A 112,764-nucleotide genomic window follows, 5' to 3' on the forward strand; every position below is an offset into this window, starting at 1 on the left:
GCATTAGCCATTAATACTCATGACTTTATGAGTAGCCTGTGGGCCGGGGGGGTGTGGATTTTTGATAATTGATACAAAACCCGAATCGGTCAAATCCAATTTAGTGTTGAATTAGTGCCAACGTGCCAAGCTGACACGACACGACGTCATGATAATACTATTTTTATTTTTTAATATTTATTCGATAACCGGATAACCTCAAAATCTTATCAAAGGCGTCAGGCTTGTCGTGTGTTAAGACGTGCAACAAACACTGTATAGCAAAATTTCATTGATAAGATGGAATATTAATATTTTAATGAATGTACACAGAGAGACGAGAGTAGCAAAGTGCAAATATTAAACATTTCAAGCGCTATAAACAAGTTAAAAGCAACAAACAGTAGTAAGTACCAACTAGTGTACCTACCTACACGACTACACGGCTACACCCTGATCGTTACTAATAGTTAAGTTTACTCACAGTAATACGACCTGTTTAGATTTGTCTTTTCAAGCGAAATCCGCAATGGAGCCGGCAAGGAAACGAGGTGCACTAGCGGGGGCTGGCGAACCGAACCCCACAGGTCCCGACGATCTTGTTACGGAAATGGTTGAGTATTCATATTTTATTAACAATCCTGCTAAAAGTTTGAGGTCGTAGACCCGAACGCATATTATAATATTTCATTACGGTGTGCCGGATGAGTATGGAGCATGGGGTAATAAGATCGATTGTAGATTTGGATTTAACAATTTTCGACAAAAGAACAAGGGATGTAATTGTGAGCAACAAATCATAACGTCCCGACCATCGTATTTTGTAAAAAGATGTATTTCGTAAAATATATCATTTAAAGCAACGATTAGGGAAGGAGTGTACGATTATTGGCCTATTAAATTGTTTACAGGATGCTGGTTTTCCAGGAGCTGAGTCTACGATCTCTGGGAATAATTCACTGAGTTGAGTTAGATCACAATAATATTATTTCATATTATCTGTAATATTACACTCAATCCCTTTCAAAACGCGATTTCAATATTATTATCCATTGCTAAATATAATTTTTGAGAACGATTGGCTATTTGATAAACATGTTTCTGATTAAAGTATTAAGCCAACTTTAGTTCTATTTTAATAGAAAAGTGAATATTGTAATATTTTTATTATTTTTATTTAATATTGACATATTGTCACAATTTGTAAACATCACTAAAACTAAACACATACATCCCATTTTGTATGTTATGACGTTAACTAATTATGTTTATTTTATTTCAGTCCATTGATGTTGAATTTGAGGGACGCAGCCCAGAAATCACAGATTTTCATTGCATTAAACAGTTATTACAACAACTATTCTTAAAGGCCCCTGTAAACTTGTCTGATATGACTTCAGTATTAATTCATCAACCCAACATTGGGTCAGTTATAAAGGTATATAGTTTAATAATTATTCAGGGAAACCCACACTAGCATTTTACTTTATTAATTTCAAATGTATTTAATTAAATAGCAGATATAATAGTTTTTACACATTTGATAGCAAAAATATACTGATATTCAAATCGTTTTTAAACTTCACCTAATATTTTCATATTTTTTTTAAAGATATTTAGTTGTTTTTTACTATTTAAAAAATTATTTTTTGCATATTTTTGAGTTTATAAATATGTATGTCTAATACTCATTTTTGTATTTAAATCCGGGCCTTAATAATAACTATAACAAGCCTTGCTACCAATCGCAAAAAATTATATAAATTATTGATAGATTGTTATTACATATTAAAGTTTGCACAAAATATTTCTTAGGTATTATAAACATTTAGGAATTATGTAATTTTATTTGTGTAACATAAAGTATTAATTTGAGTTATAAAATTAAAAATTAAATTACTTTTGATTAGCAAGTTGCTGATAATGATGATGATGATGATGAAGATGATGATGACTATTATGGTGTTGATGCCAACCAAGTATTTGGAATAACTTCAATAATTAATATTACAGAGAAGGTAATGTTACTTATTTTCTGATTCAATGCTTTAACCTAATACTGAATTATTCATATTTATTATAGACAAGTGAATGTGTAGAAAATTTACAGAAATTATTGTTGGACTTGAGTAACTTGCATAGTGATAGTAACACAACACGATTTGTAAACAAATTATTGAGTGATGATGATAATCAAGTTGGATTGGTAATAAACGAAAGATACGTCAACATACCCCCACCTATTTCTGTGCCATTATTTCAAGCCCTTCGGTACTATTATAATTTTTATTTAATAAATGTAAATAATATTATTTTATTTTCTCTTTTCTTAATTTTGTCTCTGAAAACACTCATTATTTTAGTAGATATTTAGTAGAAATAAATGTTTACCAATTTATAATGTTTAATGTATATTATTAAATAATAAGTGTTGTTATGTTTCTGTATTGTGTATGTATTTTATGTTATGATAAATATAATTTCAGCAAGGAATTGTCCAAGCTAAAAATCAAGAAACAATCATACAATTTTGATTATATTATTATGATATGCAAAATTTACAAAGTGAAAAAGGATAAGAAGGCAAACAAAAGTTATGAAGACTCAGAAATAATATGGTCAAATGGTGAAGAGGAGTTCTTTGACGAAGTATGCAAATAGGAAAAAATAAATTGTTTGTTGGCCTATCTTGTGGTATGCACTCTACTAGCAGTCACAAATTTCTTGTTGTATGCATTTTACTATTATATTACAATAATAGTATTTGATACTTCTAAAGTCAAAACTTCTTAACTGTAATATTGTATAATAATATAATTCAATACACTTATAAATATATTTCACCGCTATTACAAGTATCTTATTGAAACATAGTGGAAAGGAATCTATAAAAAGATGTATTTGACACATTTTTTAAACAAAGACATGGCTCAAATATTTAAATATTTTTTTCTCTAATTATTATTCTATAAAAGAACAAAATTTAAAATTGTACATTAATAATTAATAAACTAATAAAGTAATAACTGATAAATAATGAGAAGACAACAATAGTGTTATTTATAATATACGTAACTTCAGGTATTATTTAATTTATCATTAAAGCCATTCTTAAATCCAGCCTAAATATAATTTTATTTAAATAATGCTGTAGAGAGACAAAGATGGTAAAGCGCATAATGCAATCACATGTTATATATGACATAATAAATACTCGTATGTATAAATAATAGAACATAATATATTTTGTGTTTGTTTCAGGCAGCAGATTACAAGTTTGAGTTTTGTGTGCAAAATGACAAGGGTTCTGGCTTGGCAGGCAGCTGGGTAGAGTCAGATCCTGAAATGATTCCTTTTAGACGTGTTCTTATTTTCTCCATGGAAAAATTCTGTTCAATAACAAACCAACTTGAATCTTTGTTAGGAAGCAATGGTGCCAAAAGCTATCAGCATGAAGGTTAATTCGCTCTTTATACATTTTTTTTATTAAGTTAAGTTAAATTTATTGCATTTTTTTCAATATAATTTAATGGCATATAATTAAATTTAAAATTTCTACTAATTTTCCTACATATTATTAATTTATATTCAAGAAAAAAATACATGATTATTAGAGTGTGAATGACAATTTGTTTGCTGTTTTATTCCTGTTTCTCAAAATTCATATAATCATTTATTATTATTATAAATTGCACAAGTAAACTGTCCCATATTATGACTCGTGGTGAGTACTCACAAATGACAAATATTTTGCAAAGTGATATCAGTTGCTAGAACCAAGCTTAAGACATAAGACTATTACTGTTAATAATATCAATTCATGATAATTTATTAACTTACATTAATAATTTAATGATGAGTTCTGTAAAATTATGCTGTTATAAATAATTATTTAATTAATATTAAATTAATCAGTTTTTATTTAAATGAGTTGATATGGGTTACATAAAGGTTTACAGCTGTTTTTGTAACCACCTTAGAGTTTTTCTCAACATAAGACTAAGAAAATAAATTATGTGATTACTATAGAGTAAAATATTATTATTTTTTAGGTAAGATTTTCTGTGTTTCTTCCCAGTAGATGACCATCACTTTATTTTATTGAAGAACTTGATCCACTCTATATTTTTCCTGTTGATAAAACAAATAATACAAATTAATCTTAATACATTGAAAACATGATTTAATATAATACAATAATAACTTCTCAGACAGTCAGGAATGTCTTCTGATGGTTGTCCAACAACAGTTTTGGAATAAAATATATCTAATATATTACACAACAAAAAAACAATTAGGGTATTCAAAATTTTATTTCATAAAATATAATTAGGCACTTATATAATATTACTAATAAAGTAATAACTAGTGGCACTCGAAAAAAAATAGACATCTTATAATTTAACACTAGTGCAAATAATGAAAATTGAGATTCCTTAACAAAGACTTATGAACCATCAGTTATTGGATATCAAGTGCAGTCGAACATCTCCAATAAACAATAAGTGTTTATGTGGAGCGAAGACATCATAAAACTAAATATTTTCTAATAGTTACCATAAAAATGTCCGCTGCTATTGAAGGATCGAATTAGTTAACTCATTGAGGCGATCCCCTCTTAAAAGCGATTCTAAGCAAGACGGTAAATTACTATGACTGTTAGTATATATATATATATATAAATAAGAACATTTTATTTTATGTTTTATTCATAGATCTATAGTTTTATTGATACAGCACAAAGGCAAATGTCATATGAATTGCCTAAATATTACTCCTTAAAACATGCTACGGTATAGCCCACTTATTGTGACTAATTTGATTGTCAGTATCAGTAGGTAGGTATAGTAAAGTAGATAGAATTAATTTTTGGCAAAGCATTACATTTTAAATGTAATGACGAATAATATTTTTAAATTGTAACAAAAAACCGTTACTGTTATTCTTAGTCTAGCTAATTAAAAATATAAGTTTATAATATTTTCTGGTTACAATACTAAACACTTATGTGGAGTGGAACCTTGTTTTAAATGTTTAGCTTTTTGACGCAACACAATTTTTTTTATTCATATTTATAAATGTCTATAAATTGATCGAAAATTATAAGAATATTTTTTTTTTAAATAATGCCATTTATATAAAATGCTAATATAAACATTTTGTGAAGTGTCTGCGGTTATTCGTTTTTAAATTAGGTAAGTTCGACAAATAAAGAAAATCGTTCGAATATCCAATACGGTAAAAATTTGAATTTCACACTCATACACATTGGAGTAGATCCATTAAATTTCAGCAGGTGCAAAATTTTTATCGGTCCGATAATCGTAATGACAAATTAAGTCTTATTACTCATATTTAAAGTTGATTGCATTGCTTGAGTGTATTATATGTAGGTATCTTTTTATATTTGATAATAATATAACATAAACAAATATCAAAATCTGTAGGTACCTATATTTTAAATACTATATGTGCTGTTGCTGTATCTGTACTATGATTCATTATGCGTATAAAAATATAATATTTATGAGAAATTAATTAAAGTGATAAATAAAAAAGTTTAAACAAAATTCAACGAATTAATGATATACAGTAAGTTGATATTGCAGTATTTTTAAGGTATAAAGCTCAGCATCTGCAGGTGCAAAAGCATATCTTTGCACCTACTACATGATACCAGGAGGTGCAAGTGCACCGTCGTGCACCCCCGTAATTACGCCACTGCTCATACAAAATGACCCTGGTCAACTTTTTTTTTTTATAAAAGATAGAACAATAAATTATAATCCAGACTTATTGCTACTAAATTTGCATTTATTTGTAGGCACAAAAAGAAAAATCAATATAAATTAATTCTAATTCAAAACAGTTTGCAAATTTTCGTGATTTCTACAAATTCTTTTCAAGTTTTAAATTTAAACGTTTATGTATTTTATTGTTTTAGATATTTTTAAATTTCTGTATGAACAATAAGTCAATAAAAGATGAAGAACTCCGTGTTAATTTTAAAATAATTGATCCAGTGAATACATTTTTAAACGAAATAAATAGGTAAACCTAAACTATAAATAAACACTATTTTGGTAACCAATATATTTTTGAAAAAACTTGTTAGGGAGCCAATTCATTAGTAAATTTCTGGAAAGTAAAAATAATGGTGTATAAAAAAAACAATAAATTTCGTAGAAAACTGGTTTGCATTAAAATTACAATTTTTGCCTAATTTTTTTTTCGTTTTCATCTCAAAGTACTTACTAGGCCCTAATCGTCACTATAGAAACTATCCTCTAAGTCTTGGAGTCTAAGATAGAAAATCGAACCAATTTTTCAACCACTTTTCGTGTGAAAATAGGCAAAAAAAAAACGTCTGACATTTGAATCTAATACATTCTTAGCAGTGTTGTAAAGTATTTGAATAAAAGTATTCAAATACTTTTTTACGTATTGAATACTTTTATTCTTGAAGTGTTTGAACGGTATTTTAAATACATTTTATTAGTATTGAATACTATTTTATTAAATACTTTTTTTATTCCTTTAATACTTTATTCATTGTCAAATAATAATGTCATAATAATATTATAAATATAATATTATTTATCATTTATGAACAATTCGATATCGGTTTTAGTTTTCGTCTATTAATAGCCTAACTAAATATGTTTTACTCCGAGAAACCGTCTGTTTATCGTCGACAACGATCGCAATTCGCAACGGTACGTTATCGGTGTACCTACTACCAAGCAGTGCGTCAGTAGAGAGAGAGTGTTTAGTGTTGGTGGTGCAACAATCACCAAAAAAAGAACTAATATGACTGATATGCATTTCGAACAAATTATGTTCTTATAATGCAACACACAAATGTTCGATTAATATTATATTATATTAATACATTATGAATGATTCAGAATTAAATTGATTTTTTTGTTTTGTATTTGAAAATTATGTCAAATACTTTACTATAGATAGTATTTGGGTGGTATTTTAAATACTTTATTTTATAAGTATTTGAGTAATTACTTAAATACTTTTTAAAAGTATTTTTTACAACACTGATTCTTAGGCTCTTAGCTTAGCTCATGTCTTAAAAAAATTGTATTTTTAAAAACAAAAAGTTCAAGTGGGCTTGTAATTTAGGGTAATATAATAATTAAGAGTATTGTTATAGGTCGGGGTAGAATTTAGCCATTTAGGTGTGTAAATAACAGTATAATATATTTTTTGCTATTTTATATCTGTGGTTCACTGGTACCTACAGTGGCGTATTTTGGGTGATTTCTCGGGGAGTGGGGAGTGTCCAACATTTATTAAACCTCACAAACAAAATTTTAAGAATTATAACGTAATTATTTTCAAAGTTAATATAAATAATGTAAGGTATAAATCTCTAATCTGATAAACTATAAACTTGATTTGAAAATAAACTAGATACGTTCACAATATTTTTGTTGTTATTGTATTTTTCGCTGCGGCCCGAGGGTATTTTTATTATCGAAATGATCCGGTGAAATTCAAATAATTTCTGGATAGTGGATATTCTTGATAAACAGTAGATACATTTCTGGTGTTGTCGAATCTAATCAAATTAATTTTCAGTTTTGCCGTTTATATAAAAATATCATTTATTTTATAATAAAATAAAAATAGCATACTATAAAATAAATGATAACACCAATGTCCAATATACTAGGACTTTTTTTTTAAGTCGGGGGGTGTCGTGCAAACATGGAGGACATCCCTCCCAAAAAAAATATATATATATACGCCACTGAGTACCTATTAGTTACTAATTACTTGATACTTGGGTATTTTATTTCACTTAATTGCATAATAATAAACCAATTTTAACTAGATTTTCATATAAAGAAAACATTACATTTTTTCTAAAAAATTACCTTTTAGGTATTTATCTGATCAAAATGTTATTTTAAATAGAAAATTAATTATTAAATGTTTTTTAGTATGAATACATCTTTTATTCATAATATTCTTTATGACAAAACACCATTTTTTTACTCTTTTTAATACTAACTTCAAAATTTTTTTACGATAATTATTTAATAATTTCTGAAGAAATAAACGTTTAATACAACCATCGATTTGTATAAGCTATAGATTGTCGAAATAATGTAGTTATTTAAAATCCTAAGTACTTTTAATGCAATATAAGCTGAAAATTAGTTTATATCAACAATGGTAATTAATAAGAAGATAATTACAATTATCAATAAAATTGATGTTTGTTTTTATACCATCAAAACATTATATGTTATACCAATATTCTATTCAAATTTTAATACCATTAATTTACCTAAATTATTTCATTCACAACTTAATGTGATAATCAATCAAAAATTAATGAAAAATTTAAATACTTAAAATATAACTTATAATTCGTTTTTATAGATGATAATATAAATATTTTTAGATTGAAACTAAAAATAAAAACCAATAATTATCCAAGTACTTTTATATTTTAATAATAAAGATACAATTCAGATATTATAAATTAGTAAAAAAGTTTGTTTACAAATTAATGGTACAAAATAAAAAAGAAGTCCATTTAGGAAATGAGTTCTTAAGTATAATTAGACGTTACATAATTATTAATTAATTAATATAGTAATGTATAACAATACTAACTTAATCAAAGTTTTAATTTAAATGAGTTGCTATAGGCTACAAATACTGGGCATACAGTTATAAAATTAGGTACTTAATCTAGGCAAAAAAATGTAAATTTGTTTTGATGCAATCTAAATTAAGGACACACTGCACACGGAACACACAAATATTGAGATTAATCCTAAGTAGTGTCTTATTCGTCATCTTCCTCTTCATTTTCTTCTTTGCTGTCTTCTTCTTCAGCAGATTCCTCCTTTTCTTTTTTGTCATTCTTCTTTGGGCGACCACGTTTACCAGTCTTGCTCTAAAAAAAAAATTTATTAATTAATAATTTAATTATTATAGTATAATATTATTAACATACCTTAGGCTTGTCTGCTTTTTTTCCAGCGGAAGCCCCAGATTTTGGTGGACGACCTCTGCCTCTTTTTGCTGGAACATCTTCGTCCTTTTTTACTACATCTTTGTCTTTCTTCTCAACTTCACGTGCACGCTTCTTGGGTTCTTTAACAGAATCCTAGTAAAAAACCATAAAAATATAATTTTTAATATTGTATGTTATGACACTAATAAAGAAGATATTAATTTAATACAATAGGATAATTACCTCAGACTTGTCTTTTGCTGGGCGTCCACGCCTCTTTTCTACTACGGCTTCTGAATCAGACATCTAAAAATGAAAAAATAATTTTTTTTTATGATATTAAATAGGTCACTACATATTTTGTACAACAAAAAATTTAATTGGTAATAAAAATATAGCCACCTTCAGCTATTTAAAAAACGTATTATTAATTTTTTACTATTATTATGAAGATCATGTAATCATTTTATACGCTATATTAACCACCCTAGTTTCAATGATTAAATTACTTAAACAAAACCGTTTCTATTGTGTATAATAGTTGTAGCGAAAAGTTTGCGAAAAAAATAAATGTAAGATCTAAATTGAAATGCGACAATAACGAGAATTGAACAGAAGGAAAGCGAATAATAAAAAAAAATAAAAACATATGACCGAATACGACCCGGGCATTCATACCTCGCCTAGAATTAACAATAAATAAATGTCTGTTGATCAAAGACGTCATTAATCTAATTAAATACAAGCGTAATAATAATAATAATAAATAATATATAATGTTTAACAAAGATACCTCTACTGGTTTGCGTGGAAAAAAACGACGGTGCGTACGAAAATAAAATAAATATAATGGAAACAAAATTAAAAATATAAACACAAAACGGGACGGAGCTCGGATGAATGGAAAACGCGCACCACTTCCCGCACAAATGCACAATGCAACACACACTCCGGGCATTGGTGGCACCGTGGAGGGGGTTGTTTTATTTATTTTTATTTCTTTTTCGTTTAACGTTTTTTCAACGGCCGACCAATAGGAGGCCGCATAGAAATCGGTTCATTATAATGTTGTTTGGAGTGCACGCGGGGCCCGACGAATCGGACAACAAATCGGAATTTCGATATGGAAACGAAAACGAAAAAAAAGGTAACCCCCCGAGAAAAAGACGCGCGTCAACTCGGGACGACGCGTAATTCTGGAAAATGTCAAAAAATCGATACGGAAATCGATTACACCACGACGGACACCATTACTAGTCGTCGTCGTCCATTTCGCCCCTAAGAAAGCGTCCGGCGGCCCAACATAAAAAAAAAATCTAAATCGTGGCCGTCGAATTCAGAAAGACGAAAAGGGAAAATGAAATAAACGCGACACGCCGGCAAACGGGAGGTCGGCGATGGCGGTCGTTGGGCGCGTAACGGCGTCGTTACCCGCCATTATTCGCGCGCGCGGCACGGCGATATTATCGATCTGATTCCGCGCGCCGGTCCCGCCGACAGATAATAGTAGTAGTAATAATAATAATAATAAATTTAAAACCAACGCAGACGCGCTAATTTATTTATTTTTTAAATTTTATATTTAATACTCACGGTGTCGTCTGTGGGTTGGAGCGTAACGTGACGTGAAATTCAGCCGAAACGGTGAAAAATTCGGTGCGGAACGACTGGAAACGGATATCTGACGGAACGAAAACTTAAACCCAAGCGCTCAGCAAAACGGTCGGCGGCGAAATAATAACAAATTAAATAAATAAATATAAACGCCGTGTTCTCAACGGTTCGAAAACAACATGTCGACTGTTGACAACAAAAACGCGGCGCCCCATTGGCCGGCCGGCCGCCGTCACCACCGCGTCAGTTACGCCGGTAATCCGTCGCTAAGTTCCAAGAGGTAAACACAAGCAACCCGTCGGACAAACACGATAACGCGTGATTACTGATAAGGGTCTGTCTGAGACACTTTCCTGAGTGACGTGTGTGACGTGTCTCCGTGCCCCGTAACTATTACGATTGCAACTTTTTTTTTCATTATACAATATTTTCCGTGACTGGTTCGACGGAAAATTATGCGATCGTGAATACCATAGAGGACAATAATATATATTCTTAACCGTTTGACGAAACGCAGTTGGTCTGGCCGTCATCCGTTCCGAATTGTTGTACCATTACACCGGGGACCGTTTAGCCGAGAATACTTCAATGGCGTTCAAACGGGACAAAAAAGAAGAAGAAGACGGTAATGGTTTGTTTCCATACTCCGCTCAAAGCCTAGTGTCTATTTTGCACCACATCATATGCTATCTGTGTATTTAAGTCCCAGTGCTATTTTATTTTTATTTTTCCCCACCCGATTACTGAATGACACATACCTGCATTCATCTGTTGTTTTTCTATGTTCTTATAGTGTATACAAACCGTTGATCTACTGCTGTTTCCACATCATATTATGTGTACTTTTTTCATATTTTCTTCAAAATGATTCTTGAATGTATAATTCTTCTTTGTTTTCTGTCTTTTTAAATCAATATTCTCTTACAATCATGTTCAAACGTAAAAGCAAATGTGTTTTTAAAGGAGGCAATCCATATCAGAATCTTGAAAAAACCAGTGTTCTCCAGGAAGCAAGGACATTCAATGATACTCCTGTTAATCCAAGAAAATGCACTCACATACTCACCAAAATATTGTATATGATCAACCAGGTATGTTCGGCTTTGTGATAATGTTTTGTTTTAAGATTAATTTAAAATTAAACTTGAAATTAAAGGGTGAACAACTTGGAACAGCAGAAGCAACTGAAACATTCTTCGCTATGACCAAACTATTTCAATCTCGGGATATTATATTAAGAAGAATGGTTTATCTTGGAATTAAGGTTAAACATTATTAATAATTTCTTTTATACTTTTAAATGTAAAAATTGATTTTATTATTCTTAGGAATTAAGTGCAATAGCAGAAGATGTAATTATTGTAACTTCAAGTTTAACCAAAGATATGACTGGAAAGGAAGATACATATAGAGCAGCTGCTATTAGAGCGTTGTGTAGTATTACTGATGTATGTATAGTAAACATTATGTACCTACTATAAAATATTAAAATATTTTATTGTTGGTTTTATTTAATGTTAAGGTGTCCATGTTGCAAACAATTGAACGTTATATGAAGCAAGCAATTGTTGACAAAAATCCTGGCATCAGCAGTGCTGCTTTAGTGAGCTGTTTACATTTATGTAAAAACAGTTCGGCTACTGATGTAGTCAAACGTTCACTCAATGAAATTCAAGAGGCTCTGAATTCTGACAAGTATTTCAATTTTACTTAATTGTCCTTTTATTTTATTATTTACCTGATAAAAATGTTCATTATAGTGTAATGGTTCAATATCATGCATTAGGACTATTGTTTCACATTCGGAAAACAGATCGTCTAGCTGTTTCAAAACTAGTGGCTAAACTTACAAAAATAAATATGAAATCACCATTTGCAGTTTGCATGTTGGTAAGTAGTTTTTAAAGTTATTTATTTATTTTAAGCTCAATTAGTTATTAAAATTAATATTTCAAATTTTCAGATACGAATGGCATGTAAATTATTAGAAGAAGAAACAATTCCACGTTCCGAATCTCCATTGTTTGAGTTTGTAGAGTCGTGCATTCGTCATAAATCAGAAACTGTTGTTTATGAAGCAGCACATGCAATCGTTCATTTGAGTGGTACTGGAGCAAGGCATTTGGCACCGGCTGTGTCTGTGTTACAACTATTTTGCTCATCTGCTAAACCAACTTTACGGTTTGCTGCTGTTCGAACACTTAACAAAGTAATTATTAATAATTCTAAATAAAAAATTATATATTTATATTATTAATTTAATTTTAAGGTTGCAATGGAGCACCCTAGCACAGTTACTGCTTGTAATTTGGATCTTGAAAACCTAATTAGCGATTCTAATCGTTCAGTAGCCACTTTAGCTATAACAACATTATTAAAAACAGGTGCTGAAGCATCAGTGGATCGTCTGATGAAACAAATTGCAACATTTGTTAGTGAAATTTCTGATGAGTTTAAAATTGTTGTTGTTCAGGTAATAATGAATTATTTTATAATTTTTTTTTAAATTTTTATATGAAATTTACAATCTGTACTTAATAGCATGATAAGTAAATATGAAAATATTATAACATAAAAACTCTTATATTTAACAACAATTTTCAAATATTTAGGCCATTAGGGCATTATGTTCAAAATTCCCTCGCAAACACACGGTTTTAATGAACTTTTTGTCTGGAATGCTAAGAGAAGAAGGTGGACTCGAATACAAAGCATCAATAGCTGATACAATAATAGCAATTATAGAAGAAAATCCTGAAGCAAAAGAGATTGGTAAGTTGTATTTAGATTATGTGTTTTACTAATTTGCATCATAATATTAGACAGAAATGGATTGATGTTAACTTAATTTTTAAGTCGAATTAGATAAAATTAACTATTATCTCAATAATGTTGATACATATGCTCTGTTAAAATCAAGAAAGAGTCGGCGGCCACTAGTTTTCATTGGTGGCACTCAAACAACACTCATTTTTTACCGTCACCAAATCTAATCATATTTTTATTTTCCTGCGATTTAGTATTGCAAGACTCTTGCATACAAGTCAGCTGGAGCTGTGTTTCATAACTTGAATACAGTATTGATCAGCGATTCTGAAATTGAATGTTGCCCATAATTTTTAAGGTCACATACAATTTTCAATTTTATCTTTTAAAAAATCTTAGTAACATTATAGACAGGGGAACTACTGATATAGATGATAGATTTTTACTTGAAATTCCATAACATTTTTATATGCCTACCATGATCTATTTCGTAATTGATTTTAATTATCCTAATATTTATATTTGATTAGGGTTAGCACACCTTTGTGAGTTTATTGAAGATTGTGAACATACTAGTTTGACAGTTCGTATATTACATTTATTGGGTAAAGAAGGGCCTCGCACAAAACAACCATCAAGGTATTTATAAAAAATATCATCAAAAATTTTATAAATATATTCAATAAAATTATAATTTTTAGGTTTATAAGGTTCATTTACAATAGGGTGATATTAGAAGGTGCGGTTGTAAGAGCTGCAGCAGTTGGAGCTATGGCTAAATATGCTGCTAACTGCGCAATGCTTAACGATAGTATAAAAGTACTTTTGAAGAGATGTTGTCTAGATGTTGATGATGAAGTCAGAGATAGAGCAACATTTTATAGTCAATTATTGAGTTCCAATAATCGTCAGTTAATTACTGATTATTTGTCGGAACCTATGCATGTAATTTTTACTAATTAAACTATAATACATTTTTTTATTGCTTAATTAAACTTTAATTAAATGATATTTAATAGGTATCATTGCCAGTTTTGGAAAAGACTTGTCAAGATTATGTTTTAAATCCCACAAAAGAACGTATTAGATTTAATGAATTACCAGTTGATATTGTAGTTAAAAATGTTTCTCAAGAACCAACCAGAAAACAAAATGTTGATAATGCTGTTAAACCAGGTAAATTATGTTAAAATATCAAAGTAAATATGTGTCTTAAATTAAAATATTTTAATTAGAATAGATAAAGTTCAGAAGTCAATCATCAAATCAAATTTTTAATTAAATACTCATAATTTTTATAATATATGTATGAAACGATGCTTGGCATAACTATATTTTTATTAATTTAGTTGTTAGTTATCCCTCATTTGTAGTGAAATCTAATTTATAACCCAATATATATACATAAATATTGTTTTCTTATACTATAAATTTGAACTAAGCCAAGAGTTTTAAAACACTTTATACTAATCGTCTAATATTGGATGCTTTAATGATGACAGTAGTTAAAACCAATATTAAGTTAACCACTTGGTTTGTGCTTTGTAGAACATTTTTTTTTCTAAGAGATACTTAAGGTTTTGATTTTTGTCATGATTATAGTATTAGAAAAGTAAAAAAATCAATACCGGTTTCAACTCCTTATTTTTATTTCAATTTTAAACTTACAACTATTAGTTTCTACCAGTAGGTAATGCCATAATTTTGTCATCTGTTATTTGGTCACTTATTTCTTTCTGGGGTATTTTATATATTTTTAAACATAATTAATATTTTGTTTTTGCCTGCTAAATATAGTTGAAGTAATTGTTGAAAATGTGGACGGCCAAAAATTGCCTAGTCTGGTTGATTTAGACGCTGGTAAACTTTTCTGTTCTTCTGAACCTTCCATGTTGACCGAACCAGAAACTGAATATGTTGTGCGGTGTACTAAACATATATTTAATCATCATTTGGTTTTACAAGTAAGTATAGTGATATTTAATTGTTGTTATTTGCTGAAAAATTTACATTTTTTAATTTTAGTTTGAAATCACCAACACGTTAGATGATCAAATTTTAGAAGATATTTCTGTTGCACTGGATATAAGTGAAGGTTTCCAGTATTTAAATGAATTTAAGTGTCCCTCAATAAAATATCAAGAAACTGGCAATGTTTATGTTTACTTAAAATTCCCAGATGATTCAGTTGACGCTATTGGTAAATTTTTATTAAATTGTTTGTATTATGTACATTATTTTTTTTTTTATTTTTTTTTTTAGCAAGTTTTACTGCCAAAATGAAATTTATTGTTAAGGACTGTGATCCCTTGACTGGTGAAGTTCAAGATGATGGCTATCAAGAAGACTACAGAGTATGTACCTATAAATTGATTGCAATATTTTAATATTATATTACTATTATATCATTGTATTTATTTGTATTTTTTTATTTCAGCTTGAAGATGTTGAAATGACACTAAAAGATCAAATGATAAAAGTTAGAGTTGGAAATTGGGACTCTTTATGGGAGGAAGCAAAGAGTGTTTGTTTTGAAGTTCAAGAAACTTTTGCATTGCCATTAACTTCTGGAGGTTTATCAGATACTGTCAGTCAAATTATATCATTCCTTGGAATGGCTGCTGCTAACAATTCTGAAAATGTACACCCACCTAATAAATCATCACATATAGTAAATTTAGCTGGTAATGTATTTGAAAACACAAATACATTCATGTATTTATATCGTTAATTTTTTTACCAGGTATGATGCGAGGAGACTGTAAAGTTCTTGCACAGGCAAAATTAGCATTATCTGATAATAGTGTTACCATTCAGCTTACTGTGCGTTCGATGGATGAAAAAGTAGCTGAACTGGTTGTGTCTACTCTCGATTGATTGTTTTAAATTATTTTATTCTTAATGGATTTAAAAAAAAAAAGAGTATTTGGGTATTGAAACCCATTTTATACATTTTTATTAGTTATGTTTTATTTTACACTTATAATTTTCATAGTATATCCATACCAATAAATATTATTATAAGTTTTAATAAGTTATAAAATAATAATAACTTATTATTAGTATTTAAACAGAAATGGTTTACATTTTTATCAATTACCAGATTACCTCATCTTTAAAAAAAAATCATAATATTATTTTAACAAAACAAAAATTGAACAAATGTAACTATTTAAAAGCTTTTGTTTTTATTATAATTTATTTTAAAACGAGTGTACTATTAGAACTGTGTTTCATATAGCCACGACATATGTATATAAACATATTATAGTAACCTAACATCCTAATTACTAACTATACACTATACGATTTTGTTTTAGTTTTTCAAACACTCTAAAATTTAGTTACAATGAGAAGTAAGATAGTTGTAAAATTATATTTAATCGTTAGTACTGAGACCCTCATTAGTATGTCGAATGACCTAAATATTCGAGAGTATAAAAAAAATGTCGATATAAGGACGAAAATATAAAAAAAATATTGAGCTTACATGTAGGTACCCTTTACCTAAGTATTATTATATCAGCCAATTAAAATAATTACTCCAGTAAGGTAAGAAATATCTATTTATTTATTTACATGGCAGAATTGGTGTACACAATGTGTATTATACTAACACTCGAATATCGTAACCTTTAAATATATTACATGACAGGTCGACACGTCGTTGTATGATTTTGTTTGTGGTGGAAATACATTTTTTGGTAAAGACGTTTACGCCGATTGATAGTCACTATACGGCACAACTACTGTTCATCGTATTTGTGACTATAAACCAACCAGCACTTGTCATTGCTCTGAGTACCCGAATGGTTAACCTAACCCGCGAGTTAACCAACTGTAGCGAGTGCATCATCGTCTTCATACACCTGACACATAAGTCCGAAATCGAAACGAACGAGAATTATCGTTATTTATATTTTAAAACACCAGCTCGCACTCCGTATACTCGTTTGTAAACGACACATTATAACGGGTCGGAGTCTAATTATCGATATCGGACGAGACAGATTTAACCCAATTCTGGAGTGTGTTCGTACGTATATTTTCAAAGCATTTGGTTTTAATCTAGTTAGACTTTCTGTTGTAAATCGCTGTAGAATATCCAAAAACAATTTTAAATTTTTATTGTAGCTATTTAACATTTAACTATCATGAAAAAGTGTTACCATTGGGTTTCTTCCTCATCACGTAGGTCATTCATGCTACTTTATTCTGTTTTTTATCTTATTTGCTTATTGTAATAATTGCTGTGTACAGATTGTAAATTGTCTTTCTTAATAAAAAAAAACTATCATGAAAATATTAAATGACTAATGTTTGTATTTTATTGTATAATTAAAACGCTACAACACGACTATTACAATAGCCTTAAGTACAGGTACGATTGTACTAACAACAGTAATGTGACAAACCAACACTCAGTCCTATAAATAAATATCTACTGACGTAGGTATACCTAATTAGCGAATTCGACTGGAGTCACGGGTGTGCACCACTACATCGTGTGTCCCAACAACAGCGTGTGTCCCACACTTATATGGCGACGACGGCCACGATACGGGGCGGCGCGCTGATGTGGCCGACGGCATGTTTCTGGGGCGTATGTGGCGTGATTACCTTGGACATGGCGTACAACCGCTTCGACCGATGGTTCTCGGTGTCGGTGCTGGTGTCGGGCGTGCTGAACATCGCCATCACGCCGTGGAGCGTGTGCGTGCTGGACGGCTGGTGCGAAGACCACCTGTCCACCACGTACCGGCGGCTGTACACCCGAATGGTAGCGTTTACGTGTCTGCTGTCCCGGGCGACAATCGTGTACAAGGTTCGCAGACACCTGGCCGGTTTCAGGGGCAGCGAGGAAGCGTACGAACGGAGCTGGCCCACTTCCGCGGCGCATCGGAGTCGGTACCGGGCGTACGCTTCATCGGTGGTCGCGGTGTACCTGGCCCTCGTCGTGCCCATCAACCTGACGCGACTGTACCTGCTGTACCGGTACGAGGAGTACGTCGACTCGATGCTGCTGCTTTTCTTCTTCAACATGTACCTGCAGAACTGGAGCATGTGTTGCGTGGAGACGCACTTTGCGCTCTTGTGCTTCGGCGTCTACCTTAAGTTCCGTGGTATCAACGACGAGCTGTCGGCTGTCCGGTCGGACGTCATGGTCAGCAACAGGTATCCGGTGGCGCTTAGGCCATCATCGCCGGCGTTTGTGGCCACCGCCATGTCCGTATTGCAAGACCCGCGTGGCTGGCCAATGGAGACGGCCGTCAAAGAGCTCAGGCTCAGGCACGGGCTGACGCGGGAGTCGGTCGAACAGCTCAACAACATGTTCGGTGGCCAACTGGCCTTGTCGCTCATCACCCTATGCGTCATGATACTGTTCGACATCTACAACGAGGCTTTTCACGTGGGTACCGGAATTTCTCGATGGAAATTCATCTTCGGCTGGATTCTTCAATACCTGTTCCGGTTCTTTGTGATCGTTATCACGGCACACACCACCACTCAAGAGGTGACAGTGAACGATATGTTTATTCAATTTAATATAATATTATAGCACAAATTACAATTATAGCGGTAGGTACCCGGTCAAGTCAGATTTTGACGTTTTGTGAATTTTATATAATTAATTACTTGATGTACTGATCCAAAAAATAAAAAATAAAAAATAAAAATATTTCATTTTTTTGGTTATGGGTAACCAATTAAGTCTAATTATTTTACTTTATTAGTAATAAAGTATTATTAGTTTTCAGAGTAGATTGTATTAAAACCTCAAAATGTTAAAATCCGACTTAACCCCATGGCCATTACTTCACGCTAAATAAATTATTCGACTTAGTACATTGCACACCAATACATTTACCACCTAGATAAATCAGTGGCGTACCTGCGAGGGGTTTTTTTTACAACCCCCCCCCCCCCATTCACAGAGAAGTATTTTGATGTCATAATGCAAATTCTTCTCCAGCTTAAATAATGTAAAAAAGCGGGTAAGTCGTGGATGTCGCTCTGCTGTACAGTAGGTTACTGTAATGGATGGGATTAAATTTGAATGCAATGATAAGTATCATTCTATACGAAAAACGATTCTGAACGGAGATGATTTGTCAGTCTAGGATATATTATATTTAAATATTGTCATATATTCTATTTTGAAACAAATATTTTATTTTTCAATTAGGACGCATTTTACATAAGGCATGGTTAATCAATTTTTCCAAAACATAACATGTAGTATTGTAGTTATCATAATTCATAATACCTTATATTATCATAGATATACATATAACTGGTTTGAGGATAAATCGTTATCATTACGATTTCATAAAAATTTAAAACTCAAACGCTCAAAACATTTTTCCTATAATGACGCTTCAAATTTTCTCTATAGCTATTTCGTAAAATTTTGAACTATAAACGCTTATAAAAAAAAATTGTGCCCATGTATTTTTATAATTTTTTAATCACTATAAGAATAACTTATGAGGAACTTTATATTAAATTTTCAAGTATTTTGATGGGGCCAAAAAAATTTTATCGACACTTCAAAAAAAAATTTCCAGACAAATTGAAAATTTCAGTCGTCTATAAATACCTCAAAAAAAGTCAAAATATTTTGAAAATTAAATCATGTAAAGAAAATGCCAATCTAAATAACTGATAAATTTTTCAAGTATCTAAAACTTATACTTTTTGAATAATAACAAATATTTAAAATCGTTTCAGGATAAATCGTTATCGTTACGCTATTTCGTAAAAATTTAAAATTCAAACGCACTTAAAATTTGTCCTATAATGATGCTTTGAGTTTTCTCTATAACTACTTGAAGGAAAACTTATGGAAAACTTAGTGTTGTATTTTTAATCCTTAGTTATAAACGCAAAAAATTTTATGATTTTTCAACTTCAAAATTACTTGCAAATTTTCGCGTTTTCGACAGATTTCGTAAAATGTTGAACTGTAAACGCTTATTAAAAAAAATTGTGACTTACGATTTTTAATTTTTTTTTAGCTACAATAAGAACAACTCATAAGGAACCTTGTATTAAATTTTCAAGTTTTTTTGGTCGTCCAACATTTTTTTACCGACACTTAAAAAAAAATTCTCAAAAAAATTGAAAATTTCAGTGGTCTATATAAATAATTCAAAAAAAGTCAAAAATTTTTGAAAATTAAACTGTATATAGATAACACTAACATAAACATTTGGTGAAAATTTCAAGTATTTACAGTGATTAGTTTTTGAATTAAAACTATATAAAAAATTCGATTCTTTGAAAACTGTTGGAAAATGTTTACTTTTGACCTTTATAGTGCACCAAGGACCGTCAATTTTACATCGAAAACCACCCTCAAAGTTTGAAATCGAAGCATTATTTCGACTAGTTATGCTGTACACAGACACACAAAAAAAAAAACACACACATCATTGTAAAATTAATACATTCATCACTTCGTTCAGAATCTAATTATTAAATATTTTTAATTTTCACAGATTATAATCTTGTTTGATATCAAAAGTTTTTGATATCAAAAGAGAGAGAGGCCGCCGGCCCCCAACCGGGCATGGCAGAAACCCACGGGTGCCCATTCAAAATTCTGCCAAAAACCCACGAGTTAAAACCTTACAGTTCCTTCCCTTACAGTTCCCCAGGCTAATGACCTCAGTTGTCGAAGCCCTAACCATAAAAAAAAAAAAAAAAGGTACCTATACGACTAATACACATATAATAATTTTTGGATATTGTTGCAGTTTTGGGTGAACCTTAATTAGAATTTGTATTATAATAGTACCTTCTACCTATGCAGTATACTGTAACAAAATCTGATATTTTTTTTAAAGTACATCTGACTGTAAGCACTTTTATTCAATTATTGTCTTAAAATGTTACAACTTAATAAGATTATGGAGTAGATACCCACTTAAAGTTAATAGATTCTGTGTAATATTGAAATATTGAATAATGTATTAATATGTTATTTTTTCACTTCCCAAAAGATTTATATTGGTTATACACTTTCACAAATATTTTTTTTCGATTAAATTTATTTTAAAAACTTTATTTTTGTTAAAATAGAACAACGCTAATATGATTCAAATGTAATAATATACCTATCAACATACAAATTTGTTTATTTTTCAGGGCTATAAAACTAAAGTGCTTGTAACAGAAATAAATAACCGGCATTTAAATAACAATACGAAATACGAGGTTTGTTTATTCATTGTAATACAATGTCGTATAATACTATAATATTAATTATTATACCTATTTTAATGAATTTTACAGTTGCAATTGTTTCTGAAGCAAATGAATCACCAATCCATTGATATAACTGCGTGTGACTGTTTCACCTTAAATGGTCATCTCGTCGCTTCGGTAAGTTATCAAGAATTCAAGAATATTATCTTTTAGTGGTGTAGGTACTAAGCTGTTAGAAAAATATGTTATTTATTCTCTAAATATTACATTTCTATAGAATAAATGCATTATAGTAGGCACATTACAATTTTTAAGCATTTTTAATAAATTGTATACATAGGGTACCTATATATAGTATAATAATATATATCATATAATATATTACGGATTATTCGCCAATGTTTGTGTTATTTTAGGCGATTGCTGTCGGTACCACATACCTCTTCGTTTTAATACAATTTCACTCAGAAATTACTCAATTTACGAATGGCAAAAAACCGTGAACATTTTTAGAACACAACCACCTAAATTAAAAATTACGATGGACATATTCATATTTCATAAGTATATTTTATTGTGGACTCTATAAAGCTTAAAATTACATTTGAGTTTACCTATTATACGTATAACCTGTATGAACTTACAATAATAATAACAGTATGTGCACCATTGTTAATTGTGAGTTTAAAAAGTGTAGGTAACAGTTTGTTTTGTTATTGTACCGACCAATTATTATCTACTACAAAGGAACAACATTATTAATTATTTACTTGAATTTTTGATAAATACCCAAAATAAATAACACTATTATAACACTGACTCGATAAATGAGCACTTAGGTACTGTAGTTAGTATATGTATATGCCTACTTATTATAATATGTGTTTGTGCACAATGCACATTAAAGTAATAAGATAATATTCTGTTGTATAATTTACAGTAGAATATTGTAACAACATTTTTTAACCACATAATAATATTATGTAGAATTTGAACTAATAATCGTTGATTACGTGAAGTGAAACAAAAAATCGCACCGATATAATATGTATGATGTATATCAACAAATATATTTATATATATTATACACATCGAATTATGTAATACAATTAGACGCGTGGTAATAACTTGGACCACTGCAGTTATTTGCGAATGCAAAGTATGACTTACTTATTGACTTCGTTCAAAAAATCATTCGCCTTGATCAACGTAATAGTGCTTTTAATTACCTGCGTTTTCAATTTCGTCACGTCTCCGTTGGCCCTTTGCCTGTTGGACGGCAATTGCGCTAGGGTTACGTTCACCTCGGTACAAGGTATATACTCCAGAATGATAGCCGCGGCCTGTTTCCTGTCCTTTGCCACGTTGCTGTTCAAATGCTGTTCAACGATGCCGGGTTACGTGAAAAACATCCAAGCCTACGAGGTGTACTGTCCGACGACCGTCACTGAACACCGCAATCGCTCGCTGTACCATTTGTTTCTGACCGTTTTATATTTGTCCGTTATACTGCCCACCAACATATTGAGGCTGTTCAAACTGTACAGAAATGATTCGGATGTAATAGTTATGATATTTTTCGTGTTCATGTACTTAGAAAACATAGGCATGTCCATGGTAGAGACGTATTTCATAATCCAGTGCCGCACGCTGGACAACAAGTTTTTCAAAATCAACAGGGACTTGGAACGTCTCGGCCGGGAAATCGTGCACACGTCGATGAGCATCATTGAAAATACGGTTGCAGTTGGACACCGAGTCGTCTACGATGTTGACTTTTACGGGTCCAACGATCATTCTGTCGCAAATGCAGTAGAAATAATACGTATCAGACACCGGTTGATTCGAGACGCTGTCTACGTGTTGGACAATTTGTTCGGCATTCCCATGGGCTTGTCGTTATTCACTCTCTGTGTAATGACGCTATTCGACATTTATTACCAAGTCCTCAACGTTATGGGTGCCAATTCAAGGTCATCGATATTTATTTACACATGGTTACTGCAGTACTCCATCAGATTTTATATAATAATCGTATCAGCTCATGGAACGACTAAACAGGTAAACGTACCTATACTATCCGCATGTATATATACAGAAACGCAGAACACATTAAAATATAATATTTATCATCATTTATTGGTCATAAGTAATAATTACACTGCAGTGTACAGTAACTAAGAACCTTAAATACATAACATTTATCTAGGTATGTCATTCATTATTATAGTCACTGATCACTGTAAACACTATATAATTATTATAAAAATGAATACACTGTTATGTTTATTGGTGCACGCGAATCGCCTGCTACTATAAATCTAGGTTAGAAATAAAGGATATTTCAATCACCATAATATTATTACTATTTATGATAAACAAAAAAAAAAATTTGGAAACGCAAAATTAAAGTTTGATCTAGGTAACTAATAACTCAAATTTCTTAATATTAAGTATATGTTTACTATATTACTCGTCTCTATTCTCTACATATAATGCATGAGAGTTATCATTAGTGATTAATGGTAATATAATTTTATTGGTGTCTTCTAATTAAAGAACATCTTTTTGAGTATAATAACCACGGAATTTTGAATCCAGCATGATGACATAGATTGAATGTGGACATAATAACAAAGCGAGAAAGCATGGAAAGTAGTAAAGTACGGACTGAGGATGAATTAATTAATGCGAAAATAAATTCAATCTTGAATCTTGTATAGTTGTATATTATAGTAGGTACTTAATTGAAAAATATTTTGTGTATAGGTATATACCTGCTTATTTAACTTAGGTAGGTGTTTGTGATGATGTGCCGATGTTTATCATTTATTCTTATAAATATTTCTTATATATCTACTTATACTGCCTATTAAAATACCTATAGGCTATAATATAATCTATATATGTGTAATGTGTGTGTTGAATATAATATGTTTAGGTTCGTACCTACATATATATATAACATCAATTTTCATATAATGGATCGTTATTATACTTGTTTATTAACAAAACTGTTATAACTTATAAGCGTCAATCATTCGAATTAACTGTAGTAGAATAGTAAATAATTGAATAATATATAGTAGGTATTTTATATTTTTAAATACATAGCGTACAATATATTTTTAAATTTTTAATTAGGCTTCAATTACAACGATTATTAACTTAGAGGGTGTATATATATATATATATATATTATACTTATATAGTTATATATATATATATATATATATATAATTATTGAAATATCATTAAGTAAATACACATAAAGTTATATTTATCACAAGTTATTAAATCTAGATATTAAGATGTAAATATTATACCGTGAAATTTGATTCTATTTTTTTTTTATAATATCGTTTGTCTTTTATGATTTACTAATGTAGGTACTAGGTAGCTATAAGCCGGTAAAATAAACATAATAATATAATAGGTAAATAAAGTTGTTTATGCATTTATGATATACCTTGACGTCTTACACACACATTTAGTTAATATGTTCAGAAATAATATACACAATATTATAATATAGCCTTGAAAATCATCCAAAAAATAGTATGGGTGGCTTTAAAAAAAAAATACTGGTAGTTAATGATGTTTCACTCACTATCGAAATGGTCAGTTTTTATCTTTGATATTTTTAGTGTTATATCTGTTGTTCACAACAAATGGCAAAAAATTTACTCAATGCTGTTAATTATGTCTTGTGTATATGTTTTTTACACTACACCTCAAATCGTATGTATATTGGAAGGCAACTGTGACGGCTCACTATCAACGTTTATAAAAGGGTTGTTTGCCAGGTTGGTGGCTTTGACCTGTATGATATCAAGATGTGTGATTTTTTTGAAGGGCAAAACTCAACTGATAATGTACAAACAGAATATAGACGATTTTCATGTATTTACACCAATGACATCTTCTGAAACAGATAAGTTGAAAAAAATATCATCTCGGGTCGTACTGAGTTGCATATTACTAACCATACCTGTTAATGTGTGCAGATTGTGGATTTTATATGACGTAGCAAAACAAACCGTTCCATTTGTTGCTTTAGTATATGTACAAAACTTCAGCATGTATTGCATAGAAGCTCATTTTACTGTATTGTGTTACATTGTTTATCAAAAGATCGTTGGGATCAATAACGATTTAATGGCACTCAAGATCAATACGATCGTGCGTAACAAATACCCGTTCGTGTCATTAACTGGTGAGAAATACGGAAAAACCAACAGCACTATTGAATACAACAGAGAAGTTTTTCATTCTCTGATTGCCGGCTATCCAATGATTGATGTTTTGGAAATCCTAAAAGCCAAACACAAATTAGTTAGCCAAGCTGTAAAGAACTTAAACAACACGTTTGGAATTCATTTGGGATTGTCATTATGCGCATTGTGTCTGTACGCCTTATTCGACGTATATTATCACTTGCAAGCAGTGTGGAAACACTCGAAGTATAAGATTCTTGTATATGGCTGGATTTTACAATACTTCGTTAGATTTTTACTTATCACTGTCCTAGCCCATTTAACAACCAAACAGGTAATTTTAAATATGCATGTACAATTAAACCTCGATAACTCGAACCTCTATAAGACGCGCGAATTTTCGGTAACTCGAACGAATGCCTTGGTCCCTGCCTTATAATACGTCAATATATGATATGTGTGTACTTCTGTAAGTCGAATTTTCGATAACTCGAATTTTTTTTATCCCAACCGTTTTGAGTTATCGAGGTTCCACTGTATCTATCATATATTAAAGTACCTATATTCTATCTTGTGTTTTGTGTTTACAATCTGCCAAAATTACGTTCAAGACAGCAAACGAGTACATTTGTGAAATTTTATTAGGTTAATTTTTATGGTTACATAATTAAAACGAGAATATTTTATTAAACTTATTTTTAATCAAATTTGGTAGGATTTTTCAATAATCTATGTAACACTGAACATTTTGGTAACAAATACTATATTGATATGATGATAAATGAAAATCTTTAAGAAAAAAATTATCTATATAAAGAATAATATGTGCACACTATAGTTATTCTGTGTAAAACTCTGTGGTACTATAAATACACATAATTTAGAAAATTATTGAAAACATCGTACCTCTACTTTTTAACGTATAATTCTAATATTATTATCTATTCCCCTTCTGTAAAAATAGTTAACCAACATTGTTAAAATATTTTTTTCAGTTTTAAAAATAAATAAATGTTTTAATAATTTTGGATAGTAGCTCGTGCTTGAAATAGTATAATAAGATATTATAAACCAACGTATCACATATTTGTAATTATTATAATTGAAAATGTTTGTTTCAGGCACTCAAATCGAAAATACTTATAACGGATATAGACAATCGTTATTTAGATAATAATACTAAGGAAGAGGTAAATCTGTTTTTACAAATGATGATATTTATCTAATAGCATTTAAAATTATTTACCTAATTCACTTTCAGTTACAAATTTTCCTCAATCAAATTTCCAGTTGTACAATTGAATTTACAGCTTGCGATTTCTTCACTTTAAACACTCATCTGATCACATCTGTAAGTTGGCCATACGACCATACGACTAAATTGTATGACAAAAACATTTTAAAATCATTATTTATAATAAAAACTAATTTGTTCCACTCAGAATGGAAATATTTTAGTTTATTTTGAATAGTATGTTTTGTTTGTAGGCAATTGCAGCTGGCACAACATATCTCGTCATTTTATTACAATTTAATTCATCAAACAATTAAAAAATATACCACTTAATAATACTTGAACTATAATTTGTGAAGTATTTTATTTTATTTTTAAACAGAAATTTATTTGAGTAAATTAAATTAAAAATTATTATAATTATAAATTATAATTATTAAATTATACAATAAATTTTATATTTCCATGTATATTAACAAATTTAGTTTAATTTACCTATATACATTATTTTATAATATATAATCATATGTCTACATTAAAATATATTATATATCTATATTATTTTAAATTTTATTGTTATACTATTTGGCATTTCTCCAGATTATAGAAAAGCAAAGAATCCACCACTTAGCTCACATCGTTGCTGATAATTAAAAAAAAACATAAAAACTATCGAATGCACTGTTTACATGTAACAAAAAATAAATAAAAATAAAAATAGACAGAATTAATGAAAAGTATCGAAAAAATCAGCAAATAGCTAAAAAATACACAATAAACAAAAATTTCAAGAATTGCAAAATAAAATGTTTAAAATTGAATTCATTAGTATTTAATGTAAATTTTGTATAAATGTTTTCATGATGTAGGTACCTACAGTAAACTAAAAATATTGCATTTTTCTACTAATTTACAGCCCTATATAGTAATAAAAATAATATGCCTATCTATATTATTATATCTACGTAAATGTAAAAAAAAAAATGTATGTGGGGACACATGGACACTGTACTAATTTTGGTCACCATCAGTTATCACTTATCACTACAATTTGACGTCAACATTATGCTATATTAAAACATAATATAGCTGACGATATGTGGGTAGACCATCCCACACACATCCCGTATGGACAGTGATGGGTATAATATTGAAATAACTTCAATGTATAATAATAATGTTTACGAACTATCATTGAATAACCGAATAAAAAAATTTTAAAAACAAAATCGTTTGAAAATGTATTTTTAGTACAAATATTGAATTAATATGTGTGTACGTGTATGTGTTTAAAATACGAGATGTGACTAATAATCCGAATTCGTTTCTAGGGCCTCCTCAAATAGTAAGCCTAGCTGACACCATGAAAAAAATTAATTATTGTAAAATGTACACGCGTAACGCGTTTGTACACCAATCTACCAAATTTGTTAGAAAATAGTGTTAATAATGATGTGAAAGTTATTTAATTTGTATAATATTATTCTATATATAGGAACCACGATACATCAACTACCATACTCCGATACTCGTATCATTAATTATGATGTGACATAATAGGATTTTATTCAAACGCATAATATCGAGATTTGAACTAACAAAAATAAATAATAAATTGTATTCGATATTTTACACACTACTTTTAATCTTTATGTTTAAGTTTAACATCATTTTTTCACCGCAATACAAAATTAACGCTGAAAGATTCTTTATGTGATGGGTAGATATGGTAAAACACGATTGCGTACGTTCGTTATCGGCGATACATTTTTAATAACCTATACGATTCCGTATGATTGTACCTGATTTTTAACTACACGATTGCGTGCAAGTTTTAGACGTTGTTGCCAATTTTCATACCGGTATATATGCCACATATATATGACCAGAGTTGAGATTTTACAATATTTGCATATTTCTTATGAGATTTCTTAAAAAATAGCAGAGTAAGCTAAAAATGTGTTTCATGATAGAAAGAACTCAAATTAAAAATTTTACTATGGATTTTTTTTGGATTTTTACCTGTTTTTGAATCAAAATCAATCTTATTTTATGAAATTATATTTATTTTTTTGTCAATCAAATTATCATGTACTTAAAGTACCACAAATGGACCTGAAAGCTTTTATAGGACTTATAATGGACAATTTCACATTTCTCATCCTCCAACACATGTTGTTATTCAAATATTGAAAGACCAGATCAATATTATACAATCGGTAAATAATGGGATAATAAAGAAAATGGCAAAAAAGACTTAAATAGAATTCAAAATACAATGAAGGATTATGACGAGTATAAAATCCATAAGAAATGTAATTCAATATTTAAAATTAGTAACCTATAAGAAATTTAAATTTAAGCATTTTTAAAAAATGTATTTAGGATTATTTTATTAAAATAATAATTTATGATTTTATTTATTTATTAATAAATTTTTGATTGATTAGTTAGCCTCATTTTATTTATTATTTATTTTATATACGATGAAATTAGCAAATTTGACAACGTTGCATACAATTTCATACGGCAATCGTGTTTATTTATTATTTTTTAGAGTTACTATTAATCCATCAACAAACGTACGCAATCGTGTTCTACCCAGTAGATAGGACCTAGTAGGTCCGACCTACACTAGGTAATAATAAACCATTGAAAATTAATTAAGAATAAAACTTTGATCAAAAACACCACTCAATCTCCAGTATTATATATACACAATATATAGAGGAAAATAGGAACAGTTAAATTGTTTCATTTATCATAATATACGATGGTATTTTCGTAAATTAGAAATTAACAAATCATGTTAATATCATTGTAATTCGTGCTTCGTAGGTATGCAATTAAATAACAATCGACTTGAAATATTTTGTAATACTGTCCAAAACAATTTTTGAAAAGCTCGGGACGAGGCATATATACAAAGACACTCAAGGGACTTATTTTATATTGAAGAGTACTTAACCGTTGTCAATATTATCATGGCGTAACCTATATAATTACGTCATGAGCTACTTCGCAAACATGTCGAAACGTCCGTTGACTGTTCCGTGACTCGTGAGGTATACGGTATAGTCCGGGCGACGAGACTGCACGTCTCGATCAGCGGGTAGGTACATTGTCTCGCGGCAAACCGCCCAAATATTTACGATCGTCTGTGGCCACGCACACGTAAATTTTTGGCACGGCAGACGATGTTCAACACGTCCGCCGCCGGGCGCCGGCACAGACACGTGCTCGATGCGTTGTTCTCGTTTGTGGTGATCGCGGTGTGCCTGTTCAACATCGCGCTGTCGCCGTACTGCATATGCGCGATGGAGTCGTGTCACGAGCACGAGTGGACGGCCGTGATGGTGCGCGTCAAAACCGTGATACCTCAGACCGTTGCTGTCGGGTGCCTGGTGACTCGGGTGAAGACCATATTGCACACCGTGAACGGCGAGTTCCGCGAGTACGAGCACAAGACACGCGTGTACGACTCGTGTTTTCCGGACCCGGGCGGCCGCGGCTTCGCTTTCGTCGCGTTCATAGTGTTCGCGTACGCCGTCACCGTACTGCCGATAAGCGTGTACCGCCCGTACCTAATCCACCGGGAAGTCCGCGACCACACCGTCACCGCGTTCTTCGTAATCTTGTACTTGCAAAACCTGTGCACGTGTTCGATGGAAATCCACTACGTGGCGCGCTGTTTCACGCTGTATCTGCGGTTCTGCCGGATCAACGAGGACGTGTTCGCGCTCAAGTTTGCAACGGTCACCGTCAACCGGTACCCGCCCGTGTTGCTGCTGTCTGCCGACTACGAGCGCCGCCGCGGCCGATGTACGACATCCGGGACGCTTCCCACGGCCGGCGACGTCGAGGTGCTCCGGATGAGGCACCAGTGTGTCCGGGACGCGGTCGGTGACCTGAACGACTTGTACGGCGTCCAGCTGCTGCTGTCCCTGTGCGCCCTGTGCATGTTAACAGTGATCGACACCTACAGCGAGATGTTCGAGATGTACACTCTGGCCAGGTCACGGGTGTTTCTTTACGTGTGGCTGACGCATTATTCCTTCAGACTGTGCGCGATCGTGTTGACGACGCATTTCACGATGAAACAGGTGTTCTCATGGGTTTCGCGTCTGCCTAATAGTTTTAAACTGCACGTTCGTATACTACACGGTGATTCTGACATCCATGACGCTCACCCTCAATTTTTTCTTTTAATAATGAGTTTGTATAAATTCTGATTTTAAAATTTTCGAATATACCTACTCAAAGATTATATTTTCAAATTCTCGGGAATATCTGTACTATATATTGAAGGAGTGCAAGTGATGACGATGATGTGCAAGCAACAGATGTGCGGCTGATCATAAAACCGGACTAAAATGGAGAAGTCGTAATTATTGGTCCGTTGACAAAAAAAAAAAAAAGTGATCAGATAAACACAGTTACTTAAATTTGTTTTCAGATATCCCGGAATATTATTATTGTTAATTAATAATAATTATTATTAACTTATCATGTTTTAATTTTGTTTAAATCTTAAATAAAACTGTGGCACAATCATCGGTAGTGTTGCGTGTGCAAAAACAAATATAGCTAATAATTATCAACTATTACATGTGAGAAAACAATATTTTTAATTTTAATAAGACATATCGACCGTTTTTCGTTTTTATTAGTAGGTGAGGGTCCCAGCCTGGGAATTTTCACATGGGCCTCTTACTTTTAAGTTGTGCCACTGAAATAAAACACGTCTAATGGGAAATAATTGTTATAAAAGCAATATTTTTGTTGCTATTTACTATACTATATATTCTTAGAGAATATTATTGTCATTATATCTTAACGATGTTAACTCCAAATCCAGGTTTTATGAATTCTGTGCCTCCACTGTCAAGCAAGATCATGCAAGGTTTCAAGTTCTGTCGGAGTTATGTGCATATTTGATATGATGTCTATACGTATTAGATAGGTGCCAAATATTTTTTTTTCTGAATATAATTTTGTAGTGATCAGATTCACCGATGGTTTTGCACTCAAATCGCTTACATTTTTCAGATAATATTATTTACTTAATAATCGATATCTACAGAAGTGGGCATAGACATTTAGCATATTTTTTATTAGAAATTGTAATATTAAAATGATAAATATTCATTAGTCATAATTTAGGGCCCGGATTTATATGCAATAAAAATTTATAAAATATACAGATTCAAATCATAAATATACAAAATCATTTCTTTGACAAATTAATAAGCTATTATACAATTTTGAGTAAAAATATTGCACACTTTAAATGTATGTACCTATAAAATAGATTATTAAAAAAAAATATGCAAAATACAATATTTTGATGACACGTATAGTAATAATAATACATATAATACTGTTATATAATGTAGTCGTGTAATTATAAAATTACCACTAGAAAATCCAATATTTTTCGTTATTCGTCAATAACTATTACGAGATATCGATGTACATTATCGTTATTTATGGTTATTTACGAGCAAAATTAAGTATTTGTACCTACATACAGTCATACAGACGTAAATATGACTATTTTAAAGAACAAAGATAGAATTATAATGATTATAATATTATAATAATTTTAGAATATGCAACATTTATGAAACTATCAATAAATATGCAATAAATATGCATTTTCCTTCAAATATACAAAATTGTGCAAAAACAAATTTAACTATAGAATCTACACATTATAAAACGTTGACATTTACAATCAAAATTATTCTATAGGTGAATTGAAGGAGAATATGCATTTGCATATAAATCTGGGCCCTAGTCATAAGCATAACATATTTCATATTATATTATACACTCACTACTTTTATGCTTTAGGCGTATAGAACAAAATCGATAGTATCTGACACAAACAATCGAATTTTAGACATCAGCACAAAGGAAGAAGTAAACAAAAAACTTGTTTAAAATCGAATACCGACTAAACTTTTTTAAATGTGTTTATTTATGAATTTACAGTTGCACTTATTTTCCAATCAAATATTACGTCGTTCAATGGAATTCACAACCTGCGATGTTTTCACATTAAACGCTCACTTCATTACTTCTGTAAGTCAACATAACAGTGTATTGTTTTTAAATTTGTATTCAATTTGTATAAATTTGTATTTTTTTATGGTAAATAGTAAAAATAAAAATATTACAACCATAGACGCTCAGAATGAGGGGGGAAAGCTAGGACATTTGCTTCCCTAGATTTTCGTTATTTTTTTTAAATTGAGGAAATGCAAAGAAAATTGGAGACATTTTTACTCATGGACTTGAATCACGATACTTTTGTATGATCTGATTATTCTCTTTTTTAGTAAATTATGAAATTTTTGGAATTTAATTTACTGTAGAGGTTTTGACCAAATAAAATTCATAGCCTTTTAATCTAACCTCACAAACAAAAAATAAATAAATAGATTGGGGTAACTCCGCAAAGAAATTTTACTTCAAAAAATTAACTTTTTTTGACATATTTTATATTTTAACATCTAGATCGCTATTCACATCAATTTTCAAGCCCAGTTTGTAAATCCGCGTGACATTATTTCCTCTAAAATTCAAAATGGCATAAAATTAGCACATCAAACACAACTCTTTCCTAGTAAATATTGATGTTTTGGAAATATTTTTCTTTATGCAAAAATCAAAAACATATAAATTACATATTATCTAAATGGCAATCAACAGGTCTTCCTAACCCTTAAAAAAAAATTAACTTTTACAAAATTTTTGCCATTTTTAATATTATATCTATATTGTACCTACTGTGAAAATATATTTTAAATATTTATTATTATTTTATTTTTAGACTATTTTTGCAGTTATAACATATTTCATTGTGTTGTTTCAATATGTTCGCTAAATGAAAGAAAATGGAAAAATAGAGACAAATGAATACCATACGTAAATTAGAAATATAGTTATTTTAGTATAATAAATATGTTTTGTATTTTTTTTTCTTATCATAGCTTTCATAATATTTTAGCTTAATGATAAGACATTTAGATATACTATTAAAATTTAAGTTGAGGAATATTATGTTGTATAGATATGCAAATGGATGATAATTTCCATCAAAAGTTTATCATTTCCGTTTCCAATTTTTATTTTTTTTTTTATTTAATTATTAATTAAGGCAGTCCTAGCTAGAATACCTATCTAAGTCTACTGATGTATACACATTTTTGCAATTTTTTTTTTTAACAATTTTTTTTTCAAACATAATTGCGATATAATAATTAATATTAAATATTAAGTAGAGTAGGTTTAATTTTCTGGCATGATGCGATCGATATTGCGGTAATTTATTAGTGGTAGCTGTCATTTTCTGCGGTCGTGGGGTCTTCCTCTATTGAGACGACGGATTTTCGGAGGGCTTTTGTGTAAGTTGTAGTGAACAGGACCATTTGAGTTCGTAAGTGAGTGAAAGAATCTGTTTGCTTTATGGTTTATGTGCGCATCGATAGTAGGGATTTTCAAGTCCTTATGCAAGGCTTTGTTGCGTACAAACCAGAGAGCATCTGTTATTATGCGGAGTATTTTGTTTTGATAAATTTGAATTTTGTTTAAGTGGCTTTTAGCACAACTGCCTCATATAGGACATGCGTATAAAATTTAAGGTCTCAGTACTTGCTTATATATAATAAGTGAACATTTTTTACTAACAGTTGATTTCCTATTTAAAATTGGAAAGAGAACCCCTAGTCGTTGGTATGCTTGCTGGAGTTTGGCCGATAATAGGTGAGGTCACCAGTTAAGTTTCTTATCAAGTATAACGCCTAAGTATTTAACCGACGATTTCCATTCTATTGGCTCGTTGTCGAACTTAACTGGTTGAGGTGTTTGTGTTCTACGTAGGGAAAAAATACTGTTTGGCTTTTTGAAGGGTTTATGTTGATTCTTCATTTTTGGCACCACAATGAAATTGTATTGAGATGTTCTTGGAGTGCGGTTGTAATTACCTGAGTATCCGAAGATACTCAGTAGATGGTGGTATCGTCAGCAAATAGGGCGATGTTTGTGTCCGCAGTTTATGGAATGTCTGAGATGTAAAAGTTAAACAGAATAGGTCCTAGTTTAGATCCCTGAGGAAGTCCAGCTTGAATAGGTTTGCTAGATGATTGCGTTACGTTTATTCTGACAACAAAGCTTCTATCATTGAGAAAGGATTTTAGTATGTGCAGAATATATTTTGGTATGTTTGCGCATTTTAGTTTATAGAAAAGGCCATCGTGCCAGGCACGATCAAACGCTTTTGCGATGTCCAAAAAAACTGCACCTGTGTGTTACTTTTTTTCAAAACCGTTACTAATTGTTTCTATGAGACGAAGTAGTTGCTGAGCTGTAGAATGGTGTGACTTGAACCCAAATTGAAATTTTGGTATCGCTTCAATTGAATTAAGATATTCTAAAAGACGACTTTTTATATAAATACTATTAAAAACTATTGTACATAAAATGTATTTAAAATACTTATATTTCTTATTACTATAAAATATTGAAAAACAGTATAGATTAATATACATTTTAACAATATATTTTATACATTTTAACATTATATTTTATAAAATGTATAAAATATATCTTTAAATTTATTTTTATAAGGATAATTAAACTTTCGATACTATATTTTGTAAAACGTGTATTCTAAAATTAAAAAAAAAAGTTTAAAAAATTATAATTTATAGGATTTATTTTATTTGTATTATTTGTATACATTTCTTATTATTGCTTAATAATAATAATGTTATTTTTACAATATAAAAATAATCTTTTTAAAATGTATCATACATTCATACCTATGCTTATTTTAAAAATATTTAATATGTTAAATACACCTCCTGTATACTAGCATTATTTAGTTTATAAATAGGTATTATTTTGGTGTAAACGGGTGTTATTAAAAAAGGGCAAGATATATTCTTTTGTGGAAACTAGTATTGGTAAAAACACAGTTTTGGCAGAAACGTGTAGATAACGTCACACTACAAATTACTTGACTTGTATATTTTACATTTTTATGTGATAATAATGATTGTTTGAGAATTTATGAATAAATAATAATCATACTATCATTAAACAATTTTTAAATTATTAAATATTATGTACTTTTTAAACGGAACACAAATTTGAAGTAGTAAAAAATAATAGAATAATAAATTCATAAAAAATAATGATATATCTTAGTTGTTGTTATATTTTTCTATCAAAACTGACAACTGCTCGTCACTTTATTCGCAGTCCATCGATAGGTTTTAAATAAATATTCAATTTTTATAAACTCATTTGACACCATAACATAACATTGTATTTAAGTGATAATGACGATAATGTGTTATTTTAATACGTGTTATGACAATATTGGAGTAGTGATTTCCATAATGTCAGTGTTTTCGTGTTTCTATAGTTGTATAGAGTCTGCAAAATTTATGTGTAAACTATATAATAATTGTAATACGTCAAAGTCCACGATTATGGTATCTATGTTTCCTCGAGTAGTTTCCATCGTATGTATGCTATCTAAAGTAACGTATACGTACAAAAATTTATATGCGACCTTAAAGTACGAAGAGCACATCAAAAGGTACGAACTGTACTATCCGCTGGCGGATTTCGATAAAGCAAATTTTCGCATTTTCGTTATTGTCATAGTATCTCTAAATATTAGTATTATACTACCAGCTAATGTCATTAGAATTTATTTGCTTTATGGTGAATTCCAAGATAATGCAATGGTTGTGTTTTTTTCAATTATGTATATACAGAATGCGTGCTTATGTATTACCGAACTGCAGTTTATTGCTTATTGTTTTGGATTATATCAAAAATATCGATCCATCAACGACGACATGGCCGTTTTGAAGTCCAGAACGATCGTCGCAAACAGATACCCAGCAGTATTAACCTCGGAAAAATATAACAACATTCGTGATAGAACAGATTTTAACGATGATTCCTATCAACGAATCAAAGGTTGTCAATTGGTCAATAATATCGAATCACTTAAGATGAGACACCGATTTGTCAGCGACTCAGTTAGTGACCTGAACGATATATACAAATTTCAATTGGGATTGTCTTTATTCATTTTACTAGCAATGGCATTGTTTGATATTTACGATGTTGTGATGACTAGATTAAACATATTCAAAATTGATTGGTTCCTAAATGTATGGTTGCTCCAGTATGCATTTAGATTTTGTACGATTGTGCTGACAACACATGCCACTACAAAACAGGTAATTTTGAATATTAACCTCTATCCACTCATATTATTAAATCTGTTTTATTACGAGATTTAATAATATGATATAAAATTATATAATAATCTAGATATTATCATTATTTTGGTTGAGCATTTACATTATAATTTGCTATTTTTATTATGTTATAGTAAAATATACTTATACGAATTTCACTTTTTACTAAAATACTTAATTAACAGACTACATGCAGAAAAATAAATTTAAAAACCTACGGAATTATGCAAAATAAAATACCATCTTTCAATTATTTGAATAATAAAACAAATTTGAATCCTACTAAACTATTTTCGAGTTGATTACACTTAAGTATGCAAATCATATAAAATCCAAGCTCTGGCAGTAATATATATAAATTATATATATATATAATATATCTAATCATATATATTTATCATAAATAAAGTCATATATATTTTGTAATTATTATCACTAATTGTAATGGATATAGACGTAGTTAGTTGTGTAAAGGTATTACACAACATATAATAAATTAATAACACATATTAAAATAAACTAATATGAATTTAGAGACGATTAATTTACTTGTATTATAATACAGTCCCTATTGATAATTATTAATTAGATTACATTTCCATCTATTTTTTGATACATCTTCTAGGTATATCTACTTATTTTATTTTAGATTAAACGCTTCCTATAATCTTTTTTTTTCAAGGCAAACAAATCAAAAACGATTTTAACTGACATAAATAATAAGCATACAGACCACAACACAAAAGAAGAGGTTAGTATTGACAATGGCAGTTTTAAGTGTGTGTGGGGCGGGGTGATTTCTCAGACTAACTTTCCTATCTAGTTAAGTCATTTTCATACATTTATGAAAATTATTAATGTTATGTTATAAAAGTTTAAGAATGTATTTAAGAAGTAAAACGTAAAATATACTCAAGAGCCTAGACATACGGTATTTAGCAAATGTGTTTGTGCTATTTATTACATTCACCTCACCTTCATTCTTGCAGTATTGACAAAACCCATACTGAGTATAGTCGCATAACTCGTCCAGTTCATCTCGGCCATCGGCGACCATTATGATTTCGTAAAATCAAAAAACTATAGTGTATTGAAAAAAAAACGATCGTAATTTGAAATGTAATACTAACTGAAATGTTAATATAAAATAGAATTTAAACATTTCATAATATCCAACTTAGAAGCTAAGCTAATATTTATCATGACAATTAATAAACATTAAATGTATTGATTATCTCACCACGATATATATGATTTACTAAATAGTAAATATCAAGTATTACAAAAATACGTTAGGATAATACTAACGTATAACAAATTATTAATTAATGGCTTTTATTAATTTAAAATGAATTGATAATTAAAAGTTGATAATTTTCATATTATATTGTTGCGAGTGGCTACACTGATTTTAAATCATTTTTTCGATAACCAATTTCCTGTAATGTTAACCGAGGCCCGAGATGTACTTTACTGTTTTTACTGGATGAGTTATAATAGAGTTTGTTGCTTATTGTTGTGCGCTCATAAAGGCGGATTTCCAGTTTCCACGCATATGCCGTGTGCACGTCAAATGTTCAACCATGTCCAACAATATGGTAACTTGGTAACCTAACCCAACCAACCAATCACGGCAAAGGATTTTTGCGGACGCGTGTGGTAGAAACTCGCCTAGATTTAATAATATACTTATTTTAACCATGGTCAAAGGTTTTATACAACCATAATGCATACCGTTGTAATATCGACAACCGTGCTTGTAACAAATAATTTTAAATTTTTTTAGTTACAGTTGTTTTTGAAGGAATTATCTAGTCGTTCAGTGGACTTTTCGATTTACGATTTGTTCATAATAAACACAAGAATAATTACTTCTGTAAGTTTAATGTTTATATATATATATATATACATAGCCATTAATTATATACAAATGAATAATTTTTCTTTTTTTATATTAGTTTAGATTATTTAAACTTTGCTATACTTTTTCAACTTATAGAAGATGTTTTTACAACGTTCTCGAAAGTCGAAATTGTAATTCATAAGTCTGATACCTATTTTATATACGGAAGATGTTGTCTTAATCTTATTGCAAATAAAAGCAAATCATATTACGACAACAACTAACTATCTAAAGTTTTCAATATTATTCCCTGTTTGATTTTATACATAAATTTAAAATGTATCCTTAAAATCATTGTTATAACGAGTCTTTAATCTTTATAATGATACATATTAAAATTTTCTTTTAAAACGACCTATCATGGTCCTAAAGTCATAGTATTAAATAGGTACCTATATGTATATTAATTGAAACTATTATAATATTATGCCTATACGATTTAAATGTTATTATAATAATTTATAAAAAATTTCACTCAATTCCTCAATTTAGTTTTAACACATTGTGTGTTTGATTTTGGTACATTGGAAATATCGATACATAAATAGATTATTTTATAACTTATAATTTATATTGTTTATTACTTATTATGCGAACAATTATTTAAGAATCTAATACTTCTATCTAATATTTTAATTTTTTCAGACCATAGTCGTGGCTACAACGTATCTCGTTATATTCTTGCAGTTTCTTTAGATACCTAACAAAACAAATTAAACTTAAGCAATATTACCGTTTAAGAATAAAGATTATTTAAAACTTTAAGAACAAATTAAATTAGATATGTATGTCATTATTTTATTATTATTTACGTATAATTTATTAATAAACATAAATAAAGTGTTAATGTTTTAAAACTGTAATTTTAAATTATCCACAAATGTAAAAAAAACACTTGTGTAATCTCTAGATATTTTTTAAGTATCTACGATTTCTGATTATTTTTGAGGGACATTTGAATACAATAAATATGCAATATGGACTGTGTGATGACAATTTTAAATGTGTTATACAATTATCTGTATTCTGTACATTATGTTAATAAATACTTTGTTTTTATACGATTTAATTGATTACAATCTTTAACAAAAATACAAATTTTAATCAAACTGACTCAATAAATTTTGATATAATTGATAGATTTTAAAATGAAATAAAATTGAAATAATTTAAGGATCGTAATCAAAGAATTCATTTTGTTAAATACATTATATTAAATGCATCTACTGTAACAATAAACTAATTTAGAAATATTAACATTTAACATTATTATATAAATATATTGATTATGATATATTCTTAATGATTTTGTAAACCAAAAAGTAAATAATGAAAGTACTTTTCAGAATAAACTATATCATAAATTGAGAAGTTTTTGCTTCTAATTGGCATTTCCAAGTATTCACTTATAATAATATGACGTACAGTGTAGGTACACACAGGATGAGTACTTATGAATACACAAGAAAGAAATAAGTACCTACATTTTAGTATTTACTGTGCAACACTTACAACTTTTTTACACACAATTCCCTGCTCGTATAATTGAATTTTATCAATTCAGGTCTGTGTTTTGTAATTCAAACAATGTTTAAGTTCTGTTTGAATAAACTGCGTCTTTATCTAGAAATTATATATTCTATAACATTGGCTATGACATGTGTGTATAACTGTATAAATTCGTCAAAATATGTTTGTTCATTTATCACTTGCAATACCGAATTGGTAACATATGTAAACTCTATGTTCCCTCGAATAATTGCTATAGCGTGTTTTGTCTCTAACATTTCGAATATGATAAACTATTTAGCCAATTTTTCTAAGTATAATCATAAAATTAATAAGTATGAACTGCATTTTCCAATAAGTATTTCTCAAAAATCATCTCGGAATATTTTTATTATGTTTATTGGATTAACATACATCAGTATCATACTGCCAATAAATATAGTCAGGCTTTATTTAATTAATTATAATAAGTACGGAATTGAGATCTTAATTTTTTTTACAACAATGTATGTACAAAATTGGAGCATTTGTCTGATAGAAATTGGTTTTATTGTCCGTTGTTTTGGGTTATTCCAAAAATTTCAAATTATTAATGAAGAGTTGGTTGTGTTGAAGACAAAAACTATATCTAAAAACAAATATCCAGCCGTGTTGCAAAATGAAGTACCGAGTGATGTTGTTAATAGTCCACAATTTCAAACGTTAGCCAACACTATTGAATTACTTAGAATGAAGCATCAGTTTGTCAGAGGTGCCTTACGAGACCTTAATAAGTTGTACGGAATTCAACTAGGGTCGTCTTTAGTTTTCTTATTCATTTTGATTTTAATCGATATATACGGAGAAGTTAATGCTAAGGATGTCAAGACGACATCTAAAATATTTATTTACGGATGGATACTGCAATACATATTCAGATGTTTTGCAATCATAATCACATCACACTTCACTACAAAACAAGTATGTAATATTATTTGATTTTCATTTATTATCATGTATTAATATATTACTCCATAAATCGATAAAATTGAGAATTTAATTTCTATAATGTATCTCAGTGGTTCTCAACCTTTTAGGTATGCGTATTACTGGTATCACCTACACAGCTTGAAAATTTTCGTGTACCACTTAACCAAATAACGTTTTTGTTGCTCACCAAAAATGTAAACGTTATTTTTCATGCTTGGAATATTATTTCTCAAGGAACTAGAAAATTATGATTGTTTAAGTTTTTAATGTAAAATTTAGTACCTATTTATAATTATTATTTATATAAAATAAAGCAAGTAATACCTATTTTATACTAATAATGATCAATTTCAGTTTTTTTCATGAAGCGAGATTTTCTTAGCGTACCACAGATTGAGAAACACTGATCTATCTAATTGTATGGTAATATGGTACACAATAGCATCTCTATTTCAGTGCATTATACCTTCCCCAACGGCCCTACCCATAATTTTAGTTAATTCTTCATATATACATATATAAAATATATTTGACGCCGCTTATTGGACTCACTTTTGGGCATGACCATTTGAGTCCATTAACCAAATGAGTAAATAAGATAAATGACCCAAAAATTTTTTTTAAATTAAAACTTATTTACTTTAAAAATATTTATTTACATATTGTATAAATGCAATAAAAAATAAAATAAAATAATATATAGGTATACTTAAAGTTTTTTAATTTTTTGATAAAAGTTCATCTAGGTTTGATTGAATATTCCTTTCTTCGGGCAACTTCATTATCATATTTAGCATTTATTTTCTTGGTTTATCGTGAAAAGGTAATTTATTTTATTTCCGCGATAAAAGCAACTGTACCGGTACCGACTTATATTGCATTTATAGTATGTTTATTTATACTTATATAATATGGGCAATTGTAAATTCCACCGATTTACAGGTATTCGATTTTAGGGTTGGATTCATAACATATAAATTCAATCGATACATTTTTTTTTCAGGTAAAAAAAATGTAAATTCCACTTATAAGTATTTTTGATTTGAAAACTCATAAACTCCGCAGATTACAACTTACTATTTTTAATATATCTACACATAAACTTTCGACTGACTTATCTAAACTTCATATTAATAACCGCAGATAATATCATAATACCCATATACTAACTACTTTCATACTAACTATAGTGACCCCCATCGATTATTGATTATTATATGTTTTGTTTTAATATTGGGTAAAAAAATATATAAGTATCTAAATATAATAAGTACCTATAACTAATAAATCCGTATATAAATTACGAAGATACGTATTACCTACGTAATGTTAATTATTATAAACAATTATATATTTTTTTCTATTTTCTCTATTTGATTATAATATAATTTCTTTTTAAAAAATTATTTTACCTAGGTATCTAAATAAATAAATATATTATAATAAATGTGTGTCCACATAAATGATAAATGGTGTAATCTTAGATAATCAGATTAGATTTTGATACTTTTATTTCAGGTAAAATAAACGTATCTGTGGAATTTACATTTTTTCTTCAAGTAAAATAAATGTAGGTAGGTACCTGTGTAATTTACACGCACCCTATATAGTACCTATGTACGTGTTTTTTTAATTTATCTAATTTTAAAATTACCCTATTTTAAACTGTGTGATGTGAGTCGAATATACAATTTTTTTGCTATTTGATAGTAAATGTGTAAATCGGGGACTAGCCGATTTGAGTCCAATACGCGAATGAGTCTATTAACTGTGAGTCCAATTAGCGGCGTCCACTGTGTATATAAATATATTTATTCAATATCTTGATTTCTTGATTTACATTAATATGGAGATCACACAAAGGTTATAATTTTTCAATCATATTTTTTTTTACAATTTTATAAAAATTTCAGTCATCATAAATTAAATATAAATAATAATATGTTATAAACTCAAAATCGACAAAATCACTTTTTTTTTTTGCACACAGTGTCAAAGTAATACTTTTATTTTTATTTTTGAACATTTACAACTAGCTTATGAGCCATGATTAATGTTATTAGTTGTTTAACCCTCTATTATATATGTACCTATATGAATATGAAAATGTGCAGATCATTTTGCCGTATTGCAGAGCCACGCATCTTTATAATAATTAAGCAATTTATTAGTCAAAATCCAACGAGCCTATCATTCGTTATTTTATACTAAAAAAAAAATGTTAATCTAAATAGATTTAATCTAAATAATCTGAAGAGTTAAAAAAAAAGTTAAAAAAATCTCAATTTTCAATAAAAATTAGACAATATAGCATAAATGATATATTCGGTATAACTTATTATAATTTACTAAAACTTACTACTGACTACTAAGTAGGATAGAGTTAAGTTATCCATTATACACTCCCTATTAATGTATTACTGTATAATATTCTATTTTCATTTTAGGCTTATAATACAAAAATGCTTATAGCTGATATAAATAATCGATATTTAGATAAAACCACAAAGGAAGAGGTAAAACAATATATTTTTATAAGCAACAACAATTATTTAATTACTTATAATCATATTAATAATAATGTTATACTTTTATAGTTATGCTTATTTTTTGATCAAATATATCATAGTTCATTGGAATTTATTGCATGTGATTTTTTCACATTACACCCTCATCTTATAACTACTGTAAGTGTTAAATTATTAATAGTACCTATCTAGTGGATAAGATTTTAATTTATTTTAACTTTTTTGTTTCCAGTTATTGTTTTGAATTTATTCAAAAATATTATTTAATATTTAGGTACAATATATTATATATTATACATTATGAATTTCATATTATCGTCATTTTTAAATTCTTAAATTCAATTAGTAAGATAGATAAGAAATAAATTTTTGATATGAAGTATATTTCAAACGCTCAGACAAAAATTGATAGAATCAGCAATTAACCGCATAAAAAGGTGTGCAATAGAAATCATCATAGCATAATAAAAAAAAAAACCATTGTAGTGATTATAGACGATTATCTTTCGGGAATTTTGGAAACGGTTAGATGAGTAGGGTAGAACACGATTGCGTATGTTTGTTGATGTATTAATAGTACTTTTAAAAAGTAATAAATAAACACGATTGCGTATGAAATTGTATGCAACGTTGTCAAATTTGCTAATTTCATCGTATATAAAATAAATAATAAATAAAATGAGGCTAACTAAACAATCAAAAATGTATTAATAAATAAATAAAATCATAAATTATTATTTTAATAAAATAATCCTAAATATATTTAAAAAAAATGCTTAAATTTAAATTTCTTATAGGTTACTAATTTTAAATATTGAATTACATTTCTTATGGATTTTATACTCGTCATAATCCTTCATTGGATTTTGAATTCTATTTAAGTCTTTTTTGCCATTTTCTTTATTATCCCATTATTTACCGATTGTATAATATTGATCTGGTCTTTCAATATTTGAATAACAACATGTGTTGGAGGATGAGAAATGTGAAATTGTCCATTATAAGTCCTATAAAAGCTTTCAGGTCCATTTGTGGTACTTAAAATACATGATAATTTGATTGACAAAAAAATAAATATAATTTCATAAAATTAGATTGATTTTGATTCAAAAACAGGTAAAAATCCAAAAAAAATCCATAGTAAAATTTTTAATTTGAGTTCTTTCTATCATGAAACACATTTTTAGCTTACTCTGCTATTTTTTAAGAAATCTCATAAGAAATATGCAAATATTGTAAAATCTCAACTCTGGTCATATATATGTGGCATATATACCGGTATGAAAATTGGCAACAACGCTTAAAATTTTGTATACGTAATCGTGTTGTTAAAAATCAGGTAAAATCATACGGAATCGTGTGGCTTAAAAATGTGTCGCCTATAACGAACGTATGCAATAGTGTTTTACCCTTAGAGTACCTATGTGTAAATTGTTATTATAACATAAATTATATAAGTATATAAATAAAAATAAAGACTTAATATTAATTTTTTTTTTTTTATTAAAACGAAATATACCTTCGGCGACATAGGCCATTGAGTTACAAAATTTAATTTACATTGACAACTATACTATTTAACAGTATTCATATTTTATTTTGTAGTTCTGCCTCTTTTATGAACTTGATGGTAGCTGAAAGTGGATTTAATATTATGACTATAATATACTATACTGTAATCTATAATGATATATACTTATATATTATAACAAATAACTACTACAAAAATTATATTTTTCAAATAGTATAAAATAAATGTATTTATTCAATTTAAGCGTGCGTTTCTATGTAATACTAGTTATTACCTAGTAACCTACCTATGTATCGATTTAACAAATTAAAATAAATGTATTGTTTTTTTTTTAGGCTTTAGCTACTGGAATAACATATCTTGTTATATTATTAAAAGTCAATTAAATGAAATTAATTTCAAATAACAAACATAAATACTTCGTTTCTAAACAAAAGTTATACAGCAGTAAGCTGGTGACATGCAAATAACTAATACAGATATTAAAATACAATATTTCAACGTTAATTAGTTTTATATATTTATTTATAATTGATTCAATGTACTGTACTAAAAATTATGATATTTAAGCGAAATTATTAAAATTGGTATTTAATAATGATCATTATTGTATAATTTAATAAAATTCAAGTCGTGCATTTATTTTTAATCTTTTAAGATTTATTATTAAACATCAATATATTTTATGGATGGTTACTTAATATTTTAACGATGTTTTTTTTAACATTAGGTATATGAATATATGAGTAAAAATTAACATCTGAATGATGATTTTGGACATAAATAAATGATGAATCATCAGTAAAGGTTAGAAAGAGAACTTCGATTCAGAGTTATCAGGTTAAATAACAAGTAGGCATAAAATGAAACTATAACTCTTTCCCGAGGTAATACATTGTTATTTTTGTTAGTATTACTTCGTAATTATTATAATTCTTGTAATAAAGGAAAGTTTATTGTGTATATTTATTACCAAAGTTTTTCTAGTTAATAATAAATTAACAAGCAACGCATTGTTTGAAAAACAAAATCGAGTTATTAAAATATTATTATAATATAGCTATATCACACTGCATAAAGAATAAACAATATAGTTGTTTATGTTTTATTTTACCTCGGTAGCTATACACGACCATCCATATTTTAGATCAACAGTATGACTTTTACTTTTAAATACAAAATAATACAAGTATATAAAAGTGGTTAAACATAGATGGTCATCTGGTAGTCTACGATGTTTCGTTTAATCCCAAAATGGCCTAATTTGTTTTGGAAATGTTTTAGTGTAATTTCTATTGATTTCCGTTACAATAAATGGCAAATCTTTTTTTCTACGTTCTTAATAATATCATCTGTTTATAATTTCTACATGACACCTGCTGTTGTTTGTGCATTGGATGGCAAATGTGATGGTTCTTTATCCACAGTAATAAAGGGACTGTTTATAAGGGTGGTGTCTAGTACTTGTGTGATATCAAGACTAGTTATATTTCTTAAAGGTAATAATATGCTGATTGAGTACAAGAAAAATGTAGACAAATATCACCTATTCAAACCAATGACTAGATTTGAAACGGAAGTATTGAAAAAAGTATCATCTCGAATTGTGATATTATGCTTACTACTAACTGTACCGGTAAATTCTTTTAGACTGTGGAAGATGGCTTATTACAGGGGGGATTTTACAATATGCATTTTTATTTGTATGTACGTTCAGAACATGAGTATGTATTGTGTAGAAACTCATTTTACCGTCTTGTGTTTTATCCTCTACCAAAAGTTCGTCGGGATCAACAAAGATTTAATGGCACTTAAAATCGATACGGTCATGCGAAACAAATACCCGTTCAAGTTAAGAGCAAGAGAAAAATGTGACAAGAACATTAACAATATCGATTTCAACAGAGATATTTTGCAAACGCTGGCCGCCGGTCACTCGATGGCCAATTTCGTCGAGCAAATAAAAGTCAAACACAGGTTGGCTCGTGAAGCAGTGAAAAACTTGAACGATTTTTTTGGAGTCCAATTGGGACTTTCCATGTGTTCGCTGTGTCTGTTCTCCATGTTTGACTTGTACTACCATATTCGAGGAATAATGAATCCGACCAAGTCTAATATACTAATATACGGCTGGATTTTACAATACAGCGTTCGATTTGGGTCCATTACAATTCTAGCACACCTAACATCGAAACAGGTGAATTAAAAATATTTTATTATGAAAGGCTTTTGAATGATAAGACATATTGTGGATTTATTAGATTATTCACAATACAACATTTTAAACGACATAATATGTTAAATTTTTTTTTTTTTTTTTTAATATGTTAAATTTATACAATATTTTTAAAAATGTCATTTATAAATTCCGAGTAATAATATGTTTGTATCTATCAACTAATGGCAATAGATATAATGGTATTTCAAAAGCACATCTAGACCTAATATATCTAATATTTTGAAAATCTACCTAGGTATTATAAAGTTGTGTTTGTAATTTATATAGGTTATCTTATGTTTGTCATATTAAGTAGTATTAATATTGAAAAAAATGTATTTATTTCAATACTAAAATTAATTTAATACGGCGTTCTAGATAGTTGATTTAGCTGCACCACTGTCGAGGGTACATTTTTCCGAAGTCTGAAAATAATATTGTGAAAACAAAAATGCATTTCAATAGTGTAATTATTTTATTATTTATGAATATTGTGCCTGATTACAGCATAAAGTTAAAAAGGCTAAATATACTACAGGAAAGAGAGAAAAGAGAAAAAAGTATAATAATATAAATTACAATCACATAGCACCGTCGATGAGCAATTACATAGCTAAATTCGAACCAAGAGGCTGAAAACTTATGCACCTAAAATTTTCATTTTCCATACAGTTATTGAATTCAAGAAAAAAAGCATCACATATCTGTAGTGTGGTGAAGTGCATATAGAGCGAAAAGTTTCTCGGTTTCAATCCCTCCCCGCCCAAATCGCTTAGAAAAATGTATAGAACGAAGTTACATACTTCGAATGTATACAGCGTAGATATTTAGCTAAACAAGTTAAGCTAATGAAGATTTAATACAAATACAATTTTTTTATATTTCTAAAATGTCAGTATAATAAATTTAGTTTTGAAAATCGTCCCTGCATAAAAATAATGCACACATGTGTTCTAAGAAACGTAATGCATAGCACAGTCGTGCATAAGTCATACATTTAAGTACATTATATTTTACAGTCATGGATAGACTGTTAAAACAATTAAAAATACGTAAGCTAAATAAAAAAAAAAACAATGAAACATTTTGAATTTACTATTATACTTTTCTTTGGTATTGAAGAAGTTATCAGGAAACTGAAAAATGTTAGAGTAAAACATTCTCACTTGACAATTCCCTCATATTTTACCATTAAAATGTTTAATATTTGTTATAGGCATTAAAATCTAAAACACTCATTACGGACATATGTAATCGTTATTTAGACAATAATACAAAAGAAGAGGTACGAAAATGTGTTTCTATTTAATATAAATTTTAAAAATCAGACAACTATTTGTATTTTATTACTTTCAGATACAATTGTTCCTTAACCAAATATGCAGCTGTGCGATTGAATTTACTGCTTGCGATTTCTTCACTTTAAATACTCATCTAATCACATCTGTATGTTGAATATTATGTTATAATATTATAATGTAGAACAAACTTAAACTCCAGAAAGAAATACAGAATATTTTTTAAGTCAGTGATTAATTGGTGGTGCGTAGAGGGAAGGAGGGTAATTCTTCATTAAAAAAAGCATTACAGTAAGGCCTTTCCAATTTTTAAGTTCATTAAATTATTAATTTATATAAAAATATATACACACCAATATGAATATTATTACATATTATAATAAAATAAGTTCTAATAAATGTTAGTATAATACAGCCACTCAGGTTTGTTTAAGTAATACACAACAAAAAATAATGGAGTCTGTAACGGATCCCTAGTGACCCTAGTCGGAAGATCATTTTAGTTAGATGGAAGACAAACAACTTTTGATGATTTATTGTAATAGTAGGAATTTTTTTAGATCCAAACAGTTATTTAATGAAATTTGACAAGTCCAAATAATATTTTAAATGGAATTTCGTCTAAGACAAAATAATTAACTTTGTAGATGAGCGAGATGTGACTGAATGTGGTATGGTCTTCTGGTCGTCCAGTCGCTACGTCTTACGATCGTGTCGTCGACAAACTCCTCTCGTCGAAGAATCCCTAATCCCCACTACAGTCAATATCCACTTATATCTCATATTCATGGTCATAAAGCGAGTGCGTGTGGCTAAACGCGTCACACAAACGGATGTCCCTTGCAAATTTATTTTATAGTGCGATACTCGTTTACGCAAAACACACAATTATTCTTGCTTGACCTACTTAAATGAATATTTATACGAGTAGTGATATATATAATGCCACATGAATTATTATTATTATTAATATAATTTTCTTAACACCGTTGTGCTCTATCACTACGTATTATTATTATATTATTATTATGGATTTTTAGGTAAAGTCACAGCTCGTTACAAGTCTTATATAAGCTATATTTTGTTTAGTCTCTGTGACATGGGTCATTGAGTTTGTGTGGGGGGTTACAGTTGGAACTTGTGCTTTTTTTTAGGGCAGGGATTGGTCACAAAGAACTCGGGTGGTCACCAATCCGGGGGGCTGCGACGCTGGACTATGTTTGACCACAGCACACATACATATTAGTGACTGCGGCCAACCACCGTGCCACACCAAGCCCTAAGTTGTAAAATTATAATTTTTATCATCCATATAAATCCACCACTGGGTATTAGGCATGAGTAGGTGCTTATATTATGTATGTTGTTTGTTTATTATTTTTTAACGATTGTTAATGGTATTTATTTTGTTTGTATTGTTCATAGGCGATTGCTGCTGCCTCAACATATCTCGTAATATTGTTACAATTCAATTAGGTGAACTATTTTTAAATTTAATTTAATATTTAAAATGTTATAATAATACTTAACATAATAATTCCAAAATAGTCATTACATGTTTTGAAACTATGAAATATAAAATTTATGCCTATATGAAACTTTTGAAAATGTTTTCATTTTTTAATATCTCTGGCCTCAATAAACGTATACATTTTATAGATATATACTTACCATACACCGTAAAATTTTTTTAGTAAATATAAAAAATTAAAAACATAATAATATTTATTGTAATCATTATATTTTATTTTAAGATATCTCTATGATGGGAAGGCCAAGCAATAAAGAGAAAATATATTTCAATAAACAATTATACAATTAAAATTGAAAAATTATGTTTTAAATTAGGTAATCGTTATACTTCAAAACAAACGAAGTTGAGGGTCACAGTATTTTACTCAGATTTTTATTTTAAATCGTCAGTTAAGTTATGAACTTTTACATTGTTCGTAAATTACAAGATACTAATATAGTAGTTAGTGGGTTACAGGCTACAGCGATGGTAACATTAATTGACTGGGACCGAATAAAATTATTAGGAGATACTTTATGGTTTATGAAACTTAACCATAAATGTTACAATTGTAGGTTACAGTATTTCCCTATTCTTAAATGAGAATATAATAATAACGCAGCAGTTATAAAAGGAAATAAAATTTAAGTCTTAAATTATTTTAAACGTGTAACAGTGTAAGTATTTTTTTGATTGGTAAACAATAACTTATACAAGCACCTATCAAACAAAACATATTGAAAACGAACATAAGTGCATAACCGCGATACCTAACAAAAGTAAGCAATCAAAAACAGACAGCTGTCCAATCGTTCATTTACAACCTAATATTGTTACAGTAGTAACCGAATCATTTACGAAAAAGGTTTATGCGTTTCCGTAAGAATATTGTTTTTTTTTCTCGCTAAAGGAACATAATGTTACATTCTTTTTACAATAAATTGCATCACAGCATCGGATTAATGATTTCTGCGTTAGTGTTATTGTCGTGTGTTTATAATTACATAGAAGCTCCAAGAATAATGTGCATACTGAATATTTGTAACAATTCGACAATTGTGGTTATGTTGTCCATGTTTCCGCGAGCTTTAGCTATCGCATGCATAATATCTAGATTTACGGTTATGTACAAAAACATAAGTGCGGTAGCTAATTACAAGAAGAAAATCAAGGAATATGAAGTTTACTATCCAATAACCGTTGACAAAGAAAATTCTAGGCGTTTTTTAATTATTGTCGTCGTGCTTATATATTGTATACTGATACTACCGGTTAACATATACAGATTGTACTTGATTTATTATTATTATGAAAACTTTAAAGTAACAGTATTCATTTCACTAATGTACATACAAAATGTGAGCATGTCTATGACGGAATTACAGTTTTTGGTGTATTGTTTCGGATTGTATGTGAAATATCAATCGATCAACGAAGACTTATCTGCGATAAAGTCGGAAACTATTTCAATGAATAGATACCCGTTTGTATTAAAATCCGAAGAACACAAAAGCATCGAAGTGCGTCCATCAGTCCGTAGTATTGAACTACTTAAGATGAGACATCAGTTTGTCTGCCAGTTAGTTAGTGATCTGAACAAAATTTACAGCATCCAATTGGGAATGTCTATATCTGTTTTGTTTATAATGTTATTGTTTGATATCTACGATGTTGTAGCCACCAAATTGATCAAAACTAAAACGCTTTTGTTACTGTACGGATGGCTAACACAGTATATATTCAGATTTGCCATAGTTATACTGATGTCACATGTAACCACGAAACAGGTAATTATTGTTGATTTGAGGTACATCATCATTAATAATTATAAAAATACGTTTCAAACCGTTAGCAAACGATACAATAATAGGTAAAATAACGTATCTTCAAAAGTTTAATTTTCTAATCATCGTTACTTATATATTTATTAGGTAACATAATATAGGTACCTAATAAAATAAGAAAATAAATTATATTATATTAATATTAAGCATTAAGCGCCTACTTTATTATTGTTTAGACAATACCGTTATAAAATAATTTAGTTAAACATATATAGCATACATTTTTTTCTGTTGTAATTAGCAGAAAACTACTTGTAAGTATTTTCGTACTCTTGTAGAATATTTTATTCAATACGTATTATATTTGAATATCTATAATTATATTTAATTTTAGGGACACAGAACAAAATTGCTTATTACTGACATACATAATCGTAATTTAGATAGCAGAACAAAAGAAGAGGTAACATTGCATTGTAATGGCTAACATTTTTTATTAGTAAAATAGTTTTGTTTTATTTATTAGTTACGACTGTTTTTGAATCAAGTATGTAATCATTCAATGGAGTTTACAACCTTTGATTTTTTGACCCTAAATACACATCTCATCACTTCCGTAAGTTTACTGATATTAAACTATTTTAACTAAAGTATTATATTAATTCATTTTTAACGTAATATAAAGATTATTATAATTATTATTTTAGTTTCATAGCAATTTTATCTGAACTTCTGTAAATATTTGTATTTTATCTGTAGTAACGTCTTATAAATTGAATTGGGAATTTCGACAAGGGCCCATCTTGAAATTTTACAAAAATAGATTTCAGAAAACTTAATGAATCGCTTTTCCAATAAAATTTCACTTCAAGAATAATATATTACAAGAGCTTAACATTAAATAATAGTCTGTCATTTTAGAAAAAAAAAATGGTTCAATAAAAACAAAATTAAAAAGACAGTCAGTTTTTTTGAGTTTCCTAAAAAAAATTAATTTTCTGATATGAGCGCTTTTCGAAATTCCCAATTCAATTATAAATTATGTTCATGTTATAAGTTTAAAGATGGTATATGTAAAAATGTCATGTCATTTAATATTACCTAAGTCCTAAAGAGTATACATGATACACATGTACGATGTACATATACCTTACCTATATAGCATTGAAACCTATAATAATTTTAAGCGTCTAAATTTATTTAAACTTCTTATAAATGCATACTTTTATTTTTCAGGCCATAGTCGCGGGTACAACTTATATTGTTATATTATTACAGTTCCGTTAAATAAAGAAAAGCGAAAATTATACAAACTCATCTTGTCTCTTACTGTAAAAAATTATGTTTATTATTTCAAAATAGTTAATCATATTTTTATAGTATTTTATAATATCAAGAAAAAATTATTAAAAAAACTTTACAAAGAAAATACCATTAATATGATGTAATTAAATATTGATAACTATTCCTTGACCTTTAAGGTTGGTAAATATTTATAATGTGTACGTATAAATGATGATGACAAACCACTTTTTAAAATAATTATAAGTAAACAAAATATGTCCATCACATTTCCTGTGCGATTCGTCCAATAATTATATTTTATAACACTTAATTTGTTCACCCCATTATTTTTTTATTATTATTATTATTATTCGGGATAATGTTTTGAAATTTGCTTATAATGTTCAAGTTATATTTCAATACATTTTTATTCAGTCTAATATTAGTATACTTTTTAGTTTTAGCAATGATATGTGTAATGAATATAAAAAATGCATCTGCCATCATTTGTTCGTTGTCTGAATGTCAAAATTCAGTAAAAACAGAGGTAGATATTCGTTATGTTCTCCCGATATATTACCATTGCATGCCTCTTATCCAGAATCGCGATTACCTATCTATAAATGTAAGAGTAATTTTCCGAACTATGTGAAAAAAGTTGATGAGTATGAATTATACTTTCCGGTAAATATACCTCCCAAAAAAGAAATCTTTGTTTAATTGCTATACCTATTATATTTGCATACATCATCATCATATTGCCCATAAACATATTAAGCATCTATTTAATTTACTCTAATTTTGGGAAGATAATCACAATGTTTTTTTATATAATGATGTATTTACATAATTGGAGCATTTGTTCCACTGAAAAACATTTTATTGTACGTTGTATTGGTTTGTATTAAAAATTCCAGTCGATCAATGAAGAAATCGTTACGTTAAATTTAAAAAATATAATCAAAAACAAATACCTAGTTATGTTACAAAACGAAAGACGAAGTCGTAACAATACATTATTTATTGGTTTGGAAACCTATGGCAATTCACCACTTTCAATGTTCAATTTAGCCAACCGAGTTGAACTATACTCAGGATCAAGCATCAGTTTGTCCGAGTCATCGTTTTTGAACTCACAAATTGTACGGTATTCAATGAATAGGATTGTCGATATATTGTCTGTTAATTATAATGGCATTATTTGATATTTACGGGGAAGTGTTCGTTGAATCCAACGTATAACCAAAACGCACGTTCTATTCTTTACGGATGGCTGTTACAATACTTGTTCAGATTTTTTGTGATCGTATTAGCATTTAACATAGCAAGTTACTATGCTACTATGCATTTTCATTAAATGTAACCTAACCTAACCTACAATATATGGCTATCAGGGCCTGATTAACCAATATGCTAAAGCCTAGGGCGCCAAATCGGTCAACGTTAAATTTGGGGCGCCACAAAATAATGTTTAGGTAAAAATCAACCCTAGCCTACTGGCGACCAACACCTTAATCAGGCCCTGATGGCTATATGTATGTGTATTCAAGAACGAATAAAACTCCCTATTAAATAATTAATATTAATTTAATGAATAAGTACATACATGATACAGGTCATTAATTTTTAAAGAAAATTAAGTGTTGAGTAATAATATGGGTTTTACCAAAAAAAAAAAAATAGGTTGGTGTACGTATAAAAATTATTTATTTATGAATGACTCTTTGTGTTGTGACAAAATTGCAATTTTGTTTTATTTATATTGGCAATTATCTTCTATGAATAGACTTTATACAGGGTGTCTCACGAAGATCTTATTGAATTTGAAATATAACTAGCCACATTATTTTAATTATTTTTCTCTATTGTCGAGAAATCTCTACACTGGCATTGCTTGGAAATTTTTTGATAATAATTATACGATAATTTATTTAATTTATAGTTAATTATACAGTTAATAATTTGTTTGTTATCTGATTGCATTTTTTAAATTTTAGGTAAGTGGGTTAAAAAAGATTATAACTGATATAAACAGTCGTCAACAGATAACAATACAAAAAAAAAGAGATATATACAGTTCAATTTGTTTTTTTATATTACCTAAAATATTTTGATATCTTTTAACGATTTTTTCAACTGTTTTAGTTACAAATATCTTAACTCAATTGTATAGTCGTCCAATACAATTCACTGCTTGTGATTTTTTCACACTGAATATTCACTTCATAACTTCTGTAAGTTAACATAGGTTTAATACGTTATATTTGAAATCGTTTAAATTTATAAAATATTTAATGTTGAATGTATCAATTTATAAAGAATAATATAGGATTCAATAATATTAATAATAATAGTTGTAAATCTGGCTTTTGTAACAAAATTGTAACATAAAATATTTTCATTACCATAAAAACATGGAAACCCAGACAACATACGAGTGTATTTTCCTCAACCTTTTTTAATTATTTGATTAAAATTAACTATTGTGTATATAATTATCAATTAATAATAAAAATAAATCATTTTTTCTCATATCTGTTGCTTTATTTTTCTTTTGCTATATTATTACTGATACAACTTATCTAATTTTATTATTACAGCTACACTGAACAAAATAAGGACACATGAGACATCGTAATTACTTATTGTAAATAATTATAATTAAAATAATTAATAATTATTTGACAGATGCATTTAAGTTTAATTAAAATTAGATACCTAATATAAATTTGAATAAAAATTAATTGATATAAAGTATAAAATTATGTACAAATTATTATATAATAGTATTAATTAGTTCATAAAAACATTATATCTTGGCTGGTATCAGTTGTAAATTTATACAAAAAAAGTTATTTAAAAAAATTATATGGATATAATTTATGTTTATCTGGGCTGTATAGTTTATATTGTAACAATATCAAAGTATCAAACCAAGTGTGGAGAATAAACTTGTAGAAACCTATCTAGAATCCCTGAATCAAAATGTTTGTAAGCGTCTCCAATTTTTTGATCTACCTGTCTATTATTATTAGTCGTATTTTTAGATTTTATGGATGATAATCTTTTACCTTCATTTCGAATTTTTTGAAATTTATGTTCATCTTCGTCATGTACAATTTTTTTTATAGTTTCAGTGCTGTTATGCTTATACGAACACTGACCATTGTTGATTATTTGAATTATATGTATGGGTGCAGATACGTTTTTGTGGTTTTTAATCGTTTCTAGAATCTTTGACGGATTTGTATTGACCGAATAATCAGTAATATCCGAAATTTCACAGTCCGTTGAAGTACGCGTTGAACCCAATATTGAATCTATTTCAGGTGTAGGCTGTATGACTGAAAGATTTTCGACTCCGGGCTCATTTAATAATTTAAAATCACCAGTTAATAACTTTGTAAGGGGTATAGCTGAGTGCCGACCATCGGGTTTTTCGATTGGTATAAACATTTCGGACACATACTCGGAACCATTATTATCAACACTTGTTTGGCTTACCAACGGTATCTTAAATACGCCATTGGCTATTTTAACTTGCGAAAGTACTCCAAATCTATTCGGTTTTGGATATTCGTCATTGGGATTCAATGCATCATATTTATAATTATTCGACGTATCGTTATTAATCGGAACATTATTTGATGTATTCAAAACTGGTTGAATTTTTTGTTTTTTGAAATCAACCTCGAATTTATTATTTTTTGGGGTATCCTCATAGTTTTCGTCTTGTTCTGAGCGATTGATCGGCAACGATTGCGACAGTTGTTCGTCTAATTTATTATGATTTTGGTTTCTATTTGAAGATTGTTTGTTGATTGGGCTGCTGATGTACTGAGAATTTTTATTTAAAATTTTAGCCTTTCCTCCCGCAGGTCCGTGAAATAAAATTGGCTTCAAATAATCGTTTGTGTATGGTGCGTGTTCATCATGATCATGGTCAAGATTTATATCTTCTAATTGATTTTCTGGAGGATAAGATTTCAACAAAAAATTCGAATCAGCATCATGCTCGGATTTTACATTTTGTTTAGTGTTAGTTTTCTTAATAAAAACTCGGTCTGTCGGAGATTGATCGCTAAGAATATTTTTATTTTTTAAAGTTAAGGTAAGTGGTTTGTCAAAAATATTGTGTTTGGTTTTAGCTATTTTGTCTGAAAATAATGGCACTGAATTTGGTTTTGTTTTTGCATTATTTAATTTTAATATTGACACATTTTCTTCATTTTTTAACTGCTTTGGTGTGTCTAAAGAACTAATCGTTTTTGGATTTTTGATTAATAGCGCTGGTTTAGATATTTTTGTTTTTGAAACATTTATTACAGTATTATTATTTTTACCGTACATAGGACTTTTTGTCGAATAAATATTTACAATTTTATTTTTAGGTGTCATTTGAATTTTGGTGCTTTCAATAGATTTGCCAAAGGTCGAAGGTCTTTGTAGTTGAACAGGGTCTAAATTATAAGTACTTATACTATCTTTTCGAGGAATTTTATTTTCTTTGAGATTTTTAACAATACGAGTGTTTGGATAAAATGAAGTATAATATTTATCTGATTCTGTGATCAATTTTCTTGGAATATTTTTTGAAGCATTTTCGTCATAATAATTGTCTGTACGTTTTTCTAAATTTATTTGTGTAGTATGAGGTGAATATCTGTTAATATTTTTTATTGGTACTTGTGACAAAATCCTGGGAGTAGCTAATATTTTTTTAGTTGTCATATAATTAGTATTATCGTAATCATCAAACTCACTTGTTGTATATATTTTTGAGTTTATCGGTTTATCAAGTTCCATTTTTTCGATAAGATGTCCCGGACTCTGTTTTTCTATTCTTTTAATTGATATTTCTGGTGTATTTTTTAGTTGAGTTCGACTAATAATCTTATTCGGCGTTTGAGCAGAACTCTTGGTATAAATATTATTATTTTTTATTATTTTATCCATATTATTGTTTTCCCTATCGTTATTTCTTACAGAAATATCATCGTTTTGTGGTAAACGTTTTAATTTTGTGACAAATTGCCTTTTATTTATCTGTGGTAGCTTGTCGATTAAAGACATTCTCTTATTATTAATTTCTTTCACTTTGTTGTTATTTTCATCGTTATCCCTTTTTCTTTGACCCGTCAGTTTTAATTCGGGAATTATGGAGCTAAATTCAAAATTTTTTAAATCAATTTCTTTATTTTTATTTGTTTTACTATCTTTCATGCCTCGTGACTGACTATTATCAGTATTTAACGCTGATCCTTTTAACAAGTTTAAATTTGATTCTTTAAGATTATTTTTCTTTTTACTTTCGTATGTTGCTTGTTCTTTCCCCGAGAAACCGAGGTTTAAATCTTCTTTGTTTTTTATTAAATGGTCTTCATTATTATTATTTTTAGATTTATTTATTTCACCATCTTTTTTGATTAATTGATTAGAACGTTTGTGACTATTCATTTTCAAGCTATTTGTTGATGTATCTGAATCAGTTTTTATTTCAGTGATATTTGTCACTATTGACGAACTTAATATATTTTTGATGATTTTCTTATCACAGTTACAATTCACATTATTATTATCCAAGGAACTATTTTGTATTTCGTCTACTGCAATTGTGTCAACTTCCGAATAATTTGTGTTTGGATTATTATCATTAGATTCTGTAATTTCATCTGGGTTTTGTATTTTTAATGTCTCATTTAAATCTGATGTCAGTTCTTCAGTCGAATCAAATAATGTCGCCGCTGTCGGAAAATTATTTATAGATGGTTCGAATTGCTTGTCTTGACTTTTATTATTCTCGTCGTAACTCGAAATATTATCTTCCTTATTATATTGATCTGTATGCTCTTTGGTTGTTAATTTATAATTATCATCAATTATTCTAGAATCTGATTTATCTTTTGATGTAGATGATACAACAAAAGGCGTAATAGTTTCTCTAGAGAATAAAAGGTGTTCATTTTCTTCCAAGAGTGGAGATGTAGTTGAAATGTATTTATTTTCTTGCAAAGTAACTACTGATAAATCTTTTAACTTATTAGAAATATTATCATCAGTTTCAATAACTTGATTCTTTGAATCGTTTAAATTCAATTGTTTTAAGTCATTTTTTGAAGTCGATTCATTTTTATTATTAAATCCACTCCTACTATCATTTTCTATTGGTTTACAATCCTTAACCTTATTTTCTGTTATTTTATTTCTTACCCAATTTCCATTTATAAAAGTATTTTCTGGACTAGATTCAAGTTTATTTATTATACGATTTCCTTTTATTTTTTCTAATTTAACTATCACTTCTTCAGAAGAAGAACTATTTGTATTTGGGTTTTCAACAAATCTATTATCCAATATAGTTGGTTTGATAATTTTTTGTAGAGGTAGGTCTTTAATTAAAGTAGATTTAATATTATTTGGTTTATTCATTTTATCAATTACTTGATTTAAAATTTTAATAAAGTATTCATCGTCCATTTGTTCTGACTGTAGATACTTATTATTAAAATTATTTTTAGGTTCCCATGAATTTATATTTGATTTTAAAATTTCACAATCCTTACATTTAAGCGTTTGTATCATTCCGTCCTCGAAATTTGTTGAAAGTAGTTTTTGAGGTTGCTGATGATTTATAGAACCTACATTTTGTGTAATTTTCTTAGTACATCTTTTTCTTTCTTGTGATTCGTTTAAATTTCTTGTTATTGGTCTAGGATTTTGTTCTATTTCTCTATGTAGATTTGAATCATCTATTAGACCATTGACTTTTTTCTTTCGATTGTCATTATATTTTCCATTATCGTAATAATCATACATATCTTCATAGTTATCAGGTTTTAAATCTAATATTACTTTAATATATCGATTATATTCTGTATCTTCATTATAATATTTATTTGACACTTGCCTCGGAAAACGATTATTTTGAGAAGAAGTTACAAAAGACGTAATAGGTATGGTATTGTTAAGCCGTGTGGAATTATGTGCATTCAAATTGTTTGTTCTATTGAAGTTGATTAATTTCCTGAAAAATAATTAAATTATAAACAAAAATATTATATAATTATATACAATAATAGGTAAAAGTCAGGTTAAAACCTGAATCAACTATTAACCTAGTAATTAAATGCTTACTAAGAAACCTATAATTAATTAATTATAACCATAGGTATAGTTTTAATAAATGCAATGCTTTAAGATTTTAAATTAAGCCACCGCATTGTTTGTAAAATATTTGCTTTTATAACATAATTAAGGTACCTATCTATAAAGGGACGACTACGAATTGGTTCCCGGGTTGTCTAAAGGTAACATATGAATTGGTTCCCGCGAGCTTTCATGATAATACAAACTTGTTAAATTCGCTTTTAAAATTATTATGATATATTCAACTAGAAACGATATTTCCTTCCCATTTATTCAGACTTAGGACTGTTTAGAATTCAAATAAGTTAAAATACTTCAAACACTATCTAGAATATCTAGGTATGGTTAAAAATGTTGCTTAGTATAATATATTAATATATGCATAATATACGATACATATGTATTTTTCAATAATAATAATTATGCTTATAATAAATAATAATAATGTAAATATAAGTCATAATAGGTATCTAAATAATATTAGAAAAAAATTAGTGTAGTATGAATTTACAACACACGCATAGAAATAAAAAAACTGCGTAAAAACAGTTATGGATAAACCATGTTCTGTTTAATTTTATTGTTGAAACTCAAAAATGAATAAGTATTAAGACTTCAAATGTTCAGCAACTATATATATTAGAATTTTAAAATTGGCTATTGTTTAGCTACCTATGTATATATATTTGAAATTTTTTCCCTTTTTGCGATTTACAATATTTTTTGTCAGTTATTTTTAAAAGCACGAGTATGTTATTATAGTTCAAGGTTCTTTATTCTTTATTGTTTTTACAAAAATCTAAAAATATCTAATGATATATAAACACAATTTTATATTCTGAGCATCATCATCTTCAAGGGGTTTTCTAATGAAAATTTTAACTAATTTTTACATTTGTGAGTAAAAAATAGATATATCTTAGTATACACTTTTAAAGTAGTAGGAAAAAAAATATGAATATTGGTTTACATTTTTAATATTATTATCAAAATATTTATTTAGAACCTGAGTTACCAAAAAACATACAGACTATCTCAGCTCAGATCGCTTTTTATTGAATTTATGACGTAGAAAGATTTATCATTGAATTCAAATTACATCCACTATACGGTATTTACTAAAAAATTGTCTATATTGCGTTTTGCGTGTCTTATTATTTTTAACCAACATAATACAATTTAAAAAATATATACACCTACTTTAATAACAGATAAATAAATTATAAGATATTCTGAGAAATTGATAATCTATACGCTTAGAATTATCTTTCGTATAATACTTCATTTTACTTTAGAATATGCGGGTTGACTGCAGGGCTAAGCCCTTTTGTACATTAATAAAACTAGTATATTAGGTTCACAAGTGAAAGAGAATAATAAAAAAATACAAAAATTATTAAAGAAAGATACACGAAGAAGTTAAAAGTGTTGTGTTATTGTTAAGTATTTATTATAATTTATTACTTAATTTAACACATGCATTACAGTCACTAGTTACTAACTGAATTACGGAGTACGTTATATTCGAAACCTATTATATTTTAGAGTAATTCCCTAAATTATTTGTTATAATTATATATATTTATGCAAGTATAATAAGAAATATTTAAAATAAAAAATATTTTTACTTGTTCAAAAATGTTGTTTTCATCTTAAATGTTGAATGATTGTTTTCAATATTCATAGCAGGTTTAATTTGTAACACATTATTTAATACTGATGTTGAATTTTCAGCCAAAATCAAAGTAGAGAAAAAAAATCCTAGGACTGAAAATTGCTGATTCATTGTTTCACCTATAAAAAATTAAAATTAAAAATTTTTAATAAATACGGTAATAAATAAATATATAATACGATAGATATAACTAATGACATGTTGCGTAAAAATATATTAATGATTCATTAAAATTTTAATGTAACAATAACAAGAGTCTAAATCTTGTTTATATAAGGGACCATTTTAAAGTATCTAACGGTATCTTTTCTTAGAATCTAGGGCATAAACAACGGCCACTTGCCTGCCCAAATTTCTCTGTCACAGGATTCAAAATTTCAAACCAGTGACAGTGCGGCGCATATTGGTCATCTCTGCATTAGTCTACTATCGGCCACCCATAATGTAAATTTAAGCACAGGCTAATAGCCAAATCATCGAATGAAAATAATTAAAACATAAAAAAAGTATTTTACAATATTAATATATTGTATTTGTATACAGAGTGTCCCGCAAGTATTTACCCATTGCGATATCTCCCGAAATAATAGAGATATCAAAATTCTGGTTTTGTTATAAGACTCGCAGGGATAAGAACTACAATTATTTCATTTTTAGTAAAAATTAAAAAAATATATAAGGAGAATTTGAATATAAATATACGTTTATAATTAATATTTTAATCTTAAAAATCTACTCAAATTTATAGCAAATAATAGTGCGTATAAAATGTTACATAAAAGTGAGTGGAAGCTATTAAACCTACTGATTTACATAATAATCTTTGTGATACTATTCAACTGACATAAATATTTCGAAATGCCAGATATACGTGTATTAAACACTATTAATTATTATTTTATAAATACTAAAATTCCTAATATGAATACTGAATAGTTTCATCTAGTATAATTTGATTTGATTTTTAAAAAGGAACGCAGATTCGATATAGGCTATGTTTATTTTATTCACATGCCAGAAGTTTAATAATAAAAATCATAATACTAACTCGTTTTTAACGAGAGTTAAGATCCAAACTTTACTTTTACTTGAACCAAATTTCGTTTTTAGATAAATAATTTACTATACTTTAAATAATATTCTACATTGAAATAGAATAGTACTACTTTAACCTAACCTAAACTGAAGAAAAAAAAGCGGGTAAGTGGGTACCACTCTGCTGTACATTAGGGGGAGGAGTAGACCTCTGACTAGGGCAGGTTAAATTTGAATGCAATGATAGGTATCATTGTATACGAAAAACGATTCTGAACGGAGATGATTTGTCGGTCTAGGATATATTATATTTAAATATTGTCATAATATATTCTATTTTGAAACAAATATTTTATTTTTCAATTAGGACGAATTTTGCATAAGGCATGGTTAATCAATTTTTCCAAAAACATTGCATGTAGTTATCATGATTCATAATACCTTATATTATCATAGATATAGATACGCCTGGTTTGAAGATAAATCGTTATCGTTACGCGATTTCATAAAAATTTAAAACTCAAACGTTCAAAACATTTTTCCTATAATGACGTTTCAAATTTTCTCTATAGCTATTTGAAGAAAAACTTATGGAAAACTTAGTGTTGAATTTTTTAACCTTAGGTATAAACACAAAAAAATTTATGATTTTTCAGCTTCAAAATTACTTGCAAATTTTCGCATTTTCGACAGATTTCGTAAAAATTTGAACTATAAGCGCTTATAAAAAAAAATTGTGCCTATGTATTCCTATAATTTTTTAATCACTATAAGAATAACTTATAAGGAACTTTGTATTAAATTTTCAAGTATTTTGATGGGACCAAAAAATTTTATCGACACTTAAAAAAAAAATTTTCAGACAAATTGAAAATTTCAGTCGTCTATATAAATATCTCAAAAAAAGTCAAAATTTGAAATTAAACTGTATATAGATAATACTAAAATAAACATTTGGTGAAAATTTCAAGTATTCACAGTGATTATTTTTTGAATTACAGCAATATAAAAAAATCGATTTGGTCGAAAACTGGTTTTGCATAAAAATTCTCGATTTTTTGATAACTGTTGGAAAATGTTTACTTTTAATGCACCAACGATATTCACTTTTCCATCAGAAACCTCCCCCAAAGTTTGAAATTGAAGCATTATTTCGACTAGTTATGCTGTACACAGACGCAAAAAAAAAACAAAAAAAAATTTAATAATTTTTGTAAAAATGGTAACAGATAATCATAAATCAAAATAATTATACAAAAATGGCTTTATGCTTTATTTATTTATTTTTTTAAATATGTTTATGACAATTTGTCATAGCATGGATTTTCTTTCAACATAATATACTATCTACATTTATTTTGATGTAAGCTAGTATGCAAATGAATAATTCAATAATCTAAAATGAATGCATTTTTCCAATGCTGAATGTATGTTTTATTTTATTATTTATTTATCAGGTAAGCATATCATACCTTCACAATAACAATAATAATATAATTGTTACATACATTCATTCTTGAGTCATTAAACTTGTTCGTGACAACTACATATACTGTGTAGGTAAAATAACAGAATAACATAACAATGAACTAAGGAAATTCTTTTAAATTATAAACATCAACAAATGTTACACAAACATTTCACTCTACATCATAATTGATAACAGATAGGTAGGTTGCCTATACCTATAGCTACTAATTAAGTTCAGAAAAAAAATTAAATTTGATCGTACAGGTATAACACACAAAAATATTTTTATTACATAGTATTTATATACCTATAATATATTATATTTTTCATGCACTTTCGAAAGAAAGGTTGTTTTCAGCACGTAGGTTACAATTAATTTGACACCCCTGACCCATAGGTTAGATTAAATTTTAAATTTATGCAAAACTATTATTGACATTAATACATTACGAATATTTGAAATTTAAATTTTCATAACTAAATTATATAGGTATCTATAATTTTGTATTGAAACTTTAAGAGAATGTCAGCACTCAGCGCACTATTTGTCTATCTAGTCCACACTCAAAATCGACAAAAATAATTTACGCAGAATCGCTTTTTCTTTGTTTATAAATTATCTTAGAACAAAATCACCCATTACAAAAATGATAGAAATAATATTTTTGAGATAATGAAATATCGATTTATCTAAATATTGTATCAAAAACATTTATATGTTATTTAAATTTATAACATTATATTGTTTATTTTTAAAATCGAATGCAAAATTAAAATAACAATTAAATATAATATCGATATGTCACTCCCCCAAAATTCTTTTTGTCTTTTTTTAATGGGTGATTTTACTCTAAGATTACTTAAAAATATAAAAAAAATGATTATGCATAAATGCGTTATGTCTATGTTGCGCTAGGGCCAGAAAGAAAACAAATAATGCGCTGACATCTTCTTAAAATTTTAATGAAAAAGTTTTAAAATAAGTCTGAAAGTCTAAAGATGTAAGAACATTTTGATAATTTCCTAGACAAATGTTAAGTAGACAAATATTAACAATGATGATTTCGTTAAGTTTATTAATTCAAAAGTCCATGTTGTCAAATACAGTTATTGTTATTGTATATATCAGTTACTTATACTGTAATATTGTACTAGTATATGACTAATAACTAATATTATAACTATTATTCTAGATATAATAACAAAATAATTAATAATAATAATAAGATGTATAAAAATATCTAATCATGTATTATTCTGTATAATATAATGTTCGTCCAACGGCCAACCGCGGACTTTGTTTTGTTAATAAAAAAAAAAATAATAGTAATAATAATATGTGTGTGTGTGTACAGTAATGAACAAGTAAATCCATCCTATTATTATAGTGATCGAGCAAAACCATCGTGTATATAAATTCAAATATTAGATGGAACATTAACAATATTTATTGGATTTAATTTTTCTGTCAATATAAGAACCATTTACCATTTTAATGGCAACTAAAAAAAATTACAAAAAAATGTTTAGTATCAAATAGAAAATTTTATGTTTTGGATATTTTTACCGAAATAAAATAAGTTATTAAAGATTTTGAATTTGTTGCGCAATTTTTTTTCTCACTTTATTTACGGAACTATAATATTTTTAGAACTTTTTTGCCGATTGAAACAACTACCCCTACAATAGTGACTATCATAATAGTATAACTATGATAAATAATAATGCACATTAGTACATACTTATACTTGTGTAGTGTCTTATTAGTTCTATATCTATATGGCCAGATGAACTGATAAATTCAAATTTTAAAATTGTTTACCCATACCTTACTCTAAATAAAACATGTATCTGAGATTAAGAACTATAAAATGTGTACATTACGCATGTCTATTATAAACATAATATGATACAAATAACAAATAATCGTTTAAAATGTCTAACGTTCAAAAAATTGTGTAATTATAATGATCTTACCGCGTTATATGACGGATCGGCAGGCGGCAGCGCAATTATTACACTCCACAGTTTGAACACGATGTGAGAAGTCTTCATAACCGACTACAAGTCATCGGAATATCGAGACTTGAACATAATAACAATTTGGCGAAGAGTGTGCTGGGAAGTGATGCGACGTAACGTCTAGTGAAATTATATTATAAACACAACAATATGCAAGACAACGTATTTGATGCGTACATCTGAAGACGATTTTTCTGGTGCTGTGATTGTTTTGCAAACATCATAGATATTCACGTTTGTTACCAGTTAGCAGTTATGAACAGAAAAAAAATTACAATCCACATACGGAGGGTCGAAACGATAAACAGTAATAATATTATGTGGTACACTAAGAATAATGTATACATGTGTGTTGTGTATATAAGATTATTATATAATGTATTAGGTATGAATATTGTCGAAAATCCAAGAACTTGCATAAATATGTATATGATGTTTTTTTTTATTTTTAGCTAAAATCACATCGAACAATATTATTTTACGTAACAATTTGCAGTCTATTCAATTGACCACGTCATATTGGTTCATGACGTTTCTCGAAAATTATTATTTGCTTTTTGGATATATTTTAATACCATCAATGTTAGACGTTAGTGTATTATTTAATACTCGATAAACAAAATTCGACAATATAATAATAATAATTTTTAATTAATTATTGCAGTTCATTTGTTATTACTATGAATAGGATTTATATGCAATATAAAAATAGTTAAGTAAAATGTACAATTATTAATTTTCTTAGAATTTGCTGATAAATAAATATGATGCGATAAGAATAAAATTAAATATTCAATAGATTTTCCAATAATTTCAAAATATATTTTAGGTATAAAGTAAATTAAAGGCATCTTATTAAAACATAAAAAAAAAGCGGGAAATCATCGTGAATGTCGCTCTGCTGTACAGAATAGATTACAAGTGGATTAGGTACTGTAATGGAGGGAATTAAATTTAAATCCAATGATATTATATCATTGTATACGAAAAACGATTCTGAGCGGAGACGGTTTATCTGTCTAGGATATAATATTATAGATTATTAAAAATTTTCAAATCTTAGATTTAAAAAGAAAAATGTCTATGGATAGATTTATGGATAGATCTGAATAAAGCTTAAAATAATTTGCGAACTTTCGTGATTTTTACGTATGTTGTCAAAATACAAACTTTGAATGCTTGTAAAAAAAAATTGTGACTACCTATATGTATTTATTTTATTTTTCAACTGCTATTGTAAAAATATGTTAAGAGCCTTGTATTAAATTAACATTATAATAATTATTCATATGAGTAGTGATATATTTATATTTATATATATATAGACGCACGACTATCGAAGTGGCATGCTACTGTATTCTTATTATCACAGAAGCTACCCACTACTATTACTATTATTATATTAGTATTATACCTACTATTATATCTTTTTGAGAATTTGTGTTACACGATAAACGTATGTAGAAATGCCCGCTTGAATTGAAGAAATCTTCCTGTAAAAAAGGTGCTCAGAACATACAAATGTCATTAATGTCAAATATATACTACTTAAATGACTGTTCAATGTTAAAATAATCATACTAAACACTTATATATTTAAAATACTTACACCTTAAATATCTATCCGGTATGGTCTAGTGGCTAGGATACCTGGCTTTCACCCAGGAGGCTCGGGTTCGATTCCCGGTACCGGAATAAATTTTTAGCTCATTTTTGTATTATTTTTTTCTCAAATCCTCCTTCTGCACAGTGCACCAACTATTTATTTTAAAATTACAAACAAAAGTAAATTAACTTAGGTTGGTATATAATATTTGGTTGCTAGGTACCCATTTGTTATTCATTAGGTACTAATAAATTATTATTTATTACCAGTCCCTTTCATTCCAGAACTCATTTTTCTGAACTTACCAAAACATTAATCATGCTAAAATATTTATGCGGGTATGAACGCGGGACCAATTCAAGATCGATTGCTGGAGGAAGATGCTTCAAAAATAAGCATCACGTATAATTCGCACCTTATGGAAATTTCTGCTGCAAAAGAATCTACAATCAACAATAAAGCCGGATGGATAAAGGAAGAAGCTGACTTCAAATATCAAAAACAAAGTCAGCAAGTAAAATCAGCCAAGCAGTCAATCACGGAAAAATCAAAATGTGGAACATGCGGTCGATCAAACCACACACAAAAAGAATGCCGATACAAGGACTATACAGTTGTAATATTTGCAATATCAAAGGTCATTTGGCACCTATATGTGTGAATATAAGAATAATAAACCAAAATACGGTAACCGCTCACACAATAAATTCTTATCCGAAAATGCAGGTAAAAGCTCGAATGAAAATATTCATGATGACACAATCGCGTACGATTTATCTGACACTTTTTTCAATATGATTGAAAATAACTTTCAAAATAAAGTATGACCGTACATTATCAATTTATTAATTGAAAACAAAGATATAAAAATTTGAAATAGATACGGGGGCTGTACATAGTGTAATGTCAAAACAATTATATGATACAAGTTTTAATAATTTAACTTTATTGCCAAACGATATTTCACTACGAGATTACGTCGGAAATGACATAAGCCCAATAGGAAAAATAATAGTAAATACTAAATATTTGAAAAAGTCTTTTAAAATGTGTATTTACGTTATAAAAAACGGAGGACCACCATTAATTGGTAGAAATGATTTAAAAATAATAAACTATTCTCCCATTTATAACACTGTAAATGTAGACGAAAATATAGAGAACATATTAAACAATTTCGAGCATTTGTTCAAAAATGAAATTGGCACCTTTAATAAATACCAAATATCGCTAAACATTAAAAAGGGGGCAATACCCAAGTATATAAACGTAATAAACGTATTTTTCCCCCTATTACTGACCCACGCGTAACATAGAAAACTGTATCTATAAACGATTTGATCAAAAAGTTGCATATTATAACACCGGATTATAGATGCATAGGTTTTGGTTATAAATTTCTTATTTCTTATTTCGTGGAACACTGTACACAGTTTGATAATAGACGGTTGGTCAAAAAGCTTACTGTGTTTCACGGGATGAGAAATTTATAACCAAAAACATATGCATACAGTATAAAAAATCATCACTCCATAATCCTCTTCCGGTGATATCTCAATATCGACAGGTACGGCGAGGGGGTGGTGGTCGGTTGTCGGTTGTCCCGCGATTCCGGTTGCTCGAGGTCCGAGGATGTAATATTACCTCCGCGGTACCACGGAATCTGGGAGGGTTGGGCTCGTCGCCTCCTGCTGATGTAGATCTGGTGTTGGCTGAGGAGGTAGTTGTTTCGGATGTGGGTGGTGCCCGTTTCTCTCGCAAGCGGTGTTGTTGTAAATTTTGTAACCTAACTTTTTCTCTGTATTCCAGCATCCGCTTAAGGATTCCGGCGTTGGCGGTAGTTCTTGAAGACCGGTGCAGCCGGAGTTGGGGCGGTGGCCGTGTTGACCAGCGGATTGACGGCCGTCACTGGAATTGGCCATCCCATCGATGGATGGGATGGCGGTCGCTCCGATGCGCGCGCTGATGGCCGTATCGGCGATGTCCGCGGTGTTTCGGCCATCCGTTTCACGAATCTGGGGATACGGGACCTGTAGTTATTCCGCACGAACGTCGTCGGGTCGCCACTTATTGCTGTTTTGTAGGACATCCGGTCTTCCCAACCCCGTTTGTAAGCGGCCCACAGCGCTGGGTCTGACTGTAATTGCGATGGCGTCATCTGCTCCACCAATTCTGCCTGCAATGTAATGTGGGCGGTGGCGTCTGCGTTGGTTGCCCTGCTGATCGTTTGCTGGTCGCATTCCAACAGTTCGGCCGCTTGTTGCAGGGTGGTGGCGGTGGTGGTGTGAATGTAGCGCTTTTCAGACTGTAATAAAGATAACTATACAATATATTATGCTGTTTTTGGTTTGTGATGATCGCTTCCGCGTAAAATGTGTGTACATTCCGCATGAATTCGATTTAGATAAATAAAAACAATAAAAAATACTCACGTGTATACTGTCCAATTTAGAATCCATCAGTGTCTCTGGGGCAGCCGGGCCTACAACGAGTTGAATTGCCATTGACATCGGTTGGTGGCCGTCATCCACACTGCAGGAACCGCGGTATCTATTTCGCTAACCACGGGTTCTGCTGCAGCTTGAACGCTTAGGTCTTCGGAACCAGAACGCTTAATCGTGGGTCCGGCGAAACAAAATAAGCGCCGGATAAAACGCTTGGTTTTTTTTCCACGACGTAACTTTCACAGCCTTAGCCAATGTGGTGTTCGGGCCTATTACGTTACACTGGGAATCTGATTATGGTGTCGAGTTAGGAGTTTCCGCTAAACCACTGATTTCTTCATCAATATTATACATAATGACACAAAAACTGATAATATTATAGTATATGTATACGAGTGATATATTATAATTGAAATATACTTTGAATATATGTATGAACTACGATCGCAATAATACAGGGTGTTCCGCGAGGACTATTAATATAAGTCATTAACGACATTAACTATTAAAATTACAATTTAAAGTATACCTACTCTAGAAATTTTAAGTACCCACGAATAATATTTTTAAATTACAACAATATAACTGAAATTGTTATTCTTAGTTCTTTAATTTGTAATTTCATCTAAATTTGAACTTAAAATAACAATAAAAAGAACTGTGATGTTTGTGTAACTTTTAGATTTTTTTGCCGAAGAATTATCTATTTACATGGAACATTGTTTTAAATTTTCATTCCTTAGCTATAAAAGTTGAACGTTTCATAAATTTTTAACAACTAAAGAATTTGTAAATTTTCAATTAAACAAATTTTGTTAAAATTTAATAGCTTTAAATGGTTATTAAAACAAAATGGGACTATGTATTTTTAATAGTTTTTAACTACCAATGTGACAATTACTTGTGAAACATTACAGTAATTTAATTTACTATTATATATTAGTGAATATTAATATAGTCAATTAAATTAATTTTTCCCTAAAAAATTAATTTTAATTCATTGGGTGTATAAAATATAATATTTTTAAAGTTTCATGCTGCAGGTAGTAACAAATAATATTTTGTGAGATTTTTATAGTATTTTTCAAAATTTTAATATAAATGTTTAAAAAAAAACACGAGTAAAGTAAAAATCTTTGATATTTTTAACTGCTTAAAAAAAACGTATAAATAAACTTTTTTAGTTTTCAAGATTTAAGACTCGATTAAAAAATTGTATTCATAGAAAAAAAAATTAAAAAATTGAAAGTTAAGAAACACTTTAAATAACTTAAAAATAGAAAAAATATTTTGAAATTTTAATATTTATAGACAATTTTAAAAAAAATTGTCGAAAACTTGCATCCATCATTATTAGTTTTTAAGTTACACCATAAAAGAAAATAAATTTTGTTCGTGATGGTGTTACGTAAAAGTGCGTTTTTCTACATTTTTTTTTCACAATTGACTCTTTTACTTTCCTACCAGAAAAAGATACTTAAGCATAAAATCAAAGCATTCTTACTGGCTATACTGCCCCAAAAGGTGATAACGGACACAAAACACTTGCACGTTATTGTAAAATCAATAACAGAGCGTGTTGCTGTAATATCGAATTTCAGTGGTCTTTAAATAACTCAAAAAAAGTCGAATTTTTGAAAATTAAACTGTATATAGATATCACTAATATTAACATTTGGTGAAAATTTCAAGTATTTACAGTGATTAGTTTTTGAATTACAACCATATTAAAATATCGATTTTTTTGAAAACTGTTGGAAAATGTTAACTTTTGACCTCTATAATGCACCAAGGATCTTCAATTTTACATCGGAAACCACCCTCAAAGTTTTGAAATCGAAGCATTATTTCGACTAGTTATGCTGTACACAGACACAAAAAAAAAACACACATCATTGTAAAATCAATACATTCATCACTTCGTTCAGAATCTAAAAACATATATATTAAGATTGAATTAGTTTGTCAATAGGTTTTCCACACCACTTGCGCTTTAGCCGTTTTGGAGGATTTCCAGGGATAGGCAAGGAAGCATAGTATAGCATCTTTTATTTTTTAAGTTCTATTAGACGTCTAATACTCTTTTTAAAACCTCGACATTACTTTTATGGACAGACAAACTGATTAACGTACTCATTTGTGCAATTGGGACCAAATTAAATTGTAATTGCAAATGTTCGTTTTTTCACGAAAACTTAAAGTTTAAAAATTAACTTAAAATTAAACCTCATAACTTTTATTTTCCTATCTACATGTATTAAAAAAATTTCTCACCATTATTTATAATATTATTGAGATTAGGAACAGTTTATTTAAACTACATCAAACATTATATTGTCATTATATATTTGTATTATTACAAATCAGTGTATTATGTTCCACGCAGAACCCGTTCAGAGGTTGAGAGGTATTTTGGGGCTCAGGGCAAAATCGTGCAAATCACTCCTCTTTATTATTTAAATTGTATTTTAGGATAATAAATCTAGAGTGCATACTTTTTACAATTATCTAAGGTGGCTTATTATATTATTTTGCATGGATGCATGAGGCCTCGAGTTGTCTTATGGTCTTCGGAGGCCTGGGCGATTTTTGACCTGTATTTTTTTAACCTATATGTGGCTAAATTCACTAAAATATATTTAAACATATTATTAGTTTGATTATATATTATAATAATTTAATATCTTATTTCTTATTTTGAATTCATAATTTTATTACTGTTGTTAATTGTTTATTATTACACGACTATATACTTTTGTAAATTTACTATTATTATTGAATAGTATTAATACTGAATTAAGAATTCTCACCTCCACATAACCAACGGTTTGGAAGTGGCCAACTTTCATTATTATTTTATTTTTATTTTTATCATTATCTATTGTTTAACTATAAATTAGAAAAAAAATTAACATTTTAATATTAATAATATGCAAGCAATAAGCATAAATAAATTGTAATATTATTTTATAATATGAATTTTACAAGCCACTGTTTAATAAATGCACCTTTTGTTAACAAGTTGATTAAAACAACATAAGTATTATTTATATTTTATAACAAATAAATTCTTAATTTTCAATTATTTAATTTAACATAAATATCATTAATATTAACATCGGGCTACATTGTTCAAATTCAATCATAACTTTAAACTAATATTAAAATACTTATAGGCGATAGTATTATTATAGTGCCTAAGTGATAATATAAATAATTTACAATTAGTTATTATATATAAATAGAGGTATTATGATAAAAAAATAAAAAAAATACGACAACATCGTCGTATTATCTAAGTCTCCTATTCAATAGTTGAATTAATTAATTAAAACGTATAAAAATAATTATAATTGATACATATTTATACAAATTAAACATGTTAAACTAAATTATATTTGTCATTTGTTTAAAATTGGAATGTTTTCTTTAAATATTTCCAAAATGTCTGCATGTGGCTTAACAGTTTATTGACCATATTAATAGTTGTCTTACCATAGTCTACTTCCTCTAAATCCTCAAATACAGATTTGCGTTTAAACTTAATGTTTAAATTGTCAAACTCACTGTCTTCTGATAAAATATTCATTTCGTTTTTATTTTTCCGATCCATGAAGTTATCGTTGTCTTCTAGGACTTCTTTGTTTTTTGGATCAATAGTATGCTTGTTTTTGTCTATGTATGTATTCACTTCGTTTAGCTTAACCGTAAAGTCAGCCACCGATCGGGGATACCTAATAATTTCACCTTTTGTGACTGGCTCGCTGTTTATGTCAAGTTTATTGGATCTATCAGAATTAAATGTACCATTTATATCCATTATGTCATCTTCAACTATATTGTTTTTTAAGGATCGTTTGACCTTGTGAATTTTCTGATGAAGTCTATGTTCTATCTCCATTCTACGATTTTTTATTTTTTCTTCTAATGCTTTAATTTTAACTGCGGCTGATAAACTCGATTTGTTTTCAAGTTTACTTTCTTCATTCTTATCTATTGGGCTAACAATTTGTTCGGACTGCAGTATTTTTTTTCCATCCCTAAGGTTTTCAACTAATCTTTCAGTGACTTTTTCGTTAGTAACAATTTGATCGAGATCGACATTGGGTGAAGTTCTAACTCTTCCTAAAGGATGTAGAACTGGTTTGCTTTTAAATGTTGTTATTGGAAGTACTGTTGTTTCACGACTCTCTCTTACTACTGATTTTCCTTTTTTTATTTCTACTACATCAATAACTTTAGGTTTGGTTAAATTTAAAGTTTTTGGTGAATATGTAAAACGCCTAAACTTTGTAGTTTTTTTGGTGGGAATTTCTGTAACGCTGGGTTCAAAATTAGTTATTTCGGTTATTGGAAGATGGCTTATTGGAGTAGTCTTGGCATTTTCCACGTCTAAAAGGTTGATATATTTTTTTGATTTCAGATTAATTCGAGGTCTTGCTATTTTAGTAGTTGTACTATTTGTTTGACGATTATACCTTATATTATCAGCCAAATTATTTAAGTTTTCGATATTTGGCAATTCTGTATTAGTGATAATTGATTGTTTACTTGCCATCATTGAATTTTCAGTTATTGATTGTTGTACTGTAGAATCTTTTACTTCTTCTTTGAGTTTATCTTGCTGTTTTCTACCTTTGATTTTTTGAGAAGTTTTCTCATTTACTTTGGCTAAAGCTTGTTCCGCCCTAGTTTTAATTTTTTGAACATGACTATCGTGTTTTGCATGTATTTTATTTACAACTGAAATTGACGTTGAAGGAGTTGAAGTGATCATAGTTGTTGGTAGTGTTTGTGAAGTAAGTTCCGATTGTTGCACATCAGGAATTTCAGTGTTAATTATTTTATATTCTTTTTTAATACGATCACGTGTTTTAAAACGATCATCATCAGGTTTAAAAGTTATTTCAGAAGACGACTGATCAGTTTTTGAAATTGAATCTAATGGAAGAATTTCTTGGTTTGTAAATTCTTTAATAATTGCATCTAATTCTTTTGAATTATAATCTGTGTCATCAATTGACCTTTTTATTAATTTTAATTTTTGAGAAGGTTTAAGAGATGATATAGCAGAATCTAAATTAGAGTATAAATCATATCGAATGTTTTTTTCTGCGTGTCTCCTCCCAGCAACTGCTTGGGCAAGAATGTGATATTTTTCTCTTCTGCTTTTAGGAAGTGGTAGACTTGCTAACTCTGTTTGTGTTTCCACGGTAGAAGTTTCAGTTGGAGGAAATGTTGGTGGCTCGTCAGAATATTCTCGATTATTTAATGTCTTTGGGAATTTCGAAAGCCAATTATTGTTAGAAAATGTGACATATTTTACCAGTGGTTCAGATTGATGCAAGCTTTCAATGTTAGGTGAGTCCTCATTGTTTTGTTGAGAACTTTGAATATTATTAACTTCTCTATCAACTATAGATTCATCATTGGTTTTAATATATTTAGGTCGGAATGCCACATACATTTGTTTTTCATTTGATACCACTTCGTCTTCTTGATCTAATATTGGTGCACTGTAATCGGTTTCGTCAAACTCCTCTAGATCTAAGATCTTGACACCATTTTTATAAGACTCTTTAGATTCTTCAATCTGAACCGCCATACACGCCTTTGATTTAATATCCGGTAATACTAGAAAGAATACGCATTGACTAGGTATAGTTATCAATTGGTTGGATGTTCGAACTTTCGGTGATATAATTGGAAGATCGCCATCAGGAGATAAAATCAATTTTTGTCCATTAAGCATAGTAGACCTAAATAAAATATAAATGCTATTATAGTTAAATGGTAAATATTCAAGTATTTTATATTCTACTTACGAAGCTTTCAAAGCTGTTTTGGTTTGCCTGTTGTTGGCAGTCAAGAAATATTGGTGTAATGGTAAACTTTGCATTTGTCCTGTTTTTAATGATATTTTTATGGGTTCTGATCCCATGTTTACACCAAAAACTACAACTGCACCCCTATTATATCGATATTCAGGAGCTAATATTCCTTCATTAGGATCGTATGGTGACATTTTTGTACAGTGAGAAACTGTTTCTAAACGCGTTTTGTTTCCAGACGAAATTTTTGTGTCTAAAACTTCAGATCCGACCAAAGCTTTGTGAAGAACTGATACCCAATAATCCTGTACAAATAATGATTTGATTATTATCGATGTACATTTTTTGATTAAACAATTAAAAATTATGATTATGAATTTTAAGAATGACCATGAACTATTCATTCATTTTTTAAAATCCTTCTCAAACATATAATTATAGGCTAATTATAAGTAACTAAGATAAAAATTAAATGCATTTGAAATTTTTATAACAAAAAAATTAAAAAACAATTTATAATTTTCTTTTAATAATATTATATTAACCTAATCAAATATATTGGGTTTAAAACTATTATTGTTGAATAGAATCACTCTATATCCTACCTAAAATACACTAACAAAGTAATAACAGTTGACTTTACCAATTGAATTTTTTACATTAATGATAGGTAGATATGTTGATTGTTGATTCAATCTAAGTACAGTATTCTATAGTCTTCAGATATATATATCGATATATAAATCAAAGATTGTTTAATTTTTAGTAAAAATGGTTACCAAACAAGTATTTTAATAATAGTATTAAAATATCAACACATTTTTTTTCCCCGAATATTTTGAAAAGTACTGAAATGAAGTCGATTGTCAGAGTTTTTTTCTAAAAAAAGTGTTTCCAAACACAAAGAATACATATTAATATATTCATTACATTAAACCCAGAATTCAAAATATGTATTTTGTATACCTATACCTGCAGAGGCATTCAAACTGTGCGTCACGGCTCCCAGGGACGTCACGGGAATTTATTGTCGAAGGGAACGTGTCGTATAGTTGATAATCAATAATAAATATTCATAGTTTTTTTTTTTATATCATATGATAAACAAATATAATTATTATAAATCATATACATATAAATTTTAAATATTTAAATATTGATTTTTTATCATTTATAATTTGGGAGCCGTCAACGTTTTGTGAAGACACACGGGGGCCGTGGAATGAAAACGTTTGAATATCTCTGTTGTTACAGTTAACAATTATTTTAAATCATTTGAACATTACTTATTTTTAAATTTTAAAACGTATACAAATTAATTAAATCAGTAAAGCGTTATATACCTAAACATTATACAATAATAAATTGTTAATGATAAATACCTATAGATTGTTTTAAATTGTCTAGGTATATTTTTATAATTGTTTTAAGGTAATTTAAATGTTTACAAGTCTTGATAATGTCAATTAAAACCTAGATAACTTAATTTGAAATTAAAAGTATTTAATTCAATTTTATAATTACCGGAGTTGGTTCACTTAGCGATGATAACGATGGTTTTCTCATAATAGTATTTATTCCAACTCGAGCACCTGCACATAATCTTTGTGCCCAAACTAATCCATCATTGAAATCTCCTCTTCTATCTTTGTTTCCCGATTCTACAATCCATAAGGGTTTTTTTGCGGCTATTTTCCCTAAATATTTATTCGTCAAATCTTTTTGCCACACCCGAGCTTCCATTTGATTTTGTATGTAACTGAATATTTCGGTGGGATTTTCAACGTTTTTCTCACTTGAAAATGGTCTAAAAAGAGATTTATTATAATATAAGTAAAAATTTAGTAAAAAAAATTGGATTAATTAACAAAATTAAATGTATTGTTTTATATTATCAAAATACTTTTAAATTTGAATTAGTGTAAGTAAACCTATATATGAGTTAAAATAATTAAAAAAACAGCACAGTTATTGTGCTCTAATGCATTATAAAGTATAAACTGTTATAGTAATCATAAATATAATTTATATATTATGCAGTTTATTCTCATCAAATAATTTTATGAAAAATATATATTTGGTTGATAACCTACTTTTAAACTATTAATTATAATTTATATATAAATATGTATTATAATATGTAAGCAAATAACTAAACGATTTATTCTATAGTAAAAAAAAAAATAATAATAATAAGCTACCTAATTAATTAATTGACTAGTTTGTATTTTCTTTTACATTTAACACAGATTTAATTAAATATATTTATACAAATAAATGCAATATAAGCGAGAATGCGATTTGTTGACGTACCTAAAGATTGATTGATATTTACATAATTAAAAAATAGACCGAAAATCTTGAAATGTTGTACAACCATTTTCTAAAAATCAAGAATAACCTGTATAATTTCAAGCCTAAATATTAAAGGGTTTATCACTTATAAATCTTATGTAAAAAAAATAATACCAGGTATAAGTTGACTGGTATATATTATTCTATAGATAATATCAATAAAATATATAGATTAAATATTAAATATGTTTAATCTATATTCAATGATCATATAGATTAAATAGGTATATTATAATAAATTACTCGAAGTAAATTAATGAATATTATTTTTAATCAAATTATACTTGAGGAATTAATTGATTAATTTTATTTTGTTAAAATGTTTTAAACAAACTGTATGCACAATGAAATTTGAAATTCACAACTTAATAAAATTATTATTGAGTTATATAAAAATGATTAAGCAAATTAAATAAGCCAATACACTTGATTAAGTAAAAATTCAAAATTAACAACATAATGTTATACATTTTATTATACTTTCATAAATATAGATTTCAATGCAGACAGAATTCTTTTGGAGGGATTGCTCTATAAAAATGCTACTATGTACATAATTTATCCATGTAACAGATATTTGATCATTTTTAACTTTTTAAGGGCATAATTCTTAATTCTATTTTTCTAGCTAAAAAGACTTTTGGTTATTTTTTAGATAACTTTATCACCTATGAATTTTAATGCATTTAAATCTAATACCTAATTCTTAGTTATTATCAGGGTTTTAAAGTTCTAGAAATTGCATATTGTTTTTGGTAAATCTTAGAGTATCTCCAGAAAGATAAAAATTTATTTCATACTTTTAACACGATTTTTCTTATTATTATTTTTCGCATATTTATAATTTTATGGTTACTTTGATTATTTAGAAGTTAGAACTTACGTGCTATTTTAAAGTGTATTTTTATATATTATGATTTGAATCAAACACATTTCGTTGATTTTTTTTTTTATTCATTCATCAAGAATATTAAAAATTAGAATTAGATTTATTAGAAATTAAAATTTAATGAATAGAACCGGTCGTTTATTTATGTTCATTTTTTCCTGCGATAGCTGATCGATACACCTTGCTACTTTTATCAATAAAAAGAATTTCATAAAAAAATTTAAAAATTTTAATACAATATTAAAATGTTATTTTAAATGTAGAACGAAGGTATTTATAGCATATATTTTGGTGCTAATGAAATATTTATAAATAAAACCACTAAATAGTAGGTAATTATTAAGTTTAATCTAATTACTATTTAATAATTTATTATGTACCTAATTCACTATTCAGCATATTTATGAAGTGTGAAATCTTTAATCTTAAAAAACGTTTAGAGATAATTTAGTCATAAAATTTAATATTATAACTTAATAAATGAGTTATGTATATTAAATTAAAGAATATATATATATTACTTACACTTGGTATGATAATGCAGAAAGTGAAGGACCAGATTCTATGATAAAATTCTTCAAATACTTAGCTTCTTCTAAAGTTTCACACGATCTAATATCAGGACCCGTAATTGGCGAATTTAGGTACCTAGGGAATGCTTCAAGTACTTTACGTAATCTGTTTGCATCCCTACCAAGTGACAAGCCATCAATACGCTGTCCAATTGTTTGAATATCTAAATAATATAATTAGGAATATTTTTGATGATAAGTACACATTGAATTGTTGTCTCATTAATATAAATATCTACCAACCGTTGCCAATTTGGAACGCCATATTATAGCCATATTTATCCGAATATGATATTAGATCTAAGGTGTTACTGAGATCCCATGACCCGTGTTTTCTATTCATAACGTTTAAGCCGACAATTAAATCCAATCCAGTTTTGGCTATAAATTCGTTTAATTGTGACCAATGCCAACCAGTAATCGTTATGTTATTTCTCCCTTGTCTTACGGGATTGGCTGTTGACAATTTCGAAATGTCTTCGCCTCCTTGAAACTTAAAGTTATTGCATTCCGGACCAGATATCCTAATGTACGCTGGATTTAAGCCTTTAGCCATGTTAATGGTAGCTGGTCTATAATACATTAATTATAATTGCATGTTTATAAGATATTTTATTACAGTGCAATTATGAACACAAACCCAAGATTATTTTTCAATGCTGAAAATATAGTTGACGGTTCGAGTGCGATACTTAAGAAACGATCGCTGACGGTATGCATACATTTTTTAGTATTGATATTTATAGATAAAATGTTGGACGAATAACCAGCCGGTTGCACTAAAATACTAGGATTTTGTGCGTTTGTTAAACAAATGCCAAACAAGAGCAACGTTCCTAACGAAAAAACAATGTTAACCATTGTAAAATCTGCAAAAACAAAATATTCCTTTTAAAATTTTCACAAATATAATTAGGTACATTATTCGTATACATCAAAATGATTATAATATTATAAAATATGCAAAAAATTTAAACCCTCATGTTTTCATGTCTAAAATGAGAAATTTATAGATAGAGTATATAGTTATTTGTACGTCAATTATATTCAATATGACAATAGACAGTACCCTTTTATAAAAATATAATGTATATAATATACCTATGCATAGATTGTACACGTATAGTATTCAAAAACAATATATATAAATGCCAATTACTTACCAAGATCGTAGGACGATGTCTTGGACGAATTTGTATCGTTTAAATACGTGTAGAAACGGATTGTCAAAAACAATCAAACACTGCAGTACTGGTGACCACTTAAAAATGTTCTACAACATTACGTACCGTAAACTCGGCATGGTTTGTGAGGCGTATTGCTCATAGACTTGTATATATAACGCAATGGTCTTTTTTATGATGGAAACATAAACAATTGAGTTTGTTGTTATTATAAATGGAGATGTATACACTCGTATACATGGTCGTGACATTTTTTAAATAACATTAAGTCTGACGGAATCTTCAACACGCTATCCTTAACAATACTGGTTAATTTTTTGTTCGTTTCAAAATAAAAACAATTTTATTTCGTGTTTTTCTTATTATTTTATACTTTTGTTATTTATCAGGTGCTGTTCACCCGTGAAGAAATTCACGTATAAGAATGCGGAACAACATTATATTTTTGTTTGAAAAGATCGTTGCACGTTTAACACGCATTTTTCGTCAATAGCTCTATCGAATTATAAAAAAAATGGAGAAATCATATATCTGGGGGCTGGGACTGTAGCCCCCTCCCTCCAGAGTCTGTAACAGGTAAGCATAATAACGTATGCCAGGAGCTGGGTTAAATTAAATCATGTTTAATAGACAATATTATATTTCGTTTACACGTTATTATCGATTCATTAAGTATTTAGATACATGTTTAATATTATATTGTTTATGAAATAAGTCAATAACTATAATAAAATACGCTAATTAATATAATTTGTTATGATGCCGATACTAAATACAAGTTCATGAGGTACTTAACCGACGTTATTTATTGATAACAATGTGAATAAAACTATGGAAAAAAGTGTTTAAACGCAAAAATTTTTTGAGCAAAATACATTTTAGTTAGTTCGTAATTAAATTTTAAATTTGTATTCAGTAGGTGTACAACTAATTATTTTCATCTGTTCGATAATTCAATGGTTGTGATGTGTATTTTATTTTGTATACTTATTCCATTTTAATCCAATAATTGGTAAATTATTTATTTTTAAATTTATAAATATTATGTTTGGAAACTTCATTGCTATTTCTCAATGCGTAACTTATTTTGATGAAAAATTTTATATCAAAGTATTAAACTACATGTACTTTGTTTACTCTTTCTAGCTCACACATGAAATAAAAACACACACATATATTTATATGTACTCATACACAATTATTTTTTATATTTTAAAGTAAACTTAGAGTAAAATCACATATAACAAAAATAATATTTTTGTTGGTTTTACGTGTACATTTATCTCATTGTCTCAAAACAATTTAATATCCATTAAAATTTAAACAATTAATTTTTAATTTTCAAATAGTCAAAATATAATAATGAAATATAAAACTGATATGTCAAAATCTCGAAAATATTATTCTCTATACATTTTTTAATAGGTAATCTTAATTTTATCCAAACATTTTAAATCACTCACAAATCATAGATTTGTCAATTTAAGATTTTACTTGAATGCGTTTTGTCTTTATGTGGTGCGTGAGTCTGAGAGAAAAAACAAAAACTGACATCATCATCTTTAAAAATAAATAATGATTGAATTCTCAATTATTTTAAAATATTTTCTCACTCAAAAAATAACATAATACCAAAGCCTAGTATAAAATATACTACATAAATGTTAAACAAATACTGTTTATATATATATATTTTTTTTTTTGCTTGTTTATTTTTATTTATTTACTGAACACATTATTTACAATAGCTGGTACATATTACAAAAACACAGTCAATAGTCATATTTCATACCCAGAACAAAAAAACAACTTCAGTTGGTTTTATAATCATTCAGTGTTTTGAAGTTGTTAGATAAGTATAGCTTATTATTTTTCAAGAAATGTTATATGAGATTTATTTTTACTGAAATTAGAATTTGATGTGTACAATACTAAAAATTTTTCAAACGAAATATGAAAACAATTTTAAATGTATAGATAACTTTTAGCAGTAAAAATATATCATTACATTTCAGTATTTATATGAATCACTCAATCACATCAATATTCAATACATTATATTTTATAATTATATAAATTGATCGTTGAAGCCTGAAATAAAAAAATTATAAAAAAAAAAAAAAAAAAAAAAAAATTTTGCTTGATAATCACAAAATTCGAATTTATACTATAATTATTACATTATTTTTATGACATATAATATTATTTAATGTTTATATTGTTAACACTGACTCATAATTCGCTTTTTAGTTTTTATTTACCGATACGTGATTTTTAAATAGGTAGTGAGTTTTGTATAACGCTGACCTTTACATAGTTAGTAAAACGTACAAGTGTGCCTAAATAAATAATTATTGTATTCGTGCAGTAACAATAGTTTAAGTAGTTTATAATCCACATAAATCTAAGACTTAATTAATATGCATATAAAAAAAAACATATTTAGATACTATTTAGATATCAGTATATCACATATGCATATTCCTATATGTATTATATTGATAAATGTGTAAATTTCCAAATAAACATACATACACGCTCGGTGGCCTAATAAATATGGTGATCAATGGAGATGGCGATTGCCCCCACTCCCCAGGATGTTCCACTAAACGTCTAAACAAATATCAGAATCTGTTTAAATATTTAAAGAATACGGAACCCACGTAAAATATAAATTTTCAAAGAGTAAGTTATTACCTACTTTAATCGAATAATATTTCTAACTAATTATGTAATATGTATATAAACTATATATTATTACGTAAAATCGTTTATCTATTGAGATAAATTATAAACAATGAACAATTTACCAAAATATAAAGGCAATAGGTACTTGGCATGGACAAAACTTGTATACCTAGGTGTACTTAAAGTTATAGTGGTTAAACAAATAGAAGATTAAACTTGTTGGTATTATATACGCAGCCTTAAGGCGGAAAAAACCTACGTAAAAACGGTATATGCAAGATTAGATAAACTACAATAGAAAATACTTTATATAGTATGTAAATTAATTAGAGGTAGGTCCAACCCAAAAATATGGTCTCGAACCGAACGTTTTAATATTTAATAGTACGTCAAAACCAATAAATATTAAACATATGAATGCGGCATTGATTCAAAATCGTAAAGCTACGATAGATATTGTATAATATGAATGATAATTCATTGATAAAACATAAGATATGGGAGAGATGTTTGAGAAAAACGTTTCTCTATTCCATTTGTTTTTCAATTTTATATGCACATGTAGGCACAGTGTAGAATGTAGATAGATAATATTATGATTTTAGTTTTTAATTTTACTTTTGTAACATTATTAAAATCAAAATAGTCAATAATGCAATTAGAATGAACGTTCAACTCTTTGAATTAAATATTATAAACCAATATAGAATAATATGGGTACCTGTTCTTAATCATGAATAATAAGCAAAATACAATTATATTATTAAACAACAAAAACATTTTTGGTTTCAAAGTTTGACGAATTGGAATTATTTCGGAGTTAAAGCTATTTTAAACTTTTTGTTCGAGTTCGATTCGTTTTAGTTTTTATTTTTTTAAACTTTACTGTTCGACTTTCAAACTAGAACCGGACACCTTAAATTCGGTTTGATTGTCGAACTTCAAACAGTTCGAGCCACCTTTAAAATTAATAGAACATAATAGATACTATAATGATATGCAAGCTAATATAACCCTGAGGTTGATGCTTAACTAAAAATAATAACAAAAAAACTTTGGTACATAAAATATCAACATACATGTTGTTTATAACTCTATTAGCTGTTAGAACTGACATTTGGACTAACTTTTTTCATATTAATATATATTTTTTTTTCATTAATTGAACCTAGCACTACATGTATAATACATTTTTTTATGTTTTATTTTTTAGTACTGAAAATAAAAAAAATGTTGGATAAATTCAAAATAGCCTATTTATGAATCTGATTATAAGAACAATTTTGATGGTAAAAAGATTTATCTGAATCAAGTAGTTTATTTTTTAGAATTTTTTTAAAATTCAATATTATTTTGGTTAAATTAATTTGGAACGCAATAACTTTTTAAAAAATATGATTTTTGAGAATTTGCTGAAATGAGTATATTTCTTAAATTATTTACCTATTCATCATATAATATTTTAAAAAATTGTCATACGATGAATTGGCATAATTTTTTTTTTTTTTTGGTCAGGTCTTTCTGTTACACCCTGTATAACATTATTCTGTTCTTACTCCCTTCTAATTCTTTATTATTTTATAATAAAAAGCAAATTAAAAATTAAAAAAATACTCCCCTCTAAAGATTTCCTCTCCAACTAAGTATGACTTTATTATTACATACCTCTGGAGAAAAACTTCGGTTATTCGAATTTAGTGAGATCATAAATACCATTAATACGCTGTACATTTGTACCTCCATAGTCACACGTTGATATTATCGAAATATGATTGATAAAATATTTTGTCTATCGTTTCATACGCGCTTAATGCAGCTTACCTACAGTCGGCTACAACTGTATATAAAAATATTATTTTCAGGCTCTTTTAATTTTTAAATAATGCCGTATAGTACGGTCTACAATATCGAAATATCATACTATACGTAAGCGGTCTGAGGAATATTGAGCTTTTTTTCAATCGTAGCCGCTCGTCGTCCGGAGTTTAATGCCGTATTGCCGTCAATCGTTATTACTTATTCGTTTCACCAAACGAACGACGTAATTTTGAACGACCACGTGTTTGGCGCACGCGCGCGCGCGTAACAGTACGACCGCCGGAACCACCGCGTGATCGGTACGCCGTCGCCGAGGTACGGTCACACTGTCGACAATCAACGGGACGATGGCAAACGCGACCGCGTCCAGGAGCGGCAGGAGCTACGTAGTCGTTTGTTTTGTTTGGGGTTGTGTTTGTGAAATTCATTGATTGCTGCTTTACAAAATTAATCTTTTACCACCAAGTTTTGTTGGTACTTAATACTTGTTTCCCGGTAAATTTGTAAATTTCAATTTACGATCCCGCTGGTCTCACTTGCGGCGGCGGCGGCGGCGGAGGCGGAAGACTTGCTGGCCGGGACGGTTTGCGCACTTGGGCGTCGAGTCACAACACGTAAACGTAAGTGCGCGCCGCTACGACGCTTATTTATCTGCGTTAAATACCGTCGGCGGTGGACATAGGCCATAGCCGTACACTCGCGCGACGATGCGGCCCGGTACGACGCGTTGACGCCGCTCTCAGCCGTAATTCGTTGTGCCTAGTGCCTACCCGTGTTTACCTTCCTCTAACCGTAGTTGTTTGCTTGTGTGTAACAGGACGATGGGCGATTATATACACACAAACATTGCCCAGGACAATGTGGCGATGGTGCGGCTCGAGCTGGCCCAGAACGATCAGATACCGCTGCGGCGACCATTCGACCCGCTCATCCACGACCTGGACCCGCACTTCAAGTTGACCCGGTTTGCCGACCTTAAGGGACGCGGTTGCAAGGTTCCGCAAGAAGTGCTCAACAAGCTCCTGGAGGGCTTCCAACAGGATGAAAACGGCCATGGCGAACAGTCGCACTTCATGCATATGGCCATGACCAAAATTGGTATCGGGATGGACGCGGCCGTCGTTCCCATAAGGCACGGTGGCCTATCGCTAGTGCAGACCACAGATTATTTTTACCCACTTGTTGACGATCCATTTGTCATGGGCAAAATTGCCTGTTCCAACGTACTGAGCGACTTGTACGCCATGGGCGTAACCGAATGTGACAATATGCTCATGTTACTATCAGTATCGACCAAAATGACTGAAAAAGAGCGAGATGTTGTGATACCGTTAATAATGAAAGGTTTTAAAGAAACCGCTTTTGAGGCTGGCACTACTGTGACCGGTGGACAGACCGTTGTAAATCCATGGTGTACTATTGGAGGCGTCGCAACTACCGTATGTCAACCAAACGAATTTATCATACCAGACAATGCTGTAGTCGGCGATGTTCTTGTACTGACCAAACCTCTTGGAACACAGGTAGCTGTAAATGCACATCAATGGGTTGACCAACAAGATAAATGGAATCGAATAAAACTGATTGTTTCAGAAGAAGACGTGAGAAAAGCTTATCAACGTTCCATGGACTCGATGGCTCGTTTAAATAAGACTGCAGCCAAACTGATGCATAAATACAATGCTCATGGCGCGACAGACGTCACTGGTTTTGGCCTATTAGGTCATGCCCAAACATTAGCAAAACATCAAAAAAACGAAGTGTCGTTTGTCATTCACAATCTTCCAGTTATTGCCAAAATGGCATCTGTAGCAAAAGCATGTGGCAATATGTTCCAATTGTTGCAAGGTCATTCAGCAGAGACGTCAGGTGGACTTTTAATTTGCTTACCAAGGGAACAAGCTGCAGCATATTGCAAAGACATTGAAAAAGTAGAAGGATATCAGGCATGGATCATAGGTATCGTGGAGAAGGGCAATCGCACTGCCCGAATAATAGATAAACCTAGAGTAATAGAAGTTCCGGCTAAGGAGAAAGATGGAGAACTATGGTAGGACTGTAATTAAATTAGTGCCATCGACTTAAGAAGTTGTAAGGAATATACATTTTTTATTTTATTTAATATCTAGCTTTCCATTATTTCAAGATTTAATTTAAACAAAATCTTAATTATTTATTTATTTTTTTTTTTTTTTGTAGCTTTTATTCAATTTTATTGTGTATTTTTTACACCACAGCTAGACTTATTAAAAAAAAAAATACATGTATATATTTCTTACAATTACTTCAAATTACAATTGACCATTCATTAAAGTTTATATTTTTGTTTTATGTAGTTTTAAACAAATAAAAATATCTGTATGTACTGATTACATAAATTGGTTTATAGTCTTTACAAGCCTGAAGAATATTGAAACAATCTATCATACAATATATTGAAATTATTAATTACAAATTACAGTTTGAAAATTGTTTACTAGTTTTTACATTTTTGAATTAAATTAAATTAAATCAGGATCCAATACATTATGTATCTATATTCTATATAAATCTAATAAAATATTACAATTATTATGAGAGATTGATATCGGGACACTTTTTTTGGAAGCTCAGTGTTAAAATTAATTAATATTATCCAATTAACATAAATCATTTTTGAGCAATAACCGCAAACATTAATATTAAAATAAATATTGTGTGTAGCGTATTATGTATTTATGTAAAATATAAATAAACATAAAATAGTATTTATACAAATTCATAAAACCATTTTATTTTGTACACAAAATAATATGTGCACAAAGTTAATTATATTGTTTCTATTTTAATAATTATTTACAATAAAGTTTATAATAAATTGCTTGGAATTTATTTATTTAAACATAAAACAATTAATATCTATTATAAAAAATATAATTTTATTGATATTGTTAAATTACATTAAAATTTCTATAATAATTTATTTTTGAATATGCCTTACACTAATTTGTATTTTGTTATTTCTTTTCGAAATAGATTAAAGCAAACATTAATATTCCTAAGATCAAAACTGTGGCGGATAGACTTTCCATGAATATTGTTTTTAAATGGTGTATTTTTTTTTATGTATACTAAGTAATAAAAATTCTATTTTCATTAGACCAGGAAACAACAAATGAAAACTTTATAAATGCAATTTGATCTTTTTTTTTTATAGGATATTAAGGTAACTTAAAAATAATATTTTAAATATTTGAAGTACTAACTTAATAGGTATGTATTTTATAATTTTATTTTAAAAAGTAACTGACAAAGATAATTTTAGGTCTGATAAAAATGTATTAAATGAAATTTAAAAAAAGTTAGGATTCAATTCGTTGATCCAAAATTTCTGATTCAATCCATTGATTTGGATCCAATCTTCATTGATTTTGAGATATCATCAGCTATTTTATCATCATTATCAATCTACAATCTCAGATAGTCAGATCTATTGACAATCGACTCAATGAGACCTCTATTAGCAAATTTACCAGGGTTAATGTTGTTAATAATTGTTTTCAAAACGCTTTATAATTCAGATTTATATCATAATCCGGATTGGGTATTTTAGTTTGAATTAAACAGATTGTAACTCTTGTTTTAATCCAGATTTGGTGTGATCAGCACTACTATGTACCTAATGACATTTTTCAAAATTGAAAGGCTTATTAAAAAAAGTTTAATATTCCAGAAATATATAAAATAAACTGATAAACTCATTTTGTAGTCAAGAGGTAAATTTATATTATTATCGAGATATTTTACACATTTTTCTATTTTTGGAGGTTAAATCTTTGGTACTAGGCTACATATATTGTATAGATAAGTTTTCGATTCATGTAAAAATTAAGGGAATAAACAATTTTTTTTAATTTCCCAAAAATTAGATTTTGGAATATTAACCTTTTTTCTAATCAGTTATTCAATTTAACTAGAACAGATATCACCATTATAAAGTCACATTTTTGCCTCCTTTAATTTAATTTTTTTTTTTAATTGAAAAAAACAGTTGCATTTACATTTTCCATTGGTGATTTTAGAGTTAACCACTATTATCCCTATGTTAAGGACACATGGGATACATGTCTATTAAAATGTATTTTTCAAATTAAATTAATAGATACTATCTGGGATGTAAGAAAAAAAATATTTTAAGTAAACGTAACAACACAGTGAGTTTATATAAAACTAATTTTTATTGATACATACTTCTAACAATGATGATTAACTAATTATTTACGCGGTTCTAAGCATTTTTGCTTCTTTCAGTTCTTGCAATTCTCGTTTTCGTTCTTCCAACACAACTTTTCGTTCTTCTAAGAATTGTTGATAATCCTCTGCATTCAAATCTTTGACTACTTTGATGCCTAACGACCTGGCAGTAGAAATTAACATGTTGCATATTTCTTCTAGTTCCCTGAACTCCAGGTTCTCGTCAGACTGCTTGATCAACGCTATTTCGTACACGTGTTTGAGCGTAACCATTCCGGCCGTCTCTTTCAGGGGGTTCATGGCTCCTTTTTGTATGCCCGCAGCTTGCTTCAGGTAGTACATGGACGGGGGTTTTGTAATCGATATCTGATAGCTGCGGTCTGGATTGACGTGCACCCGGGTCGGCAGTGGTATGCCTTCTTTTATGTCTTTGGTCTTCTCGTTGAAGTCCTTGCAGAAAGCCGTAATGTTGATGCCCCTGCACCCCAACATAGGCCCGAGAGGAGGCCCCGGTGTGGCCATGCCGGCTGGTATGTTTGTCCGTAACTTACCATGTTGTATTTTCTCCACGCCTTGTTTCATTTGCCGCAACTTACTGGCATTGTACTTCGACATGGCTTAAAACGATCGGACTCCACGTGTTGGTGGTACTCGGCGCCAATTGCGCTAGTCAATGCTCAATGACGATTTTCACGTCCAAAACACTGAATTTAAATCCAGTACGATTGAATTCGAAAATATAGCAAGTAGGAAATTATTAAGCCGCAAATATAAACAGTGTTATCTTAGATAATATTGCAATGTGATCGGAATTAAAATGATAATAATAATATTGATAAGATATAGTATATACCACGGTTAGAGTTATTTACCATGGTTGAAGATAATATTATATAGGCACAGAACAATAATACAGGTCATTTCGTGACTGAATAACTATAAAAATATAAATAACCAAAGCCGTGGGTGGCAAGGACCGAGGGGCCTTTGCCTCTTGAGCACATTTCAAGAAGGCAAAAAAAAATGTTTATCGCCCGATTTAAATGACGAAAATCGTCAGACGAAAAAAAAGGATTTTGAATTGTAATCAAACAAGACCCAATTATAATATAATACAGGCCACTTTACACTTACTTCATGACAAGTGCACCAAAACTCGTCAATCGTCACTTACTGGCTATACTATACAGTGTAGCAAATGGCAAGCATTTAAATTCATATAACATTATAACCTATGATATAATAATATTTTATTCGACTTGAAAATATTTAATTACTTGCCATACCTTTTTACTTTTTAGTAAAATGTTGATTGTTGAACAATTTTTTCAGAACAAGTTAGAAATAGGAGAATAATAAGAATAGAATTCAACTCATATAAGTTTGTAATGATACAAATATGATATTATTTATGATACCTACTAAGTACTCATAAATATATTTAAAATACTAAGAGTCTAAAATACTAAGATCGAGAAATAACTAAAATGTATTAATATTTAAAAAGTTTAAAACTATTTTAACTTTATGTAACATTTTATTATTATTTACTATTGAGGTATGAATTAATTGTGTATGTGTTGTTGTTTAATGATAGGTTATTACCTTGATATTATAATTAATAACGCATGAAAACTACCAAACAGAGGTACAAAGTAATTATATAAAATTCATAAAAATTACCTACCTTAAAACATTTTAAACCAATTAAACATTTAAATTGACGTCAACCAACTTAGGACAACCAAACATGTAATAGAGGACCTATTTTTTATTCATTAGATAATTATACATATAAGTACCATACTATTCGGATAGCAAACGATTATATAGTTTTGGTAACTTCATCATCATACATTCATGTATACATAAAAATATCACAATTCATAATACTTGAGTAATTTAAAAAAATAAATGTTCGTTTAAACATTTTTTTTTTCAAAGCATTTTTATAAAATAGTTAATCAATCCATTGTGTATCAATGTATATTACCTATATTATATTATAGCTAAGGACGCATTCGTATATTAACTTAAAATATGATGAGTCTTGTAACATAAAATTATAATCAAACCAGGTTCTAGTATATAAAATTCATAAAAAAAACTTCTTATAAAAAGTATCCATCACATCGTCTGTCATTTGTCACCTAGGTAACTATAGGAACAACAATTTTATTGATATGAGTCATATCATATGACCAATAACTATATAACATTATAATTGTTCAATTCGCACAACAAATAAAATTGATAAAAATATGAAAACAAAATTTTTTTTAATTTTTCGATTCTTCAAAATTTTTCGTAAACGTCTGGAAGAACTAGAAAAAACTGTAATTTTTAAGTAAAGCCAATTTTCGATTGACTCTTTTTAAATTATTTTTAACCTATAGACACTTTAAAGTTTAAATAATATCAAATAAACATAAATAATAATGTTTTCACGTGGTGAAAATGTTTGAAAATGTAATACCTTTATGGCTTTTATAAGGTTTCTCTTTCTCATAACTTATTCATAATGTATAAAGTAGAAAATATCAAAAATATATCATAATAATTAGTTAGTACTTAAGAAGACGCCACACACGTATTTGTTTTCTGAGTCATACAAACGCGTAATGACATAGCAAATTTACGCTCAGCAGTTCACATTTTACTCCGTTAGATTAAAAATTAGAGTGAATAGACGAATAGACCCCTATTTTGAAACTTGATGGTAAGAACATTATCTGTGTTTTGTTGGAAATATTTTTACGATGATTCAGTTTTTAAGTGAGTTAGGCGCATCTAAAAAATTGGGTACTTAATCGGAAAAAAAACCCCCATAAGCAACTATTTAAAAAATTACAGATGCCTCTGGACCATTATCCCTCAATAATAGTCTATTATTATTTATTACCCAATAATGCACATTCACCTGTAATAAAATAGATATAATTTGTTAAGTATAGGATTTTATTTCCTAATTAAGATAATTTAAAAAAAAAATATACCATCAATAACAATTTCTTTGATATTTTGAGGTTCGTTCGGATCATGAAAACTTCGATGATATCTAATATTACGTTTTAAATATTCTTCCTTGGGTAATTCAGCTAAAACGCCGACATCCAGATTCTCGATTACCTCCGAAAATGTTTGGCCGGGTGTATCATTTGCAGAGGATAAAGCTTTATTTTTTATTTCTTGTTTAACTTTTATGGCAGCTATAGCTATAACACTCATATTTATGTATTTATTTATACGTGTTCTTATTTATACATTTATATTTTATTATTTTATATTTTTTTCATTCTTAGTACAACTTTGAATTTTTAAATATAAATTTTGTAAATGCATATTTGTTGCATATTTCAATGATATATATATATATATATTAATTAATAATTAATAATATAGGTATAAAGATATAATATAAGATAATTTTATTATTTTTATTTTTATTATTATAATTTAAATACTAATTAGTTGCTTTGGGGATTTTTTTTTATCATTATTATTTTTTTACGGGGATTTTTATTCCGGGATTCAAAAAATTGTAAAGTAAAAAAATTCTCATATCTCACTTAAAAATTAAATTATCGTAAAAATACTTCCAACAAACCACAGATAATTTACTTACCATAAAGTTTCATAACAGGTCTATTCATTCTAATTTTTAAGCTAAAGGAATAAAACGTGAACTGCTGAGCGTAAATTTTCTATATTACGCGATAATAAGACTGAAACAACAAATACGGGTATTGCGCCCTCTTAATTCCTAAACATTTTAGGTTCAAATTTGAACAAAATTCAATATTTTAACAAAGAATAACAATTTTAGTTACTTTTTTGAAATACAAAAATATTATTTGTGGGTACTTGAAACTTATAAAGTACCTAAATAAAAATGTAAGTATAATATTATCTTTATCATTCAATGATTAAAAAATGTTTCATAACAATGCAACAAATTTATTTTAGTTTTGACATCTTATGGTAATTCATATTGCAATGGCTACTAATGTTATATTAATGTATTACCTTTAATACGTTTTTATACTTAAATGATTTCATTTGAACAAAGATACATTTAGCATTTATAAAATATTAAACTATACATTTTAGTTAATCAGTTTTTGGAAACATACTATTTGTAAATGTTTGTTAAATACTATTCTCAATGTCTGAACATATTATGCTACTAATACTATACTATAATAGTAATGACTAACGAATAATAATGTATAATAATTTGATGTAAAAAAAAAGAATAGAATTTTGCATTATATTCTGAGTGAAGTGATAGTGATTACTGAATTGAGTTATTGGTTTGATAAACAATTGTTAGTTGACAACACAACTAAAGATAATATTATATGCTATTACAATATATTAAATATAACCATGGTTGATAAATTTATAGATTCTATTTATTAAAATGTCCAAGTAGTTTTCAAGAAAAACAATAACATTTATAAATCTATGAAAAAATATTAAGTACTTGATTCAATTAAAAAAAAAAATTAATTAAATTACTGCCCCTTTATATTACTACAACGCACAAAACAAGTCTGATAGAATAAAATATTTACACAAAATAAAAGTTTTTGAATAATTTTGTTAATTACTTATTTATTTAGATATTTGAATCCATTTGTCCAAGTATACTATTGCTCTATAGAATGAAGTGGATTCCAACCTTTGGAACATCATTTAAATCATTACTCATAACTACTGTTGCTGGAAGTTTAATAACGTAAGTCATAATTTGTGAATATAAGATTAGTAGTGTCTCATTTAATTTGTATTTTGTATTTCAATATATAATTTTTGGAATTGTTGCATAATTTGTTATTCTTTACTATTATTAACAAAAGCGATGTCTGAACATTTCATAGTATACAATTATTATGACTGTACCATTTACATTCTTCTTTACAGCTGTAATATTGGCTTGTGTAAAAAAACCATTAGAAATAGAATAAAAATATTTGTTTAAACTTTAACTAATTTAATTTTGGTTTTCAGATGTTCAGTTTTATTATTGGAGTTAAACACTCGATTTATTTGGTGTTCAAACACTACAAAGAAATTATTTAATAAGTTTGTAACTGAATAATATCAATAATAATCATAATAATAATAATAGTTAAAAAAATGTATTTCAGACAAATAAAGTTTTTCAAAACTTACTATATACTTATACTCTTAAAAAAAATAACAAATCAGTGTTGCTGTTCCAATAATTTGTCATAATATTTGGAAAAACTACAATTAGTACATTTAAATATATAAGACTGAATGATTTAATCATAAATATCTTCACGGTCACACACATATTGCACAATATCTTTAGGTCTATGCAACTTTTCAGCATCTTCATCTGGTATTTCAAAACCTTTAATTTAATTTAAAATGTGTTAAATGTTTTGTGTTAAATGAAAATAATTTATATAAATACCAAATTCATCTTCTATGGCCATGATAACTTCAACATGATCTAATGAATCCAACCCAAGATCATTGATAAAATGTGATTCAAGACTAAGCTGAAATTATTAAAAATCAATAAATTTTATAATAAAATTATATCATATTGTATCTAATATTTTTTTTCCAACTAAGTAAGTGAAATATGAAAAAAATATTAGGATAGTTTTTTCTTTTTTTGTATTATCATTGATATACTGGTCACATTTCAATTGCATAGTAGGGATTCAAAAGCAGTGGAAAAATATTTTTGAAAGCAATTCATTCTCATTTTGATGTTTAAGAATGAATATTCAAATGAAGATATTCAACTCAATTAATTGTCTAGTTGTTGTTATAATACTATGCATACCTTATCTGGATTGACCTTGTCGTATAATTGTAATACCAATAGGATACGTTTTTTAATTTGTTCAATAGTCATCGGTGGCTTGACACTGTAATGCCGCCCAATCGTCTGAAAATATAATTCAAAAAAATGTACACGCCTTGCCCAGCAGTGACTTCAACACTAACTTTACACATTACACATGCTCCGACTCTACTCAGTTTTTACTTCAGACAATCGACTGGCTGCTGTCGTGTCTGAATACCATCAACCATTTTATCAACACCAGCAATTGAACCATAAATTAACAAGTTAGTCGCGCAGTGTTTCATATAATGTAAAAATTAATTCGTTCTTACCACCGGTATCCTGCATGACTGAAGATTTATGTGATTGACGTTTGTCGATTGTCTTATATATCGTTTACCTGTGCACATCGGGTAACGTCTCAGTACCTGTAAACTGGTTTTAGTGAAAAACGTACCGCACAAGACTTTCCCAAGGGACGCCATCATATCAATGTGTGCGTATAATAATGTGATGGACAGTGGTGGCTATTTTGTATTTACTCGTCCGATGTAAAACTACTAAAACCTCGAACTACGAGTATACGACATTATTATTATATTATCACAATAATAATTATTATAAATAATTATTATTTCACGTACTGCCGGGCGCCGGTTGCCATTATCTTTTCAATGCATCCTTCCTCCTGATTGGTCGTGATCATGATTATAGATGAGAATTAATAAATAAACCGTAAGTTTTGACTTGTGGTCAATTTTTGCGTAAATGTCTATCGCGGGAATGCAGACAGACCGTAGTCTGTAGACCTATAATTATATGGACGGACCACTGTTTAAGTTATTCCGGATGTAAGTATTTAAACTCATGATTGTGGGACGGACCTTTTGTCCCGATTTGAAGCACACAATATTAGCGCGCGAAAATAATCGTCGCGTGTTTATCTTATTCAACTGATATAATATTAAGATAAATTTTAAATCGGAATATCATTAATCATTCGACGGTTAAATGTGCTACGGTTCACGGTCAGCATCTAATACAGTAACTCGTCACTTGTAATATTATGTCGACAAATTTTTTATGCGATCGACTGGGCGAGATGCCGAGATGGGCTTACAATATAGTACCTATATTATTCAAGTCGTGATCACTTTAGGATCTCTTTAATTCACAACCCAAAAGGCAAAAGGTATCTCAAGAGGCCGTGCTATATATACTTATATACTATAATATCCAGATGTATATTTCAGTATTACACATTTGCACGTATTAATATTCTTTCGCTGACTTAAAAGAAAAAAACTATATATCACGGAGAAAAAATTGTACCCTCTGTAATTTGATTATTCATTTCAAATTATGTTTAATATTATATAGGTATTGTTGGGATAAATTATCGTTTATATTTTTAACGTGTTATTTATGTTAATCATATTAATTATATCAATTTTCTCGAGCCGAATCTAACTATTAACCAAGACTCTTAAAAACTAAAACAATCCAAGCCAGATTAGAGTACAGAAGAATTATTATACAATAAGTAAATTGGATGAGATTTGATTTTTGGGAGGTGGAAGTCACCCAGTGGTGGCACCCCGTAGGAGGATACACATAGATAGTGTTTTTACAGACCATAGTTGGGTACCCTATACTTTCAAGTTTGAACCTCGTTTGAACCAACGAATTTGTATCTCATCGCCGACGACAGATCTATGCTATAATTAATAATTTACCATCGTAATTCGCAAATGATATTCATAACGATTTGTATTTTAAACACAATATAAGAATAATGACGTGTGTTTATACTTTATATCAACTGTCTTCTGTCAATATTAAATGGCATTGCGGCGCACACAAAACATGCATACGAGCAGATCGCCTTAATAATTACTATCTATGGACTATGTCTAATATGGTAGTACCATAGTGGTGCACGTCACACTTGTCTAGTTTGCAATGGTTCCGAGAAAACTATACAATTTATATAATGGGTAGGAACTCGATATACATACAAATTTCCTTTGGCATACTGACTGTTTCAACATCAACCAAGACGTATGTGGAGATAGTCACTGCGCAGTGCTTATAACTTATAAGAATATAAAAATGTTTTTCTGATCAAAATATTTCTAAATATTAAACTTGACAGGAATAAGTAGACACATCAAGTAGCACCTAGCAGAAACAGTTCGATTGAATGCAACCTAAGATAGTATAGGTTGGTGGCAGTATTGTGCTAAACATTTCCCACCCGTTCTTGGTTTTTTGAACGAAAAAAAAAAGATAGTATAGGTACCTATTATATTATTCAATTTATATAAATATGAGTTTAAGTATTTATTTTCTACATTATAGATATTTTATAGCGTACAATCTGATGACTATAGCTATAGGGTTGTCAGATTTTAAAAACACCAAACTGGGACATCATATATAGAATAACTTTTTTTTCGTATAATTTGTTTATTATCATGTTCAATTGTAATTGTTGAGCTATCATAGTTTAATACTAGAAGCTAATATAAAAATAGTAAAAACTTTTTTTTTGTAGAATTATTCGGGAATTAATAATATCCCATATTTTAATTGAAAAACGTATTAACCAATACAATTTTTTACATAAACTGCATTTACTGCATTTACATTTATTAATTGTTAGTAATAACCTAATGTTCATAGTTTTCGGTTGAATGAATTGTTTTCAATGCAGCTGTATTACTTTTAATTTTTAAATAAAATTCACTACAAGTTAAACCCAAATTCTATGTATAGTATTATTCTATGTTTCATTATTAAACAAAATAATATTTATTATTAATAAAGTTATTTTCTCTTGTCTTCCATAAGCCAGGACAAAATTAATTACCGGCCGAGACACCGGGACATGCTGTAAAAACCGAAACTGTCTCGGTCAAACCGGGACGAATGGCAAGCCTAACTATAGCTATATAGGTACGTTTTATACACATTTCTGCACCTTCACGGCTACACAGACACACAGTACACTCTTATACTCTTATCGTATGTGTTGCCGTGTTGGAAATACATAAAACATTCTTAGACATTAAAGGTATTCAACCCAATTAATAATACTGCACATATATTATACGGTATACGTGTTCATAAATGAAACTATAAAAGTCAACCAGTCAGGCCAAGACCTGACATATTATACAGACGTCTGGATAACATATTATTAGATTGATAAAATTTTAAAATTTGATAAAAAAAACTTATTTTGTGATAATAATTGTGTATACCTATATATATCTTTATCAAAGTCTGGGCTGTCCTAATAAAATTGTCTTGTTTCGTCTATGCGTATATTATATTGTTGTTCTTATACTAGTTATACTGTGTTATTGTACACGGAACTGCTGTTATAAATGTGACGCAAGAGAATTTGTCGAATTATTGTGCTTACTTAGACCACAGAATAGATTAAATGCTTAGACTACTACGGCATTCATTTTTTCGACTAGATAACTCAGATCACGTCGTTATAGAGTTGATAAAATAATATTTTTTAAGGAGCTTTGGATATTGTATTAAATTATCACTACACGTGCTATATGTAGTATTCGATGCCATAATGGCATTGCCATGAATAAATAATATCTAATCTGTACTTCAGAAGTTACCATTCAACAATAATTACGAGGTGTACTACAGATGATAATAATTCAATATATTATAGTGTCTTTATACCAATATAGCCTAGGTAGGTATTTAATACAATAGGTACCTATGACGATACGTATTATATACAAATCATATATTATCTACTTGTATACATTTCCTGACTATAATATGTATCATAAATGGGTGATACATATTTATGGGTACCTATTTTAAACTTCAAAATATGTTTTCTTCAGGTACCTACTTTTGATTTCATTATTATATTGTATTATCTATAATATTTAAAAAAAATCGGCTGCATCCGAATTGGTGTTCCCATACCTGAAAATTGACATCCGAATTGGTTCCCGACATTCCAGGCAACACACATCCGAATTGGTTCCCGAATCGGGAGAGTATATCTATACTATAGAACTAACTACTAATTGCTGTGAATCATTTCACAGCAAATTCAACAGTTGCTTTTATTCTGCACATCCGAACATATTTCAATTTATGGATGTACTAAAAGAAGTTCAAATTGAAACTTATATAAAACTTCTAAGTTCGAACAAACTACAAAACCTGAAGTCTAAAAATAAGAAAACATTTATAAAAACAGAAATGGACAAATATAAAAATAACGAAATCAGTAGATTTAATTTTTTTTTAAATGTTTGTTTATAAGTTTTTACCTCAATAATAGAAAATAATAACTATAAATAAAATGAACGAATTAAAAAAAAACGATATACCGCCTATATTTATTTTATATTTTTAAATTAAGATTTTAATTTTTTTTAAATGTTTGTTATATATTATTTATTAAGCCAACATTTTAACAACTCGGGAAATAATTCAGATATACCCTTTGTAACAACCCAGGAATCAATTCGGATATACCTTTTGAAAGAACCCGGGAACCAATTCGGACGTTTCGGAAACGAATTGCGGAAAAAAAATCCCCAGACCGCAATATTACTAACAACCTCATAAAAATGGTTGAACATATATTTTTAAACGTTAATTAACACCTACTCACAGTAAAAACATAGCATATAAAAATATTTCGAATAATTAATGCGTACAAAATATAGATAATAATAATAAAATTAAAATTAATATAATATAATTATCAAACAATAATCATTAAACGTAGGCAACCTATTCACAGTAAAAACATATAATAATATAATTGTTTGTAGTTTTTTGAAATTTTCAACAAATGTTTATATGATGTTTTCTATGTATGAATGTATGATAACATTTTCAAAATATTTTAGAGCTATTTATAAATCAAACGTTATGATTATGACTTTATATATTAGACAAAAAACTGTTGAAATTTTTAATGTAATTATAACGGAAAACAAAAATAATTAATACCAAAAATTACAAACATTTTCTAAAAATGCAAAAAATTTTCAATTTCTATAGCTAAGTATTGCAAATTTAAAACAAGGTTTCTCATAAGTGTTTGAAAAAAATCTAAAATACTCTATGGGACATACTAGGTACTCGGTATTTTTTATAGATATTTTTAGTTAAAATTATAAGGATAAAAAATATTTAAAAATCGTCGGGGGATTTTTTTCCCGATTACCTTCGGAAACAATTCGGACACTCCGAAAAAATCGATACCTACACTAACTGTAGTGTACTTAGTGTATTATATATATCTATGTCTTATGTACTATGTATACGTGTATTTATTTTGCTTCGTGTATTATTGCTTTCTCAGATTCTCAGATACCAATTGCCATATAATATACTCTGACAAAATATCATGTTTATAACAATTTATTTTCACTCAATTAATTTAAATATATTGTACAATGTACATAATACAACATGCATAATATGCTTACATAATTACTACTTGATACGAATGATGTGACTTCAGACAGTTCGTTGCCGTGAAAAAATTTAATTCTTAGTGAGATTGAATTTTCCGTGACAATTTGCGTGGCTTATTAAGCAATACAGACAAAGCATTGAGAAAATTGGATTTACATGAATACATGATACAACATTTTTATGCTTGAATTATGAAATTTCAGCCAATAAAAAAAGATTGTAGGGAGTAAACGAAGAGAGCAGAGGGTGGAGTTCCATATAGTGTTAAATAATATCATATATTTTAATACATTTATATCGCTTTTTGACCATTGTAAATCACTGTCTAAAATATACACCGAATTTATAGGTCATGGTAACAGTTGTAACACAGATAGGTATTACGTGAATTGGTTCAGCAATAAAATGTGTTCAGTTTATTTTAAAATTTTAAATCTAAAACCACTCGAGTGTTTTATTATATATCACATTACATACTTACATTGTATACTATTATAATATGTATATTAGGTATTTAGGTACTTAATGCAATTATCGGTTCCTACTGGACATTTGAGAGCATATTATATTAATTATTGTAAATTATGATGTATACCATACAGTCCATACACGCTTAGATGTTTGATATATACCAATACACCTATACTATATAACATAATATTCAGGTATATTCAAACATTTCATGTTCAATTAAACAAACATTACTGCTACGGTGAATTCGTTTTTACAAGTAACGTTAATAGGTACGTGGTAATAGCCAAAAATAGGTGTTATTTATGTATATATGCATATTATTTGTGTAATTATATCAAAACTATACAGTGTGTCATCGCTCGTTTCTCCCCTCCCACCGACTGTTGTAAGAAGATAAACAACTAAAACGTACCTATGTTGGTTAAATTTTATATATTTATATAATGTACATATATATCTACAAGTACATGCACTATATAGAGGTATTTAGTAGAAGGTTATGGCCGTTCCAGACCACTGCGGCGAGACAGTGACCTTTCTTATAATTATTTCATTTCTTACATATAAAACGAATGTATAACGCGTATAACAAAATAACATAACTCTATTAGAACACAATAATATTTTATGTCCACCGTACACACTACAGTACTACACACACGTACATAACATAATATACCGTCGCGCCGCAGCAGTAAACTATATAATATATTTATATAATATAGATAAGCACGATTGTATTATATTTTATCCATCACGAATCTGAATTTTCTATTTAATTATTCTAGCAGTAAATAATAATATTGGTATGACAACATTATTGTTATTTTTCATTACGCAACCTTGACATATACTTTCGAATCGAGTGACATGGTTAATAATTAAGGTTCATATTTATATTATAAACATAAATAATCTTTATTCTGTTTTTATCTTATTTGCTTATTGTAATTATTGTGTACAGATTGTAAATTGTCTTTCTTAATAAAAAAACATAAATAATAGAATAAGTAACGAACATATTACATGTGAATACAATAAATATATTATATATCTATATTATACCAAGTGGCGTAATTTATATTGCAGTGTTTTAAACGGTACCGCGAAAAAATAACCCCGGAAATTTAGACCCCGAAAAAAAGAACCCCGTGAAAAAATAACCACAAATGAGATTTTGCAAATTAATCTATATATTGGTGTTAATATGTTATTGCGTGAAAAAAATTAAAAAAATGTTTAATATACCTATCACCTACGTACAATTTATATGTTCCCACAAATAACGTTAATTTTGGATTCAATGATAAATTATTGATTACCCACGATAAAAACGATTCAGAGCACGATGCCAGTCTATCTGTCATATCGATCAGATATATAATAACAAGGTACAGCGACAATGTGAAATAATATTATAATGGATAGATTATATAATATTTAAAAGGTACCTTTATCTTTAATGTTCTGATAAAAGCGGTAATTTATAAAATTTGTCAAGTCCTGTGAGTTCATTTCTCAGTATTTGGTACTACAGTCAGGGGTTAAAGTGGGGGGGGGACGCAGGAGGACTCAGTCCCCTTACCTCTGACGGCGGTTAAAAAGCGTCCCCTTTAACAAATTAGGATTTTATACATTAGACATTATACATAAAATTATATATGGAACGCTTAAAACTCTTTGGAAACATTAGTCCCCTCTGGAATTTTTTCCCACTTTAACCTCTGACTACAGTGTGCTTTCGTATATTATATATTTCTCTGTGCTTTGTTTTAATTTCTATTTGAATAATAATATGGATATACTAGATATTTTTGAGAGCCAGAAGGGCAAAGAAAAGTTGGCATTTAAAAAGTATATGTATGTTGTACACAAAGAGTGTTTAAATTTTATAAGGTGTAAATGCTGCAAAAAAAATAGTCACAAATGTCCATGTATTTTAAAAACTTCCCTGGATAAAAAACGTTAAATTAAAATTGATCATGAACATTATTGTATTACACATTTATGGTGAATATTTTTTATTTATATATTATATTGACATTTCTATTCGTTTTTATCATAATTGAAAAATTTGACAATTTGTTTTAAATTATTATTATATTATTGAAATTGAATTGTATTACAAATAGGTAGGCGCCTGCAGGTACACCTTACAAATCAATTTTATTATAGGGTTATTTTTTCCGGGGTTATTTATTAGGCAAATCGTTTTAAACATAAACAGACTAAACGTCTAAACAAAGGTACACTGTAACCCGTTGGGAACAAATTTATATCCAAACGCCAATTAATGGTGTCTATCCACTGAAAAAAAAAAAACTATGTTAGTTTGACAATTATATTGTTGCTATTTAGCTAACAAGATATTTGTCAAACCATCATACCTTAAATTGTCATTATTATAAATAAAAACCATGATCATATCAATAAGACAAATTGTTGATTTAACAAAAATCTTGTTACAATTTATCCAACAAGATACCTTGTTAAACCAACATTCCTTAAATTGTTGTTATAATAAATAAAAACCATGATCATATTAATAAGGCAAATTGTTGACTAAGCATTGGCGCAAACGTTTGGGATTAGGGGGAAGCTATGGACATTTAGGGGGACTTAGCTCCTATATTTATAGAAGAACAATATAGGTAGTATAAAACAATACAGGTATGATATAATAGACATAATACTACTAAATAATATTAATTACTTAACTCTGACAATATTTGAGACAGTTTATGATAAGGCTTGTCGTGCTTATACGAAAAACAAAAAAAAAACTCTGATTGAAATGGATATTCTAACTGAAGTAGATGAAATTTTTTATAACACACTTCTAGAGCCCTTAGAACATAATGTACCTTATATAAAATTGAATCAAAATATGCTAATATTTCTTTTTGCTGAAAAATACTACCAACAATAAAAATAAAAGGTTGAATAGGACGGCCTTGGTTTTGTAATTGATCCACAAACACTTCCACTGATTCACCAATAACCATCAATTAATGATCCTGTGAATCTTTAATCGAATACTTTGTATGATTTTTTTTGCCATTTTCATCCTTTGTAACTTTTGTTGATGTAGGTGCAAACATGGCATGTGAACAATACATGATTGCCACATTTTTTGTATCTATTGTTAATATAAAAAACTATTATAATAAATATCAAATATATTATTAGGTAGGTACATATTACTATAGATGGAAAGTTAATAATCTAGGTTTGAATATCAAATTTAAAAATATATTTTTTTGTTTTTTTTTGTAGGTACCTATCCCCGCATGGAGTGTCTTAGTCGTTAATGGGCTTGACAAACCCACGGACTTCAGTCGTGGCGTCGGGAAAGTGGCGATTATTTGTCCTATATTTAAAAAAGGAAACCCAGCAGAAGCAGAAAACTATTGAAGTATTTCCCTGCATGACATTGTCCTATTGAACATCCTAAAGTCCTAACAACAATAGTCAATAATATTGAAAAGAATAAATACATATGCCAATGATATTATTGGTAGTTATCAATGTGGGTTTCAAAAGGGCAAGGCAACCACTGACCATATATTTGTACTAAGACAAATTATGGAAAAGTATTATGAATTTGGTTTATAACTGCATTTATTATTTATAGATTACAAACAGGCATATGATAGTATTGACAGGAGCGAGTTATGGAAGGGATTGGAAAGACTTGGAATACCGGGGAAGTATGTGAATCTAATAGAAATGTGCAGCGAGAAGACAATTTGCAAAATATGATTTTTGCAGAATGACTCGGAGCCATTTGGGGTAAAATCTGGCTTGCGTCAGGGAGACGCATTGTCACCTACATAATTCAACATAGCTCTTGAAAGAATAGGAAGAGATATCCATGAACAACAGCAAATAAAGATAAGTGGAGATTCAGTGATGTAGGCTTACACTGATGATATTGTAGTAATGGGAAAGACTAGGGAAGAAGTTGCCCAGACAACCGAGAGCCTACTTAAGACAAGCATGTCAATGGGTTTATATGTAAATGAAAATAAAACTAAGTACATTGTGATGTCAAGGACCAATCTAAACATAAACCTTGGTAGACAATTAGAAATTTGAAGCAGTGGATAACTTCAAGTATTTGAGAGTAAACGTCAATAACAAGAATATTATGCACCAAGAGATAAATGAAAGAATCATGAGTGGGAATAGGTGTTACTATAATATAATTAAGCTCCTAAAATCAAAACTACTATCATGGACATCAAGGATACGCTTATACCATAGCTATTTGTGACCAATAGTGACGTACACGAGTGAAACATGGTCATTAACAAAAAGCAATGAGAGAAGCTGATGATATATGAAAAAAAAATACCCTGGAATATATTTGACCACACTTTAATCTCGAGAAACAAATACGTTTGACAGAAGAAAAATTGAAAAGCTACAGAAATTATACAAAAGACCAAAAATTCTAGCCTTTATCAGGAATAAAAGACTAGACTAATAAAAAAAGTACTTGTGGAAAAAAAGACCCCTAGGAAGACCCAGGACCTGGTGGATTAATGTAGTCTCCAAAGATTTGAAAGCCATAGACCAGAATGTGACTTATGAGTTGACTTAAAATAGAGAGAGAGATGGAGAGACCTGTCGAAGGCAGCAATGGTCCTTAATGGACCGGTAAGCTGAAGAGAAGAGAAGAAGTAGGTACCTATAATTAATTCAAATATCATATTAGAATAATAATTAAGCATGTATTTAAAGAAATATTAATATCATAAGTAGGTCCTACTTATAAAAGTTATAAAATTAAAATCATTGAAAATATTTAGGTGTTTTCATAAATAAAAAAAGGAAGGTACCTATTTAATTGTTTTTTATAGGTAAAGGTATACAATATGTCAATATTGTTAACTATTATTATTTAACAACAGTAGAAATTAAATTTAAAAAATATTTTTATAAACATTTTCAAATACCTATAATGTATTTATAAGGAACATCACTACAGTTACTATCAGTAAAAAAAATTATCTTACTTTCAGTAATTTCCTTTTTAGTTTTAATTTATTCTAATAATTTACGGCAATTCATATCTTTTATTTTTACATCCATAATTGTAAGCACCTTATCAATTTTTAAATTAAACTCATCATAAATATTGGCACAATTGGGAAATAATGCATTATACTCATTATAGTCTATGTCAATCTGAAAATAATTTTCATAATTAAATATATATATAATATACTAATAAACTAATAATTAGATTTGAATATATAGATAACATACTATTTAGTGCTTTTATTCATAGACTACACCACACAGTTATCACCTAAACAAAAAAGAAATTGCAGCGGTCTATGATACCACACCATATTATAGAAGAGTATCTAAGTGAGGGATAGTCTAACCAGTCTAAGGGAACTGCCTAAGGAAATAAATAGTTTAAATCACATAAAGAGCTACCATAAAATAATTTTTGATTTCTTACTAGTTTATGTCCATATAGTACTAAATATTGCTTCCACATTTTCAATACATCATTAGTGTATGAAGAATTTTTAATATAATTAAGTCTGTAATTAATTGTAGCCTTCCAGTTCTTTTCTAAATCTGAAAATGAAGTTGAATTGTGTTTTAATTCATCTATAATAGATTCAATATATTTTTCTTGTACTAAAACAGAAGTAATAATAATCATTAGTTTATTTAAATAAATAATGGAACTACATAAAACATTTTAACTAAGTTCAGTAAATTTAGTTTATTACATAGGTGTATTAATAATTCAATTTTAATGTCTTACCAAACTCTTTTTGTGTCCAACCACGTCCGTCAACTGTACAATCTTTTGAATTATCATTGTTGTTAGGTTTACTATAGTAAACAGTTATAACTGTTGGTGCACTTTCTATTAACCCATTTGTTTTTGAACTCCTCACAGAATTGAAGTACTTGGTGTATAATTTTTCTTTAGGATTTCTATTTCCATCAATTTTCATGAAATATGTGTCCTTAATTAATTTCCTACCTATATTGTTATAATATGAAATAATATAAATACCTTAATTTCTGTTTTGAACATGGCTACTATTTGATTGGCCATAGACTTTTCAAAGCCAATTGACATTGATAAATGTTTTGTTACCATATAGCTGATAATTAAGTCTACTAATGTTGATCTTATTCCATCATTAATAGTTTATTAAGTTTCTTATAATAATAAGTATTTTCAACACAAACTGGAGCATGTACTATTTCATTAGATACATTACTTTTAACAACGGTGTCATTAATGCTTATATTTTTTTGCCATTTTATTAGTTCAGATTCAAATAATATTATAATCCCCAAAGGAAATTTTTCTAATAATTTATATACATGTTCTAATCTCATAAGTGCCATAATCTTGAGATCAATTAGTTGGTCTGCAAAGAAAAATAATAATAATTTATACATCATGTAAATACTATAGATAATCAACATATATGTAATTAATTATTAATCATAATATTTATATATATATTATTACCAATACACGTCTGGTATACACATAGTAAGTTCCATTTTGTTAATTGATTTTTAAGTTTAAGCAAATCATCTTCAGTGGGATAGTTAATAAGGTATGTTATAAATGCTATCATTAATTTCCATGTCTAAATCAATTAATTGACTTTGTAATTGGTCTGTACCCTGCAGCACATATTTGTATAAATTAATATTAGCTAATAACAGACACACCCTAAAAACAATTATATTTATTCATTATAGTGTTGATAACTAAAATCAGAACTCACAAAACTAGATGAAGACTGCCCATACATATCATCAGAACTCAAAATATTATTTATGTGTACCTTATTCTTCACAAAAATACTACAAATCTAACGTGTAATACAAATACAAACTAAAACTGAAATAGTATAAAAATTTAAAGTAGGTAGGTATATCCAAATAAATTAATTTACAAAATTAACAAATATAAAAAATAAAAATTATAGTGTAATGAATATTTTAGTAAAATTGTTTCGAACGGACCATTTTTTTACCTGTTGAAATATTTGTGACATTAATGGGAGGTCCACTAAAATCATTTACACAATAAATAGAACTATTAACAATATTTTCATCATCACTAATATCATAAGATTCATTATGTGTATCAAATGTTTTTAACAATACTGATTCACCAAAAATGAAAACTGTGTCATAATTTCTACGAACGGTGATTATTTCAACTATTTTAAATAAATGCATTTCATTAATACATTTTCTTAAACAATATCCTTCTTTATAAACTACACCGTTAAACTCCAATTGATTGTAACAGAATATCTGAGATGGATTTAAATCTAATGTTCTACATATCTCTAAAATGTTTTTGATTTGAACTTATCCGAACTACGAGGCATATTACAATATTCGTTTAACCTATATTATATACTGCACTTTTATGTACAAAATCATATTATTCATTCTTTAATAATCTATCTGTACTTTGTCACTTTGTGTCTATTTGATGTGTGTTGTGTTTTGGTCCATAAATGTCTCTGATATAAAATGCATAGCTGCATAGGTACCTATTGCATAGAATCGTCTTGCAAATCGTCAAAGGCAATGATTTTTTTTTTTTAATTACCTTTGTTTAAAATTAGTTTATTTTATTAGAATATTTATTTTTAAATACAATTGTATGAATTCAGATTTGACAAAACCTAACATTTAATAATTATTTAATAAATAGGTACTATCAAATTTATTCTTTTATTTTTTTTATAGTTTTATACTTGTATCTATTTGTTGTTTGGAAATTGCCAATTGGAATTGGAATAAATATGTCTTCAAATAAATAAATAAAACAAAGTTCATTGAAATAATTTTTCCATCAGATCAAACAGTCGAAACTCCAGCATTACAAATTCTTGAACCACATACAACAAAAAAACGTTCTTTATCATCCAATATTGATGAATCAATGTGAAAAACATGTGATTCCACGGGTATGATTAAAAATGGATTGTTTATTTATGTGTGTGCATGTCACATGTCCCCTTGTATATTCGATTTGCTTCAAATTCTAGCAACACTCCCTGTATTGACTGCGTCAAATGAAAGATCATTTTCGAAACTAAAGTTAATAAAAACGTACTTACGTAATACTATTTCTGAAGTAAGTGTTAATATTTTATTTTTTTATTTGTGTAAGATTATTAAGATTTATGTTTTTTTTTTTTTTTCTAGAATAGACTTAATGCATTAAGTCCATGGATTGGATATGATGTCCATTTATAGAGAAGATTGTCTCTTACCAAAAGTCATTTTAGATGAATTTTGTAAAAAAAAGACGCTTGGATTTTGTACTTTATAATAATAAAACTATTTTTTATTCTTATAAAAAATTATTTCTTTATATCAGCATCCATCTATATTATGTTAGAATTATTGGACCACCCCCAGAAAAAAATTGAAAATACGCCACTGTCGAGCGAACACTTTTAAATACTTCACCTTCTCCAATAAGCATAATGAGTGATGAGTACCACTTTTACGCATAATTTCCTCCTAAATTATTTTAAAATAATCATTATACTTATATATTATATTATAATATTATACTTATCATTATACTATCATTATACAATTTTATAACACGAAAATTCCGGTAAAACACGATTGCGTACGATTTTTATTTGCAGCTTTGAAACGCTGTTGCCATTTGCTTTGAACTTATAGAAGATAGAACAGGGGTTACTTCCATAATTTTTTTTTTATTATTATTGAATAACTATTTTTTATTATATTATTTTAACATTTAATTATTTTTTATTATTTTATTTTGTATACTATATTATAACATAGGTATTTATCGAAAATTGAGATTTTTAAGTGGTACCATAACTTAAGTCATTTTTCCAAAATTTAAATTTTACTGATCAAAAATAAAAACATAAATTTGGCAACGTTGCACAGTAAATCGTAATTCGTATGCAATCGTTAGACTTTTGAGGTAAATATTAAAGTTAATGGTTTAACGTACGCAATCGTGTTTTCAAAAAGAAACATCGTACGCAACCGTGGGAAACCCCGAAAATTCACAAATAACGTATTTTTTTCTTGATAAATATTTAAAGATAAATAAATAGTAAATACACACTGACGCTGATTTTTTTTTACTAAATTATTTAAATAATTTTGGGGTAGCAAAATGATACTCTTGCGACCCCATAAAAATGTTTGTGGTCACGACCCCTACCCCTCGCTACCCCATAGTTACGCCACTGAGTCCTAGGATAAAATGTACATGATAGTTACCATCAGTGGCGGCGCCAAAGGCGGGCCCGAGCGGGCCATGGACCGTCTTGAAAACTTATGGTAGGCCCGCCTTGAAATTTCGATTTTCATGAAAGTTTGAATTTAAATTTTCAAATATTATTACGTAAATAGTTTTAAAAATTTTAAATAGATGTATAATGCCAAGGTAATCACAAGTACACAACTGTAGATTATTTACGTATTACACTATTACGTCTTATATTTTGTGTCGGTGGAGGAAATGGTTATTTATATAATATTATAATGGTTATTTGGTTATCAATTATCTTAGTACGAATCTAATTTTAGAACTAATCACTGGAGTCGTCTAAAAAATACAGTATTTTGGATAATATAATAAGTGAATTAGATAAACGGTTTAATAATAATAATTCTAATATTTTGCGTGGAAGAAGTGCCTTTAATTCAAAGGGTAACCATTTTTTTGATTATGATTTAATTGTACCTTTAGCAAATCAAAGAAAAGTTCAAATTAAAAATTACAGATGTTTTTATTTTTCATGCAGTTTTATGTGAATATCAAATAGCTTTTACTGAAATGTTTAAACTTTGTTCTATTCCCATAACTATACATATATCCTCATCTGCTCGTGAACGTACATTTTCATGTTTGAAACGAATGAAAAGTTATTTAAGGAACTCCTTGCTAGACAATAATTTATCGAATTTGAGTGTTATATCAGTAGAAAAAAGTGAGGCTAAATTACTAGATATAGGTACCTAGATGAAATTATTGATACTTTTTCAAATTCCCATAACAATCATAGAATCATTTTAAAATAACTGCTCAATTATGATGATAATCATGATGATCTATTAAAAATTAAAGTACTTATTTTGAATTGTATAATTTT

At 28.6% G+C, this 112,764-nt stretch overlaps 17 protein-coding genes, 1 non-coding gene and 2 pseudogenes across 24 annotated transcripts; 14 read left to right on the forward strand and 6 right to left on the reverse strand.

The window, feature by feature from the left end:
- Positions 1-225: 225 nt before the first annotated feature.
- LOC107165392 (protein BCCIP homolog) lies at positions 226-3,601 on the forward strand. Of its 2 annotated transcripts, none has more exons than XM_015513598.2 (7): positions 226-385; positions 483-592; positions 1,262-1,417; positions 1,890-1,997; positions 2,063-2,250; positions 2,466-2,628; positions 3,241-3,601. In XM_015513598.2, exons 2-7 carry the CDS (start codon positions 509-511, stop codon positions 3,439-3,441), a joined length of 900 nt encoding a protein of 299 aa, XP_015369084.1. In that variant the 5' UTR covers positions 226-385; positions 483-508; the 3' UTR covers positions 3,442-3,601. The 2 variants fall into 2 exon arrangements, with proteins under 2 accessions (XP_015369084.1, XP_015369085.1); XM_015513599.2 differs by having other exon boundaries at positions 242-385; positions 466-592.
- Positions 3,602-8,434: 4,833 nt separating this feature from the next.
- On the reverse strand, positions 8,435-10,776 carry LOC107165402 (uncharacterized). 2 transcript variants are annotated; one of them, XM_015513617.2, is made up of 4 exons: positions 10,562-10,776; positions 9,212-9,274; positions 8,969-9,121; positions 8,435-8,908 (listed from the first exon to the last, which is right to left on the reverse strand). In XM_015513617.2, the coding sequence occupies exons 2-4, from the start codon at positions 9,272-9,274 to the stop codon at positions 8,798-8,800; spliced, it is 327 nt and encodes a 108-aa protein (XP_015369103.1). In that variant the 5' UTR covers positions 10,562-10,776; the 3' UTR covers positions 8,435-8,797. The 2 variants fall into 2 exon arrangements, with proteins under 2 accessions (XP_015369103.1, XP_015369102.2); XM_015513616.2 differs by lacking the exon at positions 10,562-10,776 and adding an exon at positions 9,762-10,008.
- Positions 10,777-10,918: 142 nt separating this feature from the next.
- On the forward strand, positions 10,919-16,425 carry gammaCOP (coat protein (coatomer) gamma). Of its 2 annotated transcripts, none has more exons than XM_015513618.2 (17): positions 10,919-11,213; positions 11,546-11,673; positions 11,739-11,846; positions 11,911-12,030; positions 12,105-12,277; positions 12,343-12,472; positions 12,546-12,791; positions 12,852-13,055; positions 13,195-13,354; positions 13,879-13,987; positions 14,050-14,293; positions 14,368-14,524; positions 15,146-15,312; positions 15,374-15,548; positions 15,611-15,702; positions 15,786-16,032; positions 16,092-16,425. In XM_015513618.2, exons 1-17 carry the CDS (start codon positions 11,171-11,173, stop codon positions 16,223-16,225), a joined length of 2,637 nt encoding a protein of 878 aa, XP_015369104.2. In that variant the 5' UTR covers positions 10,919-11,170; the 3' UTR covers positions 16,226-16,425. The 2 variants fall into 2 exon arrangements, with proteins under 2 accessions (XP_015369104.2, XP_089084443.1); XM_089228317.1 differs by having other exon boundaries at positions 10,920-11,207.
- Positions 16,426-16,581: 156 nt separating this feature from the next.
- On the forward strand, positions 16,582-22,821 carry LOC149055435 (uncharacterized). Its single transcript, XM_089228319.1, has 4 exons — positions 16,582-18,863; positions 21,500-21,568; positions 21,647-21,736; positions 21,976-22,821. The coding sequence occupies exons 1-4, from the start codon at positions 17,889-17,891 to the stop codon at positions 22,060-22,062; spliced, it is 1,221 nt and encodes a 406-aa protein (XP_089084445.1). The 5' UTR covers positions 16,582-17,888; the 3' UTR covers positions 22,063-22,821.
- LOC149055436 (uncharacterized) lies at positions 22,712-24,635 on the forward strand. The gene has a single exon (XM_089228320.1). The coding sequence runs from the start codon at positions 22,712-22,714 to the stop codon at positions 23,738-23,740; it is 1,029 nt and encodes a 342-aa protein (XP_089084446.1). The 3' UTR covers positions 23,741-24,635.
- Positions 24,636-24,909: 274 nt separating this feature from the next.
- LOC107165398 (gustatory receptor for sugar taste 43a-like) lies at positions 24,910-27,405 on the forward strand. 2 transcript variants are annotated; one of them, XM_015513606.2, is made up of 4 exons: positions 24,910-26,110; positions 26,898-26,966; positions 27,038-27,127; positions 27,265-27,405. In XM_015513606.2, the coding sequence occupies exons 1-4, from the start codon at positions 25,154-25,156 to the stop codon at positions 27,325-27,327; spliced, it is 1,179 nt and encodes a 392-aa protein (XP_015369092.2). In that variant the 5' UTR covers positions 24,910-25,153; the 3' UTR covers positions 27,328-27,405. The 2 variants fall into 2 exon arrangements, with proteins under 2 accessions (XP_015369092.2, XP_089084444.1); XM_089228318.1 differs by lacking the exon at positions 27,265-27,405 and having other exon boundaries at positions 27,038-27,249.
- Positions 27,406-30,184: 2,779 nt separating this feature from the next.
- Positions 30,185-35,656, forward strand: LOC107165400 (uncharacterized). Its single transcript, XM_015513610.2, has 4 exons — positions 30,185-31,113; positions 32,867-32,935; positions 33,008-33,097; positions 33,849-35,656. Exons 1-4 carry the CDS (start codon positions 30,208-30,210, stop codon positions 33,900-33,902), a joined length of 1,119 nt encoding a protein of 372 aa, XP_015369096.2. The 5' UTR covers positions 30,185-30,207; the 3' UTR covers positions 33,903-35,656.
- Positions 35,657-36,530: 874 nt separating this feature from the next.
- LOC149055437 (uncharacterized) lies at positions 36,531-40,145 on the forward strand. The gene is made up of 4 exons (XM_089229368.1): positions 36,531-37,278; positions 37,982-38,050; positions 39,086-39,175; positions 39,848-40,145. Exons 1-4 carry the CDS (start codon positions 36,553-36,555, stop codon positions 39,896-39,898), a joined length of 936 nt encoding a protein of 311 aa, XP_089085494.1. The 5' UTR covers positions 36,531-36,552; the 3' UTR covers positions 39,899-40,145.
- Positions 40,146-40,789: 644 nt separating this feature from the next.
- LOC149055438 (uncharacterized) lies at positions 40,790-44,400 on the forward strand. Its single transcript, XM_089229563.1, has 3 exons — positions 40,790-41,671; positions 44,128-44,196; positions 44,278-44,400. Exons 1-3 carry the CDS (start codon positions 40,790-40,792, stop codon positions 44,398-44,400), a joined length of 1,074 nt encoding a protein of 357 aa, XP_089085689.1.
- Positions 44,401-46,973: 2,573 nt separating this feature from the next.
- On the forward strand, positions 46,974-50,764 carry LOC107165399 (uncharacterized). The gene is made up of 4 exons (XM_015513608.2): positions 46,974-47,936; positions 49,174-49,242; positions 49,314-49,403; positions 50,681-50,764. Exons 1-4 carry the CDS (start codon positions 46,974-46,976, stop codon positions 50,729-50,731), a joined length of 1,173 nt encoding a protein of 390 aa, XP_015369094.2. The 3' UTR covers positions 50,732-50,764.
- Positions 50,765-51,621: 857 nt separating this feature from the next.
- LOC107165383 (uncharacterized) lies at positions 51,622-54,129 on the forward strand. The gene is made up of 4 exons (XM_015513589.2): positions 51,622-52,555; positions 52,947-53,015; positions 53,079-53,168; positions 53,789-54,129. Exons 1-4 carry the CDS (start codon positions 51,686-51,688, stop codon positions 53,837-53,839), a joined length of 1,080 nt encoding a protein of 359 aa, XP_015369075.2. The 5' UTR covers positions 51,622-51,685; the 3' UTR covers positions 53,840-54,129.
- A 107-nt stretch (positions 54,130-54,236) lies between these two features.
- On the forward strand, positions 54,237-56,445 carry LOC149055439 (uncharacterized; annotated as a pseudogene).
- Positions 56,446-56,662: 217 nt separating this feature from the next.
- On the reverse strand, positions 56,663-67,261 carry LOC107165382 (uncharacterized). The gene is made up of 3 exons (XM_089229056.1): positions 67,140-67,261; positions 62,611-62,776; positions 56,663-60,860 (listed from the first exon to the last, which is right to left on the reverse strand). The coding sequence occupies exons 2-3, from the start codon at positions 62,766-62,768 to the stop codon at positions 56,765-56,767; spliced, it is 4,254 nt and encodes a 1,417-aa protein (XP_089085182.1). The 5' UTR covers positions 62,769-62,776; positions 67,140-67,261; the 3' UTR covers positions 56,663-56,764.
- Positions 67,262-68,807: 1,546 nt separating this feature from the next.
- TRNAE-UUC (transfer RNA glutamic acid (anticodon UUC)) lies at positions 68,808-68,879 on the forward strand. The gene has a single exon. It is a non-coding gene; the product is annotated as a tRNA-Glu (tRNA).
- Positions 68,880-69,076: 197 nt separating this feature from the next.
- LOC149055441 (uncharacterized) lies at positions 69,077-71,120 on the forward strand. Its single transcript, XM_089229083.1, has 2 exons — positions 69,077-69,427; positions 70,600-71,120. The coding sequence occupies exons 1-2, from the start codon at positions 69,131-69,133 to the stop codon at positions 70,636-70,638; spliced, it is 336 nt and encodes a 111-aa protein (XP_089085209.1). The 5' UTR covers positions 69,077-69,130; the 3' UTR covers positions 70,639-71,120.
- A 3,182-nt stretch (positions 71,121-74,302) lies between these two features.
- LOC107165408 (uncharacterized) lies at positions 74,303-82,224 on the reverse strand. The gene is made up of 7 exons (XM_015513622.2): positions 82,045-82,224; positions 81,522-81,750; positions 81,125-81,453; positions 80,835-81,045; positions 78,590-78,872; positions 77,060-77,370; positions 74,303-76,993 (listed from the first exon to the last, which is right to left on the reverse strand). Exons 2-7 carry the CDS (start codon positions 81,740-81,742, stop codon positions 74,644-74,646), a joined length of 3,705 nt encoding a protein of 1,234 aa, XP_015369108.2. The 5' UTR covers positions 81,743-81,750; positions 82,045-82,224; the 3' UTR covers positions 74,303-74,643.
- Positions 82,225-86,942: 4,718 nt separating this feature from the next.
- Sps1 (inactive selenide, water dikinase) lies at positions 86,943-88,949 on the forward strand. The gene is made up of 2 exons (XM_015513593.2): positions 86,943-87,191; positions 87,389-88,949. Exon 2 carries the CDS (start codon positions 87,393-87,395, stop codon positions 88,623-88,625), a length of 1,233 nt encoding a protein of 410 aa, XP_015369079.2. The 5' UTR covers positions 86,943-87,191; positions 87,389-87,392; the 3' UTR covers positions 88,626-88,949.
- Positions 88,950-90,769: 1,820 nt separating this feature from the next.
- On the reverse strand, positions 90,770-91,586 carry mRpL11 (mitochondrial ribosomal protein L11). Its single transcript, XM_015513597.2, has one exon. It carries the CDS (start codon positions 91,417-91,419, stop codon positions 90,829-90,831), a length of 591 nt encoding a protein of 196 aa, XP_015369083.1. The 5' UTR covers positions 91,420-91,586; the 3' UTR covers positions 90,770-90,828.
- A 4,343-nt stretch (positions 91,587-95,929) lies between these two features.
- LOC107165393 (uncharacterized) lies at positions 95,930-97,445 on the reverse strand. Of its 2 annotated transcripts, XM_015513602.2 has the most exons (5): positions 97,279-97,445; positions 96,967-97,207; positions 96,632-96,736; positions 96,251-96,338; positions 95,930-96,187 (listed from the first exon to the last, which is right to left on the reverse strand). In XM_015513602.2, exons 2-5 carry the CDS (start codon positions 97,120-97,122, stop codon positions 96,096-96,098), a joined length of 441 nt encoding a protein of 146 aa, XP_015369088.1. In that variant the 5' UTR covers positions 97,123-97,207; positions 97,279-97,445; the 3' UTR covers positions 95,930-96,095. The 2 variants fall into 2 exon arrangements, with proteins under 2 accessions (XP_015369088.1, XP_015369087.1); XM_015513601.2 differs by lacking the exon at positions 97,279-97,445 and having other exon boundaries at positions 96,967-97,272.
- A 7,573-nt stretch (positions 97,446-105,018) lies between these two features.
- Positions 105,019-108,556, reverse strand: LOC107165397 (uncharacterized; annotated as a pseudogene). The gene is made up of 4 exons (XR_016192184.1): positions 108,384-108,556; positions 108,069-108,253; positions 107,614-107,785; positions 105,019-105,731 (listed from the first exon to the last, which is right to left on the reverse strand). The product of XR_016192184.1 is annotated as an uncharacterized LOC107165397 (transcript).
- Positions 108,557-112,764: the final 4,208 nt, after the last annotated feature.

This window comes from Diuraphis noxia, unplaced genomic scaffold (assembly GCF_037042655.1).
Source record: "Diuraphis noxia isolate RWA-SAM2 unplaced genomic scaffold, SU_Dnox_SAM2 contig0005, whole genome shotgun sequence".
Taxonomy (NCBI): Eukaryota; Metazoa; Arthropoda; class Insecta; order Hemiptera; family Aphididae; genus Diuraphis; species Diuraphis noxia.

What these genes read in the sequence shown, in the direction of transcription:
- LOC107165392 (XM_015513598.2), top strand. Translation starts at nt 509, where the DNA reads ATGGAGCCGGCAAGGAAACGAGGTGCACTAGCGGGGGCTGGCGAACCG. An exon ending in CCATTATTTCAAGCCCTTCG is followed by an intron (nt 2,251 to 2,465) that starts GTACTATTATAA and finishes ATATAATTTCAG; the next exon opens with CAAGGAATTGTCCAAGCTAA. An exon ending in AAGAGGAGTTCTTTGACGAA is followed by an intron (nt 2,629 to 3,240) that starts GTATGCAAATAG and finishes TGTTTGTTTCAG; the next exon opens with GCAGCAGATTACAAGTTTGA.
- LOC107165402 (XM_015513616.2), bottom strand. Translation starts at nt 9,926, where the DNA reads ATGCCCGGAGTGTGTGTTGCATTGTGCATTTGTGCGGGAAGTGGTGCG. An exon ending in TTCCACGCAAACCAGTAGAG is followed by an intron (nt 9,275 to 9,761) that starts GTATCTTTGTTA and finishes TTTCATTTTTAG; the next exon opens with ATGTCTGATTCAGAAGCCGT. An exon ending in AAAAAGCAGACAAGCCTAAG is followed by an intron (nt 8,909 to 8,968) that starts GTATGTTAATAA and finishes TTTTTTTTTTAG; the next exon opens with AGCAAGACTGGTAAACGTGG.
- gammaCOP (XM_015513618.2), top strand. Translation starts at nt 11,171, where the DNA reads ATGGCGTTCAAACGGGACAAAAAAGAAGAAGAAGACGGTAATG. An exon ending in AGAAGAAGAAGACGGTAATG is followed by an intron (nt 11,214 to 11,545) that starts GTTTGTTTCCAT and finishes GTGTTTTTAAAG; the next exon opens with GAGGCAATCCATATCAGAAT. An exon ending in CGCACAAAACAACCATCAAG is followed by an intron (nt 13,988 to 14,049) that starts GTATTTATAAAA and finishes TATAATTTTTAG; the next exon opens with GTTTATAAGGTTCATTTACA.
- LOC149055435 (XM_089228319.1), top strand. Translation starts at nt 17,889, where the DNA reads ATGGCGACGACGGCCACGATACGGGGCGGCGCGCTGATGTGGCCGACG. An exon ending in CACACACCACCACTCAAGAG is followed by an intron (nt 18,864 to 21,499) that starts GTGACAGTGAAC and finishes TTTATTTTTCAG; the next exon opens with GGCTATAAAACTAAAGTGCT. An exon ending in ATGGTCATCTCGTCGCTTCG is followed by an intron (nt 21,737 to 21,975) that starts GTAAGTTATCAA and finishes GTGTTATTTTAG; the next exon opens with GCGATTGCTGTCGGTACCAC.
- LOC149055436 (XM_089228320.1), top strand. Translation starts at nt 22,712, where the DNA reads ATGCAAAGTATGACTTACTTATTGACTTCGTTCAAAAAATCATTCGCC.
- LOC107165398 (XM_089228318.1), top strand. Translation starts at nt 25,154, where the DNA reads ATGATGTTTCACTCACTATCGAAATGGTCAGTTTTTATCTTTGATATT. An exon ending in CCCATTTAACAACCAAACAG is followed by an intron (nt 26,111 to 26,897) that starts GTAATTTTAAAT and finishes TGTTTGTTTCAG; the next exon opens with GCACTCAAATCGAAAATACT. An exon ending in ATAATAATACTAAGGAAGAG is followed by an intron (nt 26,967 to 27,037) that starts GTAAATCTGTTT and finishes ATTCACTTTCAG; the next exon opens with TTACAAATTTTCCTCAATCA.
- LOC107165400 (XM_015513610.2), top strand. Translation starts at nt 30,208, where the DNA reads ATGTTCAACACGTCCGCCGCCGGGCGCCGGCACAGACACGTGCTCGAT. An exon ending in ACATCAGCACAAAGGAAGAA is followed by an intron (nt 32,936 to 33,007) that starts GTAAACAAAAAA and finishes ATGAATTTACAG; the next exon opens with TTGCACTTATTTTCCAATCA. An exon ending in ACGCTCACTTCATTACTTCT is followed by an intron (nt 33,098 to 33,848) that starts GTAAGTCAACAT and finishes TTTTATTTTTAG; the next exon opens with ACTATTTTTGCAGTTATAAC.
- LOC149055437 (XM_089229368.1), top strand. Translation starts at nt 36,553, where the DNA reads ATGCTATCTAAAGTAACGTATACGTACAAAAATTTATATGCGACCTTA. An exon ending in CACATGCCACTACAAAACAG is followed by an intron (nt 37,279 to 37,981) that starts GTAATTTTGAAT and finishes TTTTTTTTCAAG; the next exon opens with GCAAACAAATCAAAAACGAT. An exon ending in ACACAAGAATAATTACTTCT is followed by an intron (nt 39,176 to 39,847) that starts GTAAGTTTAATG and finishes TAATTTTTTCAG; the next exon opens with ACCATAGTCGTGGCTACAAC.
- LOC149055438 (XM_089229563.1), top strand. Translation starts at nt 40,790, where the DNA reads ATGTTTAAGTTCTGTTTGAATAAACTGCGTCTTTATCTAGAAATTATA. An exon ending in CACACTTCACTACAAAACAA is followed by an intron (nt 41,672 to 44,127) that starts GTATGTAATATT and finishes TTTTCATTTTAG; the next exon opens with GCTTATAATACAAAAATGCT. An exon ending in ATAAAACCACAAAGGAAGAG is followed by an intron (nt 44,197 to 44,277) that starts GTAAAACAATAT and finishes ATACTTTTATAG; the next exon opens with TTATGCTTATTTTTTGATCA.
- LOC107165399 (XM_015513608.2), top strand. Translation starts at nt 46,974, where the DNA reads ATGTTTCGTTTAATCCCAAAATGGCCTAATTTGTTTTGGAAATGTTTT. An exon ending in ACAATAATACAAAAGAAGAG is followed by an intron (nt 49,243 to 49,313) that starts GTACGAAAATGT and finishes TATTACTTTCAG; the next exon opens with ATACAATTGTTCCTTAACCA. An exon ending in ATACTCATCTAATCACATCT is followed by an intron (nt 49,404 to 50,680) that starts GTATGTTGAATA and finishes TATTGTTCATAG; the next exon opens with GCGATTGCTGCTGCCTCAAC.
- LOC107165383 (XM_015513589.2), top strand. Translation starts at nt 51,686, where the DNA reads ATGTTACATTCTTTTTACAATAAATTGCATCACAGCATCGGATTAATG. An exon ending in CACATGTAACCACGAAACAG is followed by an intron (nt 52,556 to 52,946) that starts GTAATTATTGTT and finishes ATTTAATTTTAG; the next exon opens with GGACACAGAACAAAATTGCT. An exon ending in ATAGCAGAACAAAAGAAGAG is followed by an intron (nt 53,016 to 53,078) that starts GTAACATTGCAT and finishes TTTATTTATTAG; the next exon opens with TTACGACTGTTTTTGAATCA.
- LOC107165382 (XM_089229056.1), bottom strand. Translation starts at nt 62,768, where the DNA reads ATGAATCAGCAATTTTCAGTCCTAGGATTTTTTTTCTCTACTTTGATT. An exon ending in AAAACAACATTTTTGAACAA is followed by an intron (nt 60,861 to 62,610) that starts GTAAAAATATTT and finishes ATTATTTTTCAG; the next exon opens with GAAATTAATCAACTTCAATA.
- LOC149055441 (XM_089229083.1), top strand. Translation starts at nt 69,131, where the DNA reads ATGAACGCGGGACCAATTCAAGATCGATTGCTGGAGGAAGATGCTTCA. An exon ending in TAATATTTGCAATATCAAAG is followed by an intron (nt 69,428 to 70,599) that starts GTCATTTGGCAC and finishes TCTGTATTCCAG; the next exon opens with CATCCGCTTAAGGATTCCGG.
- LOC107165408 (XM_015513622.2), bottom strand. Translation starts at nt 81,742, where the DNA reads ATGGTTAACATTGTTTTTTCGTTAGGAACGTTGCTCTTGTTTGGCATT. An exon ending in CGCTAAGTGAACCAACTCCG is followed by an intron (nt 77,371 to 78,589) that starts GTAATTATAAAA and finishes TTATTTGTACAG; the next exon opens with GATTATTGGGTATCAGTTCT. An exon ending in AAAACAGCTTTGAAAGCTTC is followed by an intron (nt 76,994 to 77,059) that starts GTAAGTAGAATA and finishes TATTTTATTTAG; the next exon opens with GTCTACTATGCTTAATGGAC.
- Sps1 (XM_015513593.2), top strand. Translation starts at nt 87,393, where the DNA reads ATGGGCGATTATATACACACAAACATTGCCCAGGACAATGTGGCGATG.
- mRpL11 (XM_015513597.2), bottom strand. Translation starts at nt 91,419, where the DNA reads ATGTCGAAGTACAATGCCAGTAAGTTGCGGCAAATGAAACAAGGCGTG.
- LOC107165393 (XM_015513602.2), bottom strand. Translation starts at nt 97,122, where the DNA reads ATGATGGCGTCCCTTGGGAAAGTCTTGTGCGGTACGTTTTTCACTAAA. An exon ending in ACAAGGTCAATCCAGATAAG is followed by an intron (nt 96,339 to 96,631) that starts GTATGCATAGTA and finishes TAATAATTTCAG; the next exon opens with CTTAGTCTTGAATCACATTT. An exon ending in GGCCATAGAAGATGAATTTG is followed by an intron (nt 96,188 to 96,250) that starts GTATTTATATAA and finishes ATTAAATTAAAG; the next exon opens with GTTTTGAAATACCAGATGAA.